Below are 144,179 nucleotides of genomic sequence, written 5' to 3' on the forward strand. Positions count from 1 at the left end.
AGTGGTCCCGGAGACCCATCTTCATTTTCAGATGGTCCACCTTTTCTTTAATAATGGGTAAGTGATGTTGGGTGCCTTTTGAATATAATGCTTGGATAAGAGGGTGGGCTGGGTACCATCAAGCCTGACCCACTTACGACAGATTACGACACAAAATACCTGGTTGCATGATGAATGAAGCCGGGGCCTGGAGATTTGACTTGTTTTCCCTGCCAGCCTGCGTAATGAGAAACACACCATATTATGATACTTCCAGATACTTTTTCAAGGTTGTGAAGTTTCCTGCCTCTACCACCATCCCAAACAGTGCATTCCAGACTCTCACCCCCCTCTGGATAGAAGTATTTTTCCTCAAATCCCCTTTAAACGTCTTGCCCCTCACCTTAAAATTATGCCTCCTCACTATTGACTCTTTAACCCAGGGTAACAGCTGCTTCCTATCCACCTTGTCCATACTCCTCATAATCTTATACCCAATGATGACAAGAGTTGTAATCTCATTCAGAAAACCGGAAACAAGACCAAAGGAGCAATCTGTTATTGCAACTTGTTGAATATGTCATTTATTAGCAGGTGAATAAAACAGTGCCTGTGCTGAAACCCATTACCAGTTGAAACTCAGTCAAGCATTGATAATGGCCACAGTTGTCCAATCAATAGACTGTTCCCTGGGAAATGAAAGCAGAACAGGTGTTTATTTCAATTTCAAAGCAGACTGCAAGACAATCAATGCAAGGGAGCAGGTGGTTATTTTTTTCATGTATGGATTTTTAAAACATACCAAAAGTATTACTTTCCTTTCTTTATTATCAGAAACATTTAAGTCACAGTGGAAAAGTTGACAGCGCCAGCTGACAGGGCATTTTGTAGAACTTTCCACTGCATTCTGGTGCTTATGCCACTGGAAAAGCACTGTAATGCATGTGAATGAATACATTGTAAGGGTCAACTTACTTTTAAAAGACAGACCCCGTGAAGAACCACTGCATTAAAATGCATCTACAGTACAGTACATTAGCACCAACTGGTGACTTATGAAGGTGTGAAAACACTTTACATTTAGCTCTCAGAATGTTCTGATTCCCCAATATGGTTTTAAATTTTGTGTGTGTGTGTGGGGGATACAACTGAGTAGGACAGGGTGGGTGGACCAGAAGACCAAATATTTCCCCTCATTGTTTGCCTGTTTGTAGTTTTAAAAGTGATTGCATTGGAAACATTTACAGATGTCATTTACATTTTGCTGCCCACATGTTTTAGAAATATTTCCCCTTTTTCTGATTCTCCCTTTATGTTCTTCTCGACAGTAAAAGTGCTATCAAGCTGTATTAGGTATTACTTTCTCAGTGGCCCAAGGTGAATTATCCGCACATTTACTTTCTCCCCTACAGTGTACGTTAAGTGGCCACTGAACATCATCAATTCATTGCCAGCATGTGAGGGAGCAGAGTTTGTTCAGGGAATCCTCGGCAGAGGCCTATGTTTCACTCCTCCATGGAGCAGTGCACCAGTTACTCTGAGAGAGCTTTAATTGTCTGGGATCCAAAAGGCAGGAGGGAAAATAATTTATTGAGGACTTCTCCTCAGTTCCCTGAAGGCCTACTTCTTTCTCTCATTGTGCGCACACACCATTTTCTCTCCTTCATCTAGAATATAGATGGCAACATCAACTAAATTTGACAGTTTAAGCTATATTTGTACACTGAAAGGCTGACCTGGGCTTGCCAATTGCTGTCCTTACTTGTTAGTCTGCCAGGTGATTGGCTTTTATATCTAGTTAGATTAAGATAATGAATACATGTAATGTCTGAATATAACTAAACCTTGTTCACACGTTAGAAAGAATTAAACAGTGACAAATTTACCCATTGGTGCATTGAAGAACTCTCAGGATCACAAATTACAATTGACCTCCAGACAGATATTGACACGTGATACACAGTTGACCATCTCGCATGAGGGAACTGAGGTTGTGATGATGGAACTGTGTCTTGGCATTGTTTAAAATTTTTAGGCAAATTAGGACAGTCATATAATACACACACAGTGGAAATTCAGCAATATTTTCTTGCACGGGACACTTGCATGAACCTCTCCAACTGCTGTCCTTACCTAGTCTGGCCTGCAAGTGACTTCAGAACCCTAGCAATGTGATTGACTCTTAAATGCCCACTGAAATGATCTCGTGGGCTGCTCAGTTGTATCAAACTGCTGGAAACTCAGCAGGGAATGAAAGTGGATGGACCACCCAGAAACGGCAACAGAAAATTCAGACTTGTCAGCCCTACAAAGTCCTCGTGACTAATATCTGTGGCCTTGTGCCAAGTTTGGGAGAGCTGTCTCGCAGATTGGTCAGGGACAGCCTCACGGAATCATACTTTGCAGAAAATGTCACGGACACCACCATCACCACCCTTGTTTATGTCCTGCCCACCAGTAGGACAGGCCCAGCTAGGTGCAGCACAGTGGTATAGTCAGGAGGGAGTTGCCCTCAAAGTCATCAACATCAACTCCAGACTCCATGAAGTCTCATGGTATTAGGTCAAACATGGATAATAAAACCTCTTAGTGAATACCACATGCTGCTATTCCTGTCTACTCTCAGCTGATGAGTCTATTCTCCTACTGCACATCACTTAGAGGAAGCACGGGGAGTGCAGAATGTATTCTGGGTGGGAAGCTTCAGTGCCTATCACCAATAGTGGCTCAGTAGCATCGCTACTGACCAAGGAGGCCAAATCCTAAAGGACTGGGTCTTCAGCAGGTGGTGAAAGAATCAACAAGAGGGAATAATGTATGTTACCTACCAACCTGCCTGCATCTGTCCGTGACAGTATCAGTAGGACTGACTATCTTACAGTCCTTGTGGAGTTGAAGACTCATCTTCATATTGAGGATACCTTCCAGTGTGTTGTGTGGCACTACCACTGTACTAAATGGGATAGATTCTGAACAGATTTAGCGACTCAAAACTGAGCATCCAGGAAAATCTGTGGGCTATCAGCAGCAGCAGAATTGTACTCAACCAAATTCTGTAACCTCATGGCTCGGCATATCCGCCATTCTATCATTACCACCAAGCCAGGGGATCAACCCTTGTTCAATGATGAGAGCAGAAGGGTATGCCAGGAGCAACATAGCCAAACCTGATGAACATACAACACAGGACTACTTACACACCAAATAACATAAGCAGTTGGTGATAGAGCAAAGTAACCCCATGACCGAAGGGGTTGGGGTATGTTTGGGGGAGTCGGGGATTTGGATAAGTACTTGTGGCATCAGGTGGTTGGAGATCCAGTTATATAGTTGCCCAGGCATTAGATAAGGTTTTAATCTGTTGAGCATTTCTTGGGTAACAACTCAGGTGAGTTTTTTGTATCTGCTCCAACTCTAATTCAGAGCCAGACACATTCGCAGAAGGTCCTGAAAAGTAGGGCAATGTCTCATTGGGAATTGAGACATCCTGGGAAATTCCCACAGAGGTTGTCTTCCACACTTTGGGGTTTCCACAATGTTTCATCAAGCATCTCAGTCACGCGTCCGATCTCCAATGTTCCGGGGACCAGAAGGTTGGGCCATTATTGTTGACAGCTTGTGTGTTCATAAAGATGAAGCATCTATCCTTTGCATTCTCAACGTAAGAAAGATGCCAGACAAAGCATCACCCTACTTTGTCCCAGAGCCTGAACAATCACAAATTCATTCCTTACTGCGTCAGCATGAATTTAGTGCGCACCAACTTTATGGCTTCTCTGTGTAAAACCAGCAATTCAAAGCTAATTATTATAATTGCATATTTAACAGTACTGTGATGTTGCAAGTCCATGAGGAACTGAGTTGTAACTGTTCCAAACTTATTACACTCATGATATTCATACTTAATTAAAAATAAGGGGATGTTCAATTTACTCAGTTGGAATTTACTGGGAATATAACAGAAGATAACATATTCCTAAGGAATAATAATGAGTAGTTTTGGGCATTAACTAATGGGCCTTAGCTCCACAGAAGGAATCTCACAATGCCTTGACCCCATACTTTTTTAAGACAGTGTTTGTTGTTAAGACTGCACCTGAATAGTTGTGTGACTGGCTAATATCCTTATAGAGTGTACGGTGCAGCAGGGGGGAATACATGGTCATCCTTAGCCCTTGAATTGCAAATACCACAGTGTCAGCAGCAGCAAGTTAACTCTTTTAACAATCCGTCTACCCAGTGGTCACCCCAAATCTTGCAAACGGGGCTGGAAAGAGCAAGTGACAAATGGGCCCCCTCCATCCCACCCATCCTCACCCTCATCCCCCAGTTAAAAAGTTGGTGCCTTTTTCATTGAGATTTATTAAAAGATGAAATATCAAAAGAAATGGTTGGAGAGCGAGGGGGAGAGAAGCCAAGAGACAGGGTCTTATAATGTAACTAATGATAACATTGGAATCTGTTATAATGTAACCAATCTGTGAGGATCAGCTGACCAGCTGGCCTGGTATGATGACTCACCTGATGAAGGAGCAGCACTCCGAAAGCTTGTGGAATGAGGCATGAATTGGCCATGACAGACTGGGAAATATTATTGAAAGGAAAGACAGTGGATGGCAATGGCAGGCAGTAAAAGAATGAATAGGTGAATTCCAGAAATTGTTTATCCCTGTTTGGCACAAGAGTGGTAAGGGAATTGTGGCCAAACCATTGCTTACTTGGGCAATTAGAGATTGTATCAGATTCAAGGAAGAACCCCACAAATTGGCAAGTAAAAACAACAGGCCTCAGGACTGGGAGCAGTTTAAAATTCAGCAAAGGAGGACCAAGGGATTGATTAAGAAAGGAAAAATGTAATATGAAAGTAAGATAGCAGGGAACATAAGGACTGACTGGAAAAGTTTCTACAGATACGTAAAAAGAAAAAGAATTGACAAAAATGAATGTAGACCCCTTACAGTCAGAAACAGGAGAATTCACAACGGGGAATAAAAAAATGGCTGAGGAATTAAATGTGTACTTTGCTTTCATCTTCACAAAGTAAAACATGAATAATGTGCCCAAAGTGCTGAGAGAAACATGTTTTAGTGAGGAGTTGAAGGAAATCAGTATTAGTAGAGAAGTGGCTTTGGGGAAACTGATGGGATTGAAGGTGGATAAATCTTCAGGTCCTGATAATCTTCATCCCAGAGTACTTAAGGAAGTGACTCTGGAAATAATAAATCCATTGGTGGTTATTTTCTAAAATTATTTGGACTCTGGAATAATTCCTACAGATTGGAGGGTATCTAATGTAAGCCCGCTATTCAGAAAGGAGATAGTGAAAAAATAGGGAACTATAGATCAATGAGCCTAATATTGGTACGGGGGGGTTGCTGGAGTCTATTTTCAAGGATTTCATAACTCAGCATTTGGAAGGCTGTGGTATAATCAGACAAAGTCAGCATGGATTTAAAAAAGGAAACACATGATAAATCTATTGAAATTTTTTGAGGATGTAACTGGTAGATTTGACTGAGGAGAACCATGGATGTAATTTATTTATACCTACAGAAGGCTTTTGACAAAGTCTCACGTAATAGATTACTATGAAAATTTAAAGACCATGGGATTGAGGATAATGTCTTGAGATGGATAGAAAACTGGTTAGCAGATAGGAAGCAATGAGTTTGCATAAATTGGTCTTTTTCTGATTGGCAGTCAGTGACTAGTGGTGTTTCACAGGGATCTGTGCTAAGACACCAAATGTTCACATTATGTGGTGGAAGAGGGAACAGATTGTATTACCTTCAAATTTGCAGGTGGTACAAAGTTGGGTGGGAGGGTGAGCTGTGAGGAGGATGCAGAGAAGCTTCAGCATGATTTAGACAGCCTGAATGTGTGGGCATCTGCATGGCAGATGCAATATAATGTGGATAAATGTGAGGCTATCCACTTTGGTAGCAATAATAGGAAGATGGAATATTACTTGAATGGGTGTAAATTGAGAGAGATAGTTACTCAACGAGACCTTGGAGTCCTCATTCATCTGTCACTGAAAATAAGCATGCAGGTACAGCAGGCTATAAAGAAAGCAAATGGTATGTTGGTCTTCATAGCAAAAGGATTCAAGTATAGGGATAGGAATGTTTTGCTGCAATTGTATTGTTGGTGAGGCCACACCTGGAGTATTGTGAGTGGTTTTGATGTCCTTATCTGAGGAAGGATGCCCTTGCTATAGAGGGAGTACAGTGAAGTTTTATCAGGCCGATTCCTGGATTGGCAGGACTACCATATGAGGAGAAACAAGGTTCGTTAGGATTATATTCATTGGAATTTATAAGAGTGAGAGGGGATCTCATAGAAACTTATAAAATTCTAACAGGGTTAGACAGGGTAGATTCAGAAAGAACGTTTCCAATGGCGGGGGAGTCCAGAAATAAGGGTCATCGTTTGATGACAGAGGTTAAATCTTTTCCCACTGGGGTGAAGAGAAGTTTCTTCACCCTGAAGATGGTGAACGTGTGGAATTCACTACCACCGAGTACAGTTGAAGTCAAACCATTGCCTGATTTCAAGAAGAAATTAGGTATAGTTCTTAGGACTAAAGGGACCAAGGGATATGAGGGGAAGGGGGGAATCAGGATACTGAATTCGATGATCAGCTATGATCAAGATGAATGGCAGAGCAGGCTTGAAAGGTCGAATGGCCTACTCTTTTTTTCTAGTTTCTATGTTTCTATTTTTCTATCCCCTCATCAGTGGAGCGTTTGCATAGTTTTCCTGATCACAAATCTAAGAGTAGGACTTGACAATCTTCTGAGTTAGAGGTGAGGGTGGTTCCAAAATGCCATGACTAACTCAGAAAAACAACCCTGCAGAGTGTAGGCATGAGAAAAAGGACAATGCAACTTGAAGACTTGAAAATCCTACAACAGAAGGTGATTTTAGTATAAAATGATGCAATGTTTTGATTTGAACATTGTGAAAACACAAGAATGATGATTAACATGTTGGATGGTATATTTGGAGATCAGAGAGATATATTAATTGAACATATTAATATTGGCAAAGTGAGCAAGCTTGTGACAGAGAGAGGTTGGGAGATAATTTCAGGAAGAGATTGATTATTCCGAAATAAGCTTTTCCTTGTATTACGCCCATGATTGAGAGTGCTAAAAGACACTTCACATATCTGCAAGGAGAGTTGTTTTCAACAATCGGACTTCAGAATTCTCATGGGGAGGGGGGATGTTTGGATTTGAAGAAGGAATTTTTGATAGCAGTTTCAGCATTAGAGAAGATATGGACATTCCATTTGAGAACAGGGGAAACAGCATGCACAAGGTTGGTTGTAATCAATAAAGAGAAACTAAGCAATAGATGTGGAACACACATTCAATCTACATAATTAGTTACACAGTCAGGGTTACCATTAGGTTAATGAGATCTAAGCAATATAAAAATCCACTTTCGGGACTCTTAAGACCACCAGGTTCTGCTGTAACAGTGCATTTTTTTAAGTACAACAGCATTCCCTCTTAAACCTTAATTCACTTTAATAACACAACTTGTTTCACACATCAGTAACTGGAGATTCATTATGTAGTCTAACTTTGAAAATGTAATTATGTTTGGCTGTGCTTTAACTGCTACATTGTGATTGTATTTTCATACATGAATTGATAAACAAATGTAATCTATTAATGTGTGAAACACTGAGGGATAATTTGTCTTCATGTTGTGTGCTCAGGATTCAGTACAAGTACTTCTGCTCTTTATTACAAATTGGTGTAGTAGGTACATGCCGTATTTGGATAAATAACAAATGCTGTTTTTTAACCTCATGTGGGAAGGCGCCTGCAGTTAGTTGGGGATGCAGTTGCTCGTCATGGAACGCCCAGGGTTTACTGTGAATTGGAATTGGGGTGAGAAGAGAAGTAGACTTGTTTCCGCCAGTGCATTCTCATTGAGCCACTGGTTTAGTATGTGTGTCATTGAGCAAGATCTGTATGGTGAACCAGAGCTTCATTCCCAAAGCTTGTTCTTGAAAGATAGGAGCAGCAGAGGGTTTCACATTTTCCCATCGTATTCTGGGAAATAATTGCCCAGGAATCTATGTAAGACTTGTGTGCAGACATCCAAGAATTCTGCAAAGTGTACTTATCACTTCAGGATTGTAGATATAACACACTCAACAGGTTCAAGTACTCAGTGTCTACATAGTTAACCTTGCTGATTTTGTCAAATTTAGAAACTTATAACAAAGTGAGAAACAACAATCTCAATCTGCACAAGAATTTCCATATTTGGGTGCAGATTTATGTTGAAGAGACATAACTGTGGGCTGCTGGTTAGACGTCCCTCACAACGTTCACCATATCACTGAAGAAGCTCAGGCAAGCTGTACAGGTGATGCCTGCCCTTGGGCAATCTTCCCTGCTTCTTCCCTGCTGCCGTCAGACTTTTGAATGGATCTACTTGGAGTAAGTTGATCTTTCTCTACATCCCAGCTGTGACTGTAACTGCCTTCTCTCGTTATCTTCTCTGCATACGGTAATGCTTTGTATGTTTATTACGCAAGAAACAATACTTTTCACGAGATACTAATACATGTGACAATAATATATCAAATCAAATCAAATCATAAGAACATAAGAAACATAAGAAATAGGAGCAGGAGTAGGCCATCTAGCCCTTCGAGCCTGCCCCGCCATTCAATAAGATCATGGCTGATCTGTCGTGGCTCAGTTCCACTTTCCCGCCCTCTCCCCATAACCCTTAATCCCCTCTCTTATCAAGAACCCATCAACCAGCTTCTTAAAAATATTTAGCGAGGCAGCCTCCACCACTTCAACGGGCAGAGAATTCCAGAGATTCACCACCCTTTGAGTGAAGAAGTTCCTCCTCGCCTCCTCATAGAATCCCTATAATGCAGAAGGAAACTATTCAGCCCACCAGGTCTGCATAGATTCTCTGAAAGAGTATCTTACCAGGTCTTCTCCCACAGCCTATCCCCGTAATCCACACATTTACCATGGCTGTTCCACCTAACCTGCATACCTTTGGATTATGGGAGGAGACTGGAGCACACAGAGGAAATCCATGCAGACACTGGAGGGCGTGCAAATTCCACACAGCCACCCAAGGCTGCAATTGAATCCGGGTCCCTGGCGCTGTGAGGCAGCAGTGCAAACCACCGTGCCACCAGATAATCGATGTTTCTTGTGTTGTGGTGCTGCACAAACAAGTATAAGATATATGAAATATTGATCTAATCCAAAATATGCTGAAGTACCATTGGAAATTTCCCTGATAGGTTTTGCCTCTAGATATCCATCTTTTCTCAGTGGCCAGAGACTTGCTTCTTTCATTCATCATAATTGCTATGGGTCATTGTGTCTGCACTATCTCAGTCTTCGAATATTTTTCAACACTCATCCCTTGCCTTGTGTTTCTTCCCACCCCCGCCCTCCAACCCGAACCACCCCCAATTCTCAACAGGCTTATTGGCTGTCATCATCGCTACATTTTCTTTATGCTTTCGTGATTGATTAACTCCAGCTGCCGCCTCTCAATAGTTTTTTTCATTGGTATCATTTCCTTCCATGCTTAATCAGTGATTTTGCTGCACTTTGCTCTGGACTTGTATTGTATTTTTGTCAGGTCTTAGATTCTGTTAGTGGAAAAAGAGCAGGAGGGTGACAGTGAAGGAAGCAACTTTAAAGACTGCTTTCACCAGAACTCCAACAATGGGTCATTAATCCTTGTTATGATTGGCAAGTTTAGAAGATTATGGTCACCTATGCACTTGGATGACAATGATATTGTATTTTACAATGTGTCTCCTACAGACTCATAGAAGGCGTACCCCCTTTCTCCTCCGTTGCCATCTCATTGTTTCAATTAGCAAGTTCCCCTTAGATCTTCCAGCCTACATCATTTTCTCTTGCTGCTCACACACATCCTAAATTCTGCCAGTCTAGGTTTCCCAGATCTCACTGTCCACAGTATTCTCCCACCAGTAACCTTGCCTCTGGCTCAGCAGCTTTTAGTGCTTATCTCGTGGGGTGTGTGGGTCTTGGGAGAGGGCTGCAGGGAGGTCAGCAGCAAGGACATGGGGTGACCTGCTGAAAGCCAACCGCCCCTTCCCAATGTCCAGAGCCTCACGCAGGCACTGAGTGAATTTGATCCACTCTGCAAGTGACAAGCTGGACACATTGTTCTACCTATCATGTGTCTCATGACCACAAGCCTGGCTGCATCTGGGTTAATATCAGTGATGAAAGGATGAGACCTTTAATTGGTCATGAATTGATCATTTAAGGACCTCAAATTGGCGACAGTACAAAGAAAATCAACTAAGGGCTTTTTCATCTGGAATTAAATTTGGGCAGAGTCGGGAAGTCACCCCCCTGTAAATTCCCTTCCTGTCTCCAAACCGACCATCAGTGAGAGAACAAGATTCTGGCCAATGTCACAATCTGCCTTGAGTCCTTACCCCTCTCCCCTGTTAATTGGATGCCTTTTGGAAAAAGGTCATAGTATCTCTTGCGATCCCATGGAAAGAAGCCATGGGAAGCCAGGAGTGATTAAGGAATGGAACAAGGTGTCTTCCATCCAAAGACCTCAAACAGTCTTTCTGAGTGAAACAATGATTCAATTTAATATACTATTTTTGTCACTCACATTACAGTCTCCTCCATGGGAGGTTTGAATGTGGATCAAGTGATCGCTTTGTGAGATATCTCAATTCATTCCTCAAGCTTGAATGCAAACTTTCACTTGCTTGTTGCTTAAATTCTCTGCTGCACTCCAACCCCAATTTCTCTGTACTGGCATTCTACTCTTCTTCTTAATCAGTCCATTGGGATCAAGAATGAATTACTCCCACTCCGGTTCAGTGCGTTCTAAGATAGCTGATTAGTCTAATGCACGATCTGTAGACTCTGCTATTTGCGGGGCAGGTGATGCCTGAACGGTGGGGTTGATAGGTTGCTTGGAAATTTGTGTGCTTCCTTCAATGTCCCTACTTTGCCTTGACACTTTCCCAATGAAGTCTCTTGATTTGTTTGGCACCTTTCTGGATAAGCCTTCCTCATTTTGGTTGCTGAGGGTCTGGCTGACATGATCTTCAGGAAAGCTTTGAGGAACTCTCCAAAGCTTTTGTGTTACCTTTCTTGGGAGTTTTCTGCAGTAATTGAGTCCAAAGTAGAACGGTTGCTTTGGGTATCTAGCGTACAAATTGAGATTGGGTCAGGTGATACATTTGAAACAAAGGGAAACCTTGGGTGCTGCAGGAGCTTTGTCACAGTGCATCGTTGAGTGAGAAATGAAGGCTGCTCAGGAGCACGCTTAAAAGCTGTGGAGACAGTGGAGCTGTTTGAGAGACATCCAAACCATGAAAATATAATACTGATCAAATTACCATGAAAATCCCCTAGTTGCTACACTCCGGTGCCTGTTTGGGTACACTGAGGGAGAATTTACCATCGCCAATGCACCTAACCAGCATGTGTTTCGGACTGTGGGAGGAAACCAGAGCACCCAGGGGAAACCCATGCAGACACAGGGAGAATGCGCAGACTCTGCACAGACAATGACCCAAGCCGGGAATTGAACCCTGATTCCTCGTGCTCTGAGGCAACAGTGCTAACCATTGTGCCACTGTACCATCTAAAGAAGGGTTGTAAAGAGGAGATAGCAGACTCACCAGCTGCTGCCCAAAAAAATAGTTCAAGTTAGAAATTGTTGAAATCAACGAGGCTGATCCAGCCTACTAGAGCTGGTTTTGAGTGATTAGCACCTCAATGCAGGGCAAGTTCGGAGAAGATGCTGCCATTGCACCGCCTTGCTGTCACTGGATTTTGAAGATCTTACAGAGGCACCATTGACAGCATTTCTCCAGTGCTTTGAGATACATGGTGTGAGTGGTCCAGGTTTTGGAGCCTCCTCCACTGTTTCACTGAAGCCCAATGGAAGCTCAAAATATTGTTTCTCATCTTTCACTTGGACGCTTTACACCTTCCCGCCTCATTGATTTCAACAATTTCTAACTTGAACTATTTTTTTGGGCAGCAGCTGGTGAGTCTGCTATCTCCTCTTTACAACTCTTCTTTAGATGGCACAGTGGCACAGTGGTTAGCACTGTTGCCTCACAGCACGAGGAACCCGGGTTCAATTCCCGGCTTGGGTCATTGTTTGTGCAGAGTCTGCGCATTCTCCCTGTGTCTGCATGGGTTTCCCCTGGATGCTCTGGTTTCCTCCCACAGTCCGAAACATATGCTGGTTAGGTGCATTAGCTATGGTAAATTCTCCCTCAGTGTACCCAAACAGGCACCGGAGTGTAGCAACTAGGGGATTTTCATGGTAACTTCACTGCAGTGTTAATGTAAGCCAATTGGTGACACTAATCCAGCTTCTGTTTTTTTTCACTTGTTCGATTACCATCACTCCAACCTTTTCCTTCTGTTCTTCCTTTGCCCTTCCCTGCCTTTAAACTTACTAAAAGAACTATCTGTGGGTCTAATAGCAGGTCACCAATCTGGCATGCTAAATTTGATTCAATATCCGCAAACGCAACCTGACCTGTTGAACATTTCTAGCATTTTCTGTTCTAATTTACAAAGAAGTCTCACAACACCAGGTTAAAATCCACCAGGTTTATTTTGTAGCACAAATTTTCGGAGTGCGACTCCTTCACCAGGTGAGTGGATAGTTGGGTTTGCAAATGGGGCAGATATAGACACAGACTCAATTACAAGATAACGGTTGGAATACGAGTTTTAACAGGTAATCAAGTCTTTACAGGTACCAACAGTGCAAGTGGAGAGAAGATCAAGTACAGGTTTAAGGGGTTTTATTCAGATCTAATTTATGAAGATTTAATTTATGAAATTATTATCTAATTAGAGATCTAATTTGTAAAATGTAAGGACAGGTGACCAAAAGTTTGGTCAAAGATGTGGCTTTCATGCTTTATTGCAAATTATGTGGAAAAGATGGGAAGATGGAGAGGGTTTATTGAGGGAGTTTCAAAGCTTATATCTCCAGTTGCGAAAGGTATGATCAATAAAGGGACACCACTGAGAATCAGGAATGTGCAAGAGGCAAAAATCGGGTGAGAAAAGAGATTGTGGAAGTTTGTAGGGCTGGAGGAATTTAAAGAGATGAGGAAGGATGTGGCCATAGACAATTTGGAAATGAAGATGAAAACTTTCAAACTGTGGCATTGCTGCACTGGAATAGAGTTACCAACACTCCAGAATTAGTCTGGAGTCTCCTGGAATTAAAGACTGATCTCCAGGACACAGCTTGGTGAAACTCTGGAGAAGAATTGCAGGGACGTTAAAAAAGGTTGTTTTGTCATTTTCTTTGAACACTTCTCTTTACCAACAATAAAAAACTATTGAAACTGGGGATATAAAGGTGGTTGGGCTAACAGTCATTCATTCATCCGATTGGGTAATGAGTCCTTTTGCTCTCCAATTGGCATAGAAAGGCAGTGCATCACAAGGATGGATGTGTTGGCCAACTATGGCTGGAACTTTGTCATGCGACAAAGACTCCAGGAATACATTTAGTCCCAGTTCCCAACCCGAGACCAGAAGTCAGTGTTCGTCAAATGATAACTCCATGACTTGCAAGCTCCACCTGGTTAGTTAATTATCAATCCCCAAGGAGTTATATTCAATGAGTCATACAGGGAGGTCAGTTAGTAGTTCCCCATGCAAGTCATGGGGGTTATCACAGCCAGCAAGTACACACCCCTCCTTAACATGATTCCAGACTGAAAACGGGAAGCCATAGATATCGTTGAATCCCAACAGTGCAGAAGGAGGCCATTTGGCCCATCAAGTCTGCACTGACCACAATCCCACCCAGGACCCATCCCCGTGTCCCCACGTATTTACTCTGCTAATGCCCCTGACACTCATGGGCAATCTTAGCACGGCCAATCCATCTAACCCGCACGTCTTTGGACTGTGGGAGAAAATCAGAGCACCCGGAGGAAACCCGCTCAGACACAGGGAGAATGTACAAGTTCCACACAGTGAGTGACCCGAGGCTGGGATCAAACCTGGGTCTTTGGCACTGTGAGGCAGCAGTGCTAATCACTGCGCCACCGTGCCGTCCCAAATATGACCATACTATACACCCTGGCACTGTCACTGGAGGCCTTCTGTTGGAAAGTATAGAAGCACAGTCAAAACTAAGCAATCCTTTCATGATAATTTATGTTAAAAACAAACCTCACTGTCTTTCCCTCGGGGAAACTGCCCACCACCATGTGATGTTTATTGCCAGCCTGCATGATTTCGGGAAAGTATTGCATGTGGGGCATTAGAAAATGAATGAAAACCAATCACATGCTGGCTCCTTGAAATTTAACATCACTTCTCCAGATGGGAACTTTTCCTTCATCGCTACGCTTGGTTATTCTGTCTTGCCCGTGACATTCAACCCCCACAGCACTGCGGTAGGCTCACTATATTTGATGTAGCAGCTATTTTTTTTTCTACAGTGACTTTAGCAGAGAGATGACTTTTGACAGAGACAGAGCTGCAAATGGAAGCAACAGACAGGACAAGGTCCCTCAGCGAAGACTGTGCAGTGAAGCTCACAATTTTCCATCTGTGCCTTCCTTTTCAGAAAGTGCCTCTGAATAATGTATAGATCTGAAGGTATCGTTATGAGTGCCTTTTGCATATGGGGATATTTTTATTTACCCTACTAATCAAGGATCATACACTAGTTACTGAGAAACTCCCTTTGAAAATTCAATGCAATTTTGACGCACATTCTATGCAATGGGGAGGGGAAGATAAGAAATATTGCGCATAACCAAATTACATTTAAAACAGAAGATTAGCATTGAAATTCGGGAACAAATATAGCCTCACGCTGCAAGGATTGGACCACAGCAGGTTTGTAAAATGAATGAAGTAGGTTGTAAGTGTTTCACTCAAATCCCTGGGAATTTTCTCATTCACAAAAGCTGCTATGTCTTCTGAAAATACAAGGTCTGCAAGTAGCTTTATACCATTTAAGGTGAAGCCTTAGCGGATTGCTTAAGAAACATCAGTACTGCAAGTGATATTTCAGTGTGCAAATGTGGCCAGTTATGCCCCACAGTAACAAAAGTGAATATGATCATGAAATGTATCTTTTTTACTGACATGAATGCACTGATGTTTCAAAGTGTTGCCAGTCAATAAGAAGAGTGACAATGCCTACCAGTACGATGATGATATTCATGTGAATTATGGATTTGAATGTGAAATGTCACGTATGTTATGATATTGGCCATACTCACTGCATGAATATTGCATGATATTGATAACTGTAAGATATAGGCTGGAATTCTCCAGCATCGCCCGCGGCTGGGATTATCCCAGTCCCAATGCTGTGAACGGAGATTTGAATGCGTGCCAAATTTTCCATTCTTGCTGGCAGCGGCAGTAGGGCGTGTGAGACCGGAGAATTCTGACCATGATGTGCAGGGCATGGGGGAATTTCACTGCACTAAGCAGATATTTATGACTGAGCGTTTCCTTCCCTTCTTTTCAGTCTTACTGAAAGATAATCGCTTCAGGATGTTTTAGTTTGCCCTGTTGGTTCATGATTGTTCAAAGATGATTCTCCAAATAATACACATTCCTGATGTCAATTCTGCATGATTCCCAAGATGAACAGATGTGGATGTACATCCAGCTGTAGATTATTTCCCAGAAATAAACAATGTTGGAATTGGCTCCAGAATCTAAGAATGAGTCATTCCTTTCTGAATAGATTCATTTGAAATGAATCTTCTTATGGAGCTACAATATGATGTTTCCTTCAACTGTAATAATTGGTCCTTCCACCAACTTACAGGCGTACATCTATCTGAAATGATAGATAACATCTTCAATCACTTTTTTTTAATATAGCTTTGAGCCATGATCTCATTATTTTTCTCCTTTCTTTTTCATATTACTGATGTTTCTTCCAACTAACCATTTCATTTTTGACCCAGCAACCGATATGACTGATAATTTTTCAAACTTAGGCAACAAAATGGATGTGATGTGTATTATAGGGGAGGGTTCACTTATCTGAGGGAGGCGATGGCCTAGCGGTATTGTTGCTAGACTTTTAATCCAGAAACCTCAGTTAATGCTTTGGGGATCTGGCTTCGAATCCCACTGCAGCAGGTGGTGGAATTTGAATTCAATAAAAAAAAATCTGGAATTAAGAATCTACTGAAGACATGAAACTATTGTCGATTGTTGGAAAAACCCATCTGGTTCACTAATGCCCTTTAGGGAAGGAAATTGCTGTCGTTACCTGGTCTGACCTACATGTGACTCCAGATCTAAGGCAATGTCGTTGACTCTCAACTACTCTCGGGCAACTCGGGATAGGCAATACATGCTGGTCAGCCAGTGACACCCATGTTCAACAAATGAATAATAAAAAATACGTTCTGGACAAAAGGATGGTGGCATAAGATGCGTTCGGGTCATATATAGCAGGAGACAGCATCCCCCATAGATTAAGACTTGATGGAAGCAGCCTGCACAAAGGGTGAGTCCATTCTTTCATTCAAAAGCAGCATCCATCTCATACATGGTCACAAAATGACTTTTTAGTTTTCCAAGCCTGAACAGAAACAATGCTATCTGGGCCCTGAAGAGTGACCGGGAGTCAACACTACTACTGCCAACACAAGTGGTAAACATACTGTACAGTGTTGGTCCCTGAAATAGTGAGCCAAAAGTAATGGAGAACCATTTTAAAGTGTGGTATTTCAGTGAAATGATGAAGTATCAAAGTTTTTGAGGATTGCGTGTGACATGATCTACAATGCGGAGCAATTAGGGGGAATCCTCCTGCCTCCCAGCCATGTGTTTCACAGCAGTGGGAGATGGCGCATAGTTCACCGGCAGCAGAATTCTCTGGTTCCATCACTGTCAATGAGATTTCCAGCTGATGTAATCCAGTCCGCCGTGAAACCCGGGGGAGGAGGTGCACTGACAATGTGACCGGAGAATCCTGCCGGCCTGAACGGCCACAGAGATCCCCCCCATTGTTTCAGAATAAATATGTCAGCACTGAACTTTACATTTGTACATTGCCCAAACCGCAAGTGAATATCATACACTAAATAAAAATTCATGGATCCAAATGAAAGAAAACCAAACCACAGGATGAGAGAAATAGGCATCATTTTCTCAGGTAAAAGATTTCCTGCCATTTAGGGTTGAGATGAGGCAGAATGTTCTCAGTCAAGGAGTTGTGAATCTTTAGAATTTTCAACCCTAGAGAATTATCATGGAGATTGATAGATTGTTGGGTATTGAGTGAATCAAAGTATATTAATATTGTGTAGAAAATCACCCATGATCTTGTGGAATGGCAGATGTTAGAATATCAACCACAATCTTGTCGAATGATAGCACAAGCTGAAAGGGCAGGATGGCTGCTTCCTGTTCCTATTTCTTACATTCTTCAAAGAAGAAACTGTGCACAGTTCTGATCACCCTATTATGAAAAGGATATTATTGAATTAGAGTGCTGAAAAGATTTACCAGTATGCTACCAGGACTTGATAGTTTGAATTATAAGGAGAGGCTAGATAGACTGGGACTTTTTTCCTTGGTATGTAGGAGGCTTCGGTCTACAACATAATAAAGGACGTAGATAAGGTAGATAGTCGAAACCTTTTCCCAAAGATAAGGAAGTCTAAAGCTAAAAGCATAGGTTTTAGGTGAGAGGGGAGAGATACAAAAGGGTCCAAAAAGGCAAATCTTTCACTCAGAGGGTGGTGAATGGCTGGAACCAGCTGCCAGAGGTAGTAGTAGAGGCGGGTACAATTTTGTCTTTTAAAAGACAGTTGCATGGGTAAGATTGGTATAGAGGGAAACAGGCCAAATGCGGGCAATTGGAACTAACTTACTGGTAAAAACTGGGTGGCATGAACAAGTTGGGCTGAAGGGCCTGTTGCCATGCTGTAAACCTCTATGACTCTGTGACGCTATAAGTAACAAATGACAAGAAAGAGGGGGATGAAAAGAGACAAGTGAAGATGCAATCTAATATGGGGAAATGAGAGAAAAGTCAGGAAGGGAGGAAATGAGAGAGAGATAGGATTGGAAGGAGAAAGGGAATGAGATTGGAAAAGGGAATGACAGAGGAATTCAGACAAGCAGGAAAGAGATACAACGGAGAAAGTGATTTGGAGTGGTAATGACATCGCACAGGTTTGTGAGAAAATAAATGAGAGGTAGGAAAGAGAGAAATGTCACTTAGAGGAAGAGGGGCATGAGTGCAAACAGAGACTCAAATAAATAATTGGACATGTTATGTTAGAATAGTGACTAGATTTCAACATTTCTCTTACTATGTATTTAAGTTGCAACATGAGTAAACACATTAGTATATGGTACATTTACATTTTTGTTTGAGTTTTACAATGTATTACTTTGGCTCCTGAGCTTTGACAGATCAGGTGCAGCAAGAGAGAGTCCTCTCTGCAGTATAGGAACAGCAGCCTTTCGAGTCAATAAAACCAGAGGAGCTTATATAGGGTAACAATCATTGCCTCCAATGCTTCCTGCACTCATATAAAGCTGTGTTCTTTGTAGTTTCTGTTCCAGGCAATCCCTGCTCTCGCTCCATTTACATTTTAAAAACAAAAAGATAAAATAGTTTTCCATCTAGATTAGCTGTATTGTAACAGGCACATGCTCTAACATAATGGTAGGAATAATGGTAGGAAGGACTATTACTTACGTGGCGAAAAACTGCAGCAGGTGACGGTGCAGAGGGACCTCGGGGTCCTTGTGCATGAGTCGCAAAAACCCAGCCTGCAGGTGCAGCAGGTGGTCAGGAAGGCGAATGGGATGCCGGCCTTCATAGCAAGGGGGATTGAATATAAAAGTAGGGAGGTCTTGCTGCGGCTGTATAGGGCATTGGTGAGGCCGCAGCTGGAGTACTGTGTGCAGTTTTGGTCGCCGTACTTACGCAAGGATATTTTGGCCTTGGAGGGAGTGCAGAGGAGGTTTACTAGGCTGATGCCGGAGTTGAGGGGGTTGAACTATGAGGAGGGGCTGAATAAACTAGGCTTGTACTCGTTAGAGTTTAGAAAAATGAGGGGAGATCTCATTGAGACGTATAAGATGATGAATGGGATGGATAGGATAGAGGTGGAGAGACTCTTCCTGCTCAGAAAGGACAGTAGGACTAGGGGGCACAACCTCAAGATAAAGGGGGGGGGGGGCGGTTTAGAACGGAGTTGAGGCGGAACTTCTTCACTCAAAGGGTGGTGAATCTCTGGAATTCTCTGCCCGTTGAGGTGGTGGAGGCTGCCTCGCTAAATATTTTTAAGACGCGGGTTGATGGGTTTTTGATCAGCGAGGGGATTAAGGGTTATGGGGAGAGGGCGGGAACGTGGAACTGAGACACGACAGATCAGCCATGATCTTATTGAATGGCGGGGCAGGCTCGAAGGGCTAGATGGCCTACTTCTGCTCCTATTTCTTATGTTCTATAATAAATTGTTACAAAGTGTCATTTTTTCTTCAGATACAGATTATTCTGGCTAATTATTGAGTTCTCTTGTTCATAGAATCCCTACTGTGCAAAAGGACACCATTCGGCCCACCAGCACTGACTCTCTGACATATTGTCTGAGCAGGCCCATTCCCCCCTCTATCCCTGCAGCCCCACACATTCACCATGGTCAATCCATCTAACCAGCACATCTCGCGACACGAAGGAGCAATTTAGCATGGCTAATCCACCTAACTTGCACATCAAGGAGAACAATTTAAATCTACTGAAGTCTGAAGTGGATTATAATCCTAGTCCCTTTGTGGAACTATTTCAGATCAGGCATCCTCCTCTGATGGGCACTCTCATTTAAAGTCGAGAAAGACTGGCATCGCAGATATTGAAAAGGGTCTGAAGAACTTAGCCAACTCTCCCTAAAGAAAAGGAACAACTGAAGAACATTGCCATCCTCCAGATAGCCTTTTTAACATGTTTGGATCAGATTATAACAACCCAGAAATTATAAGTGTCCAGACATCTCCTTTACAACAGTGGACCTCGCCACTGAAGAGTGTATGGAGATGGTTTTTGAGTTTAGATGCAGAAGGTTAGGTGAGACAATATATTTTCCAAATTATGTACAAGTTTATTAAAGATCAGAATATGCAGGCCATTTGTAATGGTAATTCAGTTGCAACATTTATAGTTCTGGGAATAATAATCTTGTTTCTATTGGAGAATCCAATTCTTATTAACATTACACGGAAATAATTAAGATACACATCAACATTTTAAGTCATATTTATCTCCATTCCTAATCAGAATGTTACCAAATCTAGTGAGATACTGCATTTTAATCAAGGGGGAAACTGTTGTTTTTACACTACAGCAAATATACTTTTGAGAGATGCTGGAGAAAATCCAATGAATTTGAAAAGCCTAGTGTGTGATTCCAATATTTATAATAACAAAGTTAGTCGCAAAGTCATAGAGGTTTACAGCATGGAAACAGACCCTGCAGCCCAACTTGTCCATGCTGCCCCCTTTTTTTAACCCCTAAACTAGTCCCAATTGCCCACATTTGGCCCATATCTCTCTCAACCCATCCTACCATGTAACTGTATAAACATTTCTTAAAATACAAAATTGTACCTGCCTCTCCTACTACCTCTGGCAGCTTCTTCTAGACAGTCACCACCCCCTGTGTGAAAAAAATTGGCCCCCTGGACCCTTTTGTATCTTTCCCCTCTCACCTTAAGCCTATGCTCTCTAGTTTTAGTCTCCCTGAACCAACAGGGAGCGCGTTGAACATACATGCTGAATAACACCCTTTATTGTGGTCACCATTCTTCAAACAGGTGTGTTAGTGCGAGATGCAGACAGTGGTCGCTATCTTGGTACAGTGTTTCCAGGATTTCAGTTTGATAAGTGATTTAAGGACATCTTTAAATTTATCTATTGCCAGATTGTATAATCTTACAATCTATTAATGCCTTGTTGAAGTGATATAGAACTGAGTTCCTGTGTTGTTTTCAGGAACAACTGTGTGTTGGAGAATATATCATAATTCCAGAGGATATTGGTGTCCTTAAGCGCACAATTATGCCCAGGCATGTTTAGAAACCTTTGAAGCTTTTGTCCAGCAGATGAACTTCTTTTGATTTTAAATCCTGAATTCATAGGAGAATGTCTCCTTTTAATCTTATTATTCTGTATTTATAGCTGGATTTTCTAAAATGTTTATACTGATGGCTACATTCCTACACAAATTTCATTTGTAATCGATGGTGAACAAGGTTGCTTATTGAATGAATCATCTGATATAAGCTCATTTTATCCATGTGCAACTCTTTCTTTTTGCATGATCAATGTAGAGAGTTTCAAACTGAGGCCATGTCTCTTTGGCTGATACAATAAATTAGCACTGAACTTTGGGTTGTTAGGAGTACATGGTAGTGGAGAAAAATGCATGGATTTGGACACTTGTGTCATCTGATTACCAGTGCTTGATTCCAAAGTATCATCAAGCAATGTGCCCACATTCCACCATTTCTCCCATCCCACCACTTCTCCCATGCCACCACTCCCAGATACTGTAGGCTATGTAACTGACATCTGAAGCTGAATTTTCACCTTGGGTAAGGAATAAGAATCCAAACTAATTCCAGGTCACAACCTGCCCGCTGGGGGAAACAGTCACTCTTCAGGATTTTGTCTGGGGCAATCCCTTAATTGGCATGGAGGCAGGTTCCTTGTCCATTTAAGCAATAAGTTGTCTTATGTTATGAAAAACCAAAAGACATAGGAGTAGAACTAGGCCATTCAGCCTATTAAGCGTGGCGAATGGGCTTCTCACGCTGGAGGCCAATCGGAAGTCTTCTCGTTTGAGAGGGACAGCAGGCTACAATGAATGGTAAGTGGAGGAGAGGGCAATTGAACATGGAAGTGCCCTCTCTCCAACAGGAAAACAAAATGAAGAAACAGAGAAAGTGATTAGACTCCACTACTGTGTAAGAATGGGGCAGGGGAGAAAACCCCCCCCACATCTTGCCACTGGGTGTCCACCTCCAAGCAGTAAATTTCTTCCCTTTGTGTTGGGAAATTGGAGGGCAACTGGAAAGTCCGAGTCAGCCTCCCTCAATATAGCTCTTAATGAGCCTATAATAAAAGCAAAATGCTTCAGGTGCTGGAATCTGAAAAACAAAACAGAGAATGCTGGAAAAAACTCAGCAGATCTGGCAGCATTTGGAAGGAACTTTAAAAGACTGGGGGAGTGTCGAGGAGGAGGACTTTTGCACTGAGACAAAAAGTGCATGGGATATCAAAAAAAATTGAATTTAAATGGAGGATAAAGGTCACTATCTGAAGTTGTTGAACTCAACATTCAGTCCATTGTAACATGCCGAATCGGAGCTCCAGCTCGCGTTGTACTTTACTGGAGCAATGCAGCAAACCAAAGATGGGCGTGTGGGCATGGACTTGTCTGAACTCACCTTGGCCAAAATGGCTAATGTCAAGAAACCAGCATGCCAACCAATGCCATAGACACAGGCTGGAAAATGGGCGAAGAAATGGCAGGTGGAATTTAATCCGGACAAATGTGAGGTGATACAATTTGGTAGATCCAATTCAGGTGGGAGCCATAAAATAAATGGCAGAACCATCAGGAACATGGAGGATACAGGTTCACAAATCCATAAAAGTGGCAGCACAGTTAGAAAACGTGGTGAAGAAAGCATATGGTGTGCTTGCCTTCATCGCCTGGGGCATTGTGTATAAAAGTTGGCACATTATGTAACAGGCCACATTTCGAATGCTGTGTCCAATTCTGGTCATCACACTAACAGAGGGAAGTGATGGCTTTGGAGGGAGTACAGAAAAGATTTACCTGGTATGGAGGGTATTAGCTATGAGGAGAGATTAAATAAACTGAGATTATTCTCTCTGGAAAGATGGAGGCTGGGGGGCAACCTGATGGAAGTTTATAAAATTATGAGAGGCATTGATAAGATGAATAGTTGGAAGTTCTTTCCCAGGGCAGAAATAACAATTAGAAGGGGACACAAGTTCAAGGTAAGGGGGGAAAGATTCAGTGGAGATATGTGGGAAAGTTAGGGTGGGGGCCGAGAATGCACTACCAAGTGAGGTAGTTGAGGCAGACATATTAACAATGTTTAAGACTTGTTTGGATAGACACATGAACAAGCAGGGAATAGAAAGACTAGATAGGAAAACGTGATCGGCACAGGCCTGCTAGGCTGAAGGGCCTGTTCCTGTGTGTACTGTCCTTTATTCTTTGTTCTTGTTCATATTTAAAGATGTTGCCTGCCTCTATTTCAGATATTGGCAGGGCACAAAAATCCTCTCTCAAATTTTTGATAATAGTGTATTTAGAGAGATTTTTCGATATACGGTTGAAGATGTTGGATCCTGATGAAAGATGGGGAAAAAAAAAGTCAGGAATATAATCCTCCTTAGTCAGACTTGGGACTTTAATTTGCTGCTTCTCAAGTGTAATGTGTGCTCTTTCAGAGAAATGTAACTCCTCTGGAGCTGAAGATTATCATTATCAGGTCTCTATGGAGTTTGCATGTTCTCTCTGTGTCTATGTGGGTTTCCTCTGGATGCTCCATTTTCCTCCCGCAATCCAAAGATGTGCAAATTAGGTGCATTGGCCATGCTAATTTGCCCATTAATGTCCCAAGTTGTGTAGCTAAGGTGGATTAGGGGTGACGGGAATCGGGGAGGGGTGGAAATTCTAAATCAGTGCAGACTTGATGGGCCAAATGGACTCCTACTATAGTGTAAGGATTCTATGAGTAGGTCGGTCCTATAGCCTACCATGCCCTCATTGAATGGCAGAACAGACCTGATGGGTCATGGGGTCACGTGGCCCACTTCTGCTCCTATGTCTTCTGGTCTTTTATAATAAAAAAAATGTGGAACTTCTGTTCAGCAAGGCAACATGGTTAAATGCTGCAAATTTTCCAGCGCAATGTTGTACAATGCCTTTGCACACTCAGTTTAGTGATGAACAGTCAAGCGGCTAGCACGGAGGGTCACTGTAAGTCTTGAAGCTCTGAATCTGAAGTGCTGTTTGATAATGGAACTATTAAGTGCAGTTTTTCTGCTTTGCAGTGCAGAACAGTTTTAGCTTCAGTAACCATGAAATGAGCCTGCATTTTATTAGTCATTCTACAATTAACGCAGTGAATTTGAAGACTTCAATTTAATCCATCCTTTCTTTAATGAGGCTAAAAATCAGCATTGGTCATATTAGTGGATCAACAAGCAACACGCTTGTATGACTCTTCTCTTTGGTCTATTATTGTAGTACAGGCATTAACCCTTTAAATGAAAGAAAACCATCAGGCAAGAATTCCAAATTGATGCCTCTTGGATAGCATCTTAAGTTATTAAGTTTATTTATTAGGTTTACATTAACACTGCAGTGAAGTTAATGTGGAAAAACCTGTCCATGTACCTCACAGAGGACAAGTAGAAGAGATTGCCAGTCTTTGTTCTTTGGAAAAAACAATTAATGTTCACTTGAAGAGGGGAAAGAGATAAAGCGATGGATGAAGTTCTAAAGATTCAAATCAAAATATAGCCAAAGGATTTGCTGTTAAAGTGAAGCTCAGAGAGATGGCAGTTTTAGAAGAATAAGGAGCAAGAAATTGTGGTAAATCTGGAGAAGATGTGAGATGTGAGAAAACCATTGAGGAATTTTACAGAGGACGCTCTTTAAATGTTATCTTTGAAGGAATATGGAGTGAGGATGTGAGTGATATACAAGCAAGCTTAGCACAGGGCCTGATCATAGAATCCTTACAGTGCAGAAGGAGGCCATTCAGTCCATCGAGTTTGCACCAACCAAAATCCCACCTAGGCCCTATTTAGCAATGAATGTTTGCGGGTGGCATGGTGGCACAGTAATTAGCACTGCTGCCTCACAGTGTCAGGGACCTGGGTTCAACTCCAGCCTCAGGTGACTGTCTGTGTGGAGTTTGCACATTCTCCCTGTGTCTGCGTGGGTTTCCTTTGGGTCCTCTGGTTTCCTCCCACAGTCCAAAGATGTGTGGGTTAGATTGATTAGCCATGATATATTGCCCCTCAGTGTCAGGGGGATGAGGAGGATAAATATGTGGGGTTACAGGGATAGGACCGGGGTGCAATTGTTGTCAGTGCAGGTCGATGGACCAAATGGCCGCCTCCTGCACTATTGATTCTAAGATTTGAACCACATTTTGCATTTTTAGGTGATTGCTTTACATGCTTTAAGAGAATATTGCTGCTTATAGTATTCTGATTTGTGGGCTTGAACACAGGGATTCACATAAAACCTGTGGAGTATGTGTCATGTGCTAATTGTTCAACATGCGAATGTGCAGTGTGTGGTGGACATACGGTCTACAAAAGTGGCAGGTCCGACAAGTGGCAAATAAGTTAATTAAGGGGAAGGTAGGAGTAAGAATGCCATAATTGGCTTAGTTATAATTGGGGTCGATGGAAGAAAAATCGCTCTGAATTGTTTGTCAGTCACAGACTACAGAGTGAGCTTTGGTCCGGTAGCCTGTTCCTATTTATCAACTCAATTGTATGAAGAAATTGAGGACTTAGATCAGGTACCAGAAACCTGAAAACTGCCTTAAGGAGAGAATCAAAGAATCATGTAGCATTTCAGCCGATCGTTCTGCACCGGCCCTTTGAAAGTACATCCGATTAATCCCACTGCCACCCCAGAGCCCTGCAAATTTCTGCCTTTGAAGTATATAAATATCTGATTTCCTTTTGCAAGACACAGCAGAATCTACATCCACTAACTCTTCAGGACGTGCATTACAGATCATTGAAGAATTAGAAAAAAAATGAAAGTAATATTGTGGAGTTACTAATTAATAAATCAGAATGTTCTCCTTTGTGTTCTCCAATGTAACAGATGAAAAGGCTATCCTTTCTGAAGAATGTGTTACTGTTTTCAGGGACTAAGATGAATGGGAGAAATTAATGTTTCAAGTTAACACCCTATTACTAAGTTAAAAAGTTTAAGAACAGAGTGATTGGCTGGAACTTTCCGGACGTTTACGCAAACAGGATCTCCTGGCTCACCCCTACTGTTGGTCTCACAGCAGCATGGGTGCGTTTAGCCGGAAACCCCATTGACAATGGCAAGACCAGAAAACCCTGCCACTGGCCAATAGCAGGCTGCCACACAAGGTTACGCATTAAATCTCACCCATAGAGTTTTACAGCACAAAAAGAGGCCCTTCAGCCCATCGTATCTGTACCAGCCATCAAGCATCAATCTATTCAATTCCCACCTTCCAGCACTTGGACTGTATCCTTTATATGCTTTGGCATTTCAAGGGCTCATTTAAATGTTTCTTAAATGTTGTGAGGGCATCTTTTGCCCTTTCAGGCAGGGAGTTCCAGATTTGCACCACCCTATGGGTGAAAAAGAGTTTCTCAACCCTCCTCTGAATCTCCTACCCCTTACCTTAAATCTGTGACCGCTAGTTTTTGACCCCTCTACTAAAAGTTCCTTTCTACCTCATCTATACCCTTCATAATTTTGTACACCTCCATCAAGTCCCCTCTCGGCCTTCCCTGCTCTGAGGTAAACAACTTCAGCCTAACCAGTCTGTCTTCAGAGTTGCGATTCTCCAGCCCAGGCAACATCCTGGATAATCTCCTCTGCAAATGCTCCAGTGCAATCATATCCTTGCTGCAGTATAGAGGCCAGAACTGCACACAGTACTCTAGCTGTGGTCGAACCAGTGTTTTATATAGCTCCATCATAACCTCCCTGCTCTTATATTGTGTCCCACAGCTAATAAAGATAAAAACCCCATGTGTCTTCTTAACTAAGTTGTCTACCTATGTTGCTACCTTCAGGGATCTGTGGACATGCACCCCAATGTTTTCCTGGCCCTCTGCACTTCATAGCATCCTACTGTTCATTGTCTGTTCCCTGTTTTGTTAGTCCTCCAAAATGCATCACCTCTCACTTTTCAGGATTAAAATTCCATTTGCCATTGTTCTGCCCATTTGACCAGCCCATCTATCTTATCCTGTAATCGAAAGCTTTCCAACTTGCTATTTACAATACTACCAATTTTCATGTCAGCTCTGAGCTTACTGATCATACCTCTTGCTTTCACGTCTATATCGTTAATGTACGCCACAAACAGCATGACACCCAGCACCAATCCCTGTGGCATACCACTGGACATAAGGTTCCAGTTGCAAGTGACCATCACCCCCTAGCTCCTGCCATTAACCTAATTTTAGATTAAATTTGCAAAATTGCCCTGGATTCCGTGGGCTCTTATATTCTCGACCAGTCTCCCAAGCGAGACTTTGTCAAAAGCCTTACCGAACTGTATGTAGACTACATTAACTGCACTGTCCTCATCGACTTAGCTATGCACCTCCTCAAATAGTTCAAATTTGTTATACACTTCACAAAGCAATGCTAACGATCTTTGATTAACACTTGCCTCTCTCAGTACAAGGCTAATACAGCTCGATCGTGTCTAATAAGAGGCATACCAGTATGGCCCCTTTCAAAGAGATCCCTCATTTGAGTGCAATGCATTTGGAGTTGAGGGCATAAGCCTGTGTCCTTTGTTGCTCAGCTGGGATACATTTCCATCAATGCTAGCAGCATTTTGCTATCTTATCTATTGATCATTCTTTATATGTGAGAAAGGGCAGGGATTAGCAACCAGTGACATTCTCACTGAGCTTGATCTTTTTATCACTCCTATATATTAACATTTGCAGCAGGAATTACTGGATATTGATGGCAATCCTGGCTGATAGCCTTAGTTAGCCTTTTTAGTCTTGCTGTGACAGATGGAGGATAAGTCAAAGTGAGATAGATTGCCCCAATGTAGGGGGGAATTTTCTGGCAAGCTCGTAGGGTCTTTCTTGGGGTGGGAGGCAGTGCAACATTCGTCAGCAGCAGGCTCTTCTGGTTCTGCTGAAACCAGCCTCTCATCCATTGACTCTGTCTACACTTCCCGCTGCCTCAGCAAAGCAGCCATCATAATTAAGGAGCCCTTGCACCCCAGACATTCTCTCTTTCACCTTCTTCCTTCGGGAAAAAGGTACAGAAGTCTAAGATCACGTACCAACCGGATCTGCTGTCGTCAGACTTTTGAATGGACCTACCTTGCATTAAGTTGATCTTTCTCTGCACCCTGGCTATGACGTAACACCACATTCTGCATTCTCTCGTTTCTTTCACTACGATGAACGGTATGTTTTGTCTGTATAGCGTGCAAGAAGCAATACTTTTCACTCTTTGTTAATGCATGTGACAATAATAAATCGAACCAAAATCAAATCAAAACCAGGAAACCCACAATGGAGGTGTACAGTCAACAGGATCAGAGCAGGCCCACGTGAACAGGTAGAAAATTCCAGCCATTCCAAATTCCACTCCTATTCACGGCATTATCATTCTGCCAAATGACAACTCGGCCTACAGTGCCAATCATGGACCCGCCCGTTGGAACCTCTAATTGGCCTCTTTCTGGCTACAGCCTATCTGGCATTTGATTAGATGAGCTGAGATGGTGGGTCAGAGCAAGTGGACCAATCTGTTTGTGTTCTGGCTCCCTCACCCCACTGCAAAACATAAAATCCACCCATGGTGCAAAACAGTCACTGTCAGGGCTCATAACAAATAACAGCCAATTGAACAAGTTGCTGAGAGTGACTGGCACAGGTATAATGGCAGGGGATGTGATGGCCTAGTGGTATCATCGCTAGATTATTAATCCAGAAACTCAGCTAACGCTCTGGGGACCTGGGTTCGAATCCCACCACAGCAGATGGGAGAATGTGAATTCAATAAAAGTATCTGGAATTAAGAATCTACTGATGACAATTAAGCCATCATCAATTCTCGGAAAAACCCATCTGGTTCACCAATGCCTTTTAGGGACGGAAATCTGCCATCCTCCCCTGATCTGGCCTACATGTGACTCCAGAGCCACAACAATGTGGTTGATTCTCTACTGCCCTCCAGGGATGGGCATTAAATGCTGACCAGCTAGTGATGCCCATGTCCCATGAATGAATTAAAAAAAAAGAGATTATTAATATCTTCAAGAGAGATGTGGCAGAAGAAGTTTGGTGTAAACAGCAGATCACTCTATAACTCAAAGAATGCAATTCAACAGCCAAAGCTCATCAAAAACACCCTACATCACCAGAAGCTCAGGAACATTTCTGTAAAAATGGGTGGCACAGCGGCATGGTGGCGCAGTGGTTAGCACTGCTGCCTCACAGCATCAAGGACCCAGGTTTGATTCCCAGCTTAGGTCACTGTCTGTGTGGAGTTTGCACATTCTCCCCGTGTCTGCATGGGTTTTCTCCAGGTGCTCCGGTTTCCTCCCATACTCCAAAAATGTGCGAATTAGGTGAATTGGCGATGCTAAATTGCTCCTTAGTGTCAAGGGGACTAGCTAGGGTAAATTCTTGAGGTTATGGGGATAGGGCCTGGCTCAGATTGTGGTCAGTGCAGATTTGGTGGGCCGAATGGCCTTGTTTTACACTGTAGAATTCTATGAGCAACGTGTCTTCTCAAAACACATTTCTCAGCAACATGTAATGAGATGAAACGTAAGAAAGTATATAGCGGCTGGAATTTTATCATTCTGCCCACCACAGGAATCCGAGTGGGTGAGGGGAGGACCATGAGAATGTCTGTTGACCTCGGGCATGTTTTTATGGTTATGGGACGAGCGAGGCTGTAAGATTCCACCCAGCATCTTCGATGGGCTTCCAGTGGACAGGAATAGTCATCTGATAATGTCCAGGAATTGAGCCCTCCATTTACCTGCATGTTCTCATGTCCCAACAGCGATGGAAGCAAGTCCAGTGAGTAGTTCAGTATGTCCTGTTCTGAAACCGAGATGAAATTGAGAGAAAGAGACAGCAAATCAACATTTAATGATAAGCCCTGGAAATATGAGTTTGAGAGCACATTGCTCCTACCAACCATTTACTGTAACTCACACTCCTCTCCGGTACTTGAGTAATGTACACTGTGACATTTTTAAAAACTACACTTCATTCCAGCTTGTAGTTCTTTTTTTAAATTTTACACTTACATCCATTAAATCCTCATTTAATTTATCCCAAATGGAAATCTAGAATGACAAGAACTAATTGCTGTTGCATTACGTGTTCATATCAAATGTGACCTCAAGCAATGCATAATGGAGAAGTGTGAAAGGGTTTATAATCAATTAGTTTTTTTTATCTCTGATACGCAGCAGCGAAGGATAATCCTCATCAATTATTTATCACAGGTTGAGAAACAAGTCATGGTGCCTTGAGAGAAAGTTGTTGCACAGAAAACAAGGCTGATTTGACCCTGTGAATTGGACTTACTTGGCTCTCGTCCTAGCCTGCACTACCACGTGCAGCAATTCGGGCTGCAGTGCCCTGGGCAAACTGTTCTATTGTCAAAAAGCTGAGCAAGCAGAACGGTGAAAGGTGCTGATAATGGTCAACTTTGCCATGGGATTGTGTCCCGTTTAAAAAAAATTAGGATGAGAATTGGATGAGCTGACATCATTTGCTATCAGCGAAATGCCTTTTCGGTCTGGGGATGGCGCAGCCCATCCTAATCATCGTCCATTGAATCCATACAGTGCAGAAAGAGGCAATTCGGCCCATCGAATCAGCACCGACTCTCCAGCAGAGCATCTTAACCAGGCTCTATCCCTGTAACTCAATGTATTTAACCCACTAATCCCACTAACCTACACATCTGGTGACACTAAGGGGCAATTTAGCATGGCCAATCCACCTGTACAGAACCTTAGTTAGACTTCATTTTGTGTACAATTCTGGTCGCCACATACCAGAAGGATGTGGATGCTTTGAAGACGATACATAAGAGGTTTACCAGGATGTTGCCTGGTCTACAGGGTACTAGCTATGAGGAGATGTTGGATAAACTTGTTTTGTTTTCACTGGAACAACGGAGGTTGAGGGGTGACCTGATAGAGGTCGACAGGATTGTGAGTGGCATGGACAGAGTGGATAGTCAGGTGCTCTTTCCTCGGGTAGAAAAGTCAAGTACTAGGCAACACAGGTTTAAGATATATGGCGAAAAGTTTAGAGGAAATGTGTGAGGTAAGTTTTTTAAACAGAGGGTGATGAATGTTTGGAATGCACTGCCTGGGAAGGTGGTGGGAGAAGCTACGCTGGTGGCATTTAAGGGGCAACTAGATGAACATATGAATAGGAAGGGAATGGATATGGACTCCATAAATGCATACAGTTTTAGTTTAGGCAGGCATCATGATCTGCGCAGGCTTGGAGGGCCAGAGGACCTGTTCCTGTGCTGTACTTTTCTTTGTTCTCTGTAACCTGCACAACTTTGGAGTGCGGGAGGAAACCGAAGCACCTGGAAGAAGCCCATGCAGACACAGGGAGAATGTGCCAACTCCACACAGACAATCACCCAACGCTGGAATCGAACTCGGGTCTCCAGCACTGTGAGACAGCATTGCGAATCACTATGCACTTGTGTAAACTTTCCTATACAATTCCAATACATCAGCAACGCTAATTCATATATTTTCAACCCCATTCGTCCACTTTTTTGAGTATCACCTGGACATAAAAATCGTACACTTGCATGACATGGAAAAGTCATCTTAATTTGCCTTCAATAGTTGGCTGAGCTTTACAAGCTGAGAAAATGTCAGGTCAGATGCTCTCGGTTTGCTAAGGTGTTGTAGTTTCCTCAGGTGTGAATGTAAGGGGCACATTTGGCCAGCATTCCCAGCTATGCTGAAAGTGTTTGTAGCCATTCAATAAGGACAGGAGCAAACTCAACCATCAGGTTCCCCCGAGAAGCAGAAAACATATGCCTGTTTAACAGTTAATGAACAGAAAAGAAATAAAGAAATGCAAAGGATCTTCTTTTACTTTGTCTTCTTAACAGTTTTGCCTCTGACAATTTGCACAGATTTCATGAGTGACTACTCAAGGGAATGAGTCAGTTCATCAGGATCTTGAGTTTGTGTGCAACCTGTGTGATGGATTGTCAGTTGTCGACCTCAGCTTCAAAGAATCTTTGCTAAATTAAGTTTGGGCAATGGCAATTGACTGTCTAATTGGCAAAAAAATAAGAAATTCTGGATCAAGAGCAAAGAATTCAGCACTCAAAGTTGAAATTCTCTCCACAGATTGAGTCCTTTACTGGGTTCTACTCACTTATTCTCCTGACTGAGATGGCCAATTGTGAATAAAGCTTATAAGCGTATCAAGCCAGGTGCCGACTTTACCCCTCATATCCAAGGGTCATTGATCAAAACTCCAGTAAGCAGTTGTTCAACTTTATATTCCACAATCAGGCAGCTGAAGGGCATAAAAAACCATTTGGTAGGGTATCTGGCAATATGGGGTGGCACACTGGCACAATGGTTAGCAGTTCTGCCTCACAGCACCAGTTTCCCGGGTTCAATTCCAGCCTTGAATGATTGTGTGGAGTTTGCACCTTCTCCCCGTTTCTGTATGGGTTTCCTCCCAGTGCTTCAGTTTCCTCTCATTGTCCAAAGATTTGTAGGTTAGGTTGATTAGCCACGTTAAATTGCCCTTAGTGTCAAGGGGACTAGCAAGAGTGAATACAAAAGGTTTTAGGTATAGGGCCTTGGTAGGATTGTGGTTGGTGCAGACTCAATGGGCCATATGGCCTCCTTCTGCACTGTAGGGATTCTCTGTTCTCTATGGATTCTTAAATTATGACTGCTGTTATAAAATGTTCCATCATCCCATTCTGGAGCAGAATGAGAAATTGTATTTTCCTGTTTCTTTCTTAATGCCGATCTTCTATATTCACCTTTCATCTCAAAAAAGCCATTAATTCCTACTGGTTTAGAGTTCCACTGTCCCAGCCCTGCCACCATTCTCCCCTAAGCCTCAAAAATGAGTGTCAGAAGTCTATTTAACCACATTCAGTTCATTCTTTTCTTCACCTTATAAAACTGAATTTTCATTGAAAGAAACTGAGAAAGGGAACAAGGCTTGTGCTTTTGAAATAATTTGAGACAGGGCACTGTCATCACTTTAGTCGGTTACATAAATAGAAATCCATTGTGTCCAATATCAATGGATGATATTGGAATAGTGTAGGTTAGATGGGCTTTAGATTGGTTTCACAGGTCAGCGCAACACTGAGGGTCGAAGGGCTGTAACAGTCTATGTTCTATCTTTGTTCTAATTCCACCAGTTCCTCCGGGAAGGTGGCCACAAGCTGAAACTCTGAGTGATTTTTCCCTTCTCTACCTTTGACTCGATTTATTATTGTCACATGTATTAGTATACAGTGAAAAATATTGTTTCTTGCACACTATAAAGATAAAGCATACCGTTCATAGAGAAGGAAATGACAGAGTGCAGAATATAGTGTTAGGGTCAAAGCTAGGGTGTAGAGAAAGATCAACTTAATGCAAAGTAGATCCATTTAAAAGTCTGATGGCAGCAGGGGAGAAGCTGTTCTTGAGTCATTTGATGCATGATCTCAGACTTTTGTATCTTTTTCCCGATGGAAGGTGGTGGAAGAGAGTATGTCCGGGGTGTGTGGGGTCCTTAATTATGTTGGCTACATTTCCGAGGCAGCAAGAAATGTGGACAGAATCAATGGATGGGAGGCTGGCTTGAGTGATAGACTGGGCTTCATTCATGACTCTTTGTAGCTTCTTGAGGTCTTGGGCAGAGCAGCAGCCATACCAAACAGTGATAAACCAGAAAGAATACTTTCTATGGTGCATGTGTAAATGTTGGTGAAAGTTGTAACTGACATGCCAAATTTCCTTAGTCTTCTGAGAAAGCAGAGGCATTGGTGGGCTTTTTCAGGAACACTGAAGCCTTTCTAGCTCAAGCCTGACTGAGATCAGCTCACTGAGCGTAGAGGAAAAGGAGATTGAACATGGGACCTGCTCACTCTTTGCAGTCAAGTTGCTCCAAAGTAAATTAACTGAGTCAACGAGTGAGACAAGAGCACTTTTAAGGGGGGCCCAACGTCATTACTATTTCTTGCAGAACATCTGTTTCGTAAATCCAGTGGATTTTGGCGGAAAAATGGACCTTTGATTTTGTTTGAGGCTGAAATTTCATTTCTATTTATGTAACTGACTAAAGTAATGACAGCACCCTGTCTCAAATTATTTCAAAAGCACAAGCCTTGTTTCCCTTCTCAGTTTCTTGCAATGAAAATTCAGTTTTGTAAGTTCCCCCCACCTCATAATTTAAAGCAATTATCCAGTCATATCTTGTCACACTATCTGAACTCACTCTCAGAGGCATTAGTGTTAGTGAAATGCCTGTATTCATTCATAATAGACCTTATTCAATCTTGACAGTGTAATATAATATGTCCCCTCCAGCCTTGTCAATGCATCAGAGTATTTGTTGAAAACAGTTCTCTCTGTATGTTCATTGGTCAGTAAACACACCCAAACCCTTTATCGCCTTTTCTAATGGACACGTAACAGCTCGCCATATCATTTGGGGTCATGCACAAATTTTAATCGTATTATTATACTTACATTCTCCATAACATGTATGAACAGTATAAACGCCAAGGTACCACAGACTGTAGTAAGGCACTATTGTATCCCATTGGCAGGATGCAAATTATTTTCCCACCAGCCAGGACCTGACTCTTTGAGGAAAAGAGGCAGCTGGATGGAGGTTGAGGTGCCATGTCACCTGATGTAGCAACTGCTCCTCTGGATACTCCATTGGAACACAGGTCTGCTTGCATATCTGGCAGAAACATGTCTTTCTCCTCGACAAGGGCCTCCATGGTGTCTGCCATGCTCTCTGTGGAGATCTCAATGCGTGCACATGTCAGGAGAAATTCATCAGGGGACAGGTAGACCGGTCCCTGCACCTCATGTGCAACTTTGCTGATGGCCTCCGACTGCTTTGCCTGATCTTCTCCTACTTCCTGCTGTATGTTAAGCATCCTGTGTAGGACCAGTCCCAGAGGCTTGTTATCTGACTCGGACTTTGCATGGGTTTCTTCCCGTGATGTCATCTGAGTGTCAGCCAGCTTGGCTCTCAATGTCTCCCCCTGGTGCTGAACTATGTCCACGCGGTGACCACCAGAGTGTGAAAACCTGCCTGAACCCTATGATTAACCTTCTCTCCACGCACGTTGTCTACACCTTTAAGACTTCATTACCTGTAAAAGACTCGCATTCCGACCATTATCTTGTAAATTGAGATTGTGTCTATGTATGCCCTGTTTGTGAACACAACTCCTCACTTACCTGAAGAAGGAACGACACTTCAGATGGAGATGGCTAGCACGAGGGGACATTGCTTTAAATTGAGGGATGATAGATATAGGACAGATGTCAGAAGCAGGTTCTTTACTCAGAGAGTAGTAAGAGTGTGGAATGCCCTGCCTGCAACAGTGTGGACTCACCAACATTAAGGGCATTTAAATAGTAATTGGAGAAACATTTGGACGATATTGGAATAGTGTAGGTTAGATGGGCTTTAGATTGGTTTCACAGGTCGGTGCAACATTGAAGTCCGAAGGGCCTGTACTGTGCTGTTATGTTCTATGTTCTACTCCAAAAGCTTGTCCTCAAATAAATCTGTTGGACTTTAACCTGGGTATTGTGCAATTTCTTACTGACTCCATGATGTCCAGAAAATGCTGGAAGTTCATTTGAGATTGTCTTTATCCTGAAACAAATGTTTGAAGCAAGGTTTTGTAAGGGAGTAAAATTCAATCTTGGCAGAGGCTTGGAACACTTAGTGTGCTGGATGAGTATTAGGATGAGTCGGGCACTGATCTGTGGTTGTCCATTTTGCAACATCAATTTGTTCCCTTATGTCTCTTTATATTTTATTGTTGTGTATTGAAGAATTTATTTTGATTGTTTAACTGAGGTGGAAGTGGAAAATGTTGGTAAGGAAACTGTGAACTGTAAGGGAGATTCATTCAAAATGTACACTTGCAGTCCAAAGATGCATTGGACACAATAAAATTGTCCATTTGTGTCAGGGATATTAGTAGGGTAAATATATGGGGTTACAGGGATACAGCCTGGGTGGGACTGTTGTCGGTGCTGGCTCGATTGTCCAAATGGCCTCCGTCAGCACTGTAGGGATTCTATGATTCTATTCCATCTGATTCTATCATTTTCCCTTTGTTTGTTCTGACAACTATTCGAGTTCATACCTGGCTAAAGTGTTTAAGACTGCAAATTCAACACTTAAAACCAGAGTTCATTATCTGTCCAACCTTACTGTCAGTCACACAGTCTCCAAATCAATTTCCATTATCTCAGATGAGTTAATTTTGCTTTACGTTTGTGCCACACATTTATAATGCTTTGGCCTTAGAACAGTCCTTTCATTCTCCTTTTAACAAACAGCAGGTAACCAGGGAATGCCGTATTCTCATCTGCTCCTGTTGGCTTCATGTGCAGTTTCTCATTGTCAACTTCTGTCCATCCAGAGTACACAGTGATGAGTAGAAAAAAGATCAGCTCCATGTCAGGTTACATGATACAATGTGTAATAACACCTCGGCTAGCCTGTGAGAAAACACTTCTTTTCAGTGTGTTAAGTTAAAGTTTATTCGCAAGTTGGCTTACATTAACACTGCAGTGAAGTTACTGGAAATCCTCTAGTTGCCACACTACCTGTTAGGGTACACTGAGTTACAGTTTAGCATAGCCAATGCACCTAACCAGCACATCTTTTGGACTGTGGGAGGGAATCAGAGCAACCGAAGGAAACCCATGCAGACATGTGGAGAACGTGCAGGCACTGCACAGACAGAACATAAGAACATAAGAAATAGGAGCAGGAGTAGGCCATCTAGCCCTTCGAGCCTGCCCCGCCATTCAATAAGATCATGGCTGATCTGTCGCTGCTCAGTTCCACATTCCCGCCCTCTCCCCATAACCCTTAATCCCCTCTCTTATCAAAAACCCATCAACCCGCGTCTTAAAAATATTTAGCGAGGCAGCCTCCACCACTTCAACGGGCATAGAATTCCAGAGATTCACCACCCTTTGAGTGAAGAAGTTCCTCCTCAACTCCGTTCTAAACCGCCCCCCTTTTATCTTGAGGCTGTGCCCCCTAGTCCTACTGTCTTTTTTGAGCGGGAAGAGTCTTTCCACCTCTATCCTATCCATCCCATTCATCATCTTATATGTCTCAATGAGATCTCCCCTCATTCTTCTAAACTCTAACGAGTACAAGCCCAGTTTATTCAGCCTCTCCTCATAGCTCAACCCCCTCAACTCCGGTATCAGCCTAGTAAACCTCCTCTGCACTCCCTCCAAGGCCAAAATATCTTTGCGCAGGTGCGGCGCCCAAAACTGCACACAGTACTCCAGCTGCGGCCTCACCAATGCCCTATACAGCTGCAGCAAGACCTCCCTACTTTTATATTCAATCCCCCTCGCTATGAAGGCCAGCATCCCATTCGCCTTCCTGACCACCCGCTGCACGTGCAAGCTGGGTTTTTGCGACTCATGCACAAGGACCCCGAGGTCCCTCTGCACCGTCGCCTGCTGCAGTTTTTCGCCCCGTAAGTAATAGTCCTTCCTACCATTCTTCCTACCAAAGTGGACCACCTCACACTTGCCAACATTAAATTCCATTTTGACCCAAGCTAGGTCTTGAGCTTGGATCCCTGACACTGTGAGATAGTAGTGCTAACAGTGCCACCTATAAAGAAGTCTCTGTTAAGCCGTATGAAAATTGCACAGAATCAAAGAATCCCTGCAATGCAGAAGGAGGCCGTTAAACCCATTGAGTCTGCATTGACTCTCTGAGAGCGTCCCACCCTGTCCCATAACCCCACATATTTATTTACCCTGCTAATTTCCCTGACCTATCCATCTCTGGACACTAAGGGACAACTTAGCATGGCCCATCCACCTAACCTACACATCTGTAGACTGTGGGAGGAACCCAGAGCACCCGGAGGAAACGCATGCAGACAAGGGGAGACTGTGCAACTCCACATAGACAGTCACGCCAAGGCTGGAATTGAACCTGAGTCCCTGGCACTGTGAGGCAGCAAAGCTAACCGCTGTGCCACTGTACTGCTCTAGTATTGTATCCAAGAAGAATGAGTCAGTGTGCCTAACCTGGTGAATACTGTTTATCCCCATTTGCTACAAAACAGCTTAACAGGAAAGCCTTAGGATTACAAGATCACAGTGTGACTTAAGAGTGAACTAAAATGTCTGAAGTACTGAAAATGTATAAGAGACCACGATCCAGTCAGTAAGGTGGGATAATGAATGAATATTGGCTTTAAGCGCAGAATGAGACACGGTCCAGTGTACGGTGCAGATATATTACAATAATGACAATTTAGTGCAGATAGGTTTAACTGTACTCAGAACAAATTAATGTCTCTCCTCACAGAGAATCTCACAGCAAAGCTACACTGCTGGGCTTGGTTTGATTAGACCTAAAAGGGTTGCTGACACCTTGGTTGCTTTTCACTATCCCAGGGCGACATCATTGTTAAATTTCAATTAATTTAATTTATTGCAGAAATTGTTAGGAGTTTAAGTGTATTTTTCTTTTAGCCTCGAGCTGTTGGTGCAAGAAATAGCTCTCGCGATCGTGGCATTTATTAATATTATTTTTGAATACTATTGCAGTTTTCAAACAGAATGAATCAGGAGTCCCAAGAGGGATTAATAAATAAATCTATTTGCATTCTAATGAGAACAAATGTTTGGGGTGCATTGTCAAAATGTTAAAATGACTTGTATGTAATTATTTCTCAGCTTATTTTCAGAGAACTCATTCCCTGAACTCTTCTCAAATTTCCAAGGAGCTCGAGTGTTTAGGATTCTGGAGAAAATGTCATTAGTGTAATTTGAACTCTTTACCACTAACTTCAACAGAAATGTTGCCGTAACACCCACTCTGTAGTTTTTTTCTCTTTTTCTTCCTTCTTTATCTCCTCAGCAGTCGCTTTGATGTGTCCCTCAAGACGTTTTGGTGAAATCTTTCAATTTGCGCCTACTCCTTTTTAGTATTGGCTAATCACTTTGTAATTCCAAGTCAGGGTCAATTTAGGCACCTTTAGGGGACTGTTTGCATTTCTGTATGCACATCAAATAGTAGCCCTCTGCTGTTACTCATACTTCTACCCATTTATTCAGTGTGCAAAAGCAAACATTTGTTTCGCTGTGAATGTTATTGCCCAGCATGGGATTTATCTGTGCAAGTGAAGTTTTTCATTAGTAATTCCATGTTGTTAATGGACTAGGCAGTCTTTCCTTTGGTGAAGCAACAGACCGTCTTACTCAGAACAGCAGATTTGCTGGTTGCTTGCAGGACACCAGCCTTCAAGGCAAATATGACGAGATCTGTGGCTTTCTCTAAATTATCAAAAATAGGTCATCATTCATTGTTTTTTTTAATGATATTGATGCTTGATCATGAGGGAAAACCCACCCAAAAGTGAACTGAAGAAGGCAAAGAAGTTGGTTTAAAAAAAAGTCACTTCAGAGATTAAGTAATTTTAAATCTTGGAAATCTGAAAAGGAAATGAAAAATCCTGGGAGTACACAGAATAAAACATCTTTTATATTGTCTTCTTCCACATATTGATCATTACAGTTTGCTTATCAGTGTTATAAGTCGATGAATGATGCTGTTCTGACCTTGGTCATCTGACCAACTGCACACAGATAGTTTAGGCAACCATATTTGTGTGACCTTTGTTGATTTTTCTTCAGCTTTTAACCATTCAACCTTATTGAGGATCTGAAATATCTTGATGTCAGTCTTACTTCCGGATTTTGGATCAGTGGTTTCCTTCTTAAGAGAACTCAATGGGTGTTAATTTCTGGGGTTAACTTGGAGCCCGTGTTAACGGAGACTGGATCTCCTTGGAGTTGTGTATTGTCACATCTACTTTTCATCGTCTAGATGAATGATTGGAGAGCAGAGCTCAATGACATAACTATCCAAAATATGCTGATGGAATGGTACTTGTGGGTCTCTTAAGGAAGCAATAGGGACTCTGGAAAAATCCGTAAAATGGCACAATGGCACCATTAGTACAGATCTTAGGAAAAAGCCAGTTAATGATACTGTTCTGGTGAAAATGTATGATGTGGGCATTGAAGAAATCAGCGCCGCAAGTATTTAAGTATTAAAGTAGATGATGAATTGAATTGGAAGAAATAGTGTACAAATGTCCTCGCCAAAGGTCATACAAAATTTGGAAATAATTATACTACCTCAGAAAATTAAAACCTTTTTGAATAATTCCCACAATAATGAAACTCTTTTATAAAGCTTGATGCAGAGGTGGTGGTGTAGTGGTATTGTCAATGGATTTGTAATCCAGATACGCAAATGCTCTGGGGCACCCAGGTCCAAATCCCACCATTCAATAAAAATCTGAAATTTAAAGGTTGAACGTTGACCATGAAACCATTGTTCCTGAATCAGGTCGGAAGGGTATTTGATGAAATTTGCTCTTGAGGACTTTTGATGAATGTAAGGAGTATCATGAACAATGATAACCACTCTTTGTCTCAGAATTACTATTGGGTGCCTTCGGGGAAATGGATGTAATCCCTCAGGTACAGGGCAACTCGGTTTCTAAACTTGTTTGTGCTCTTCTCAGCAAAAGCTTTTTACAGGAGTTTGATGGATGCATGAGGATATGCACTCAAAATGTGACTGACTATTTTCTTGATTTGACTTATTATTGTCACATGTATTAATATACAGTGAAAAGTATTGTTCCTTGCATGCTATATGGACAAAGCATACCGTACATAGAGGAGGAAACGAGAGAGTGCAGAGAGTAGTGTTACAATCATAGGTAGGGTGTAGAGAAAGATCAATTTAATGCAAGGTAGGTTCATTCAGAAGCCTGATGGCAGCAGGGAAGCAGCTGTTCTTGAGTCAGCCGGTACATAACCTCAGACTTTTGTGTCTTTTTCCCTGATTTTAATGTATTTGAATAGTTTATAATACATTCCAAGTAAACCTAGACCTCTGTGATGGGGTAATTTTCTCTTTTTTTCTGTTATTATTCATTTATATGTAATTATTGAATGAACGAGCAATGCATTTAAATGAATTTTCATATGGGCAATGAAGTGAAATTGAAATCAAAACAACTTATCATTTGTAAAAAGAAAAAGAATGATCCTGATGGAAGGTTTGTACTCAGAACAACAACATTACTGTCTTTTCTCTTTACAAATGACCTGTTATGCATTACTTGTTTTAATCCCACTTGGTAAATAGACAGGGTGAGGTTACGGCATTTTCTTGAACTGTTGGGTTTGGCAACATTAAGTTTGCCTCCATGTGGCTAAAGACAATTTTCAAATCCCATTGCTATTATTGTAATCCCCTACTATCAGTATCCTTGTCCCAGGAAAATGGGGTGCAGATGGTGCCAAACACTATGGCCCACGGCTCGCGAGAACCTAGAACTAGTCGGGGTGGGGGGTGGCACTAATGAGGGCCTGAAGTTTTTATTCTAAACATTGCTGTACCCCAGCCTGAACAGCCAGAGACTGAGCTTCAGATCTAAAAGACTGGCCTTTAAAATGGACTGGAACCTTTAGGCTGAGTTTTTTTTTTATAGAGCTTGTCTGTCAGGTCAATTTCACGAGTTGCTGTGCTGCTGCTTCCGACCTTTGGGTAGATTCATGGTTCTGATTTTTGGTTACAAGCCTACCAGAAATCACAAAGCTGCCTGAGGTCAGCAGCACAGAACTAAGAGGGTTCGTGCTTGATGAATGCTGTCAAATCTCTGTTTTAGAGCCAATTGATGCTAGGATGTTGGGGAGATGGTCGCAGGGACGGTTGAGGTGTGATGGAGTGGTGGGGTAGATTTGAGTGTACTCGAGTGGTGAGGACATGTTGGTGGTGTTGGATGGGTATGAGCAGCTTGGAGAGTGCTTGAGGGTGAGGGCAGTGAAGGGTAGTTTGGGGGTAGTTGGAGGTGTGAGAGAGTTTTGCTGTATTTTGGAGGGTGAGAGATGTTGGGGTGTGCTAGAGGGTTTAGGGAGATTAGGGATGGCAGAGGAGTGGAGGGGTGGGTGAGACTGGGGGGGTATTAGAACAATGGGGGAGAATTTTTTTTTATTCAATCATTGGACATGGACATCGCTGGCTGGCCAGTGTTTATTGACCATCCTTCGATTAGGGGTTGTTGACAGCTGGATGGTAGAGGTGGCTTGGCGAGTGGTTATGAGGTGTGCGGCAGGGATAGAAGGTACAGCACTCTTTTTGATGCTAAGATTTCTTATTTATTGCTTACATTTTACCATTTTATGCTACAAAGTCACAATACAAAACAGAAATCTGGGGGAAGGAGAAACAACACACTTCTTGAGTAAAGGCCATACTACATTTATGTACTTTCTATCATTCTTCTCTGAAGAAATCAATCAGCAATTCAACCTGCTGTTCATTTTTCCAAAGTTGCTGTTAGATGTCTGATTGGCAATTCCTAGTATCATTATCATAAAAGGAACAGATACCATTTATGATGTATTTTGGGTTGGCAACAGATAAATCAGAATGGTCAGGTTGTATTAGCTACAGAGCTAAACTATTTTGTAAATGTAGTGATCTTTTTGTAGCCACTCCCCTAACATGAGTTGATTATTCTGTGATAACTTATCCTTCGAGCCTTAGCATTGGGCTTCCAATTTCACCATTGTGACAATCTATCTGCTTACTGCATGCATGAAAGAAAGACGAAACCTACATCCATATGGCACCTTTTGTGATGCCTCAACTCATTTTATAGCTAATTCTTTGAGTCACAATCCCTGCTATAATGTGGGTAATGGTATCTAATGGGTTGAGCAGGTTATAGGAGTTGAATGTCTTATCCCGAATTAGTATGTAATTCTGGATGGATGAAATGAGCTGGGTTATAAAGCTTTTGCCATCCATAATGAACTTGTGAACATAAGGTGGAATCATGGCTGGAGTTCTATTTATTTTATTGCCAATGGATGTTTACTGTGAGCAGGTTTTGTGGAGTGAAATTGACAGGGCAGGGATGTGTAATAGGCTCATTGTGAATCAGTGAATTGATTTTATCCTGCATATAATTCTCAAGAGTCTTTTCCATTGACTTCAATCTTGTCCTTTTGTTTACTTATCTATTATTCCACTCTAACTTGGTGCATTTATGAGTCTTTTTTTAGGAATTGAGATATGATAGTGCTGTATTGCAGATATTGAGAGTATATTTTAGTGAGGAAAAGCAATCGACAGAATCCTCAAACCTGGTAAGCAGTCTGTGTCCTCTGGCCTCTTAGATTTGTGTTGCACAGAGATACCTGAGGACTCCAGTGCTTCTCACTGACAATTATTCCACATAGTTGCTCAGAAGTCATTTGATCTTTCTACACTGTGAAATTATTGATAAAATGGAAGCCATTTTAGTCTCTTCGATGACATAATTATATTGAATAATGAAATGCACCCAGGCAGGAGAAAGTATTTTCATTCTTCTACAAAATGGAAAATATCTTGTGCAGTTTATTTGGATTACTCCTTCTCATAAATATGAATTTAATGTTACCATGCTCATATGGTGCAATGTGCAAACATATTAATGAGGGCTAAGGAAGTAATCAAAATCTATGTTAATGTATGCACAACACAAATCTGTGTTATTGTCTACACATAAGTAACCAATGGATTATTTTCCTGTCAAATTGATAATATTACATAATGTTAAAGGAAAATTTATACTCTTTGGCTTGTTTCACTTATCGGACACAAACTAACATTGCATTTTAATATCACTGTTCTTAACATTCATAAGCCATGCTCTATAAAACATGGACAATATTGCCAACTCAATGGACGTCATCATTTTGCTTTCTGTGATTGTTGAAATCCTTTAATCATAGAATCCTCCATTAACTGACTCATTGGGTGAGATTTTCTGGCCACACTCGCCTCAAGACGCTAAAATCCCGCCTGAGGTCAATGGACTTTTTCAACAGCTCGTCCCACCCATTACAATTCCCAATACGGGTGGGATAGGGAAATTCCACCCATTGTTACGAGTCGGTTACAATATTCTCTTGCTGACACCGAACAATTACATGCCTCCTATCCCTCACACAATCTGTCTGAATTTGGGAATTAACTGGTTTGGTTATCGCTTCTACAAAACTCAGATCATGTTGCAGTTAAATGCACAGATGGGTTTTGTTTTAGCTGTCCCTAATGGTATGAGATGTGGCCAGTCCCATGATGGTGATCTCTGGTAATCTCAATGCAAATTAAGGATGGTTGTTAAAAGGCATAAATTATATCAATATTGTCACTTGGTCATTAGAGTAACCTTCACATGAAGTGAGCATTTATGTTAATGGTGATCAGAGTCCTGCATTAACTCAGAAACTAGTACCAATCCGAGGATCACTGTGTAGAAATTCCACTGTTGCAATAGAGTATGATTTAGTTCCTGTACTTTATATCTCCTTACTGATTCCATTCCAAATGTTGATGTTTTAACTGTAAAAATCAATGGGAGAGGTCAGTTTAAAATGAAAAGCAAGATTTTATGAAGTACATAGGATCCTTTTCACTATTAAAGAATATTGCTGGAGGGACTGGTTGCTGCTGCAGGTGCTCCATCCGGATTTCTGTCAATTTATTTTTATAGGTCCCAGAGGAACTGGAGTACTCGACGAATTCAGCATGAACCACCTCTGCTCTGATCCCATTTCCCCCGTTCCCCATCTTGACATCAAACTCCTGGTCCAGAAGCTGTCAGGTCACCATGCTTGGCCGTTTCTCTGTCCGCAGCCCACCAAACAAATGCAAATGAAGCTCAACCCACAGACTGGACAGAACCTCCTGTTGGAAACATTGAGAAAGCACCTGCCCTATCCCACCTACCCTGAAGTTCACACCAGGGAATATCTTTATCTATTTAGAATCATAGAATCCTTACGATGCAGAAGGACGTCATCGAATCTGCACTCACTCTCTAACAGAGTGTCTGCCCCAGGCCCTCTCCCCCACCCAAACCCATAACCTCTGCACATTCACCACGACTAATCCATCTAACTTGCACATCTTGGGGCACTAAGGGGCAATTTAGCGAGGCCAATCCACTTAACCTGTGCATGTTTGGACTGTGGGAAGAAACCGGAGCAACGAGAGAAATCCCACACAGACATGGGAAAAGTGTGCAAACACTACACAGTCACTCAAGGCTGGAATTGACCCTGGGTCCCAGGTGCTGTAAGGTAGCAGTGCTAACCACTGTGCCACCATGCCATCAGATCTACCCCAATGAGTCTAGGAAGCAGTGCTGGATGCTGCATTATTTTCTCCACCTCCTCTTGGGCTTTTGGCAGTCACACTATACTGTCGAACTTAATTCAAATGTAAAATCTCCACTGGAGCTGCAGTTTAACATTGTCCTTGTGCCTGTTTCTTTTTCCACCATCTTTCGCACCATTCTTGTCACCATCTCTGGCCGACTGTGACGTCCTTATTTGAAACAGGTACAGCACGGTTCACTGTTCCAATGTTATGTAGCTTTTACTGATACTAAAACCAATGGCTGCATGCAGCCACTCAAGATACAGAATGAAGTGTTGCTAGGATGTTAAGTCCTCAGTAAAAGATCGTGATCAGAGTAGAATTACAGGAGCTGCTGGCATTTAACCCAGGCTGATATGTCTTCACCGCTATTACAGGAGCTGCCAGTTACACCTGAATATTTAATGACAATCCAAAATGTCTGTTTGATGCTGCTGTAGGTGAGATACTCGACTTGACAAATGGGTAAAACATCAGTCACTGCAGCCAGGGCTTTTTTGCTAGCATGCTGGTCTGCCCACCGTCCCCTACCATTCATGGGCTAACGAGCACTCAGCAGGAAACCACAACGTGCTTCTTATGCTTGTCAAACTCTTCTTCATATAGTGTTGTCATCTGGAACACTGTAGTGTGTGTGCGGCGTTATCTGACAGTTACTGAACCAGGTCACTGGAGCATTCATTCAGCCGCACTGACTATCCTTGATGGATTGGCACAGATTTTCCAGGTGTTTCTTATGCTCTCCGCAGGGCTGAGTCGCTGCAATATACACCTTTGTTAGAGATCATTGGGTGCACCCTGTTATGCTACTGTACATTTTTCTATTTCAATAAATACAGAGACATTGGATTATTGTTAAAGAACAGTGATTGCCATTGACGCCTCTTGAAACCCTGGTATGCTTAAAAATATTGATTGTATGTAGAATCATAGAACCTTACAGTGCAGAAAGAGACCCATCGAGTCTGCATCAAATACAATCCCACCCAGGCCTACCCCTATATCCCTACATATCTAATCCCCACTAATCCTTCTCGTTTCCATTACCCTGGACGCTAAGGGGCAATTTCTTAGCATGGCTGATCAACCTAATCCGCACATCTTTGGACTGTGAGAGGAAACCGGAGTACCTGGAGGAAACCCACGCAGACATGAGGAGAATGTGCAAACTCCACACAGACAGTGACCCGAGCCAAGAATCGAACCCAGGACACTGGAGCTGCGAAGCAGCAGTGCTAACCACTGTGCTACCGTGCCGCCCATGATATCTGGCGCATCATCTTTCGTTGATGTTGATGGAACTTGCTCAGAGGGATTTTCTGCTGGCTTTTGCCACAAGTGAAAATGGTGGGGCCGACAAAAAACCCCGTGAGACTGCGGGAACAAGAAGTTCGGCAGCAAAATCTTATTATGAGATTTTCCCTGCCCCTCCCCCTCACATGCACATTATTTGACTTCATTTAAATAAATTTAAATGTATTTAATGAGCTTTCCCGCCATATGATTCCACCTACCTCCCTCCTGCCCCCGCTGTGGGCAGGGAATTCCTCTCTTTTCCCAATGTGATGTAAAGTTGACGAGGTTTATGGCATTGAAAAGCGGGAAGTAATTGAAGAGAAATTGCTGTCAATGCAATGGTTCAGTGGGTGGGGAGAGAGGGACATCTCCAGGTACTGCCCCGACACTGCCCCCAGCACTCATGTGCACCCTCTCTAGGGAGCCCCATTGAGTGGGTTGCCATTATTTTGCCTCAATGCTTGTTGGGAGGGTTTGCCCCAGTACTTCAATGCTTGTGGATCCTCGGGGGAGGGGTGGTGTTGCCTCAATGCTTGTTGAGTGGTTTGCCCCACTGAGTCCCCTGTGTCCATGATAAAGAGGTAGCATTGTTCAATATTGGAGATCAGTTGGAGATGGTTTTGCTGACTCTATCAGGCCCCATTCCTCTGGCAGGAAGATGGCAGAAACCATGCATCTAGATTTTCTGTGCACAGAGTGCCAGAGAATCTGGACAGAAAACTCAGCTGTGCAGCTGGAGAGCTGCACGTCAACCTTCCAGCCCCAATCCGTGCAAAGCACATAAAAATCATCACATTCCACCAGTGACAAAGGCTTGCATCGTTATTGCGAAGAATTACCATTTCACTTTGCATGTCAGATCCTGTCCAAAAGTAATCAGCTGTATTGTAAAAACAAAAAGTATCACTTTTAAAATGTATTCCATGTATAATGGCTCCTTTCACTTAGTAAAATAAGAAAAACTTATCATTTTTAACTTTTTTTTAATCCTTTCATAGGATGTGAGTGTTGTTGACTAGGCCAGCATTTATTGCACATCCCTAATTGCTCTTGAGAATGTGCTATTCAACTGCCTTCTTGAACTACTGCAGTCCCATGTGGTGTCATTCCATCCACAATGCTGTTAGAGAGTCACAGGATTTTGTCCCAGCGACCATAAAGGAACGACAATATAGTTCGAAATCAGGATGGTGTGTGGCTTGCACGGTGAGTTGCAGATGGTTGTGGCTGTTCCCATGAACCTGGTGCCCTTGTCCTTCGAGGTGGAAGAAGTCAAATATTTGGAAGGTGCTGTCAAAGGAGGCTTGACAAGTTGCTGTGGTGCACCTCTACTGTATGTGGCTCAACGACTAAGTGGAACAGCTTCTGTGTGTCCTGAGCTAGTCAACCGAAGAGTTAGTATCAGTGTTGGGGAGGCAAATACATTGAACGATTTCTGCCTTTAATGTTCGTGGGTGGAGAATAACCAACAGTGAAGGTTACATCCCTGAAAATCTATAAACTTCAAAAGCAGTGGAGATGTTTTCAGAAAATGCTTAGCGAGACCTAACACCCTGCAAATGAATAAGAGCTAGGGCTGAGTGTTTTGGAATGCTTTGACATCCAGTGTGTGGGACAGATATAATTGCTGAGATCTTGAGGTCTCGTAATCAATAAAAAGGCTGCAACAAAGCTCAGTATTGCTAAACTAATGTTATTAACTTGGAAGATGACACTTGACTGGTACACTGCTTGTGGTTGATCATAGAACAAAGAAAATTACAGCACAGGAACAGACTCTTTGGCCCTCTAAACCTGCATCGACCATGCTGCCCCACTGAACTAAAACCCCGTACCCTTCCAGGGATCATATCCCTCCACTCCCATCCTATTCATTTATTTGTCAAGACGCCCCGTAAAAGTCACTATCATACCTGTTTCCATGACCTTCCCTGGCAGCGAGTTCCAGACACTTACCATCCTCTGTGTAAAAACCTATCCTCATACATCTCCTTTAAACATTGCTCCTCACACCTTAAACCTGTGCCCCTTACTTATTGACTCTTCCACCCTGGGAAAAAGCTTCTGACTATCCACTCTATCCATGCCCCTCATAATCTTGAAGACTTTTATTACGTCGCCCCTCAACCTCTGTCATTCCAGTGAGAACAAACCAAGTTTCTTCTACCTCTCTTCATAGCTAATGCCCTCCATACAAGGCAACATCCTGGTAAATCTTTCCTGTACTCTCTCCAAAGCCTCCATATCCTTCTGGTAGTGTGGCGACCAGAATTGAACACTATATTCCAAGTGCAGCCTAACTAAGGTTCTATAAAGTTGCAACATGACTTGCCAACTTTTAAACTCAATGTCCTGGCCGATGAAGGCAGGCATGCCTGATGCTTTCTTGAGTACCTTCTCCATCTGCGCTGCACTTTCAGTGACTGCGTACCTGTATACCCAGATCCCTCTGCCTATCAATACTCCTAAGGGTTCTGCCATTTACTGAATATTTCCTATCTCTGTTTGACCTTCCAAAATGCATTACCTCACATTTGTCCAGATTAAACTCCATTTGCCATCTCTCTGCCCAGGTCTCCAACCAATCTATATCCTGTTATATCCTCTGAAGGTCCTCATCACTAGCTGCAAATCCACCACCATCTATTACTACTTCCATTTTCTGAAACATCATCCTCCACAAATACTATTGGACAGAGTTACAGTCCAAAGCAACTTTCTTAAATGGATAAAATTCTGTAGGGAATAACTGTGTGAATAAAGCTTTTCCAAATTAATCAGAAGCTAAGTCCTTTGTACAGTGCAAGTATTAAACAGAGCACTATAATCACCTCAGTGTTCAGATATTTTACTCCCCAATGCCAGCTGCAGCAGTTCTGTCCATCCTTCAACTTGTACCACATACTTACCCTGCTAATCCCCTGACACTAAGGGATCATTTAGCATGGCCAATCCACCTAACCTGCACATCTTTGGATTGTGGCAGAAAACCAGAGCACCCGGAGGAAACCCATGCAAACTCTGCACAGACTGTGATCAGAGGTTGGAATTGAACCTGGATCCTTGGCACTGTAAAGCAGCAACGCTAACCACTGTTCGACCATTCCACCCACTTACGTTGCATGTTCAATCTTGAATGCAGTCCTTGAAAGCAGTAGGTAATTTCCAACAGGGCTCCATGAATGGAGTGACTTTATTGATGACTGTACTGTAGCGTGTTTGGAGCATCCAGCAATTTTCCCCCTCTCTCTGTTAACCTGAATATACTGAAACCCAAATTCAAAAAATCCCCAGCATCCAGTCATGTGAATTGGCTGGTTGTGTACAAACACCTGTGTTCCCTAGATAGAAACCTAAATAGAATATATTATGCTCGTTTCAGGGCCGGTATATCCCTTACCTACTCATGGCCCGTCAACAATTTCCAACAGCAAATATTGGCCCTACAGTCTGCATGCTAGTCCTTTTCACGAAGAGGTGCCTCTAATTATTTCAATTGTAGCAATCGGTTTATTGAATTCAGCATAATCTTCAGCCATGATACCAAATTCCTTCGTGATGGCAGATACACAGAAAAGAAATTCACAGATGAAAACAACTAACAATCTTATCTATCCTTATATCTTTCATTCTCAAATAAAGTGTGATAGTCTCAATGACTTGAATGAACAAAGCTCTGGTTTTGTAGCAGCAATACAGGATAGTTATATCCTTGCACAGTACGAGCTAATCCCTTAAACATAGAAAGACATCAGAATCTCTTGTTCATCAGATTATAAACTAGCCCCTGGCTTCAATAATGCAATCATTTCCCAACCTTGTCATTTTTGTCCGTTATTCCCTGTATGTTCAGAAGTTGGTCCAGTTTCGAATTCCTGTTTTTAACCCTTCAGGTGTCAAATATTGCACAATCCTTAGCAATGTTGATGTACGGTTTCCCAGACCAGCTTCAACATTGTTTCATGCATGCAAACAATTAATCTTCGTACTTAAATGCAAATGCTAAATGTCCTGGAAAACATGTCCACTTTACATGTTTTCATCAAACACAAAAAAATTATACAATGAGCCAACCAGTTCTTACACATGAAAGGAAAAATTTGCTAATTACATCAAGGAAATAAGCCAATTTAATCGTTGAGTAAATTAGGCAAGCAATTTAAACTTTGCTGCTGTCGGATGTAATTATTTCATTGTCAAAAGGATTTAAACATTATGGGTTAATGTGATATTTTCCTCCCTCCCTCAGAAACAAACAAGATGCAGAAGGGGTTTGAGAAAACTAGAACACAGGATCACAAACTCAGGATAAAGGATTCATTATTTAGGACTGAGATGAGGAGGATTTTCTTCACTCAAATAGCTGTGAACCTTTGGCCTTCTCTACCCCAATGCATTGCAGGTGCTCTATTGTTGGGTGTTTGGGACACTGAGATAACTAGATCTCTGATCGCTCAGGAATTAATGGGAGTGGGTGGGAAAGCAGATTGAGATAGTTGATCAGCCAATGATTATTTTGAATGCTGGGGCAGGCTTAAGGTACCATATTGTCTATTATTCTTATTATGTTCTTGTGTAAGCTTCTTAATATTCTCAATGTAGGTAAAAATAGATTGCATTGAAAATGATTAAATAGCTATAGTACAAAGTATCCCATAACATGCAATTATTTAGAATCAAAAATGTAGACTCAAAGGGTACAATCTTCTCGGCTGTTCAGACCCTGCTGCTGCTTCAGTGAGGACAGAGAATTTGGTACCAAATGAAAACTCTGTTCACTGCAGCAGGATGAGAAAATCCTGCTGGCCTGAGCAACTGTAAGATTCCAGTCAAGTTTTTTTTTAACTTTTTTCACTCCAAAATATCTCTCGTCTTGGTATTGATTCCCTAGCTGATCTTTCTCTATGACTGTAACATAATATTCTGCACCCCCTCCTTTCCTTCTCCTCTATGCATTCTATGTATGGCATGTTTCGCCTGTACAGTGTGTAAGAAATAATACTTTTCACTGTATCCTAATACATGTGATAGTAATAAATCAAATCAAATCAAAGCTGGGGCATAGTTCGATGGACAGTGACTATTCTCTTTTTCTCACCTGTGCCTTCGTCCAGACAAAGTTCAGAGGCTGCCCAACTGTTTATGATATCAAAGAGGTGTGAAATCTTCTACAACTGATCTGCTTCTTAACACATTTGTCTCGCCTTCATGCAGAGTCCCCACAAAAGCACTTCTAACAATCAAGCAATCAGGGACAAGATCACTCTGTCTGCTCTATTCTTCCTTCGCCTGACTGAGGGGAACTATTCGTGTGGTTCCTCACTGAAGTATCATCATAAATGGTTCCTGGGTGCGTTTAGCAGAAATTACTGGAAACAAGGCCTCCAGGAATTTTTAACTATTTATTAAGTATGTACAGCCATGCGAGGTGGATAAGCATGAGGCTCCTTTCAAGAACAATCTTTCTCTGAGTTCCAGTGACGCTTGATCTGACATCACTGATACTGTATATTAGATTTTAGCATAATAGCTACTATTTCTTTATATCATATCTGTCCCCACTCCCCCCCCCCCCCCCCCCCCCCCCCCCCATGTCTTTGATGCCGGGTTTACCAGTGTGCTGCTTTGGATTTGGGTAGAGGGAGGAATTTTTCCATGATCGTCTGTTGTTTTTAACACAACGTCTTGGGCTCCATTTGCGTTCTGATTCCCTGCCGCCGTTGTTCTCTGGCTGCCGTCTATTCAATGGCTTTCATTTCTCACCAGCAGCAGTTTCAGCAGCGAAAATTCAACAAACACTGAAAGGAAATCTGTTGAGAACTCGCATGCTTCACCGTCTTTACACTTTGGGCTGTTTGATATATTTACCATTTAGTGGGGTGGCGCGGTGCCTGACAGCGCCAGGGACCTGGGTTTGATTCCCACCTTGAGTCACTGTCTATGTGGAGTTTGCACATTCTTCCCATGTCTGTGTGGGTTTCCTCTGGGTGTTCCAGTTTCTTTCACAAAGAACAAAGAAAATTACAGCAAAGGAACAGGCCCTTTGGCCCTCCAAGCCTGTACCAACCATGCTGCCCAGCTTAACTAAAACCTCCTACCCTTCCAGGGACCAGATCCCGCTATTCCCATCCTATTCATGTATTTGTCACCAATCTGCCATGAGGGACCTTGTCAAAAGCCTTACTGAAGTCCACGTAGACAACATCCACTGCCCTACCCTCATCAATCATCTTCGTCACTTCCTCAAAAATCTCGAACAAGTTTGTGAGACACGACCTCCTGTTCACAAAACCATGGTGCCTTTCACCAATATGTCCACTTATTTCCAAGTGGGAATAAATCCTGTCTCGAAGAACCCTCTCCAATAATTTCCCTACCACTGATGTAAGGTTCACTGGCTTGTAATTACCTGGATTATTCTTGCTACTCTTGTTAAACAAAGGAACAACACTGGCTATTCTCCAATCCTCTGGGACCTTCCCTGTAGCCAGTGAGGATACAAAGATTTCTCTCAAGGCCCCAGCAATTTCCTCCTTTGCCTCTCTTACTATTCTGGGATATATCCCATCAGGCCCTGGAGACTTGTCCACCTTGATGTTTCTTAAGAACTCCAATACCTCCTTTTTGATCTCAATATGATTCAAACTATTTATACATCCTTTCCCAGTCCAAAGATGTGCAGGTTACGTGCATTGGCCATGCTAAATTTTCCTTCAGTGTACCCAAACAATCGCCAGAGTCTGATGACTGAAGGATTTTCACAGAAACTTCATTGCATTGTTAATGTAAGCCTACTTGTGACTAATAAATAAACTTTAAACCACAGCATAAAGCGCCATAGTTTTTGAGGATATTCAGCAAAGACAACTGGAAAACAAGTCCTGCGGGAACTTGAAAAAAATGTATTAATTTTATATAACCATGCACAGGGATGAATAAGCATGGGGCTCCTTGAAGAACTGTCTCTGTTTGAGTTCCAGTGAAACATAATCTGATATCAGTTAGTTACTTGCATATTAGCTATTAACCTTTATAGTGCACGCACAAATGAGTGACCTTCAGCAATGGCCTTTACTTTCTTTGTTATCTGGAACTTAGCCTTCAACTAAATGGTATAAGTACCCAAGGCTTTTCTGTGATTAATCAAATTTTGCATTTAGAATGAGGTTGGCCCTCAATCAGTCCTGCTCCGCAGGTGTACTTCGTGTTGGGACTGGTACCAAAGACCTCCTTGGAATCGGCCCAAAGTGTAAAGACAGTGGAGCGTACGAGTTCTTCATTGAGTTTCCTTCAGCGTTTGTAGAATTTAGATTTTCTGAAGCTGAGCATCCAGTGGTCCTATCAATTAGACTGGCGGGGCTTCTGATTGGTCATTGTGCAATCTACGATAAGTTATGTAAATGAGCATGTGGGACAGAGTCTGCAGGCTGGTACAGTGCACAAATAGATGGTTTTATCATGTAAATGTATCAATTAAATGTGGTATGTCTGCATAGAAAATGATCTGAAAATAATTTGAATCTATACAAGTAAATGAGTTTGGGGAGTACTTTCTATGCAGTGAAAGGAGGGGGCATATAAGTACATAAGAGATAGGAGCAGGAGAAGGCTTGATGGCCCATCGAGCCGGCTCTGACATTCAGTGTGATCATGGCTGACCTTGGGCCCCAGCTCCACTTTCCTATCCCTTCCCCATCACCTTTGATTCCACGAGAAATCAAAAACCTGTTGATAACCGCCTCAAATGCATTTAAATGATGATGTGTCCACAACCCTCATTAGGGAAGGAATTCAAAAAATTCATAACTCTTTGAGTGAAAAGAATCCCTCTCATCGCAGTCCTCAATGGTTGGCCCCTCATCCTGAAACCAATCCCCTTTTTCCTGGTCCCCTCAAAAGAGGAAACAACTGCTCAGTACCTACCTTGTCAAACCCCCTTCGGAATAATTTGATTTGATTTATTATTGTCACATGTATTGGTATGCAGTGAGAAGTATTGTTTCTTGAATCCTGAACAGACAAAGCATACCATTCATAGGGAAGGAAAGGAGAGAGTGCAGAATGCGGTGTTACAGTCGTAGCTAGGATGTAGGGAAACATCAGCTTAGTGCGAGGTGGGTCCATTCAAAGTCTGATGGCAACCGGGAAGAAGCTGAGTCATTTGGTGCCTAACTGCAGAATTTTGTATCTTTTTCCTGATGGAAGAAGGTGGAAAAGAATATGTCCAGGGTGCATTGTTTATTTCAATGATAGAATGCAGAAGGAGGCCATTCGACCCATCGATTCTGCATTGACAACAATCCCACCCAGGCCTTATCCCCATAACCCTGCATATTTATCCCACTAATCCCTCTGATCTTTGAATGCTGAGACTCTCATGGGCAATTTAATATGGCTGATCAACCTAACCTGTACATTTTTGGACTGTGGGAGGAAATCCACGCAGACACGGGGAGAATGTGCAAACTCCCCACAGATAGTGACCCAAGCTGGGAATCGAACCCAGGTTGCTGGAGTTATGAGGCAGCAGTGTTTGACCATTGTGCCACCGTGCTACCCCTGTTGCATTGCAATGTGTATAGCATCAATTATGGCACAGAAGTTCCCCAGCTGCAATACCTTGAGAAGGGGCAATTCCTGGATCTGCAAACACTGTCAGGATGTCAACAGCTCTGCTTCAGTTGAAGATATTCTTGGGATAGGTCAGGTCTGACATTAGTCAGCTTAATGATGGCCAAGTTTTGAAATATCATCACAGCTTTCAGAGAGTAGGGTCAGGAAAGCTAAATGACCAAACTGGTATAGTGTCAGAATTTTGCAACAGTTGACACTTGCAGGAATACAAATGTTTTCAATTCCATTAACCTCAATCACAGGCAGCCAACTATCCATCACTGAGAAAGGACTAGCAGCACAAGTTTATGATGAATATTTCTGCTATCCTCCAGAAAGATTTGGACAGTCACTTTATATATATGTATAAAGAACTAAATGCAGCATTTTGCATTGTGCACTTAATCCCAGCTGTAGAATGATATAGCTCAAAGTTACAGTGAGAGTAAGCCAAAACAAGTAAATTGGTTCAATACTTGCTAGAGTTCAGGAGAATGGGAGGTGACCTGATTGACACAGGTAAGATTCTGAAGGGTTTGTCAGAGAGAAAGGAAAAATTGTGTGGATGCTGGAATCTCAGAAAAAAAAACAAAAAAGGCTGGGGAAACTCAGCAGGTCTGAGAGTATCTGTGGAGAGAGAATAGAGCCAATGTTTCGAGTCTGGATGACCTTTCTTCAAAACTGCTCTGAAGAAGTGTCACCTAGACTCGAAACATTGGGTCTATTCTGTCTCCCAATTTGCTGTCAGCTTGCTGATTTTCCAAAGTATTTTCTGTCGATAATTGAGTGGTTGTTTTCAATCACTGGTGAATCTACAAGAAACTACAATAGGTCATGAATGTCGCCCAATCCATCACACAAATCAGCCTCTGATTCATTGACTCTGTCCACATGTCCCACTGCCTCAGAAAAGCAGCCAGCATAATTAAGGACCCCATGCACCCCGGACATTCTCTCTTCCATCTTCTTCTGTCAGGAAGAGATACAAAAGTCTGAAGCTGCGTACCGACTAACGCAAGAACAGCTTCTTCCCTGCTGCCATCAGACTTTTGAGTGGACCTACCTCACACTAAGTTGACCTTTCTCTACACCCTAGCCATAACTGTAACACTACATTCTGCACTCTCTCCTTTCTTTCTCTATAAACGGTATGCTTTTTCTGTATAGCACGCAAGAAACAATACTTTTTACATATATGAATACACGTGACATAATAAATCAAATCAAATCAACAAAGAGGGCACAATCTCAGAAAAGATGGGTTGAATATTTAAGAGTGAAATGAGGAGAAATTTCTTCATTCAAATGATTGTGAACTTTTGAAATTCTCTACCCCAGAGGGTTCTGGGTGAAGCATGTTCAAAGCTGCGGTAGATTTTTGGTCTGTCAGTGAATCAAAGGAGATGAGAAGTGGGTATGAAAGGAGGGAAGTGAGCCACAATCATATTGAACGGTGGAGCAGACTCAAGGGGCTGAGTTGTCCTGCCCTCCTCCTATTTTAAATGTTCTTAACAGCAATTGATGTTTTGTGCCAAGGATCTGAATGCAGGTGAATGAAATGTGGGCCGGAATTTAATGTAGGCAATGGAGGCCCCATTCATTGGCTGTTAAAACTGGTGTGAACCCTACTGTGTTTTTCTCTGGGAGACCCAAGGTTGTTCCAATCGGGCACTCACTGGGCTAAGTTTGGTCCGTCTATCAAATTAAGCCCCAGGCGGCACAGAAATTATGTTCCGAGAACTGACCATAGAATACCTACAGTGCAGAAGGAAGCCATTCGGCCCATCAAGTCTGCACCAGCTCTCTAACAGAGTGTCTTACCCAGATCCTAACCCTGTAAATCCACACATGCACCATAGCTAACCCGCCGAGCCTATATATCTTTGGTCACTAAGGGGCAATTCAACTTGACCGATCCACCGAATCTACAGACCTTTGGACTGTGGGAGGAAACTGGAGCGCCTGGAGAAAACCCACACAGACATGGCAAGGCGGTGCAAACTCCACACAGAAATTGTAAATGTAATACATTTATTCAAGAAAGACTCTATGGTGGATTTGGGGGACAGCAGTGGGGTGGGGAGGGGTTTGATGAGAATTCCATGGAATCTGCTTTGGTGGTATCTGAGATTCATATTGAGTTGTTGTACATCTGACCACTGTTCGCCACTTACCCAGAATATTAGAGTATATAAGATAATGTAAACTGTGTTAGCATTCTGAATTTGTGTATCTCTCTAAAGGTACGGTTAGGGTGAAGTGATTTGAATTATTTACTGCCGATCGTATTGAGATCTTTCCAACCTTTTTGTTTAATGTAAATATTATTCATTTTTCTTGTTTAGTAAATACTTTATTCTTTGTGTTAAAAGTACATTCCCTGAAGCCTGTGTATGTGCTCAGTAACAACCCTCCACACTTTCAGAAAAAATAATAAAGGTTAGCATCTATTGAGCAATGTTTCACTCTGGGATCTGATTTGTCCAGTTGTAACATCAGCTGGGATTACAACAAGATCATTCATAACAAGGTCTTACTGACTGGCAGAACAAGCCCGAGGGGCTGAATAGCCTACTCTATTTCTATTTTCTTATGTTTTGCAGCAGATGTGGTCAGGATTATCTGACGATGTTACTAAGATGAAAATAGGTGACAAGTGGTCATGGTGATTACGTGTTAGGGCGGCACGGTGGCACAGTGGTTAGCACTGCTGCTTCACAGTGTCAGGGACCCGGGTTCGATTCCTGGCTTGCGTCACTGTCTGTGTGGAGTTTGCACATTCTCCCCGTGTCTGCATGGGTTTCATCTGGGCAGTCCAAAGATGTGCTGGCTAGGTGGATTGACCATGATAAATTGTCCCTTAGTGTCAGAGGGACTCTAGTTAGGGTAAATGCATGGGGTTTTGGGGGTAGGGCTTAGGTGGGATTGTGGTTGGTATTAGACACAATGGGCTGTGTGCTTCCCTTCTGCACTGTAGGATTCTATGCGGATATGTCACAGATTAAACAAATTGATCTGGACTATATATGATTGTAGGTGTTCTGTTAACATACCAATCTGATCTAAATCATACCAGAGGAGTTTCAACAAATTAAATCAGAATATACTTATTTACAGTTGTTATAATTCTGGCTGACCAGCATTTATTAGCCACCTCTAATTAAAAGGGTAGTACTTAACCATCTTGAACCACTAAAGTCAATGTCTTGTCAGGGAGGAGCACCAGATGGGAAGCTGTGTGTTTGTGAGATGCAGTTGAAAAGCATGAGTGATTTCTACCATCTAGCTTGTAGATAGTATAGACTGCAGCAATGGTAAGGAAGTGCTGGAGACTGTGAAGGTTTTCGTTGGCAGATGAGGTGTCAGTTAAAGAGTTACTTTGTTCTGGATGCTGTCGATCTTCGTGAGTGTTGCTGGAGCTGCACTCATCCAGACACGTGAAGAGCATTACGTAATTATCTGTGCCTTATTGGTTGGTGAAGACACTCTGGGGAGTCGGGGGCTGAGTTACTTGCTGCAGAATATTCAGCGTCTGATGTACTCTTGCAACCATGGTTTTATGTGGTCCGTCAGTTAAGTTTCCGGTCAATGATGACCCCAAGGATGGTAGGGGAGCATGAGTTGATCGCTGTTTGATTAATTATTCTTAGAGTCGAGCAATTGTAATGCAATTAAATGTCAAGTGTGGTTAGAATGCTTCTTCTCGGTATGGTCATTACCTCATACTTGAGGTGTGGCACATATGTCTTTTACAAAGTTTTAGCTCAAACTTGAACCTCACCTCTCATCAATCAATCTCATTGCTGATTTCTGCGTAGCGACCTGTGATGCCCCCACCCCCCATTGCTCATGTAGCAATGGCAGATGAAAATAGGATCAAGTTTGTTCTCTATGCCCTCTCCCCAGTTTAATGAACAACCTGCCACTTGTTTTTGAATCTACACATAGAAACAAGTCGGGATTCTTATTTATTTTGTGAATGCAATGTTCCTAAGCCAAGTAGTTTCTGCCTGTCTTCTGTGTTGAATGTGGGCATTCTTCTGTGATGCGGTGCACAGTTTGCTCTCTCCCATAGGGTGCTGGCACTAATATCCCATCTGTGAAGAATGGCTAAGCAGGGGCCATGTCTGTAGCCTGAACCTGTTGAGGGTGGGCTACTCTTTCCTTGGAAGGTTGAAACCAGACATTCTGTTGGGATGGGTGTGAGACCTTGTACTTGTTTGTCATGTCCAATGATTCACATTCATTTCTCCGGGTGGAATTTGTGTTGAAGGCCTGTGTGAAAAGGTTTTCCAAGATTGGCCTTCTTGATGGGAGTCATACCTTGGATGAACTGAATAGGTCAGCCTGAAGGAACATGTGATGGGCATTACAAACATTTTCTGTCATTTTGTGGCTTGTTGCAAGTCATGTGATATGTGGAGGAGTGATGCTTGCCAGGACTGGGAGCCAATGGGTTGGTGTTGAGCATCATGTTCCAGTGATATATGTGGTAGCACTCAGCTGGATCTCCACTCGTGCATGTGTCCTTGTGTTGCGCTGGGTGATTTGGTGATCAAGTTGTTTTCTGGACTTTACCTTGGCTGCCACTGCTGTTAGATGCATCCAGAAGGTCAGTTTCTGACCTAGGGTCACTCTGTGGTATCTTGGTGCTGAATGTTGCTTTAACTTGTAGCCACTACTGGAACGCACAGGCCAATGTGAACGACAAAGGGCAGTGTTGTCTGAGAAGGAATTCATCTAACTCTGTGCAGGATGGGGAGTCCCAGGGAGAGAACTACCCTAGCACAGGTCAGGGGGGTATTCCCTATACCATATGACTGAATGGAATGTTCATCGCTGTTTGGGGTTGTGTATATGTATCAGATCATTTATGGGTGCCTGCTCTGCAAGTGCTTCACCATCACTGGATATCCCCAGTCTGAATGGTCACTGTGGATTTGCCCCAGATAGATGGCAGGTGGAGGAAGGAGCTTGGAGGCTTGTAGACATTGGCTTTGTGGAACCACCAATTGCTAGCATGTCGGAAAAAGTGGTCATTGCCAGATGATTTGCTTGACCAATGTCGGTTCAATCATAGATGGCAAAGCCATGTGTGGCATGACGGTGATAGCACAGAAGGTGCTATCCATCAGACTTAATGGTTAAACAGCCTGCTTCTTCTGCTCTGATGTGGGTTTCTTGCAGGCAGACGATCAGAAGCTAATGACTACCCATGGAACTGTACCTCAGAAGGTAAAATGGGAAAGGAGACAGTTGGTCAGGGGAAAGAGCTCCATGTAGAGCTTGTTTGTATCAACAAGGAGATGTATGTTCACAATAGAAATTGGAAACTTTTGCAATTACCATTGTCCAGCATCCACGTCCAGTCCTAAAGATCTGGCATCCAACTGTAGGCTAAGATTTCTTTCACTGCAGCAGATGCATAACAAAATCTTAGTTCTAGAAAAGTTCTAAATGATGTGAGCTTTCTATATTTTTACATCAATGATTCCTGTGGCTTTTGTGTTAAATTGATCATTTGCAAAACTGTAGGCTGTTTGGTATTGCACCTTGATGCTTTTTCGGATAAAGCAATGTCCAGATACAGTTTCACTAAGACTGTGCCATTAAAAGAAACTCCACTCTGCTCTAACCCAAACATGCTTAGCCTTAGAAGAGTTCCAAATTAGGGCCGCTTTGTGCTTTGGGCCTTATTGATTTTTAAATGGGTGAGAAAACAGGAATCATCAGAGAAGGTGTCCCTTTTAGGATGTGATTGATGCTGGTGTTTATCAGACATATTCAGCTTCTTATTAATTTCTAAATCTACACCAAGATATTAAGCCTCTTAATTAATCAACTGTCTAACATTAAGCAATATATGAGGAAGAGACAGGTTTTTTGCTGAAATGTAGGCCTAAAGTTTGAAATAAGAACATAAGAACTAAGAGCAAGAATAGGCCATCTGGCTCCGCCATTCAATAAGATCATGGCTGATCTTTTTGTGGACTCAGCTCCACTTACCCGCCTGCTCAGCATAACCTTTAATTACTTTGTTGTTCAAAAAATCTATCTATTTTTGCCTTAAAAACATTCAATGAGGTGGCCTCAACTATTTTACTAGGCGGGGAATTCTACAGATTCACAACCCTTTGGGTGAAGAAGTTCCTCCTCCACTCAATCTGCTCCCCCCTATTTTGAGGCTATGCCCCCTGTTCTAATTTCACCCGCCAGTGGAAACAACTTCCCTGCTTCTATCTTAACCATTCCCTTCATAATTTTATATGTTTCTATAAGATCCCCCCTCATTCTTTTAAATTCCAATCAGTATAGTCTCACTCTATTCAGTCTCTCCACATAAGCCAACCCTCTCAACTCTCTGATAGTTTACTAACACAATTCTTAAGTGGCTTAATATTTTTGCAGGGGGATTAGAAATTAAGGAGAGAAACTGAAGTGCTGGAATTTTACTGCCTTGTCCGTAAGATTCCTCCCGAGGCCAACGGAGAATGCCATTCTGCGAGCATCGCCCACCCACCTCTGAGATGAGCAAGGCAGTAAAACTCACCCAATATGCCTCATCAGTACAAGTTAGCAATCAAATTAGTGATTTGTGATGTGCCTTGTGCTCCAGCCTTTCTGGGAATGTGTTACAGATCATTGGATGAGAAGGAACAAGTTTGTTTCGAATTGTTCCAGCATTGAAGGAGGCTGAGAGGAAAGGGGTGGATGCAAACTAGGGATGGTCTCAATCAGGAACAAGATTTTATCAGAATGCTGAACCTGGGTTTGGATAATCTTTCGGATGTAGAACTCATCAAAGGGCTGGAGATCTAAAAGGGAGGAATATACATCGGGAGCAAGTGAGTATAACATTGTTCATCAATATTCTGAGAGGATTCAACTTATGACAGAACAGACTTTCAATTTCTGAAGGAAGCAGAAGGAATTCAATTGGGAAATGTTTCAACTAAATGGTTGTAGACTTCTGTTGAAAATCAAAGGCTATCAACAAGATGAAATATGTCCACCAACCCCATTCTCAAACAGATTAAAAAAGTGGAAAATGTTTTTGTAAGTACAAAATTAACTTACTTCCAATGGGCAATATCATCTTTACAAAATTGCCTGGAAAGTTCTCTTATGGGGTGCTATTATTATTTTTCTTGTTAATTGTGTACTTCAAGGTAGGATTTCTGCTTTGGGCACAACATAGTTCGAATGGGAGATTTCAATTTCCGTAATGTAACGCGAGATTCTCTAGCCTCCCCTTGGCATTTTTCTTGGCAACGGAAGGTGGCGCGCTGTTTGCTGGCGATGGAATCATCCAGTCCCACTGCTGTCAATAGGTGGTCCCAGTGAAGCCACCTTATGTCACCGAGCAACACGCACTAACACACACACACACACACACACACACACACACACACACACACACACACACACACACACACACTTAAAATGCCTCTTGTGTCCCAAGATGTGGAGGTAAGATGGGATTAGCCACGGTTAATGTGTGGGTTTACATAGGGTCGAGGTAAAATGCTCTGTCAAAGAGTTGGTCCAGACTTGATGGGCCAAATGGCCTCTTCTGCACGGTAAGGATTCTATAATCCTCTTCTAAAGAGGCGGGACAAGTGATCAAATGTCAGGGGGAGAAATATTTTTCCCAAACACTTGAACATAATTGCATGTGTAAAAGGAAGCGCGGGTGTACCAATAATTCTGGAGGATCACAATCATCTCTTGTGTAAGTGCAGTGATGATACTATTAACGGAGATGGGAAAGTCGTAGATGGGGAGGAATAAATTAGATGACTAAGGATTAAATCACTTCAGTGATAAGAGAGGATATAATGGGAGGTAAGTAGACATTGTACAATTTATGGGTAGAATTAAGAAATAGAACAGGAATTAAGACTGTAGTGGGAGTTGTGACAAGCTCCCCTGTGCGGGAACAGCCGTGAAGCTGTAGATGTTATAAATACAGAACTTAGGCAAGCACGTAGCCATGACAGAGTGGTTTTAATCGGGGGTTTTGGCTTTCACATAGACTGGGGTAGGCAGACAAGCGCATGTTCCAATTTTTTGTGTGTGTGCGTGTGTGTGTGCATTTGTTTGTGTGCATGTGTATGTGTGCATCTGTGGATGCATGTGTATGCCTGTGTGCGACTGTGTGTGTACGTCTGTTTGTACGCGTGTGTGTGTGTGTGTGTGTGTGTGTTCGGGATAATTTTCTGCAGTAATATGTCCTACACCCAACAAGCCGGCAAGCCATTTTAGATTTAGTAGTGTTCATGAGCCAGTTAAAAGCCTAATGGCCGGTGAAGATGTATTGAATATCAACCGTAATATGATTGAGCTCATTGTGGGTTTTGAAAGGGAGAAACATGAAATTTCTATTATGATTCTATATTCAGTTGAGGCTGAATTGAATGGGATGAGAAAGAAACTGGGCAAATCTGTGAACTATTAAAAGGACAAGATGAGTTGAAAAAGCTATTCACTGGAATATCGAAGCAGTTTAGACTCTGAAGGGACAAGGTCTCGATTTGCCAAAGAAAAGAATCAGCTGTGGACAACTCACCAGATAAGAGACAGCATCAAACTTAAAAAGCTTCCAAAAATTTTTTTAAAAAGCACATTTTTTGTGACTAAAAGCAAAGCGTAACAGTACAGATAGTAAGAGCTGCAGAAAGGGAGAATGAAAAATTTTTGCTCGGCATATCAAAGCTAGCACAAAAGATTTTACAATTATATTATGAAACAGGCTGAACAGGAGCGTTGAAGGGGTCCTTAAAAATTGATAGCAGTAAAAATTGTCAATGAAATTGAGAAAATAGCATTCATGCTGAGTAATTACTTTTGATCAGTATTCACTGTAGTGGAAGATGATAGCATGCTAAATATTTAAAGGAGAATGATATTGAGTTTGGGCATGTGTGGCTTCTATCGTATTACCAAAGTTGTTACTAAATTTAGTGAAAAGTTGAGGCCCCAACATCTCCTCCATGATCATCCTCAACACTGGTGCCTCCAGTTACTTACTGCACTCCTTATACATCTTGTATGGTTCCTGTTTTGTCCAAGACTGCAAGAAACTACAAAAGGTCCTGAACAAAGCTCAATCCATCACACAGCCTCCCAGCCATTGACTCTGTCTACACTTCCTGCTGCCTTGGAAAAGTAGCCAGCATAATCAAGAACCCCATATACCCCAGACGTACTCTCTTCCACCTTCTGTCAGGAAAAAAATACATAAGTCTGAGGACATGTACCAACTGACTCGACAACAGCTTCTTCCCTGCTGCTGTCAGACTTTTGAATGGACCTACCAGATATTAAGTTGATCTTTCTCTACACTCAGCAATGACTGTATCATTACACTCTGCAGTTTCTCCTTTCCTTCTCTAAGTACGATGTGCTTTGTCTGTATAGCACAAAGAACAGTACTTTTCACTGTGTACTAATATATGTGACATTGATAAATCAAATCAAATTAATGTAAACAAAGTTACGACAATGAAGAAAATAGAAGCAACAAGAATGGTAAATCCCCAGGACAAGATGGTTTCTATCCCAGGGTTTGAAGAACAGTCAGTGACAGAATTGTAAATCATACATAGTATCTGGAATTAAGAAGCTACTGATGACCATGAACCCATTGTCGATTGTCAAAAAAACCCATGATCATCCTCAACACTGGTGGCCCCAGTTACTTACTCCTTATACATCTTGGTATGGCTCCTGCTCTGTCCAAGACTGCAAAAAACTACAAAGGGTCTGGTTCACTAATGTTCTTTCAGGAAAGAAATCTGCTGTCCTTACCCGGTCTGACCTACCTGTGACTGCAGAGCCACAGCAATTTGTTTGATTCTCAACTGCCCTCCAAGGGCAACTAGGAATAGGCAATAAACACTGGTCAGTCAATGATGCCCATGTTCCATGAATAAATAGTAATAAAATGTCCGAAATAACTTCCAAAGTTTGCTTGATTCAAAAATGTTCAATTGGATTGGAAAATTGAAAATGCAACTCTATTATTTAAGAAAAATGACAGAGGTACACCAGGGAATGATAAATCAGTTAACCTAAGGTATTTATTATTTGGAAATTACTAAAATCTACAATTAAGGTTAGGGAATACCTTGAAAATTTTCCATTGACCGGAGGGATCCAGCATAGATATGTAAAGTGTAGATTTTCGTAATTTCCGAATAATAAATATCTTAGGTTAACTGATTTATCATTCCCTGGTGTGACTCTGTCATTTTTCTTAAATAATAGAGTTGCATTTTTAATTTTCCAATCCAATTGAACATTTTTGAATCAAGCAATCTTTGGAAGTTATTTCGGACATTTTATTACTATTTATTCATGGAACATGGGCATCACTGACTGACCAGCGTTTATTGCCCATTCCTAATTGCCCTTGGAGGGCAGTTGAGAATATGTAAAGTGTAGGACATGCCTGAAAAGTTGACGAAAGTAGTGACCAGCGGATGTGTATGGATGTTTCATATATGGACTTTAGGAAAGCATTTGATCAAAGCTATCAGCTAAAGGTCATGGAAATGAAGACAAAGTGTTGACCGGGTTAAGAAGTTAGTTGAGTGGAAGGAGATGAAGATGGGTTAATGGACAGAAGCTCTAATTCGAAGGATATTACTCGTGGTATCCTGCAGGGATCTGTTGGGGCCTCAACTGTTCATGGATTTAGTAACAACTTTGATAATAGGGTAGAAGCCACACATCCAGATTGCTGATGATGTACAAATAAGCAAACAGTGTGGACGGAAGCATGATGTTACAATGCACTATTTATAGATTAAAGATGGGTTTTCCAGCTTCACCTGCTGACAGCATCATCCAATCCTGCTGAAGTTCATAGGGATTTAAATGGATCACCAGATCCACTGTGGGAAAATCCGCCACACTGAATCTGGAAAGTCTCAGCGTCAGTGTATGAACTAAATTGTTGCAATAGATTTCACAGTAGGTGAGTATTTGGTCTTCCATTTTATATCTAAGGGGGTAGAGCAGGATCGTTTCTGAATGGTGACAAAGGAGCCACATTTCGAAAAGTGCATCTCAACTGAAAACATTGGAGGAGATAGATATCAGGGATGGGATTCTCCCAACCCTCCCCTGGCAGGCTTCATGGTGGCTGGGAACAGTGAATTTAGCAGCAGGCCAAAAGCCAGAAAACCACCAGGATAAAACCACTTTGCAATTCTCCCAAAGGCAGGTTAATGGTGAGTCAATTATCTCACTACCCAGTGATTATCACTTCATTCACATCCTTTGAATGCTTGCCAGAACCTTCTCGCGGTTTCCAATCTTCCGTCACATCGGCAGGAAATTACGTCGGCCTCAAACCCGTTTGAGAATGAGTGGCGCGCACGCAAGTCAGACCTCAGCTTTCTCATGACTCTGAGGTAAAGCAACATACATAGCCTACCTGCCAAAGCACTGCACCACTCTTGTTGTGACCTTCTTCTTGGGGCTGGACAATAAATCTATCGTTATTATTATTACTTATTATTTGTGTCGCAAGTAGGCTTACGTTAACACTGCTATGAAGTTACTATCAAAACCTGCATGAGCCCTGAAGACAAATAGGCTGGAGAGACGGAGATGTAAGCGTTAGACTGGCGATTAAATAGGGTGTCTAGACCTTTGACCCCAACAGTTGAGAGCAGGTAGTTGAATCAGCCCTTGACCCACCAGATGGTTTGACCTGATAGTCATCTGTGTATAATTAATGAACTTCCAAGCATAGAATTGGGTGTGAATCTCACTATTCCAGCCAGCACAGTGGATGCTGCTGAAACTGCCCACCGCCACACTTATGCTCATAAATGGAAAATTCCACCAGCGGACTCTGAAGAGGAAATTTAAGGAGAAAATTCATCTGTATTCATAGTCCTTTCCCTGATCCGTCCAGCTCAGGGGCAAGAAGTGTGGCAATGTTTGTGCACATCCGGCATCTGCATAAACAATAGTGATGGATATGATCAGGGAGCAGGTTCTGAGAATGACACATGATGCATGAAATACAGCCAGGAACAACTCAAAGCCGCTGAAAAACTTGCAGCACATTCTTTTAATAAGGCAAATAAAACAAAATGCCCTAAAGCAGTTTTTGCCAAGTAATCTCAGGACGCAAGCATTTTATTTTGAGCTGGGTTGAAATGAGAGTAACGCAGTGGTTGAAATTTTCAAAGAATCTTGGGGGACTGGGTTGCGTAGTCAGTTCAGTTTGAACGTGGTCCACAAATGGAATGAAAGCCTTCTTTTTATCAGCTGTCAGGGTCTTATGTAAAATGGGTCTTGTGCATTGTTAACCTAATTCCTACTGGGTGCAATTAAATAGCCTATAATTCTGCAGTAATTGGCACTAAATTGTCAATCTTGCAGAGAGAAGTCACAAGATTGACTAATGCAGGAAATAGTAATGCTGCCCCAGTGCAGCGGGAGAGTTGAGGCATACTATTAGACTAGTGAACGGAGGCTTTACTTTGTGTCAGGGAATGCTTGAACCTAACAATTAAAATGAAAATATGCTCTATTCCCCAGGTTTAAATGCTCTCACTTGAGCTAGGACAAAAAAAAATCACCGGAAGCAATAAACAGAAGGCTTTAAACATCCGAATGCTGACATCCCCCACAAAAAAAACAGTAAACATAATAGGGAGTAAGATTTCCACCAGTTGATATCTTCTCGTCTTTATCACAAGGACAGGGATTTGCTTGATCGACATTTCTAGCTCGTAAACACAAACACTTCATAACTTCCCTTTTGACTTTAATACCGGCAGCAAAATGGAAGAAGTCTACGCACTGGCTTCACCATGTTGCTCACACACATGAGAATTCTTCACCCTCAGGATGAAATTCTGCTTTTAGTGGAAAATGGGAGAACAAACATTTTTATTTCTGCTTTGATTAGATAATTAATAAATAAAAATGCACTGTTTTGTGCAACATAGGAGTGCAATATGGAACAATGATTAAATGCTGACAAAATAGGAAATTTAGAAAAGATGCCCTGTTTTTAGTCCTTTGATTACCGTGGGGGATGTTTGCACAACAGTCTTCTGTGAAATCCTAAACAGCATCTGTGTCCCAGTTTGGGGTTAATTGTAGTGATGGCCATTTACTAGGAGCGCTTTGTTTGATTTCTTCATGGATCAGGTATAAAGGTGTGTAATGACAACGACTGCCTTTATGTTTAAAGGACTCAACTTTAAAATACTCATCCTTCTGCTCAAAATACTTCACGGCCTCATCTCTCCCCATCTGCCTAGCCTCTTCCAGGATTGTAACCTTCTGAAATCTCTACACTCCTCCCATTCTGGCTGGCGTTATGCCGCCAGTTGCTTGAATCTGCATGATAGAGGGAGATTGCAGCATTTCTTTGGGACAAATGTCGTTGGGAAAATACTGCAGCTCTCTGAGAGCAGCTGGCAGCCTGCGGGGAGCTCTTTGGAAAGGCCCTTCTGCACCTTCACTTCTTTCACAGCCGGCCTTCCTGGCAGCGCTTATCCTTTCAGAGCAATTGTTTGATGCTGGCTAGCTGTTAATCTCCAGGGGCCGATTGCAGACGGAAATGCATTTTGTGCCTGCCTCTGGGCCCACCAAGTGTGCATGTCCGATGGGTGAAAGATTCAGGTCCATATTACATTCAGGAGTGCTAACTTAATGCTGCTTTGTTATCACAGCTGGAAGTGGGATTTAACAACCAAGTAGTATTTTTAATCAGAATAGCTCGTACTCAGTTTTTAATTAGCTGAAAATGATATTTACTGTGCAGAACAATATCTAGTTACGCTGGTGTACTGTGCTTAATGATACTCATAAAGCAAAGGATATATCAGTCCGTGATGTGAGAAATTGTGATTGAGTACAGTTTTCTAGACCCCGTGAAGTCTCATGGCATCAACTCCAACACGGGCAAGGAAATCACCTACTCCTTACCACCTGCTGCCATTTTTTAGCTGTTATATCAGTTCACTTTCACGTTGAAAGTTTAAAGTTTATTTATTAGTGTCATAAGCAGGCTTACATTAACACTGCAATGAAGTTCCTGTGAAGATCCCCCTGTTGCCACACTCCGACGCCCGTTCGGGTACACTGAGGGAGAATTTAGCACAGCCAATGCACTCAACCAGTATGTCTTTCAGACTGTGGAAGAAAACCGGAGCACCCAGAGGAAACCCACGCAGACACAGGGAAAATGTGCAGACTCCTTTGAAAGAGGACACTGATGGTAATGAGGTCACAGAATGCACTCTGAGTCAGGGATTTCAATGCATATCATAGCACCATGACTGGCAAAGTCCTGAAGGACATAATTGCAAGATTATAGCTGCAGCAGGTGGTGAGATAACCAACAAGACGGGAAAACCTACTTGACCTCACCCTCACCAATCTAGTCTCAGATCCATTTGTCCATGATAATATTGGGAGATAAAGACAAACCTTCACTTTAAGGATACTGTCCATTTTGTTGTTTTGCACCACCACTGTTTTAAATGGCATAGACTCAGAACAGCTCTGGCAGCTCAAAACATGATGTGGAGATGCTGGTGCTGGACTGGGATAAACACACTAAGAAATCTCACAACACCAGATTAAAGTCCAGCAGGTTTATTGGCAGTAAATGGCATTTGCTACCAAATAAACCTGTTGGACTTTAACCTTGTATCGTGAGACTTCTTACTGAGCTCAAAACTTGCCATCCACGACGTGCTGTGGGCCGGCATATTCCTCACTCTGTACGATTAACACCAAGCCAGCAAATGGATCAAAGAACAAAGAAAATTATAGCACAGGAACAGGCCTTCAGCCCTCCAAGCCTGCACCGACCATGCTGCCTGACTTAACTAAAACCCCCTACCCTTCCAGGGACCATATCCCTCTATTTCTATTCTATTCATGTATTCGTCAAGATGACCCTGAGAAGTCACTACCATATCTGCTTCCACTACCTTCCCCAGCAATAACTTCCAGGCACCCACCACCCTCTGTGTAAAAAATCTGCCTCATACATCGCCTTTAAATCTTGCTCCTCACACCTTAAACCTGTGCCCCCTAGTAATTGACTCTTCCACCCTAGGAAAAAGCTTCTGACTATCCACTCTGTCCATGCCTCTCATAATCTTGTAGACTTCTATCACTCCTCAACCTGTGCTGTTTCAGTGAGTACAAACCAAGTTTCTCCTCATAGCTTGCAACCATACCAGGCAACACCCTGGTAAATATTTTCTGCACCCTCTCCAAAGCCTCCACATCAATTCTGCTTCAATGTAGAATGTAACAGAGCATGTCAGGAGCAGCATTAGGCACATCTAAAAATAAAATAGCTACCTGTATTGTCATCCACAATATTTTCCCTCCCTGTTGGGTAATTAGTGGGGTGGTAGTGTCAGGACCTCCAGGCTTCTTATCAGACCATTGAATCACGCAATGACCAAGGTTTCTATTCTCAACGAGCCATGGTGTAGTATTTGAACCTGGAGCATCTAGTCCAGAGATAATGATCTTACCACTGCATCACTGGTGAAGCGACAATACAGGACTACATGCCTGTTAACTGCAGAACAACATGCTATAAACAGAGTTAAGAAATCAAAGCTGTACAATCCTGCCACATCCTGAGGTTAATGGTAATGGACAACTAATCAAGGGAAGTGGGTCCAAACACATCCCCATTATCAATGATGGGGAGCCTAGCACATCAGTGCAAAAGACAAGGCCAAAGCATTTACAACCACCTTCAACTAAAAGTGCACAATCGATGATCCATTAGGACAGCTACCTCATAGCGCCGGGGACCCAGGTTCAATTCCTGGCTTGGACCACTGTCTGTGCGGAGTTTGCACATTCTCCCTGTGTCTACATGGGTTTCCACTGGCTGCCCTGGTTTCCTCCCACAGTCCAAAAGACATGCTGGTCAGGTGCATTGGCCATACTAAAAACTCCCTTGGTGTACCCAAACAGGTGTCAGAATGTGGCAATGAGGAGGTTTTCACAGTAACGTCATTGCACTGTTAATATAATCTTCCAATCCATCACGCAAGCCAGCCTCCCATCCATTGACTCTGCCTACACTTCCCGCTGCCTCGGCAAAGCAACCAGCATAATTAAGGACCCCACACAGCCCGGACATTCTCTCTTCCACCTTCTTCTTTGGGAAAAAGATACAAAAGTCTGAGGTCACATACCAACCGACTCGAGAAAAATTTGTCTCTGCTGCTGTCAGACTTTTCAATGGACTTAACTTGCATTAAGTTGATCTTTCTCTATACCCTAGCTATGATTGTGGCAATACATTCTGCACTCTCTCGTTTCCTTCTCTATGAATGGTATACTTTGTCTGGACACACGCAAGAAACAATAATTTTCACTATGTTAATACACGTGACAATAATAAATCAAATCAAATAATAAATAAGCTTTAATTTTAACTTTATTTCTGCCTTGTCCTGCGGCCTGTACCGCTACAGAAGCGAGTCTTCATCCAATTTGATTTGTTCTATGTGATATCAAGAAATGGCTGAAGGCACTGGACACAGCGAAGGCTCTGAGGGGAATTTTCCCATCCCGCCTGCCATGGGAATTGTAGCGGGCAGGGGTGGATCATGCAAAAGGTCCTTTGACCACGAGTGGGATTTTTCAGTTTCAGGCGAGCACAGCTGGGAAATCCTGCCCCATGTGTCCTGCCAACAGCTTATGCTTCAGAGCTAGCTGTTTCGTGGAAAGGGTCGGGTCCATTGCAATGTTTTTCAAACTTGAGTAAAATATCAAAAGGAACAAAAAAAGGAGATGTAATTTTTGCAAGAAAAGCCTTAATCTTTTGCACAGGATTGGCTGGTTTTGGGTGAATTACATTGGAAATACTAGAGCGACCTAGAGGAATCGTCAGGCCAATATGTCTATTGTCCAACCAGTGTGTCGCTTACCGTGAAGACACCCCCAAGTGTGCCGTGAAAAATATATTCAAGATGATTCAAAATTCACATAGTTAAACTAAAACTAACCTTTTTCTTCAGTTCTGCGGTTGTCTGATGAATCTTGGGCTTCTCATACATGCCTTGACTGGGAAAAAGTTGCACACGTGTGGCTTAGGTTTTTTTATGTTGGTCAGGCCTATGCACAGAACCGACGATACTTGGGGGTGAGGGCAAAATTCTAATGTGCCTGCACAAAAAGAAAGAACTCAAAAAGGGTGCAGAAACCCTGGGAAGAGTAAGAGAGACAAGTTTCGCAAGAGAGATATAACTTTATAGATAATTTTGGCAGTCCATGCATATTAATAGTGAAATTTGTCTCATATTTCTGTGAAGATTCACTCGATTATGATTACGAGATCAGGCACAGTGACACAATGGTTAAGCACTGCGGCAGGGACTCGGGTTCAATTCTGGGCTTGGGTCACTGTGTGGAGTTTGCACGTTCTCCCCAGTGATTCTCTACGCAGTAGATCAAGGGTTCCCAACATTTTAAAAAGGCGTGAGAGGACAGAGAAAAGTTATAAACTAAGTTCCCAAGATGGGAAGGTGACTGAAAAAAATAGGAGATGGCCTTAAAGTTTTTTAATACAGAGATATATAAAATGTTGGGAGCCCTTGATCTACTGTATAGAGAATCATAGGGGAGAACGTGCAAACTCCACACAGTGACCCAAGCCCAGAATTGAATCCGAGTCCCTGCCACAGTGCTTAACCATTGTGCCACTGTGCCTGTCCTCGTAATTGTAATCGAGTGAATCTTCACAGAAATGTGAGACAAATTTCACTATTGATATGCATGGGCTGCCAATATTATCTATAAAGTTATACCTCTCTGGCTAAACTTGTTTCCATTACCTGTGAAGCTACTCTCAAAATCTCACGACAGGGGGATGTTAAAAATGTAGCAGAGATGGATGAGGTGACAAGAGGTGATAAACAATCAGGGTATTATTTTACTGCTTGAAGTGGAACTGTGGAGATTTTGCCTTTTTAATATCAGACGTTAGTGTTGATGGATCCTTTCTACTAGTAAAGGTCAGTATTTGTGTTTCAAGCAAGTGGGAGCACTTTGAGAGCAGAGAGTTATTGCAGTAAGTAGCTTCAAATTACCTTTTGTTTCTCAGGGTGGTTGGATTGAGGTGTAAGTGTGGCTTATGGAAGCAAAATAAAAGAAGCCGAGATTGAAGCAAGAAGAAGGTGGAAAATATGGTCTTGGGTCGGAGAACAGGATGATAATGGCATCAGTGGGGAGGAAGAAAGGTCAGTTTTAATTAGTGTGACAGGTAAGGATAAGAATGAGCAAAAATGATCTGGAAGAATTGTCTAGAGAATCGTAATTGAGGAAGGAGATGAAGAACTAATGCACTCTTTTTTGAGATATTGGAAGTATACTAAAATAGAGAACATAAGAACACAAGAAATAGAAGCAGGAGTAGGCCACCTGCCCCTTCAGGCCTGCCTGCTATTCAATGCAATCATGGCTAATCTATGCCTTCCTTAACTCCTTTTCTGTGCCATTTCCCCATAGCCGTCTACTCCTCGATCTATCAAATATTTATCCACCGCCACTTTAAATACTTCTCATGATCCTACCTTCACCAGTCTTCAGGGCAGAGAATTCCAAAGATTCATCACCCTCTATGAACCTCACTCTTAAATGACCAGCCCTTTACCTTGTAGCTATGCCCCCCTGCTCAAGTCTCTCCCACCAGTGAAAACATCTCACCATCTACCCTGTCAAACCCCTTGGGATCTTATATGTTTGAATAAGGTCACCCTTCATTCTTGTAAATTCCATGGAATACAGCCTTAGACTATTCGTCTTTCTGGATAGGTCAACTTTCTCAACCCAGGAATTAGCCCAGTGAATCTCCTTCTCAACTATTTGTTGGACCTATCTGCTAGCTTTGTGTGATTCATGCGTCAGGACACCTCGATCTCTCTGTGCTTCATTCACTTGTAATCTCTCTCCATTTAGATAATAATCTGCCTTTTCGTTGCTGCTACCAAAGTGCATTCCCTCACACTTCCCCACATGAAACTCCATTTGCCAGGTTTTCACCCAGTCACACAATCTATATATAACCCGTTGCAGAATCACAATATCCTCATCACAACATGCCATGCCCTTCCACCTATCTTCACATCAACAGCAAATTTGGAAGCCTTACATTCTGTTCCTTCCTCCAGGTCATGAATATAAATAGTGAACAATTGTGGGCCAAAAACTAAGCCCTGTGGTACTCAACTAGTTACATCTTTCCTCTCTGAAAAGGACTCATTTATTCCACCTCTTTATTTTTTAATGTGAGAATCAGTTTTCAATCCACGCTGACACACTTCCTTCGCACTATCAGCATTTTTGCAATTTCTTCCTTTGCACGATCGGGACATCAGGAACTTCATTCTATCATACCTTTTTATTTTTTTTTACAGGTCTGGGTGTAGCTGACCAGGCCAGCATTTATTGCCCATCCCTCTTTGCCTTTGAAGAGGTGGTGGTGAGCTGCCTTCTTGAACCGCTGTACTCCCTGAGGCAAAGGCACACCCATAATGCTATTAGGGAGTTCCAGAATTTTGACCTAGCGACAGTGAAGGAACGGTGATATATTTCCATGTCAGGATAGTGAGTGACTTGGAGGAGAACCTCCAGATGGTGGTGTTCCCAGGTATCTAAGTTTCTACTGTCTTATCCTTCTAGATGGTAGTTGTCATGGGTTTGTAAGGTGCAGCTTAAGGAGCCTTGCTGATTTCCTGCAGTGCATCTTGTAAATGGTACACATCCCTACCTTTGTTGTCGGTGGTGGAGGAATTGGATGTTGGCGGAAAGTGTAACAATGAAATAGGCTGCTTTGTCCTGGATGGTGCCAAGCCTCTTGAGTGTTGTTGGAGCTGCACTCATCCAGGCAATTGGCAAGTATTCCGTTACACTCCTGCATTCCTGATGGTGGACATATTTTGAGAAGCGAGGAGGTCAGTTACTCACTGCAGTATTCCTAGCCTTTGACCTGCTCTGGTAGCCATGCATTTATATAGCTAGTCCAGTTCCGTTTCTGTTCTGTAAGTCTATTCCATTTACCAGCCTCCATCCCTTGATATGCTTACCTAACTATAAAATCCATGGATCTCAGTGTTTTGTCCCAAATATGTTAGTGGTGGGTTTAAAAAAATAAAAAAAGTTGTGGCTTGCACATGTTGATTCTGACAACAACAGATTCATTGTAGGAACTATTGTATGTACAGAGTCGAAAATGAAACTAAAACAGGAGCCTGTGCCAAACCCCACCATCACCATCTAATCACAACGTCTGCTCTTAAAGCAATCATGCAATCATTTAAATATATAACACCCAGTTTTAGGAATCCCAATTGTTCTGACATCCAGAATATTTAGGGGAGAGAATTCAAAATTTATACAACTCTTTGTATGAAAAATTGCTTCTTGATTATGCCCCTTAATGATTTGATTTTAATTTTGAGATTTATAATTCCCCCATCAAAGGAAATGGTTTTCTTCAAGAATCCCTATCCAATCCTTTTAGAATTTTAAACACTACAAAAGTTACGCATCGACAATATTCTGTTGGCTGTGAAATACTTGAGGTTTCTGAAAGAGTACGAAAAAATTACAAACTATTCAATTTTTAAGAGACTATGCGCTCCATGAAGAAAATAACAATGGTTTCTGCTGTTGAAAAGAAATTTATTCTAATATTAAACTCTGAGGCTCACGCTGCACTGGGCATCTCAACTTCATTTAAAGTCTGTTGCTTAGCTTTGAGGCCAGGGAATTTCTGATTCCATTTGGCTATTAGACTGTGGCTGTCACTTTCTCTTTAGTCCCAGGCCATTAACCTCATCGATCATCCTTATTTTCTTTCAATTTATTTATTACTGTCACAAGTAGGCTTACATTAACACTGCAGAGAAGTTACTGTGAAAATCTCCGAGTCGCCCACTCTACCACTTGTTTGGGTACACTGGGAGAGAATTTATTTTGGCCAATGCACCTAACCAACACACCTTTGGGACTGTGGGAGGAAAACGGAGCACCCAAAGAAAACACATGGAGAATGTGCACTCTACACAGACAGTCACCCTAGCTGGGAATTGAACCTGGGTCCCTGGTACTTTGAGGCAACAATGCTAACAACTGCACAGTCCCCAGCATTCCCTGATGGTCATTGGGGTCAGATTCTGTATGTGCCGCGTTATCTAGAGTGGAGGAAGAATGGAAAGAACTTGGGGATGCAGGGTTCAATATCCTTGGCCATTGGCCAGCATTGCACAATTATAGCACAAGGTGTGGTGTTACAGCAGATCTGGCTCGTGATCAGGAATAGAGTGAATTCCCACCGAGGAGTGGAACAGACTAATGCAACAGTTCAGCTTATAAAAGCCATGATGTTCAGAGGCGCCAGATGAGTGACACTATCAGGAACATCAACCAGCAGCATGGTGGCGCAATGGGCATTTCTGCCTCACTGTGCCAGGGACCTGGGTTCGATTCCCAGCTTGGGTCACTCTCTGCATGTTCTCCCTATGTCTGCGTGGATTTCCTCCGGGTGCTCCAGTTTCCTCCCACAGTCCAAACGATGTACTGGTTAGGTGCATTGGCCATGCTAGATTCTCCCTCAGTGTGCCTGAACAGGCGCCAGAGTGTGGCGACTGGAGAATTTTCGCAGTAACTTCGTTGCAGTGTTAATGTAATGTGACAAAAATAAACTTTAGACTCAAAAAATAGGAGAAAATTAACCAATTGGATATGAGGGATGAAAAAATAATGAATTCCATTTATGTAGTGCTATTCATGAATGAATGTAAGATGGCCACTAAGAAATTCAGATCTGAGTAGGAAGTTGAGCAGAAAACCCCTTACTCAGTGAGTGGTTAGAATGTAGAACCCACTGTTGCAAGACGTTGCTAAAGAAAATAATATGGTTAAATTCAAGGGGAAATTAGATAAGGACTGGTAGGAGCAAGAAATTTAAGGTTATGCTAGTAGTGTTACATGAAAAGGGATGGAAGGAGTATAATGTGGATCATAAAAATCAGGATAAAGCACTTGGACAAAGTGGCCTGTAATATTTAGTAATACAGATATTTCGTGTTTAACATAAGAACATAAGAAATAGGAGCAGGAGTAGGCCATCTCGCCCTTCGAGCCTGCCCCGCCATTCAATAAGATCATGGCTGATCTGTCGTGGCTCAGTTCCACATTCCCGCCCTCTCCCCATAACCCTTAATCCCCTCTCTTATCAAAAACCCATCAACCCGCGTCTTAAGAATATGTAGCGAGGCAGCCTCCACCACCTCAATGGGCAGAGAATCCCAGAGATTCACCACCCTTTGAGTGAAGAAGTTCCTCCTCAACTCTGTTCTAAACCGCCCCCCCTTTATCTTGAGGCTGTGCCCCCTAGTCCTACTGTCCTTTCTGAGCGGGAAGAGTCTCTCCACCTCTATCCTATCCATCCCATTCATCATCTTATACGTCTCAATGAGATCTCCCCTCATTCTTCTAAACTCTAACGAGTACAAGCCTAGTTTATTCAGCCTCTCCTCATAGCTCAAGCTCTTCATAGCTCAAGCCCCTCAACTCCGGTATCAGCCTAGTAAACCTCCTCTGCATTCCCTCCAAGGCCAAAATATCCTTGCGTAAGTACGGCGACCAAAACTGCACACAGTACTCCAGCTGCGGCCTCACCAATGCCCTATATAGCCGCAGCAAGACCTCCCTACTTTTATATTCAATCCCCCTCGCTATAACGGTTCAGCTGAGTTCGTTAAAAGCGTAATTTTAAGCAAAACAATGTTAAGCCAATCATATTTTCCCATTGAATCAATGTATAAATTGCAGTTAAGGTTCTTCTGGAAGCTGGAATACAGTATGACACATGTACAGTACTACATATTCTTAAATTAAATAGCTTTGTAAAAAAGATGAAATCCTAAATACAAGATAGACATAAATTTAAATAAGAGAACACTCATGGCTGTGGAGCTTGGTTTTAAAGGTGGTGCAATAATGGGATGGATGGGCAAGATTAGCTATTAAAGACCTTGAAAAATGTACCGAAAGACCATTTGGAGAGCTTATCTTTCTTCTGTGACTCAGTCTCCTCAAAAGTGTGAACACCATCATTGATTGTCCTGTTCTTTTAAACAGAACTGTATTCTCTATTCGAATTTTTTGTCAATGAAGATTTCATAGTATCATAGAATTCCTACAGTAAAAAAAAGGCCATTCGGCCCATCAAGTCTGTACCAACCACAATCCCAGCCAGACTCTATTCCCGTAACCCTACACATGTACCCTGCTAATCCTCGTGCCACTAAGATCAGTTTGGAATGGCCAATCAACCTAACCTGCACATCTTTGGAGTGTGGGAGGAGACTGGAGCACCCGGCGGAAACTCACATTGACAGGGGGAGAATGTGCAAACTCCACACAGACAGTGACCTAAGGCTGGAATTGAACCCAGGTCCCTGGCACTGTGAAACAGCAGTGCCAACCACTGTGCCACCCTATTTCCATTATTTTTCATGAAGTTGCTCTTTTGACAGTCATTTTATTGTCAATATTTAAGTGGGTGTTTTTTTTAATGGTGTGCTTTTTCTATTCTATTCATTCTTGGGCATAGGCACCGCTGGCTGGCCAGTATTTATTGCCCACCCCTAGTTGCCTGACGGTATTTGAGAGCCAAACACATTGCTGAGGGTCCAGAGTCACATGTAAGCCAGACCAGGTAAGGATAGTCGATTTCCTTGCCAAAAGGACGTTAGTGAATCAGATGCTTTTTTCCAACAATCAACAATGGTTTTGTGATCATCAGTAGATTCTTAATTCCAGATTTTTTTTATTAAATTCAAATTATACCACCTGCCATGGTGGGATTTGAATTCAAGTCCCTAGAACATTAGCTGAGTTTCTGGATTAATAGTCTAGCAATAATACCTCTCAGTCATTGCCTCCCTTTCTTGCTAAATTCATTGTTTTACTAGTTACATTAAATCCTCATTTGACAATTCTTTTCTGTGGGACTCAAGCAATTCCACCACAAAAGCCTCTTCCATCTCTTCAAAGCCAACTTCCTTTGCCAAGTTGAACTTGGTGAAAAATGTCATCAAATCCTCAGAGGTTGTTGCCGCATTCAGGCCATGCACCATTCATGCACAGTAATATAACTACATCCCACCAATCAGCAATACTATCTGTCCCCCTGAGTATATTACAAGTATGCCACAAATCCCCTGATTATTGGCTCATTTTCATTATCAGTTTCCCTGATGCTCTGGGAGAGGGTGTAATGTAATTGACAAACCATGGACATTGCTGTTGACTCCTGATCCATGGGTTTACAATGAATTCGGGTTTGGTAGCAAGAAAATCACCTTAAGATAGTCTGATATGTCATTGTGACTTAGGACATTATCGAAGATAAAGAAAATTTAAAAGTTGACATTTCCATTGGCACAATATTCTGACTGAACAGCGATAAAATGCAGGGAAAAATTATTGAAAAAGTGTCCCTCCTTATCCAGGAAATCTTATTTGAATGCCAAATAACACATAGATGTTCTTTGGTATAGCTCCACAATGACCTAAGCATCTCTGACTTAATCACCACTAAGTGCTTAAACCCGAAATCTCCTGCAGTGTTAAGCAATCTTTTGTGGACTTAAATCCTGGCAGTCATTTCCTTTTTTGGCAATATGTGGCATATTCTTTCAGTAAGACACTTTCTCAGCAAAGTTAAAGACTCATTTTTGGTGAGTAGCCACCTTCCTCAATAATCTTCTTAAAATGGGCAGGAAATTTTGCAACCCTTCACCCTTAGTTTGATGTCATGTGATTAGCAATGCCTCATAAAATGTTCAAACTGACCATGACTAGCACTCAAACTTTCCAACTGTGCACCCTTGCCCTGTCCATTCTTTCAGCCATCAAAAAAAAGCTTTTAGCTTTTGCTTGAATAGCTATTATAGTAAAAGGTACATTGCATTGGGTTTGGTCTTCGACCCTGACATCTTTCTGCATTTTCCATGACACTGCTTCTAACACAACTTGCCTTGGTAGCACTTAAAGGGGTAATGTTTTGCATACTTTCTTTGATCTTGTCGGCATTACCACAGATTGATCTGACCATTGTAGGAGGTGGCTGTAATGGTCTCCAAATAGCAACCACTTGTTCTCTGGTATTAAAACACCTTCAAACCTTTGGTTTCATTTCTGAGTTGATAGTTTTTCTTTGTTTCTTTCAAGTACCAAAATCAATACCATCCTGAATCGAATGTTTTTGACTTCAGTTTCTAAGGAATTCTAAAGGACTGAATCACTAAATTAGAATCACAGAATCTTAAGTCAAAAGGAGGCCATTCAACCCATTGAGTCTGCACTGAATCTCTGACAGAGCATCTGACTCAGGCCCACACTCCGCCCAATCCCTGTAATCCCACACATTTACCTTACTAATCCCTCTAGCCTACCCTAAGGTGCAATTTAGCATGGCCAATCTACCTAAACTAGTGGCATGATAGCACAGTGGTTGGCACTGCTGCCTCACAATGCTAGGGACCCAGGTTCAATTCTGACCTCGGGCCACTATCTGCACGTTCTCTCTATATCTGTGTGGGATTCCTCCAGGTGCTTAGGTTTCCTCCCACAGTCTACAGATGTGCACGTTAGATTGATTGGTCATGCTAAATTGACCCTTAGTGTCGAGGGGACTAGCAGAGTCAATACGTGGGGTTAGAGAGATGGGGCCTGGGTGGAATTTGCTGTTGGTGTAGGCTTGATGGGCCGAATGGCCTCCTTCTGCCCTGTAAGGATTCTATTCTATTCTGACCTGCATTATCATTGCCTGAACTCTGGTATCACAAGCTTCAAAGGATAGCAAGTAACTTGAAATCGCATCCCTGTGTCCACAAGATGCAAAGTGAACTATGTGATATTAAAAGGGTTTAAGCTCTCTGCTGTGTGTGCAACTTTACAATGAATCAACATTGTGAGGAATTACTGTACTACACTCAGGGCATCCCAAAGCTTAGCCGAGCCAGTCAAGTACTTTGGAAGTGTGGTCATTATTTCAGTGCATGAAAGGACAATTTGTACATAGCAAAGCTCACAAACAACAATGAGACATGTGACCAGGTAATCTGCTTCAATGATATTGTTGCTTCCTGATAATGGGGAGGACACTGAAGGATCCAGAGTGGAAATGTGTTATGCGCAACTCAGAAGTGCACTGCACACGGCATTGGCTGGATCACCTTCTGGTTATCCAGGCAGGGGGTCTTGCAGACGTTTTAGACTTCTTTCTACAATTGCTTTCAAGCTGACCACAGCGTGGCCACACAGACTGCATTCAGCTTTCTCAGGTGAACAGAAGCCAACCCAATAATGTCTAAAGGGACCTCTGGAAGCTGTCACCAAAAATGTAAGCAAAAGATGTAAGCAAAAAACGTAGGTGTGTAGTCAGGAGGACTCTATAATTCACCTGTGGATCATTGCTGATCTTGGCCCAAATTCACACCATTTCCAAGATTTATCCAATGTCCTTACCTGGGATCCCAGTAGACTCATCTTCCTACGTTTGCCTCCATCTTCTCATCATCTCTAGACACATGAGGAAGGCCCTTGGCTATATGAGCGGAGTTAGCACACCCACTTTCCTATTGATGCTTGTAGGCATGTGCGCTGTACCTGAATAAAATCCCAAGTTGGGACATAAACCTGCAGAAAATTATTCACAATGTTCCGATTGCCTTCCAAGGAAATGTTTCATTCAGTTACCCCCTGGTACTTTAATTTGAATTGTTTAAAATCAGATTGAGTGGACCAACACTCCGAGTCCTGCACCTTGAAACATCAATAATATCTCTCTGCTGAGGCTGGGAGCTAAGCTCATAATGTTGCTAGCCGATCACAAAATAGCCCAGTCATATCAATCAGTGAGGATGCAGACAAAAGCAGCAAGACAATTCAAGTGAAAAGTTATGAGACAAAAATAGAGATAGCCGAGTTCTGCAAGTTTGTAAGGGTGGTGGTTAAGAGAAAACCTCATCAAAGCACATAAAATATTAAACTGCATAGACAAGGGAAACCCTTAGCATTGCTTTAAAGTAAAGCCAGAAAGTCCAGAGGACATCAATTTTTTAAATAATGTTAAGAGATAGTGGAGATAGCTATCATTCTGAGTGTGATATTTCTGAGTTGCTTTTCCAGACAGTGGAACAGTGACAAGATTTTATTTTATTCATTCACGGGATGTGGGCAATGCTGGCTGGGCCCACATTTATTTCCCAATGCTGATTGCCCTTGAGAAGGTGGTTAGTGACCTGCTGGTTGAGCTGCTGCAGTTCCTGAGGTGTAAATACACCTTGTGACCCAGCTGCAGTGAAGGAATGGACATATATTTCCAAGTCAGGGTGGTGCATGGCTTGGAGAGAAACTTCCAGATGGTGGCGTCGCAATGTACCTGCTGACCTAGTCCTTGTCAGTGGCATTGATTGTGGGTTTCAAAGGTGCTGTCTAAGCAGCCTTAATGAGTTCCCGCAGTGCATCTTTTTGATGGTTTCTACGGCTGCCACTGTGCATTGGTGACAGAGGGAGTGAATATTTCTGGATGAGATGCCAATCAAGTGGGCTGCTATATCCTGGATGGTGTTGAGCTTTTTTTCAGTTGGAGCTGCACTCATCCAGGCAAGTGGAGAGTATTCCATCACCCTTTTGACTTCTGTTTGGCTAGATTTTCAGAAGGCGTTTGACAAAGTACCTCACAAGAGGTTATTGCAGAAGGTCGAGGGACATGGAGTTGGGGGTAGGGTGTTAGCGTGGATAGAGGATTGGTTGTCAAATAGGAGGCAGAGAGTGGGGGTCAACGGGTGCTATTCGGATTGGCGGATGGTGACTAGTGGAGTGCCCCAGGGGTCGGTGCTGGGGCCTCAGCTTTTTACCATTTATATAGATGATCTGGAGGAGGGAACCGAGTGTAGGGTGTCGAAATTTGCTGATGACACCAAGATTGGGGGAACGGCAAATTGTGCGGAGGGTGTGGAGAGTCTGCAGAAGGATCTAGATAGGCTGGGCGAATGGGCCAGGAAATGGCAAATGGAATTTAATGTTGGCAAGTGTGAGGTGGTCCACTTTGGTAGGAAGAATGGTAGGAAGGACTATTACTTACGGGGCGAAAAACTGCAGCAGGCGACGGTGCAGAGGGACCTCGGGGTCCTTGTGCATGAGTCGCAAAAACCCAGCTTGCAGGTGCAGCAGGTGGTCAGGAAGGCAAATGGGATGCTGGCCTTCATAGCGAGGGGGATTGAATGTAAAAGTAGGGAGGTCTTGCTGCAGCTGTATAGGGCATTGGTGAGGCCGCAGCTGGAGTACTGTGTGCAGTTTTGGGCGCCGCACCTGCGCAAAGATATTTTGGCCTTGGAGGGAGTGCAGAGGAGGTTTACTAGGCTGATACCGGAGTTGAGGGGGTTGAGCTATGAGGAGAGGCTGAATAAACTGGGCTTGTACTCGTTAGAGTTTAGAAGAATGAGGGGAGATCTCATTGAGACGTATAAGATGATGAATGGGATGGATAGGATAGAGGTGGAGAGACTCTTCCCGCTCAGAAAAGACAGTAGGACTAGGGGGCACAGCCTCAAGATAAAAGGGGGGCGGTTTAGAACGGAGTTGAGGAGGAACTTCTTCACTCAAAGGGTGGTGAATCTCTGGAATTCTCTGCCCGTTGAAGTGGTGGAGGCTGCCTCGCTAAATATTTTTAAGACGCGGGTTGATGGGTTTTTGATAAGAGAGGGGATTAAGGGTTATGGGGGGAAAGTGGAACTGAGCCACGACAGATCAGCCATGACCTTATTGAATGGCGGGGCAGGCTCGAAGGGCTAGATGGCCTACTCCTCCTATTTCTTATGTTCTTATGTTTGTGGACACAGGGAGTGAGTTGCTGGCCGCAGGGTACCTAGCCTCTGACCTGCGCTGTATTTATATAGCTGGTCCAGTTCAGTTTCTGATCAATGGTAATTTCCAAGTGGTTGATTTTGGAGGATCCAGCAATGTTAATGCCATTGAATGTCAAAGGGCAATGGTTAGAATCTCGCTTGTTGAAGGTGGTCAGTGCCTGGCAATTGTATGGCGCAGATATTACTTGCCTTTTGTTCGTCCAGACTTGGATAATTTTCAGGCCTTGCTACATTTGGACACAAACTTCTCCAGTATCTGCAAAGCCACAAGTGGTGCTGAACTTTATAAGAACATAAGAAATAGGAGCAGGAGTAGGCCATCTAGCCCTTCGAGCCTGCCCCGCATCATTATTATTATTTTATTATTATTATGCAATTATGCAAGCATCAGCAAACATTCTGCTTCTCGTCTTATGATGGAGGGAGGTAGCTGAATTGGTTGGGCCTAGGACACTATCCTGAAGAAATCCTGCTGTAATATCCTGGATTTAGATGATTGACCTTCAACAACCACAACCATCTTCCATTGTGTCAGGTATGATTCCAATCAGCGAGCTTTTCCGCCTAATTCCCAGTTTTGCTTGGGTTCCTTGATACCACATTCAGTCAAATGCTGCCTTGATATCAAGAATAAGCACTCTCCCCTCACCTCTGGAGTTCAGCTCTTTTGTCCATATTTGAACCAAGGCTGTAATGAGGTGATGGATTGAGTGACCTTGACAGAATCCAAACTGAACATCAATGAGCAGCTTATGTTCTTATGTTCTAAGCAAGGGATAACGCTGTTCATGACCCCTTTGTTCACTTTACTGATGATCGAGAATAGAATGGTGGGGCAGTAGTTGGTTAGGTTGAATTTGCCTTATTTCTTGTGCACAGGACATACCTGAGCAATTTTACACACTGCTGGCTAGATGCCAGCATTATAACTGTACTGGAACAGCTTGACTAGGGATGCGGCAACTTCTGGAGGACAAGTCTTCAGTCTTCTCGCTGGAATATTGTCAGGGCTCATAGCCTTTGCAATATCCAGTGCCTTCAGCAGTTTGTTGATATCATAAGGAGTGAGCTTGCATCTTGTGCGAACATCAGTGGGATGAATGGACATGAACCTGATTCATTTGTATGCTGTTATGAGCTCAAGTGGGTAAAGCATCGAAATTTGATTCAATAAAACATGCTAATTTCTTTGAGTAATGCAAACACATTGTAGAACTGCTAATATGGACTGAGAAGCCGAACTGTTGCCAGGTAAAATCAAAGACATCGCAGCAGATACAATGAACATCTGTACTTTCATAACTGTGCTGGAGCGATCAATGCTGATTTTCTTAATCCGTTTGCCCAGGTGTTAAACATGCACTGCATCTCTCCAGCTCCGGGATGACCCCCTCTTTCCCCAAGTCAAGAAATGGACAGTCTGAGCTGGAGTCCCAGCTCAGACTGGCCTTTGGGAGCTGCTTTGAAAATCAAAAAAGGAATTTTAGGCCGATTAGACTTGCAGCTTCATCTAAGACTTGGGTGAGGCGATAAGAGTCCTTCTGCTTGAGGGCAACGATCAACAGCCTGGTTATCCTGTTTTGCTGGCCGGTTAACTCAAATATAACTTTTTAAAATTATTTCAGGGGACGTAGATGTTGCTGGCTGGCCAACATTTATTGAAGTAGAGATGCCAGCATTAAACTGGGGTAAACGCAGTAAGAAGTCTCACAACACCAGGTTCGTGTCCAACCAGTTTATTTGATAGTAAACCCCCAAGCTTTCGGAAATGGTGTTCCTTTGTCAGGTGTGTGGAAGGTAATTCTAATCAGTATTCTGTAAACTGTGCGTGACTTTATGTGCCCTTCTCTGATCAGAACCTTTCACACACCTGACAAGGGAACACCATTTCCGAAAGCTTGTAAGATTACTATCAAATAAACTGGTTGGACTCTAACCTGGTGTTGTGAGACTTCTTACAACACTTATTGTCCATACCTCATTGCCCAAAGGCACTTGAGAGTCAACCACGTTGCTGTGACTCTGGAGTCACATGTAGGCCAGACTAGGTAAGAACAGCAGATTTCTTTCTCGAAAGGACATTAGTGAAGCAGATGGGTTTTTTTCCAACAGTTGACAATGGTTTCGTGGCCATCAGTAGATTATTATTTCCAGATTTTTAAAATTGAGATCAAATTCCACCATCTGTCATGGCAGGATCCGAACCCGCATCCCCAGAACATTAGCTGAGTTTCCGGATTAATAAACGAGCAATAATATCACAAGGCCAGTGCCTCCTATATGAAGCTGTCCTGAAATAATTGGAGATCATTGCAAGCAATCCATTTCAGGAAATTTTCTCTTTTCGTTTCAGATTCTAGCATCCAAAGTAATTTGCAGTTCAGAAAAATATGTTCAGATGAGGCATATTAAATGAGAGTTGACATGGATTTACAGTAGCTGAATTATGCCTGAAAAAGTTATTTTTATTTTTCTGGGTGTCATGTTAAATGTGACTCACTGGGGTGAAGGGGTTGGATTTTGCGAGATGTTTCCTGATGTCACTCACAAGGGTGCTCAGTGGCACTGGAAAAGTTTGGAAACAAATTGAGAACAGTTGAGCTGCTGATTTTGGGTCAGCAATTGGGGTTTGTGGTATGAAGAGAAATTGCACAGTTTAGGCCTATATTCTCTGGAATTAAGAAGGATGAGGGGAGATCAAATTGAGGTACACAAGATGGTAAAAGATGTGGATAACGTAGACGTGAAGTGGATGCTTCCTCTCGTAGGGCAGTCTAGAACGAGAAGTCATAGTCTTTGGACAAGGGGGTAGCAAATTTAAAACAGCGTTGAAGAGAAATTGTTTCTCCCAAAGGGTTGTGAAATTTAAATTCACAAATTTTGTAAATTTAAGGAGGAATTAGATAGATTTTTAATTGGTAATGGGTTGAAAGGTTATAGGGAGAAGGCAGGAAAATGGGGATGAGGAGCATATCAGCTATAATCGAATGGCGGAGCAGACTCGATAGGCTGAATGGCTCAATGCAATTTCTATATCTTATGAACTTATAAGTTCAACTTTAATCCTGTATCCTGGCATAATCTGTGATGTTCCAAATTGTACTTGGTAAGGGAGGGAGGCCAAGCTGATCGAGCTGGTAATTAAAGTTTGAAAACCATACAAGATTAGGAGTCGGCTCCATGCAGAATAAAAATCATTAATTTGGAGAAGGATAAGAGTTTGAGTGAAAGATGGGCAAGGGGCTTTTTAGATGTTGCAAAATGTAAGAGTTGTGCATATTGGCTTGCGCAAAAGTGGCTAGGAACACAAAATGGAGAAACACTTAAAGATAGTGGCTTTCAGAGCCACAATTAATAAGTTATTGAGCAATATGCAAAGCACAAAGCAATTAAGGAAATCTACATAAAATAAGCATCAGTGAACCAATATTGAAAATCACAACACCCCGTTGCCTTCACAGCTCTGAATGTTTATTTTGCAAAGGTTTTTGCAGGATTTTACTAGAAGAATTTCCACCTGTGAAGGGTCTCATGCAGTAATCATTATAGACTCACAAGGCAGGATTTTACGTTCCTTTATGGTCCCTGGCTTACCCCATTTCTTGCTAACTGTCTGAGAGGACTGTCTCACGAAACTGATGGTTACCCCAAAGCAGTTTCACTCGGTGAGTAGGTAAATTGTTTTAAAGCAAGAATTCCTTAGCTATTGGAAGTCCCGCGTTACAGAACTGTTGGCCACTCAGGAATGACGGCCATTCATGAGATTACATGCAGCCGACCAGGACTAGGAGTCCGGATAAGTCTGGGGCTGGGGATCTCAGTGAAGGGTTGACATGGTGGGGGAACAATTTGAAGAGGCTTGTGATTAGTGAAGGGTTAAAAAGGGTTGTGGGGGGTGCAGGTTGGGGAGAGATGATCTTGAAAAGGGCGCCTCCAATCAGCCAAGGGGACCTTCAAAGGACATTTCCCCCTCCCCCCACCATTCCCAAACACCCCTGCTGGACCTCCTGCAAGGTTTGGACCTCCTCCATGTGAGGTCAGATGCTGGTGAGAACTCGATGAGGCCTTTAAGCGGCCATTATTTGATCACTTAAGCACCTCAATGGGCCCAATGGGGAAACTTGACATTCCCCGCGCACCCCCTGCTCCCGTTAAATTTCAGACAGTTCAGAGATAGCAGCAAGGAGACAGGAGGACCATCTGCTGATTTTAGATAACCCTGTCTTCACACTTGCCGGCTTGGAGGCATTAAAATCCATCCCCAATTTGCTTACCAGACAAGATAACTGTCATAACATGTTGTATCAGAAATGAATTATCCACAATCTGAGCTTTGGAAATTGTTAGAATTTCCAATCGCTGGGAGCAGAGCTTGTATGGGGAAATGCGTTAAGTTTCCTGCATTCATTATTGAGGAACTAATATAATTTGAAAGAAAATAATATATTTCAGCAAAACTCAGCAGAGCAAGGTGAGTAAGGCACCTCCATTTAATTGGACTTAAAATACCGAATACAGCTCGAGGCTCTTTGTTTGCAAAAAGATGTAGATGCTCTGGAGGGAACAGGGATAAAAACTGCTAGGATGATTCCTGGGCTCTGGTCCAAGAGCAGTGAGGATAAATTAAGTAAGCATTGGTTATTCTCCTTGCACAGAAAAGGTTGGATGGAATGAAGGACATGATAGAAGTATTTAATCTGGTGAGAAGAATTGATAAAAATGGAAATGACTAAATTACTGATGAAACAAGGGCCTGATAGCGAGATTCAGAGAAGCGGCCTAACAAGGAATTTGGATGTAATTTGTTCTCTCAAAGGACACTAGAATTAACTCCATCCAAATGTGGTTAATTCAACAATGGCAAAGCTCTGCAAAGGGGAATTGAATGAAGTTTAGTTACTGGTCGAAACATAGTGGGTGAGGCAAGGAAAGGAATTGGCATTTTCTTTGGTTAGTGTGGTTTTTAATATGGATTTTGTGTTATTCTAATTAATGTGACTTAAGTTAGTTGCAATTTTACTTTATCTGAAAAGGGACTATGTGGCACGATTAGGATGCTTAGCGCTCCCAGTACAGATTTCCTCTGGGATAATTGCGGGTGCACAGCCCATGAATTTCTGACTGTTATGCATTCCTCTGTGCACTGGTTCCCATTGTTGGGAATGCTAAATTATGAAAACGTTAATATAATTTCTTTTTGAAAATGACTCGTATCGCTCAGAGGAAAACTGTTTGTTTATGCCTGCTGAGAAAATGTTAGCTGGCTGCTTTTAAACAGGGAATGTGATACAATAAGATGTCATTGAATTAAAATTCCTGCTAATAGCTAGGGTGCCTGCAATAAACCCTTGGTGCAATTCAAGGAACACATGAACTGCTTAACTGGTACAAATCGCCAGAAATTTAATGGACCCAACTGTGTAGTGGTTAATGGTTTTGTGAAATTGTCTGCATGACCAAGTAGTTAGCCCAGTTTTAGAGAATGATAAAATGATGAACGATCTGTCACAGGAGGAGGCCATTCAGCCCCTGGTGCTGCGTTCAAGTTTCCCTTTCCAAATAAGGGTGGCACAGTAGTTGCACTGCTGCCTCACAGCACCAGGGACCCAGGTTCAACTCCAGCCTCAGGTGACTGTTTAGGTGGAGATTGCATGTTCTCCCATGTCTGCATGGGTTTCCTCGCACACTCCAAAGATGTGTGGGCTAGGTTGAGTGGCTATGGTCAGTTGTGTCAGGGGGATTAGTAGCATAAATACATGGGGTTACGGGGATAGGGCCTTGGTGGGATTGTTATCATTATAGGCTTGATGGGCCAAATGGCCTCTTTTTGCACTGTAGAGATGCTCTGATTCTAATTATCTAATTCCTTTTGAAAGTTGTGAGTTAATTTGCTTCCAACACCTCTTCAGACAGTTCACTTCAGATTAGCATAGACCACTGCACAATTTTTTTCTTTCACCACCTTTATTTTTGCCATTTACCTTCAATCTGTATCCCTTATTTCTCAACACTTCTGTCACAAGAACCAGTTTCTCCTCAGTACCGTAACAAGATGCTTATATGTTTTGAATGCATCTCTCAAACCTCCTCTTAATGTTCTCTGCTTTAAGTAGTCATTTAGGGAACTCTAGTCTTAAATGCCCTGTTTTTCTCCTTTGTGGGAATGTGACTCACCCAAAACAGCCCCTCTTTTCGTAGATTCGCATTGCTCACTGAAGGTTTTACCAGTCATTAAAATTAAGACTGCAGTTCAATATTTTCACGTTTCAGCTTTTTCTTTCACAATTAGATTAAACTGAGTGATATTATGATCATTATTTTCTAAATGTCCTCGCACTTCTTATCCACAACAGCATAAGGCACTGATTTCTTCCTCATTGAGCTGAAGATGTGAAAACTAAAGAATAAATCTCTTTTAAATGTATTTCTGGAATTCCTCCCCCCCTGTTCCCTTTAGACCACTATTTTCTCAATCTAAGTTAGAAGTCTCCAATCTTCACCACACCAAACCTCTTGCATCTTTCTGCAATTTGCATGCAAATTTGCTCCACTACCTTCTTCCTGTTGTTTGATGACCTGTAAGAAGTCTCACAACACGAGGTTAAAGTCCAGCAGGTTTATTTGGAATCATGAGCTTTCAGAGCGCTCGCTGCTCCCTCATCAGGTGAGTGAAGGTTTTGGAGGCCAGATAGAGAGGCACAAAGGGGGATTATGATCTTTAAGGTTGAGTCTCTTCACTGTGCACAGGAACACAGAGGTTTATTCCCTCTTCTTGCTGCCTTTTTATCAACCTGGGTGAAAAATGGCCTTCCCACTCTCATCATGGATTAATTGGCCAATAATTGGCCACTTTTCAGAATCAATATGTCACAGGGTGGGTTGGCTACTTTGGCGAGCAGGTCAGGGGTGAGTAGAATGGCAGTGGGTTAGCCACTTGACAGATTGTACATGGTCAACTTTCCCATGATGGCAGGGAGCCATAAATCCAACCCAAAATCTCAAGTGCTATTGGTGCCTACAGCCCACTAGCCTTACTAATCACTTGTTAATTTGTTGTTTATTCCCCCATCTGATCCCTCCAATTTCTGGCTTACTCTTCATTCAATGCTGTTTCTCTCACCCAGGCTTCTGTAAATCATGAATCTTCCCTCTGCACCAGTCAAACTGGTTGAATTTTACTGACTGCCTGATGGATTATGTAACATAGAAATATTGATCTACTTGAAAGTGGACACCTTTAAAAAGCCCATGAAGACAAGACACATGTGAACACATGTAGCAGAGTGCTACTTGGTGTCTTACTCTCAAGAGAGCTACAAGGTAGTCTAAAAGAAATACCATGGCTTGAGAAAGAGCCCAAAGATAGGACTAGAATATTACTGTAAACTTGCACATGGCACACATATGAATGGAGGGAAAGTTGGACAGAAAATGGTGGACTGAAATAGAAATGTTGAGGATATAGCAAGTGTAATATATACAGTAATGTGTACACTATAACCTATCTTGCATTCAGAATTTCTCTTGTTTTCAGTGCAAAAGAATGGTGGCACAGTGGTTAGCACTGTTGCCTCACAGTGCCAGGGGCCTGGGTTCAATTCCAGCTTTGGGTGACTGTGTGGAATTTGCATGTTCTCCCTGTATCTGCGTGGATTTCTTCCAGGTCCTCTGGTTTCCTCCCACAGTCTGAAAATGTACAGGTTCGGTGGATTGGCCACACTAAGTTGGCCCTTCATGTTCCAAGATGTGTAAATTAGATGGATTAGCCACAGACAATGTGTGGGATTATGGGGATATGGTGAGGTAGAGAATAGATATGTTCTGTCAGAGAGTTGGTGCAGATTTGATGGACTGAATGGCCTCTTCTGCACTGTAGGGCTCCTATGATAAGGCAACTTTCCAGACAAGATTGTCTATATCCAATGATGGATAGACCCTAATATATGCATTTTTATGCAGGAGGTATTTGTAACATTTGCCACTGTATATTACAGCACAATTCCAACATTCCCCACATCACAGCAGAAAACAGATCATAGAATTCCTGCAGTGAAGGAGATAATTTAGCCCATCAAGCCCGCACCACCAGCAATCCCACCCAGGCCTACACTGTAAGCTCACATATTTACCCTATAAATCCTCCTGACACTAAGGGACAATTTAGCATGACCAATCAACCTAACCTGCCAATCTTTGGACTGTGGGAGGAAACCGGAGCACTAGGAGGAAACACACACAGACATGGGGAGAATGTGCAAACTCCACACAGACAGTGACCCGAGGCCAGAATTGAACCTCGGTCCCCAGTGCTGTGAGGCAGCAGTGCCACTGTGCCACCCTAATAACAGTAGGGACAGACACATTTTGGAAGAGACTAAGTTATTAGAGGCTTAAAGCAAATCAAAGTTTTGGAGAAGAAAGCAAAATAGACGTGAAGTTGAATAGTCACTGTAGAATTACAAGGGGTTAATCAGGCAGATCACTCAGACAAATCCCTTTCGGGTTCCTTTTGAAATGTATTGCACAGGAAGAACATTAAAAAAAACCTTTCTCCTCAACAAAAGCAAAAGACAGTCTTTGTAAGAATTACAACTAAGCTCACAAAGCCTAATTTGCCTTGGTGCACAGTGTGAAGATCAGCGAAACAACTGATGCACCAAGCTTGTTTCTTGATCCACTCCTGATCCCTTTATGAAATATTTGCAGCTTTGGAAGTTGCCTGGACAATGCCACATTATTTCCAAGCTGTAAGCAGGAGGATCGTGTATTTGCACAGGCCCTGTCTGTTGACCAACATGCGTACACGTTGGGTAGCTTTTGTACTTTTGACGTAATTCAAAATAAAGATTGTCACACGTTTCATTTGCACCTGGTTTCAAATAAGCAAGCGGAATTTTATTTTCTGATCAAATGCAAACAGCCTTCTTCCAGAAAAAAAATCCTAATAAATTTAATCTATCAGCAATTTTATTTCTTTTTCATTTTTGTTTCTTGAAATAGATATCTGTGATGGCATGACCTTCATTTTGAGTCTGGTGCTGTTTACAACCAGATAAAAACATTGCATTGCTTCAGGATGGGTGTATAAAGTATTCCTTCACTTGCTGTTATCATTAGGAAATGCGCATGATTTCTTTATGGATTTGACTGTAAATTGCACATGAATGGAATGATAACCCTTCTTCTTTTTCACTTAACTACTTACTTTGATTCCGGGTCTCAGAGCCTATTCTGACAGGCACTGGATGTTAGGCAGAGTATACCCAGGATGGGAAGCCAGCCGATCGCAGGACAAACACTCACATACATACACACTGAGGGGCAATTTACCCAAACAGCTTTGGACTGTGGGAGGAAACTTGAGAACCCACACAGGCACAGGGAGAACGTACAAACTCCCCATGGGCGGACACCCAAGGCTGGAATCGAACCTGGGTCCCTGGAGTTGTGTTGCAGCAGCGCTAACCACTGTGCCACTGTACTGCACACACTTCCTATTTGAAAAAAGAGATGGAATTCTTGCACAAAAGTCTGCATGCGATGAAGTGCTGCCTTTTGTGACTCCCTCGTTCATATATTTGCTTACTCATGCTTGGTATTTCGAACGCTGCATCGGCCATCACCTGAACAATGTGGGCTTATTTGCATTTTCTTTTCCCGAGGAAATGGCAGCCATGATTGAGCAGACAGCTTGACACATTTTAACAGGGAGATGGTGTTGACTTCTCTGGAAATGAATTTGTTCCATTAGTCCTGGCTGTAACATTTAATACCCTTTCCTTAAGCACCTTTCCAATACGTGTGAGGAGCAGTGACTGGATTGGTTGCATCTGACGTACAGCCCAAGTGGAGAGATTAAGCTGAAAATGGTTGAATCTTTCAGTCCAGAGCTGCAGTAATGACTCTGTTCAATTTTGAAATGTTCACCAATTTTGTCTGCCAGTTTTGAGGTGATTCTTTTTTCACTTCTGAGTCTTGTATCACTCAGAGGCTCCCCCTGTCTGTTGTATACTGTGCCATAATTTGCCGTGGAGTAAACTGCATGGACTAGTCCTGCCCTCATTTACGAAAAATGATCTAATTGACTCACAGTGAAAAGCATGTTGATGGTTCATGATCTTGCTGTTTGCAAGGTTTTGTGGGAACGTAACCCGAGGGAATGGCAGAACTTTATTATATGTACACTGATGTCCCTCAGCAATGAAGGTGACCCCAATCTTGGTTACTGCTATCAATGAATGTAATGGGGTCTGTGGTGAAACAGAGGGAGCGGGTGGTGGCGCAGTGGTATTGTCACTGGAATGATAATTCAGAGACCCAGCGTAATCCTCTGGGGACCCAGGTTCAAATCCCACCACAGCAGAAATGGAATTTTAAAAACTAAATAAAAATCAGAAATTGAAAGTCTAACGATGATCATGGAGCCATTGTTAGCTGTCATAAAAACATAAGTTGTCCATTATTGTCCTTTAGGTCTGGCTTACATATGACTCCAGACCTACAGAAATGTGGTTGCTCTTAGATGCCCTCTGAAATAAACCACTCAGTTCTATTCAATCACTACCGCCTGGCATCAATCTGGGCATCACAAACAACAGCAGTAAACCCAGCCCTATTAACCCTGCCATGTCTGCGTTTCTAACATCTGGAACTTGTGCCAAAATTGGGAGAGCCCACAGAATCATACCTTACAGGTAATGTCCCAGACACCATCATCACTATTCCTGGAAATGTCCTGTCCCCCAGCAGGACAGACCCAGGAGAACTGGCAGCACAGTGATAAACAACCAGGAGGAAGGTGCTCTTGGAATCATCGACATCAACTCTGGACCTCATCACGTCTCATAGCACCAGGTCAAACATGGGCAACAAAATCTCCTGTTGATTACCATGTGCTGTCCTCCCTCAGTTGATGAATCGGTACTCCTCCATTTTGAACACCACTTGGAGGAAGCAGTACAGTGGCAAGGGTGTAGAATGTACTCTGGGTTGGGGGGCTTCAATGTTCATCACCAAAAGTGGCTCAAAAATACCACCACAGACTGAGTTGGCTGGGTCCTAAAGGGCATAGCAGCTCAACTGGGAATGCAGCAGGTGGTGAGGAGACTAACAAGAGGGAAAAACATGCTTGACCTCACCCTCACCAACCCAGCCTGCCACAGCTGCATCTGTCCATGATGGTGGTGGCACAGTGGTTAGCACTGTTACCTCACAGCACCAGGATCCTGGCCTGGGTCACTGTCTGTGTAGGGCCTGCACGTTCTCCCCGTGTCTGCATGGGTTTCCTCCAGGTGCTCCAGTTTCCTCCCACGGTCCAAAAGACATGCTCGTGAGATGCATTGACCATGCTAAATTATCCTTCAATGCATTTGAACAGAGTGTGGCAACTAGGGGATTTTTGCAGTAAATTAATTGCAGTGTTAATGTAAGCCTACTTGTGACATGAATAAATAAATTGCCTGAAACTTGAGTTTGTTCTGTGAGTACTGCACCTTGAATGCTGGAGCCATTCTCTTCTGCTTCACGAGGGGATAATTAGTTGTTACAATTTTTGACTATGCACTCAAACTTACTTTAGATTCACTATCAGTCATCTCTACCATAAATCAATCCTACCTTCCTTAACAATTGGGATTTATTTTTACTACCCAATAACTGCCCATACAATAGTGCAACTTCAGTGTGCTAGCAGTGAATCCCCTCAATGTGTGTCCTGGATACTTTAATTTTATGCATGAACCCCCCCCGCCCCCCCCATCCCAGCCCCATGCATAACTGCTAGAAGGCAGACAAATGTGCATTCTGGTGAGGTGAAACCCAGGGATTGGCCACTTGAGCTGTCAATCAAACTTGCTAATGACCTCCTCTGTGTATTCCTGGCAGCTGGCCCTTGTGGAGCTAAGTGGAATGAATCCAGTCCAACATATTAGATATGAATGTTACCAGAATGTTTTAATGAATCCCTATGTTTCAAATTGACATGGTATTAGCTACCCAACTGCAAATCTATATTTCAGCTACATTTAATCAGTGTTCCGAAGAGCCGGGTGCATTGTATGGACTTAATCATTTATGATCTGAATATAATTTAACAGCATATCCCTCAAATGAATTAATCCAGAAACTCTCTTTAGAAAAACAACTTGCTGGATTTTCATCCTTGAGGCTGGGATTGCGGGACTTCCCGACTTAGCTCAACTGCCTCGGGAAAATGCTAGGAAAGGTGGGATTTTCATTATGTGAGGGCAGTGGGTACAGTCCGGCTTGCCAATCTTGGGAAAAGATCAGAGGCAGCGACAGGAGTTGCCAGGGGCTGGCAGGATGCTGTGGGACTTTGTTCCAGGTATAATGAAAAAGGTAAGGCCTTGTAACCGTCAGAATCTCTCAGCTCCCACATGAATGACCATTTCATTCCACCTCATGTCCCTATCCACTCATTATAAACCCTCAAGCCTTCCATGCCAGGTATGCCTCAACCCACTCCCTATAGCCCATAATGTCCCCATGCCAAGCCAAGCCTTTTCCATGCCCATTCTTCACTCACCATGCAATGTATATTAACCAAACCTCTTTAAGCGCTCTTGACTGAGAGTCCATTAGAGACATCTGAGCCATGCTGCTTGATTAATAGCCCTGGTACTTTGCTATCTTCTATCAAATGCACAGTGCTTATGTGCGCAAGATAAAGAGGATTCGAGTGTTTGCTATTTCAGCTACTGATACTTAAAAAGGGTCTGGGTGGTTGACACTTTTCAGTAAGCAAAATATTTTTCTAAGAAAGCAACAAGCTTATTTTTACACATTTTATTGTTGTTTTCACTGGTTATATACAGTGTATAGTGGATAAATAGGCATGCAAATGGCATAGCCTAGTATGGCGGGTGTGGGCATGAGGAGGATCTTTTGAAGTTACTTTTCAAAGGGTTCCCTCATGCAGGCTATGGTTCACAACACTTCTCTGATGCCGTGAACCGCAATTCATTGAAAAGCTGTCCAGGCTGCATGAACTGAATTCTTCGGGTGGTGGGGGCTTGATGACATCACCACATTCCTCGAATGCCAGCAGCCATTTTAGGCTCAAATGTGCGTTGACTGGCAGCAGATGGGACTTTGCCCTCACTTGCAAGGTAGTCTCGTTTTGGAGAGCTACAGGCCGACAGCTCTCCAGCCCATCCAGAAACAGTGCTGCAGTGGCCGGAAGAGGCACTACAGAGACCTGCCTGGTGTTGGGACATGGAGGCCAGGTAAACGGTAGGGATCATGGGGTTGGAGGACATAGGACTGCTGGGGAGATTGTGATAAGGGCAATTGGGTTATCGGGTGAGAGGCACAGGGATGGGTGTGTGGGGAGGGGAGCAAGGTGAGTTGTCCTGCCCTTGAATGAGGATGCCCCCAGTCAGAAGGGGACTACCAATGGAGGCATCCCACCCCTAACCTCTCACCCGAGGTCGAAGATAGAAAATATTTCTGTTTTGCACTCTGAGTAGTCTGTTCACCTAAAAATTGAGGCATAGCATGAAAAGTCCCTTCGATATTCATTAAGTGGTCAATTAACTGGGGCAAGGGTGGAATTTCCATTTGAGGTTTCTGCCCGGCCGGTAAAATCACATCTGGGTCAGGGCAAGCGGGTTCATCCATACTCAACATCTGTCAGGGGGTGAGTGTAAAATTCAGGCTTATGAAAGTCTTTTTTTTGTTTATATCCAATCAAAGTCCAACTCAAAATCTCAACATTCCAGATCCAAGCTGACAAAACAGGCTGGCCACTTCCTGTCTTGGGCTTGATCTCCATGATCAAAGTTGATTGGAACACGATTGCATTTCCTCCAAGGCTTGATCTTATTTGCATCTTAGCCAAAAGGCCGAAATGCTGCTCTAAAAAAATTGCTTCAAATAAAGCCTCGGTGTAACCTCATGACTTCGACCAAGTGCAGGACAACAAAACTACACTTGATCTTAGCCAACACAGGCCTAAGAAAATTACAAAGGACAAGAGCATGCCTATCCAGACCAGAGAGGGAGTGCAGTGTGCAGGGGCCTGCACCCTTCAAAGGCACTGTTATAAATTGGAAACCCTGAGAATTGGGTCAAGAATTCCGTCATCAGGTCCCAGCCGACATTTTCACCCCTCCAAAGTGTCTCCCAACTTCTTGAGAATCCAGCCAAATACCTGAAAACATGAAGTTGGTGGCTGTTTGTCAGGTGTTCCCCGTTCCATCTCGTTTACTCTTATTATTAATATGAAGACGTCCTGACGTCTGCGCCTTTATTCAGTTGGCTAATTCAAACTGTAATGATTAGCAGATGAGAATCCTTTGCAGAACTTTTTGCCTACCTAAGCCACTGCCCTTCAATTCAAATGTGAAGCTCCTGCAATGTTTTCTTATGAACAGATGCTATTTTAATGCTATCAGGAAGGGCATCTTAGTCCATAATCAATCTCTGCAGCCCTGTGGCAGTATGTGTTGTGGCGAGAGCTGCAAACATGACTGACTGTCAACACTTGGAATATTGTGTGACTACCAGTTCAAATCTTTTGGCAGGTTAGGAGGCTTCGATAGATGAACTCATGTTCAGAAGTAATAATTCAGCATTATTATTATCTGTTTCTGAAGTAATGTTGCAGGTTCAACACTCTCCAATTAAATCATTCTTGTTTTTGTTTGAAAGAAGTGCACTCAACCATAGTCATGGAAGCCAGTTCAAACATTGATCCAAATGTTTATCGTACAGTTTCTTTCAATTCTCCATATTATCATAAGCCTAATGTTTCTTTCCACAAATAACCTTTCTGCTTCTTGCACACAATTTCCCTCTTGCTCCAGATCAAAATCCAATTTGTTCTCAGTCCTTCTCAAGTCTGCTTCTAGTTTCAGAGAATCTACAGAAGCCCTACAGTGTGGAGTGACGCCCTTTGGCTCATCATGTCTGCACCAACAGTCCGCCACCATTCCAACCAGGCCCTATCTCTGTAACGCCATGTTTTTATCCTGCTAATTCCCCTAACCTACACTTAACCTGTATATCTCTGAACAGTGGGAGGTAACTGGAACACCTGGAGGAAACTCACGCAGGCACGGGGAGAACATGCAAACTCCACATAGACAGTGACCCAAGGCTGGAGTTGAACCCAGATCCCTGGCGCTGTGTGGCAGCGATGCTAACCACTGTGCCACTGTTTCCTTTCTATCCCTTCAGTGTTAAATCTGCCAGCAACAAATTTATCCCTCTTTAGCCTTTCTCACTTGCCTCTCTACCTCATTCATTCAGATTCTCACCTTTTACCCACCAGAGGATAAACCTAAAATGCTGCAGTTTTTTCACTTCAATCATCGTCTTCTGTCGTTATCCTTTGAGTTTTCCTATGGCTTAAACCACATAGTGGTGCATATGGAGAGTCACTGGGGAGATAGCTTCCCACTACGATCCTGGACAGTTTCAATAGAAAGTCTTCATAATGATTCTTCATTTGTCACCTCTTTCATTATAATCAAATATGGTACCGACTGTGTACTTCAAACCCACTTCAGGCCTTTGTCTTCCCTTTACGGTGATATAGTGCAATTCCTGAGCTGTGTCCTGTGAATATCCATTTCCGTTGATATCAAGTGGTCTTTTATGATCAAAGATGATGGTGCAAACTCAAGCAGTACTCTTTGAATTTTATGATTATGATTTTTTAATGTTTGTCAGGCACTGTGATTTTATTATTTTAATTGTGATGACAATCAAGCCACCCCTCCCTGTACTCGAATTAACCCTATCTTGCATTGGCTTTTGGCTACCTCGGCAAAGCAGCTAATACATTAAAGACCCCATGCACCCTGGACATTCTCTCTTCCGCCACCTTCTGTTGGGAAAAAGATACAAAAGTCTGCTTCTTCTTGCTGCCGTCAGACTTTTGAATGGACCTACCTTGCATTAAGTTGATCTTGCTCTGGACCGGAGCTATGACTATCACGCTGCATTCTGCACTCTCTTGTTTCTTTCTCTGTGTATGGTATGCTTTGCAGGAAAAGCGTGCAAGAACAATACTTTTCACTGCATGCTGATACATGTGACAAGAATAAATCAAATCAAGATCAATGTCAGCTGTTCTCAAAGAGCAGAAGTGCCAGGGCACTGGTAAATTGGCATCGGCTCGGAAGGAGCTGCTGTGAAAAATAACTTGACTGTGCCATTGTGGCCACCTTTCGCCCAGTTGAGAGCAACGACTGAAGAATTTGTTTCTGTTTTGGCACAGATAGTGCTGTGACGGCATGATTTACTGCTACACTGGCCAACCTGACCACTCGCAGTGGAATCACAATCGTCCTGTGGTACTAATTGAATGGGGCCTCTGTTTGATAATACAGATCTATGTCTGCCCCATCAAACCTTTGTTTTCCACTCAGGGACATTGAGTCTGTGCAATCTATAACAGTATCAATGAAAAGCATCTGAGGACAGTCAACAAGTCACATGGCCTCCCTTGAAACAAAATCTATCTTATTTCTATTCTCTCCTTGTTTATCGTCAGTAAAATCATTACAAACTACATGTAGAATCAACACACACCATCATTTCTGGTATTTACATTTTGATTTCATGCTAAGAAATCCATTACAAAATAAATCAGTAAATATGATTTGAATCTCCATTGACCTGTATACTATCCCTTCCAGCTTTTGGTAATGGATATTCAACATGTTCTTAAATTACCAGCTTTTGTCTCTCCATGTGGCACCCCTATTTTATCATTCAAAGGAGACATCTGACCAACTCCCATGACATGAGGTTTCCAGGTAACTTATAGAAAGGATTTCTCCTTTTAAAGATTTTAGTAAGATGCCCTTGCTGTACACTAAGCGTTCCAAAGGACTAATATGTCTCTTGAGGGTGACCATGTTATTGGCTCAAATGATTTATGTCAAGAAGTTGTGGAATTAGAGTTAAGTGCTGTAGAAATGCAATGTCATTTCTTCTTTCAAAGTCAGCAGAATCTTTAAATTGTAGGTAAACATAACATCCAAATGCAGATCCAATCATTTCAAGTCAATTAACTTCTGCATCCTTATCTCCTGATTACTGGTATGTCTGAGCTTCCCCTCGATGCTTGTTGAACTTTCCAATCAGAATCTGTTGTGGCTGAAGTTTGATGAGTTTCTGAGCCATTCTGAAATACTGTTCACATTTCCCAGTGCTGCAGCAACTAGTTTGCAGGGAAAACCAATTTCTAAGAATAGAAATAGAACAGCAATGCCAGTGTAATGCTTCAGAGTGCTTTGGAAGATTGCATGAACCACAAGAGTGAAGTGTCTCTCTGATGGCTCATAGACCAGTCAGTGCAATAGTGATCCAGATAGTGGATGCAGATAGCCCTCCCCTATAAGTCAACATGCCCAGGATCACGGCACTAATCACTCAACAGCAGCACCACTGGGTGGGATATGCAGTTTACAGGTGGGATTCTCCCAAAAAAAAATCTAAGTGTCGAATTTGCATAAAAACTGGAGTACATCCCGTTGGTTGTTTCAGCGAGACTTTCAAAATGAATCTCCCATAGTCTGTGCACTGCAGAGCACACTCACCTGGACCTCACTAAAAAGCTATGGACGGGGCCAATATTTTCACTGGAGAGGCTGGCAGCATAATGCTGAGCCGGCCACTGTGCATGCACCGATCTGTCAGTGCTGAGATCAGCGCATCGCAGTAACCCGGCAGTGCTGGACCCCTGATAAGTGGCAACACACTTATTGGCCAATCCTACAACCCCGCATCAGTGGATGTGCGACCCTCCCCCCATGCCACAATCGTTGGTCCCCAGGACATGTCCAGGCCAGCCCTGAGCATCCCCCCGCCTCCCCAGACCCCTCAGCCCATCCCGATCATCTCTTCCCTCCCACCCCACCAGCAGCCCCACCAACTCCACCCCGCTCCCCCCCCCCCCCCCCCCCCCCACCTCCGCAGTGCTGAACCCCACCCTGCAGTCCCGATTCCCTGACAGGCCAACCCCCACCACCCTGATGGCCAGCCCGATCTCTGTTCCCCACCCCCCCTCGGTCACCACCAAGTGCAGAGTGGCAGTGGGACACTTCCACCCCCACTGATCTCCCCCCTGTAGGTCCTGTGCCTGCTCTGACCCTGCCCTGATGGGCACTGCCTGATGCTTGGTGGGCAGTGCCAAGGTGCTGCTTGGGCATTGCCCCTTTGCTTCTTGGGCAGCGCTGGATGTCCAGAGGAACCACCCACCCCCGCCACCCCTTAATCCGGGGGGGGGCCTTCACTCCAGTGGTGTTGGGCGCCAGCTCCCCACCAGTGGAGAGCTATTCACATCCCGCTGGAGTGAAACACTCCTGTTGGGGGTGTGGGAGACGCTGTTGGACCCAGAGACTTCAGTCCCCGACCTGCTAATACTATGCTAATACCCATTAACATAATTTATTCAGCTCCACACCGATTTCTTGTGCTGAGTAGACAGTGCCAGAAATCCAGCGACCGGAGATGCACGGAAGTTGTGGATCCCAGCGGGAAGCCTGCTACCGGGCCTCTGCTCGAGTCTCCTGGTCTGTTGTGGTACGAGAGCAATGCAGACTAGGAGAATAGCCCCTTCCACGTTTGATACAATAGCAGCTGTTCTAAAGTTTATTTATTAGTCACAAGTTGACTTACATTAACACTGCAATGAAGTTACTGTGAAAATCCTCTAGTCGCCACATTCTGGTGTCTGTTTGGAATCACTGGGGGAGGATTTAGCATGGCCAATGCACCTAACCAGCACGTTTTTCGGACTGTGGGAGGAAACCCACACAGACACGAGGAGAACGTGCAGACTCCGTTCAGACAGTGACCCAAGCCAGGAATCAAACCTGGGTCCCTGGTGCTGTGAGGCAGCAGCGCTAACCAGTGTGCCACCCAACTGGAACTCAGTTGTGGCAAGAGTCTCCCAGGCTTGAGGGGTGTCCTCAAAGCGTCACTGAAGAACTCAAATATTCCTGCCAACTCACAGGCTTGTGACCAACTGAAATGGAGAAGGTTTATTCAGGAAGGTACCAAACACTGAACCATCTCAGAATTCATAAACCAGAGTGGAATTGGCAACCTTCAGTCCTGAGGGACTGCTTATGAAGAAGGGATGAACAGCCACATAAACCGTTTGCATTGTCAGACAGATCAACAACCAGAAGTCACTGATTCAGGGATTCTTAAAGGAAGCACCAATATCTTGAAGAAAATCTTTCTCTATGCAGCGAGTGATCAGGATCAGTAATCAGCAGAAAGAAAGAACAAAGAAAATTACACCACAGGAATAGTCTCTTCAGCTCTCCAAGCCTGCACCAACCATGCTGCCCGATCGGGACTGTATCCCACCAAAATGGTGCAAGATGGAGAGTTCAAATTAATGTTAGCTGATGGAAAGTAGACGTTTTAATATCATTCGTGCATATAGTCTCCATATAGAATGATCCATATTGTGTTGGTGAGTAGCCCTTTTGAGGACTCTGCACATCTACTCAATGGAGTTAAGAAGGATGGGGGGGGGTGGGGGATCTCAATGAAACTCACAGAAGACTGAAAAGCCTGGACAGAGTGGACATGGAGAAGATACTTCCATTCATAAGAGAGATAAGGATCCGAGAGCTTCAGAATAAAGAGATAACCCTTTAGAACTGAGATGAGGAGGAATTTCTTCAACCAAAGGGTGGTGAATCTACCACAGAAGGCTGAGGAGGCCAAGTCATTGAGTGTATTTAAGATAGAGATAAATAAGTTCTTGGTTATTAAGGACATCAATGATTACAGGGACAAGGCAGGAGAATGGGTTTGAGAAACTTATCAGCCATGATTGAATGGCAGAGCAGAGTTGATGGGCTGAATGGCCTAATTCTTCTCCTATATCTTATGACGTTATGGTCTAACTCTGAACATTTTAATATATAGTGGCAGAACCAATGGTTTGATCTGGATCCATTGAATTTCTAACTGAAAAGGTTTTTCAAACATTGCGTTAACCACATCTCAACAATTGATTTGATTACATGAATTCTACCAGTAATCTATAACACATCTGCCAGGAGCAGTCGCAAAATGAGTCGGATATTACACACTGTCTGTATTCAAACTGTCATTGTCTACATCAGTCCTTTATATTTTAAACCCACTTCTCCGATGCAGCACTCCCGCTGACAGAACAGCATGTGGACAAAATCCCGGCCAAGATCTAGAGGACATGTATTTTTAAAAGTTAAGAAATGTGCTCCCATTCTTTCATCGGTTACTTTTCCTGAAAACAATTGAAAGAATTGGCCTATTCCTGCATCAGCTCCCTTCACCATCCACTGCAATCTTGCATTCAGCTACGATTGGCAAGCACAATTTCAAGTGCTGCTGGGCTGTTACAATTTGTTGAAGCTGGCGATTTAAAAAATGGCAACCTTTGCTGTGTCAGAGAAGAGATATAATTTGCATAGAGATTAAAAGACTGCCGCTTCCCAGTTCCAGTGACCAACAGCTCATTGCAAAGTCGTCGCCCTGTAAACGATGCACAAGTAATTGTACTGAATGGAGCAGCTGGGACTTGGTTTCTAATTAAGTAAAAATCAACAGCTAATTTAGGTTAAAGATCAATGGAAATTTTGCTGATTAAGTCAGTTTGGAATGCTTCCAAATTTAAAATGTCTTTACATAATAGGAGTGGACTTAGGGGGCTAATGTGCCACTATCCATTGTTTTAATGCCAACACTCGATGTTGATTTAGGTTTTTTTCATTGACCTGAAACTTAGATTGAATATAACCCATCACTGACCATAAAATCCAAATATGTGACAGTAGAACCTGCCTTTTGTTATGCTGTAGAACCTCACCCCTCTGCTAAAGCTCTCCCATCCCAAATCCTCAGAAACAGAACATCAAATGGCACCAATTATCTACTAAGTCATTTCTTTAAAGTTCAGACATTCAGGACATTGTTGCTATCGTGAACACACTTAATTCTGCATCATTGTGCCTGCGCTAGAATTTTGGTAATTGAAATCCTTATCAGGAAGTTTAAGTATTGGTCTGTTTTTTCCTGGGAACTAATTTGTTTTCTCACCAGTGGCAAGCCCTGGGTATTGTAAGTTGTTCAATTTCCATTTATGGCCTTGGAACCTGGGAAGCTAGTTGCTTGCTCAGCTGGAGAATGGTGTATTACATGAAAACAAAAGTGCTGTAGTAAAATTTAACACTGTAGCCTGGTAAAGGGACAATTCCTCTGACAGTCTTATACTTCAAACCTTCTTTAAAATCTACTTCAGAGGCTGCTATGGAGTTTTCAGGGTAACTAATCCTGTGGTTTTGATAAACACTAATCATTTTTCCTCAGTATCATTATATTAGTTTATATGAGCTGGAATTTAATGGCCACTCTTAGGTGGGAAAGCAGGTGGGTGGACCTGTAAAATAGGGTGCTGTTCCACTGGTAACATGCCTGACACAGGACTGCCCATCTCCGCCACTTTGCACATTGCAGTCATATGAGTGATTGGGGAAGGTATCTGTTGGGAGTAGAGTAAAGAGGTAGAGAGGCTGTTACGACAATAATCTCTCCCTCAATGTCAGTAGATTGAAGAAGATAGTTATCAACTTCGTGAAACGCTGTGGAGGACATGCCTCTGTCTACATCAATGGTGATGAAATGGAAATAATGGAGATCTTCAAGTTTCTAGGAGTCTAGATCACTGTTCTGGTCCCTCTGCACTGATGTTATAGTTAAGCCAGCCCACAAATGCCTCTATGTCCTCAGGAGGCTAAGGATTCAACATGTCCACTCCAACTTTCATCAATTTTTGCAGATGCACCATAAAAAGCACTCTTTCTGGTTGTGTCACAGCTTGTTATGGCTCCTGTTCTGCCCAAGACTACAAGAAACTACAAACAGCGTAGCCCAGTCCATCATGCAAATCAGCCTCCCATCCATCTTCACTTTCCACTGCCATGGAAAAACAGTTAGCATAATTAAGGATCCCACACACCCCGGACATTCTCACTTTCACCTTCTTCAGTCAGGAAAAGGATACAAAAGTCTGAGACCATGTACCAACTGACTCAAGAACAGTTTCTTCCCTGTTGCCATCATACTTTTGAATGGACTGACCAGATATTAAACTGAACTTTCTCGACTGTAACACAAGATTCTGCACTCTCCTCTTCCCCTATGTACGTTATGAACTGTGTGTTTTGTCTGCATAGCATGCAAGAAACAGTACTTTTTACAGTATCCCAATACATGTGACAATAGTAAATCAAATCAAAAATCTAATTTTTTACAAATCAAATCAATGCCAACAATACGTAAGGTTGCTACTTCCTTAAGTGGACAATCAATGTGTGTTCAAGGACCTTATCCTGTCTTTGCTCACAGCCGGACGAGTCAGTCAAGCTGAGACAGGCTTACACCAGCTCGCCATGCTGGGTGGCTGGGATGCCTGCATTTAGCGCATCATCCAGCCCCATTGCATAGTTGATAGTCTTTCTGGACACATATGAGAGAGAGAGAATAAGTTACAGGAACAGAAGATGTTGCTGAAGTCTGTATAAAATCTACCTGCAGCACACACGAGGAATACAGTGCTCTTGTCATCTGACATCCTGTTTACTGGCCACCCCTGCATCTATAGCCAGGGTAGGCCCCATGCTAACTACAAATGGGGTTGCTGTTTTCTGCAATGACAAAATATAAAGCTAGTTTGACCCAAAAAGCAAAGTCTTTATTATTTTTCAAATTTCCCCTGCAGATAAAGATTTTACTCTTCACCTAAAGTAACATCAGTCAAATTATAAATAGCTCAGCTAGAATCAGAGAAGGATTGTTCATTGGATAAACAAAGTTAGTTTTATGCTGAGAGAACTGGTTATAGTTCATATGTTGTGACACGCACTGCAGTATTTCAGATGGCTGCTTTCTTTATCAGATCGAAAATAACAGCAGGAACCACCCTCCAGGTTAAAAAAGTCAATATGTTTGTGAGCATTTGGTCAACGAGCAACCAGAATCAATATTTGAGAAGATGCGAAGGGGATGGGAGAGGGAGGGAGAAGAAAGAATGGGGGCGGGGGAGAGGGAACAGAGAATGGGGGCGGGGGAGAGGGAACAGAGAATGGGGGCGGGGGAGAGGGAACAGAGAATGGGGGCGGGGGAGAGGGAACAGAGAATGGGGGCGGGGGAGAGGGAACAGAGAATGGGGGCGGGGGAGAGGGAACAGAGAATGGGGGCGGGGGAGAAGGAACAGAGAATGGGGGCGGGGGAGGGGGAAGGGACGATGGGGGGAGAAGAAGGAACAGAGAGTGGGAGCAGGAGGGGGAAGAGAGGATGGGAGGAGAAGAAGGAACAGAGGATGGGGAGAGAGGGAACAGAGGATGGGAGGGGGAGAGAGGGAAGACAGGATGGGAGGGGGAAGACAGAATGAAGAGCACATAGAAGAGAGTGGGGAAGGGAGGGAGGGGTAAGGATGAAGATTGGGTTGTGGGAGCAGGGAGAGGGAACAGGAGGAGAGGGGTGGGGAAGTAACAGACACCAGGTTATGAGCTGTATGTTGCAATGCAGTCCAGGGGGCAGGATTAGATAACCTTTCCATGCAAGGTAACATGTGCAGATGTTGTCATTACCCTTGGATTCCTGATCAAAATAAGGCAAGGTTATTGTTCTCACTTATCATTCCTCTTGGAATTTGTCGATTGGTCCAGTAGGATTTTCAATTTTTGTACCTTCCAAATCCTTCCATGGTCTCACTCCCTCCTCATATTTGTAACGTTCTTCTATCACAGGATAAAGCAGCCTGCTTGATTGCTACCCCTTCCATAAGCATCCAACCCCTCCATCATCGACAAACAGTGGCAGCTAGGTGTGCCATTTACAAGATGCACTACAGGAACTCACCAAGGCTCCTTAGGCAGCACCTTCTAAACCCATGACAATTACCATCTAGAAGGACAAGAATAGCACATATTTGGGAACACCACCACATGGAGATACCCCTCCAAGTCACTCACCATCCTTTTTTTTATTCATTTGTGGAAGATGGACAGCCAGCATTTATTGCCCAACCTAACTTGGAAGTATATTACTGTTCCTTCACTGTCGCTCGATCAAAATCCTGGAATTCCCTCCCTACAGCGCTGTGGGTGTATCTGCATCTTCGAGACTGTAATGGTTCAAGAAGGCAGCTCACCACCACCTTCTCAATGGCAACTAAGAATGGGCAATAAATGGTCTAGCCAACAACATCACATCCCATAAAATGACCAGTGTAAAGAAAAGGCCTGCAACTATCTGAGAGCTCTGTGATCCTCAAATCCTGACCTCCTGCGCATTCCAATTTGAATTGTTTGACTGCTGGACATTGTATTCTCAGATACCTGGGCCTGAAGCTTTGCAATTCCCTCTCTCTGCTCACTCTTTGCTCTTCTTAAATTCTTTTTTTCTTGACCTCTCCTAATACCTCCTTAAGTGGCCCAATGCTTGATATCGTTCTGTAAACAGCCTTGGGACATTTTCACTTCAATGAAGGCAGACTGTAAAGTTTTGCATGCATAGCCGTTCATTTTCATTATCTCTTGGATTATAGCAAGCTGAAATAAGCATTTTATAATTGCTATCTGGTGATTCTTCCTTGAAAATGCATTGCATCGCTGTTTGGTTGAGTCAGAGCTGTCAGCATGAGAGAATTGTTGGCAAAATTTAAAATGCGTTTTAAAGAAATGAAACAGATTGAATAAATAGCTATAATATTGGAGCTTTTTTTTTCTGAGTTAGCTGCATCAAAGCAAATTCCATTTTCAAATGAGATTGACGCCTTAGGGGGTATCCACACAATGGATGTGGAAAGCAACACGATTTGCCACGAACTTCAGTGGGACTGGAAGATCCCGCCAGTAGACGGGACCGAAAAATCCTACCCGAAGTCAAATTTGAGTTTAGGTTGAGGACAGTGTTGAAAGTTGGCAGTGACATCCTTGATGTTGGATTTGAATGAAAAACGATTAGCTCACCAAACTTCAGAGGACTGTTGGCACCAAGGAAACCATCTTGTGGATGGAGAAAGAATGGCTGCAGCAATAATTTAACAAGAATAATGGGAATAGTGGCCTTAAAATGGCTATTCTGGCTGAGAGTGAAGCATGCTGGGATTTTTTGGTCAACTTATAGATTGAAATCAGATTTAGGAAATAAAAAGGCTCTTGTCTGGGAGCTGTGATTTGGCCCAGACAAGGGAGGTTGTTTACATTGACCAAGACATTGTGGCTTCAATTTTTATGGCTGTAATGTATGAGGCATGTCAAATGAACTAAATGTAGTGGCTTTGTTCAAAAGTAATGTCACTGGATATTGGAGCCATGTGATCGGTTTCTGGTTACACAGTTGGCTGGATGACAGAGAATCTTCCGGTAATGAATGGAGAATTGTGGATAAAAAGACATGTGTGCTCTTTGTTTGGCAACAATAACTCAAAGAGATTAACCATCACAAGAAGAAGACTTTTACCCTGAAGGATGCTTCAGAGAAGAAGATAGATTCTATACTGAGGATATTTCTTTGCCAAGATTTTCTGAAACTCGGTAGCATCTATTTTCAATGTGTTAAAGTTGATGTTTAGTAAAAGTTGATGTTCGGTTAGAGTTAAGGTTCAGTAAAGAGTTAATGAGTTACAAAATGGTTATGTTTGAGTTGATGTTAAGAGTGTGAAGTAAAGAAATAATTGAATTACTGTCCCTGTTTGTCTTATTAAACTGGAATGCTCGGAAGGTATTTAAATTAAAGCTGCATAACAGTCTCATAATGAGTCTCTGGACCAGAATTTCAACGTGACTTCAATCCGAACTGTGTCTCCCTTGCTGCTTTTTTTCAGTTCAAATGACCTAATTGGCCAGGAGGTGAACTCAGTGTCCAGTTAGTGATGATGAGTGCCATCTGGGGAAAGAAGCTACCTGCCTGGTGTGTGCAGCAAAGGCAGGCGGCAGCCATAATTGGGACTGCTGTTGCCTTGCCAAAAAGAGCAGACAGCACTTCCAGAGGGCCAGCCACATCAACAAGGCTGTGAAGGAATAATGAAAATCTTGCACTGACATCACACAGCTAGGTCCCAGACAAAACAGGTGAAAAAAGACAAATGGATAAATTTTAATTGACCCTGCAGTGATCCTGAGAGCTGTGCCCAAACATAGATCAGACTCTTTTCTTTCATTCTGACAGTTCAGATTTATTTTAGCTGATGTTAAACTCCAGCCCAGTTAACAAGATCAATGGTCCGGATGCATTAAATACAATGGCCGGAATTCTCCCCAGAAAAATTCTAAGTGCTGAATTCATGTGAAAACTGGAGTAAATCTCGTTTGGTTTTTCAGTGGGAGTTTCAAAGTGAATCCGCCACACTCTGTGCATTGGAATGATTGACTCTAGAATTCAGGGGTTGGGGCCTATCCCCGCTTGGAAGCCGGGAGCATAGCACTGAGTGGGCCATTGCGCACGCACCGATCTGTCGCGCTGAGATTGGCGCACGTGTAATGGCCTCGCACTGTCGGGCTCCTGATTGCTGGCCAGCGCTGCCACCCTGGAAAAGCTGGTCCTCCACCCACCAAGGTCTGATCGCTGGCCCCATGACCATTTTTGACCTAGCCTTCACCCCCTGCCTTCCTTGATACCCACTGCTCCCCCCAGCAGCCCTGACCCTGCAGTCCCAATTCCACTCTCCTCCCCCCCCCCCTAGTCTAATGGTCAGCACTGATCACTGGCTTCCCTCCCTCCCCTACCAATCCTTACTGGCAGTGGGACCCCCCCACCCCCACCAATTGCCCCACCAGGCCCTATCCATAGGCTCTGCCCCCCCCAGGACCCTCCCCCATGCACCATCTCCCATCTGTCCCGCCCTCTTGGCACTGCCTGCTGAGAGTGGCAAAGACCCCCCGGGCATTGGCACTTTGGGAAGTGTCTGAAGCACAGGCTGGCACTGCCAAAGGTGCCAATGCCCAGGGGGCACCACCCCTCCTGCCCAATCCTTTGGGGAGCCCCGATTGCCCTCCCTTCACTCCACCTGGATGGGGCCCTTAGCTCCCCGGAAGTGGGGAGCTATAGTAAGCCCTGCTGGAGTGAACCACTCTGGCGGGAGTGCAGAGATGCAACTGGGCCTTCAGACGTCAGTCCCATGTCCGCTAATCACATTTAGAATTATATGGTAATGAGTATCACCACAATTTATGCACCTCCCCACCAATTTCTGGCATGAATGGGATGCCACCGGAAATCCCGCACTGGGAGAGGCTAGTGGACCGGGACGCCCAAAATAAATCCCACAAATCGGGTGCTGTTGCAATCACCTGGCCTGCTGCACAGAGGGATGGGAGAATCATGTTCGTGATTTCTCTGAGAGGAGACTGATTGTCCTGTTACCGACTGTTCAAATGTTGGGTGTTCTCTGTTGATGGAAGATTTGTCTTTATCGAGTGGATTTCACAACTCCAGGATGCCCCAAAATGTTTTATAGGAGTTCTTTTGAAGTGTAGTCACTGTTGTAATATCGGAAATGTAGAAGGTGGATTGTGTACAACAGGCTCCAACAAACTCATCTAAGATGCTGGAAATACTCAGCAGGTCAGGCAGCATCATCCGCCAGCTTCATTTACCCTCCCGCCCATGGTGTGTGTCAGCTCCTTCACCCAGCTTCCAGTACAGTCAAATTAAAATTCAATTCTGAACTGGAGAGCCTCTTAACAAACTCCTTAAGGAGCTTAATGGCCCATTAACTAATCATGAGCAGCGCCTACCACCTCATCCCTCCTTCCCATCAACCCTTCGAAAGTTGTAAGTTATCCCTGGAGCGCAGGGGTCCCTCCAGGAATGTGATTTTCAAATCCCATCCACAGTGGTTCCTGATTTCGTGGCCCCCATGAAAATCTGGCCCTTTTGCCTCTCGGGAAGTATTGGGAAAAGGTGAGATTGGACACATCCAGAGAGGAGCATTGTTTATCTTGCTGCCCAAGTAACCATTTCCTGCAACCTGCTGAAGAACTCAACATAATATGAACAATGTTTGGAAGATTAATGTCCCTCTGCTTAAATTGAATAGCGAAATTGCAGAATAACTCACCTGATATAGGAACAGTGCCCCAAAAGCTCGTGATTCCAAATAATCCTGCTGGACTTTAACCCAGTGTTGGGAGATTTCTTACTGTACACAATAAGTGAGCAGAGGTCAAGATGTCAAATTCTTTTTACAATTCCTTCCCTCCTCTTTCCCATTTTCCACTCACCTATTGCAAAAGAGAATACTTGTTCAATAGTAATCGAGGACTTGAATCTCGACAACAGCAACAAGCTATATTTACACGGCATACTTAATATGGTAAAGCATTTCAAGGTGCTTAACAAGTACAAGGTCAATAATGTACATTTTGAGATTTTTTTTCAACACCAAGCCTCGGAAGGAGAATTCAGGAAAGAATAAAAGTTTGAACGACAAGATGGGGTTTTTTTTGAAACATTTTATAAGAGGTAGAGAGGCTTAAGAAGGAAATTACAGAGCTTAAGACTGATTTGCCAGCTGAAAGCATGGGGTGCAGGGATTCAAATCAAGGATGCATGTGACGACAGAATTGGAGGAGCAGCTCTCGAATGATTGTAGGGCTACAGGAGCCTACACAGATAGGGAGACATGGGAGCATGGAGGGCTTTCAGAACTTGGATGAGGATTTTAAAGTTAAGGTGTTGTTGAATGGCAGGGGCTAATGAAGTTCAGAGAGAACGGGGTAATGGGTGATTGGAACTTGGCGCGACTTAAGGGACTGTCAAAAGAAAACACTGTGAATGCAACTTAACTTACTGAAATGGACCCATCACTAGCATGGTGCAACAATAATAGTCTCTCCATGGTACAAATCTGACAATGTAGCCAGAATGCAATTTCTGTAGTGTGAAATAGGATTTAACTTATCAGTGAGTTTATATGGAGCAGTCCTTGCTAGCTCGCCGTGCGCTGGTGACTTTTATGTATTGAAATGCTTATGAACTAAAGCAAAACATGTTTATGAATCCCGTGCACACTATATGAAATTGAATAAATCAGCAACTACTTCCCTAAAAGCACATGAAGACGATGCCAAAATGTATGTGGTGGAATTGTGCAACTTTGACTGTGTGTCGCTAAAAACAACCACTTTAAATGTCATAAAACATCCCAAGATGTTTCACAAGAGCATTATCAAACACAACTTAACACTAAGCCTCTTAAGGTAATATTAGGACATGTGCTCAAACATTTGGTTAAAGGGAGACAAGAGTTTTAAGGAGCGTTTTAAAGGAGAAGAGAATAGAGAGATGTAGAAGTTTAGTAAAAACCTTATTTTGGCATCTCATTCCCTCTAAACATGGAAGTCTTACATCAAGTGGAATGGATAAAGAAAACAGGGTGTCTATAAAGCCATGTGACTCTGTGTGTGTAATGGTACATCTTAGTAATGCTTTGAAAACGATTTTTCATGAACCCAATTGTGAACTTGTATATTTTCTATACATGGTTATCAGAACCTCTTGTATCAGAGATGGTCACACTCTGAACCTTTTAATGTACTATGCTGTCTAAATTTTCTTCCACTTTTTGCAGGTTCTGCAGTAACAAAAATAAAACCCTCTCTCTATTAAACATGACAAGTTGGTACCTTTTAGAATTGAGCATGCATGGAGTTTTCCAATCTGCAAATGGAATATTAACAAAGCTTTGTTACCTTTTTTAACTTCAAAGTCAGGAATGAGGGATAATTTTACACAGTGGAACACATACATTACAAAATCCAGCTGTTCACTGGCCACTTGGATAATATCTAATTTGATTAGCAAATTCATTAATGGAACCTCCTCTTCTGTTTCACCCTGAAAATTGGTAACTGTTCTCAACAGTTAAAATTGCAGTCAGCTGTCATCCATGAAAATTCAGAGACGTCTCTCGCTATTAGCAAAAAAATTATTGGCTATATAGCTTGATGTGTGCCACTCCAGATCACGTGGGAGACAAGGCAAAGAGGCAGTCCTCTGTTAACTGTTGTAGCTGGTATGGAACTGAATCTGAGTTGCTCATATCATTTTGCACCACACGTTATCCACCTAACCAACTGAGCTAGCTGACCCCCATTTGTTTAGCAAATTGTGCCACATGTGTCTTTATATAAATGCTGCAATTAGCCCACAAATGCCCACGAAAATGAAGCAGCAGAAAACAGATGCAACTCCAAAACCAGCTGACACCTGCAAAATAGCTCTAAATATATTGATTTTTAAAATTTGATTTAATTCATTATTTTCACATGACTTGGTGTAGAGTGAAAATTATTTACTCTTGCACACAAGACAGACAAAGCATACTGTTCATAGAGTACATAGGGGAAAAGGAAAGGAGAGGGTGCAGAATGTAATGTTAGAGTCACATCTCAGGTGCAGAGAAAGATCAACATAATATGAGGTAAGTCCATTCAAAAGTCTGACGGCAGCAGGGAAGAAGCTGTTCTGAAGACAGTTGGTGCATGACCTCAAATGTTTGTATCTTTTTCTCAATGGAAGAAGGTGGAAGAAGAATGTCCGGGGTGCATGAGGTTCTTGATTATGCTGGCTGCTTTTCTGAGGCAGTAGGAATTGTAGAAGGAGTCAGTGGATAGGAGACTGATGCAAGTCTTTGACATGTCAATACAAATAATCACAATGAAAATACATTGGAAAATGAACTGAAGAAGTATCACAGGTTAAAGTATTAACGTAGTACGTGTTCGTGAATGTGTCGGCATTTTCAGGTTAAACATTTTGGTAGTGTGAACACATGTCTCAGTGTTCTGATTGTGATGGATCTTTTGTGGCATAGTGGTAACATCACCACCTCTGGACCAGAAGCTCCAGCATCAAGTACATAAGAACATAAGAAATAGGAGCAGGAGTAGGCCATCTAGCCCTTCGAGCCTGCCCCGCCATTCAATAAGATCATGGCTGATCTGTTGTGGCTCAGTTCCACTTTCCCGCCCTCTCCCCATAACCCTTAATCCCCTCTCTTATCAAAAACCCATCAACCCGCTTCTTAAAAATATTTAGCGAGGCAGCCTCCACCACTTCAACGGGCAGAGAATTCCAGAGATTCACCACCCTTTGAGTGAAGAAGTTCCTCCTCAACTCCGTTCTAAACCGCCTCCCCTTTATCTTGAGGCTGTGCCCCCTAGTCGTACTGTCTTTTTTGAGCGGGAAGAGTCTCTCCACCTCTATCCTATCCATCCCATTCATCATCTTATACGTTTCAATGAGATCTCCCCTCATTCTTCTAAACTCTAACGAGTACAAGCCTAGTTTATTCAGCCTCTCCTCATAGCTCAATCCCCTCAACTCCGGTATCAGCCTAGTAAACCTCCTCTGCACTCCCTCCAGGGCCAAAATATCCTTGCGCAGGTGCGGCGCCCAAAACTGCACACAGTACTCCAGCTGCAGCCTCACCAATGCCCTATACAGCTGCAGCAAGACCTCCCTACTTTTATATTCAATCCCCCTCGCTATGAAGGCCAGCATCCCATTCGCCTTCCTGACCACCTGCTGCACCTGCAAGCTGGGTTTTTGCGACTCATGCACAAGGACCCCGAGGTCCCTCTGCACCGTCGCCTGCTGCAGTTTTTCGCCACGTAAGTAATAGTCCTTCCTACCATTCTTCCTACCAAAGTGGACCACCTCACACTTGCCAACATTAAATTCCATTTGCCAGTTCCTGGCCCATTCGCCCAGCCTATCTAGATCCTTCTGCAGACTCTCCACACCCTCCGCACAATTTGCCTTTCCCCCAATCTTGGTGTCATCAGCAAATTTCGACACCCTGCACTCGGTTCCCTCCTCCAGATCATCTATATAAATGGTAAATAGCTGAGGCCCCAGCACCGACCCCTGGGGCACCCCACTAGTCACCAACCGCCAATCCGAATAGCACCCATTGACCCCCACTCTCTGCCTCCTATTTGACAACCAATCCTCTATCCACGCTAACACCTTACCCCCAACTCCATGTCCCCTGACCTTCTGCAATAACCTCTTGTGAGGTACCTTGTCAAACGCCTTCTGAAAATCCAGAAAGACCACATCCACCGGCTCTCCTCTATCCACTGCCCTAGACACATCCTCATAGAACTCCAGTAAATTTGTCAGACACGACTTCCCTTTAATGAAACCGTGTTGCGTCCGCCCTATCAAGCAATTCCCTTCAAGATGCCTCGCAATTTCCTCCTTAATGACGGATTCTAACATTTTACCTACCACAGACGTTAAACTAACCGGCCTATAATTCCCCGCCTTTTGCCTGGCACCCTTCTTAAACAACGGCGTAACATTAGCCGTTTTCCAATCTTCCGGCACTTCCCCGGAATCCAGCGACGTCTGGAAAATAACCACCAAGGCATCCACTATCACCTCCGCCATTTCTTTCAGAACCCTCGGATGCATTCCATCCGGTCCTGGGGACTTGTCCACAATCAGCCCCTCCAGTCTGTCGAGCACCACCTCTCTAGTAACAGTAATGTCATTAAGACCCTCCATTCCTACCACCTTTCCATCGCTAACACCCGGCAAATTATTCACGTCCTCCTCCGTGAAGACAGAAACAAAAAAGTTATTCAAGACCTTAGCCATATCCCCATCCCCTACCACTAGCTCCCCTTTCTCATCCTCTAAAGGACCAACGTTCACCCTAGCCAGCCTCTTCCTTTTTATATATTTATAAAAACTCTTGCTATCCTTTTTTATATTAAGTGCTAGCCCAGCCTCATAGCTTCTCCTACCCTCCTTTATCAACTTCTTTGTCAATCTTTGTTGACATTTAAACCTTTCCCAATCCTCTTCTCGCCCACTGCTCTTAGCTACTCTAAATTCCTCCGCTTTTAATTTAACACTTTCCTTCACCTCCTTCGTTATCCACGGCTTATTACCTCTCTTCCTACTGTCCTTTTTAACCATCGGAATAAATTTCTGCTGAGCACCAAGAAAGATCTCCTTAAAGATCCTCCACTGCTCCTCAGCAGACCTACCTGTCCAACGTCAGGACTTATTGGCCATGGAAGGAGTATCCATAATGTAGTTCAACAGGCTGATAATCAGCTGGGAAGCCTTCCCCCACTAATCCCCAAAGGGGAATAAAAAGTATATGTGAAGATATGCTAAAAACAATCTGTTGTGATTTGTATATTGAAGCCACCGCCTTTTTGTATTGATTACCATTGTACGTACTTCTGAGGTTTACCCCAATGGCTCAATTTTAAAAGTTGAAGATCTTCAATTGAGTCTCTCCAGGTTCTCTCCACAACTTCACTGCATTGAGCTCGCTGTAACCTCAATTTTCTTTCAGCCTTGCGGAGAAGTGCTTGGTCTCTGGAGCACCTGCTCCGAATCCCTGGCTGAAATCAGGAATTCAGCCTGTGGGGAAATAGTTTATAATTAGACTGAAGCCTGTAAAGTACACCTGAACCTTGAAATCTGATGTCAAACGGAAAGGATTTTTCAATGAAGAAATATGGTAATAAATGATAGCACTTCATCCCTTACATCATGGCAATTCTCCCCTTAGGAAAGTTGCCACATTTAGATGGATTATGTTATGCAGCAGTATAGCGCAAGAAACTGGCTATGGAAAATGCAGACATTTCAGAGTCGAGCAATGGGGTGTGCACTTCAATGATTGGGAGAGTTGGCTAGACTCAGAAAAAATAAACTTTTACACTGTGTCGAACCGTTTTTTTGAAAAAAATCTGCCTCGGGATGTTAAATGCTGATATTAACAAAGCTAATAGCAAGGTGTTCTATTTCTGAGGATTGATCTGTCTAACACCGAGTAAAAAGAAAGAACATAGAATTTTATGATGAAACTTGTTTTTCGAATCATAGAATTCCTACAGTACAGAAGGAGGCCACTTGGCCCATTGAGTCTGTACTGACTGTCCAACAGAGCATCCCACCCTGATCCTATGTATTACCCTAACCTACATATTCTGTGACAAAAAAGGACAACTTAGCATGGCCAATCCACCTAACTTGCACATCTTGGACAACTGACCCTCCAACAAAGCATCTTACCCAGGCCCTATCCCCATCGCCTCACGTATTTACCCAACTAATCCACCTAACCTACGCATCTTTGGACACTAATACTGGAATTCTACTGCCTTGCCTGCCACGGTATTGGAGCAGGTGAGGGGCGGACAGCTGAAATGTCCGTTGACCTCGGGTGGGAATTTCTGGTCTCGCTCGAGCGAGGATGTAAAATCCTGCCCAATTTAGAATGGCCAATCCACCCAACCTGCACATCTTTGGAATGTGGGAGGAAACTGGAGCAGCCAGAGTAAACAGACATAGACACAGGGAGAACGTACAAACTCCACACACAGATAGTGACCCAAGGCCGGAATTGAATCCAGGTCCCTGGCGCTCTGAGGCAGCTGTACTAACCACTGTGTACTGATCAAACTTCAAGAAATTTGCTTTAAGAGGAACTTAAAAACGTGTAAAAACGGAACAGAAATAATCATGGAGGATTTTAACCTGCATATTGATTGGTCGACTAAAGTCGGACGTGGTGGACTTGAGGAAGAGTTCTTAGAATGCTGTCAGGACAGTTTCCTTGAACAGTATGTTACAGAACTTATGAGCTGTCTTGGATCTGGTCCTGTGTAATGAGACAGGTAAAATTAATGATCTTCTTGTGAGGGATCCTCTTGGAATGAGTGATCACAATGTGGTTGAATTTCTAATACAGATGGAGGGTGAGAAAGGACGGTCCCAAACCAGTGTCCTCTACTTGAACAAAGGGGAGTACGAAAGAACAAGGGTGGAGTTGGCTAATGTAGATTGGGAGCTCAGACTAGTTGGTGAGACAGCTGAGGAACAGTGGAGGATTTTTAAGGAGATTTTTCTCAGTACTCAGCAAAAATATATTCCAGTGAAAAAGAAGGAATGTAAGAAAAGGAATAACCAGCTGTGGATAACTAAGGAAATAAAGGAGAGTATCAAATAAAAACCAATGCATACAGAGTGGCCAAAATTAGTGGGGAACTAATTCGTGGGGAAAAATTAGTGGGCAAATTAAAAAACAACAAAGAACTACTAAGAAAGCGATAAAGGAAAGATGAATTATTAAACTAAACTAGCACAAAATATAAAAACTGATAGGAAAAGTTTTTACAAGTATATAAAACGGAAAAGAGTGGCTAAAGTAAATGTTGGACCCTGACAAGACAAGAAGGGGGATTTAATAATGGGAAATGAGGAAATGGCCGAGGTCTTAAACAAGATTTTTGTGTCAGTCTTCATGGTAGAGGGCGCAAATAGCATACCAATAATTGACGGTCGTGAGACTGTAGGGGGTAAGGATCTTGAAACGACTACTATTACTAAAAAGATAGTGCTTCGTAGGCTAATGGGACTGAAGGTAGACAAGTTCCAGGGTCCGGATGGAATACATCCCAGTGTACTAAAAGAAACAGCACAAATAATAGCAGATGCATTAGTTGTAATTTATCAAAATTCGCTGGACTCTGGAGAGATGCCAGCTGATTGGCATTACATTTGCTGTTTTCCAATGTTTAAAAAGGAGGTAGATAAAAGGCGGGTAGCTACAAGCTGGTAGCTTAACGTCCGTCATTGGGAAAATGCTGGAATCTATCATTAAAGGAAAAAATAGCAGGACACCTGGATAAGAATGGTTCAATCAAGCAGACGCAGCATGGATTCATGAAGGGAAAGTCATGTTTGACGAATTTACTGGATTTTTATGAAGATGTAACGAGTGCAGTTGACAGAGGGGAACCGGTGGATGTGGTGTTCTTAGATTTCCAGAAGGCATTTGATAAGGTGCCTCATAAAAGGTTGCTGCATAAGATTAAGGCACACGGAGTTGGGGGTAAAGTGTTAACATGGATTGAGGATTGCTAATCTAACAGAAAGCAGAGAGTTGGAATAAATGGGTGCTTTTCCAGTTGGCAGTTGATGACTAGTGGAGTGCCGCAGGGATCAGTGCTGGGGCCTCAACTGTTTACCATATACACAGACGATCTGAAGGAGGGGATCGAGTGTAGGGTAACAATGTTTGAGGATGACACAAAGATGATTGGGAAAGCAAATTGCATGGAGGACACAGGAAGTCTGCAGAGAGATTTGGATAGGCTAAGTGAGTGGGCAAGGATGTGGCAGATGGAGTATAACGTTGGCAAGTGTGAGGTTATCCACTTTGGAAGGAATAATAGTAAAATGGACTATTATTTAAATGGTGAAAAATTATAACATACTACTGTGCAGAGGGACCTGGGAGTCCTTGTGCTCGAATCACAAAAACTCAGTTTGCAGGTGCAGCAGGTGATAAAGAAGGCAAAAGGAATGTTGGCCTTTATCGCGTGAGGGATGGAATATAAAAGCAGGGAGATCTTGCTGCAATTGTACAAGGTACTGGTGAGGCCGCAACTAGAGTACTGTGTGCAATTTTGGTCCACTTATTTGCAAGAGGATATATTGACTTTGGAGGGAGTGCAGAGAAGGTTCACAGGTTGATACCGGAGATGAGGGGCTTGGCTTATGAGGAGAGATTAAGTAGACTGGGCCAGTACTCGTTGGAATTTAGAAGGCTGAGGGGAGATTTTATAGAGATGTATAAGATAATGAAGGGGCTGGACAGGGTAGAAGCAGAGAGATTATTTCCCCTTAGAATGGAAACAAGAACTAGTGACACTGGTAAGTAAACTTTTACCTGTCTGTATGTTGAAATCTCTGTGTAGATATTATGTGTGTGAAAATAAAAATTGACTTTAATTGGAGACACACAACTTACTAAAAATGAATTTTGTGATTACCTTTTCACCTGAGAGGGAACTGGTCACCTGCCAGCAACCCATTTCCGGTGACACTGAGTCGCTGGAATTCTACTGTCCCATCTGCCATGGAATCGGATTGGCCAAGGAGCGGAAATGTCCTTTGACCTCAGGCAGGAATTTCCATTCTCGCTCGAGCGAGGCCATTAAATCCAGCCCCGCATGTGAGAATTTAAAAATGATTAATTTTCCACTTACCCCCACCCACACTGAATGTTAAAACCTTCCCCCCAAGTGTATTTTAGTTGTAGTTGCACTTCCATGATTTCACATACTAGATTCCAGTATCACGCTTTATGATTGTCTCCATAGGAAGAGATGTTGCCTTTAGTAACTGTAATTACAACAATCTCCTAAGGGAGGTAATGTTGCTCTTAGTGTCGATGTTCAAGTGAGTTCTTATGTCCATGCAAGATGATAGATCATACAAGACAATTTTTTTCCGTTCCCCCCCACCTTTTTCTCCCCCTTATACTTGTATTTAAGTTAATGAGTTCTTTTAGAGCTCTCTGTAATCAAACTAAGTGTGATACTAACTTGTACTGCGTGCAGAAGAAATGAGTAATGAGGTCCTCTCCTCGGTGTCATTCTAATTAACAGCAATAATTTATATGGGGTAATTTTTAAAATTAATAATCTTGTAGTATCCTTGTGTGACCTACATAGGCAAGCAGGAATTAATTTTTTTCATCATTTTATTTAACCCTATTAACGTCAGGCCATTAAGATGTCCAATAGGAAGCGACACTAATGAGGTTAAAAGCACTCCAGTATTATCAAATATTCCATTTGCTATCTGTCTTCTGCTTATGCACTTGCTAAAACATCCATTCCCAACAGCTTACACAACATGTGTGGCCTGGGAGCTCTGCAGTACTTCTCACAACTCCATGTTTATGATGTCAGAATTATTCAGCTGTTGAGACTGGGATAATTTTCCCTCATTCCCAAAGAGTAAAATGCCAGTTTTCATCTCTCCTCTTCCCAGCAATGTTGGCTTCTTGGTGTGAGTGCATTCATTTCCACGGACAGGGAAAATAGAATTTTGTATGTTTCTCTTTTTGTTATCCGCTACACCGAAAGTGTCATGTTTCGTGTTTGTGTACGAGGTAGGATCAGAATCCTCAGGCTCTGACTGTGCTTTCAGTGATTGAAGTCCTCTTGGAATACATCAGTGTAAGAAGGATGGGACCAGGCTTTGCAGTTCTTCCAGCTTGCAGTACAAGAATATTTTACAAAACCCCTCAGATCTTTCTTATTTCTTTCATGCTTATGTCCACTTCCTTTTTGTGCCACACATTTAGCCCCAACAACAGTCTGTTCCATTCATTGTTAATCTTTGAAGGCAGAGGTGGGGTCGCCACTAAAATGGCATTGAGACTTATGGGCTTCAACATAATCATGTACCTTCCCTCAGCTGGAGATCCATGGGTGCAAACCACATTGTGTGGCTTTAAGGATTGTGAACATTGGATGTGAGTAGTTACATAGGTAACTATGAAAACTCAATTTTTGTGAAGTTTCCCCTCCGTCTTCGCCATATTTTTGTTTTTGATTTCCTTCATAGAATCCCTACAGTACAGAAAGAGGTCTTGCAGCCTATCGGGTCTGTACCAACTCTCCGGGTATCTTACCCAAGCCCCATCCCCATAATCCCACGTATTTGCGAAAGGATATATTGGCTTTGGAGGGAGTATGGAGAAGGTTCACCAGGCTGAAACCGGAAATGAGGGGGTTACCTCATGAAGAGAGATTGAATAGACTGGGTCTGTACTCGTTAGAGTTTAGAAGGCTGAGGGGGGATCTTATAGAGACTTACAAGATAATGAAGGGTCTAGAGAGGGTAGAGGTAGAGAGATTCTTCCCGCTTAGAAAGGATAGCAGAACTAGAAGGCACAGCCTCAAAATAAGTGTGTGTGTGTGTGTGTGTGGGGGGAGGTGGGGGGGGGCGCAGTTTAGAACAGAGTCGAGGAGGAACTTCTTCACTCAAAGAGTGGTGAATCTGTGGAATTCTCTGCCCATTGAAGTGGTGGAGGCTACCTCGTTGAATATATTCAAGACACGGGTAGATAGATTTCTGATAGACAAGGGAATTAAGGGTTATGGGGAGAAAGCAGGAAAGTGGAACTGATTCACTTCAGATCAGCCACAATCTTATTGAATGGCAGGGCAGGCTTGAAGGGCTAGATGGCCTACTCCTGCTCCTATTTCAAAAAAAAATTGCCCTGCTAATTTCCCTAACCTATTCATTTTTGTGTTACCAAGGGGCAATTTAGCATGGCCAACTCAACCTAATCTGCACACCTTTGGACTGTGGGAAGAAACCGGAATACCAGGAGAAAATCCACGCAGACACGGGGAGAACGTGCAAACTTCACACAGTCACCCAAAGCTGGGATTGAACCCATATCCCTGGTGCTATGAGGCAGCAGTGCTAACCACTGCACAACTGTGCCACCCACTTTGGGTTGGCACCAATACAACTTCACTCCTTCCCCACAGGGCCACCTCTCCCTTGTTTCTGTTTTGTTTTCACTGAGCGCTGACCGTTGTTTTCTTGTCAAAACATTCTCCTGGCATACCTTTATGCCACTATTAATAAAATTCTTCAGTCCTTCGTGGCATCATTAACAGCCACTTTTTCTATTGTCTATAACATGTTTGTGAACCACTTCCTATCCGAACTATCTTCCAATCTGCCCACCACCATCCCCTCTCTCCAACTACACATCCCGTTACACTTTTGTCCCTCTTCCATTCTGTAGAAGGGTCATATGGACTCGAAACGTTACCTCTGTCAACAGTTGCTGCCAGATCAGCTGAGTTTATCCAGTGTTTTCTGTTTTTCTTTCAGATTTCCAGCATCTGCAGTATTTGACTTTTATAATTTTGCTCAATCTTTCACCTCTGTCCCTTCAGCCCAGTGAATCTCCACTCAAACTTGTGGATTCTCTTGTGCACACATCCCCCAATTGCACTTGTTTCGGGTGGGTGGGAAACACGTGTCAACTCCGAGTTTAGATCTTCTGACACTGCGGGATGCTATCATTTTTTTTCTGGTTTTATAATTGCCATTTCGAGAGCAGTTTTTAAAATTAATCCCCGTTGAGAGATGCTGTGTATTTTCTGTTTCTGTTAATGCATTTTCATGGCAAAGTATAAATCACTTTAAAAATTGAAAAGCTACCTTGATTGCAGTATTTTAAGCCTGCTGTGCCTGATGTGTATGAATGATGGTTAAATGAGTTAAAACTTAAATTCAGTGTCTCGTGGAGGAAATATACCGGTGTGCGTTTGCTGCCTTCTTGAGCCCCAGTTGTTTTGACTGATTTATGTTAACTCACACCCATTTTGAATTCTGGACATTCCAGAAAGCAGGAGGGTGTTCGGGTGTTTCTTGACATTGGCAAAATGGGATCAAAGCTCAAAGCACAATGTGGGGAGCAAGTTCTGTGCTGCACACCCACCTCCCCCTCCCCACCCACCTCAATAAACTCTATATCATGGTGTTCTTGATTTCCTTTTAGGCATGGTGGTGCAGTGGTTAGTACTCAGGGGCCTGGGTTCTATTCCCGGCTTGGGCATTGTCTGTGCAGAATCTGCACGTTCTCTGCGTGTCTGCGTAGGTTTCCTTCGGGTATTCAATTTTCTTCCCACAGTCTGAAAAGCTTGTTGGTTAGGTGCGTTGGCCATACTAAATTCTCTCTCAGTGTAGCCGAACAAGTGCTGGAGTGTGGCAATTAGGGGATTTTCACAGTAACTTCATTGCAATGTTAATGTAAGCCTTGTGACTAATAAAATAGACTTTAACTTTAACTTTAAACTATGAATAATACCATAAATAGGTGTCATGATAACCTTGCCCATTCAGCATCTCATTGACCATTTCGCAATATCTTCTCCAGTTTTGCTAACAGTGGGCCCTGGGAGGAATGATACTGAAAGGACACATGAAAGTGGTTCTGCACCTCATCTTCACAAATCTCACCATCACCACCTCCCCTCCCCCCACCACCCACTTCAATGCCCCTCATGCTCCCTAGTCTGTCCTGATGGTCAAGGGTGGAGATGAAGCAGACTCCGCTTGGGCCCTCATGAGCTCCATGACCCAGAGGACAATGATCAAGGGCAAGTGAACTGGGAACTAAATAGCTCATCTCTGTCTCTAAGGATGTCACATGGGTTGCAATGTGTAGATTTAACAAAAACAGAAAAAGCTGGACAGCAGGTCTGGCAACAGCTGTGCAAAGAGAAACAGTTAGAGTTTCAGGTCAACCGTTAAGATTTATAGTTGTACAAAGATATTGACATGATGTTTCTCTGTAATAGGTTAGCAAGTTTTTGTTTTATTTTTGAACATCATTTCTTTCCACCACTTTTCTGTCTTGCCCCTTTTGTCGTTGATGCTTGGCAAGTTGCCCTTTCACTTATGATGAAGAGCAACTCCCAGGAATTAAAATGTGTTGCAAATGGGTCCATCATGGGTGGCACGGTAGCACAGTGGTTAGCACTGCTGCCTCACAGGTCAGGAACCCAGGTTCGATTCCTGGCTTGGGTCACTGTCTGTGTGGAGTTTGTACATCCTCCCTGTGTCTGGTGGATTTCCTTCGGGTGCTCCAGTTTCCTCCCGTTGGCTGAAAGATGTGCTGGTTCGGTGCATTGACCCGAACAGGTGCCAGAGTGCAGCAACTAGGGGAAATTCACAGTAATTTCATTGCGGTGTTACGTATAACTAATAAATAAATTTCACTTTATTTTAATTATTCAATGGAAAATTGAACTGGTCCCAGTCGACCAGTTCAAATGCCAGTCCCAGTTGAGTTTGGACTGGTCCCAGCGGCAAATTGAATTGTTTCCAGTTGAGCCGTTGAGTTGGTTCCAGTTGTGCTCATTTAACTGGTTAAATTTGCTGACCCAACTGATTCCATTTGAGGCTGGCCCATTCAGGGTGACCGTGACTCTTGTGAAAGCATGAAAAAATAATATTTTGACTGTTGGACCAGGGGGTGTTGTGGATTTGTTGGTATGTTGCTAACTATAAGTACAGGGGTTGGGTCATTGAAAAGAGTGGGAAGGAGGAGTCTTGAGGAAGCAAAATTTATTACTTATAACATTGAGCCAGACTCACGCACTTGCCGTCCTCCCTGAATCACTCAAACTCACCTTGGAGACTCCCAGGATCAGTCAGTCCCCTATAGGCTGTCCTACAAAATGCAGGACAAAAGGCATTCTCTTTGGGACAAATTTTCATAGGACAATTGCTTAAAATATATGGGTCACCCTGCAGCTTCAAAACTCAAAGCTAACATGAGCAAGGATATGTTGTGATTTGGACACTTTTTTGTGTCAGGGTGTCAAGGAAAATGGCTTTCCCATCTCAATGTTCCGATTGGTGAACAGTGAAACCTTGGTGGAAGTTGCAATAATATCTTGAGCAGTAATATTCATCACCACTATCACATTGGCCGCATCATGCCTCAGGAATCACTGGAGGTGTCTCTGTGCCGTGTTTCTCCAGGAGAGTCATGCACAGTGCAACAAATGGCCATGCTGAAAATCCTTCCTGGAGTGTACTGAAAGGCAACTCCAAATCTGTCCAAACGTGAGAACCACATCTTCGTCATGTCCATAGCTTGCTCAATGGCATATCTGATTGTCATATCTTTCATTTAATGGTGCCAGGGCTTCATTTGTTAAAGTTTTCATGGGTGCAATCAGCCATGCTTTAAAGTGGATGTCCCTTGTTTTCGAGCATCCAGCCAGTCAGTCTGCCTTGAGCTATGAAGGGATCAGGGAGGGTGGACTGCCACAGGCCAAGAATAACACGGCAGCTGTCTAAAATCTTGCACGCATATCCACAAAGATCCTTTGTGGATCTTTGGTCTGTGAGAGGGATTGTAGTCAGTGCAGACTTGATGGGCCAACTAGCCTCCTTCTGTACTGCAGGGATTCTATCTTGTAAATGTATTCATCAGAGCCCTGGCTACCAGGTTTTATTCCAACAAGCTGCCAAAGTCTGCTGCCGCCTAATGCCAGGCACTGAGATTCCTGAGGCACTGGTGTTCTGACATGTCGAGGAAGCTTATCCACTACCTGTAGACTGCGTGTACTGGGTATGGCTTCTCATGACCCATGCCTGTCTGCTCATTCCTTCTCCCACATAGAGTACTTGAGCTGGCAGTGGTGAAGCAGTAATAGCACTGGACCAAATGCCCAGGATTGATTGTTTGATGGATTGATCTTTAATTGTCACATGTGTTAGTAAATAGGGAAAAGTGTTGTTTCTTGCATGCTGTACAAATAAAGCATATCATATATAGAGAAGGAAAGGAGAGGTTGCAGAGTGTAGTGTCACAGTCACAGCTAGGGTATGAAGAAAAACCATTAAAAAGTCTGATGGAGCAGAGAAGAAGCTGTTCTTGAGTCGGTTGGTACGTGACCTAAGACTTTTGCATCTTTTTCCCAACAGAAGAAGGTGGAAAAGAGTGTGCTTGGGGTCCTTGCTGCTGCTTTTCTGAGGCAGTGGGCAGTGTAGACAGTCAATAGATAGGAAATTATTTAATGTGATAGACTGGGCTTCATTCATGACTGTTTGTAGTTTCTTGCAGTCTCGGGCAGAGCAGGAGCTATACCAATCTGTGATACAGCCAGAAAGAATGCTTTCTATGGTGCATCTGCATAAGTTGGTGAGAATCATAGCGGACATGGCAAATTTCCTTGGTCTTCTGAGGATAACTCTGGGGGCATGAGTTCAAATTCCATCACACCTTTAGGAAGGAAATCTACCCAGCATATCCGTTCTGGCCTACATGTGACTTCAGACCCACAGCAATGTGGGTGACTCTTAACTGCTCTCTGAAACATGCAATACGTTAATTTCTCAGGCAATTAGGGATGGATAACAAATGACGGCCCTGCTGGTAATGCTGAGATCTGGTGTGGTTTCCTCCCACAAAGATGTACGGGTTAGCATGCTAAATTGATCCTTAGTGTGCTGTGATGCGTAGGCTAGAGGAATTAGTGGGGTAGGTACGTGAGTTTAGGGCCTAGGTGGAATTGTTGTTGGTGCAGACTTGATGGGTCGAATGGCCTCCTTCTGCACTGTAGGGAGCCTATGATTCTATGATTCTACTAAATATAGGTAAATTAAAAGAAAAACAGGCTGTTGCTGATACGTGTCATCTTAGTCTTCAGCTAAGATTCTGAGGAACTCTCAAAACAGCATGTGTCCTGCTCTGATAGATCAGAGCTCTATGCAGAGAGAGTACAGATCAGCTATACAAACCTCCAAAACTGCTAAGGTAGAATTCACCTCACACGGCACAGTGGTGGGAGAAATAAACCTTTCACACAATCGGCCATGAAGGCAACCGTGCGGTTTCCATAGTTATTGCGTTGTCCCTCGTCACGTTGTCAACTCTCTCAATCTCTGTGTCCTCATTGCTCTTTCACTGGCAAGTTCCAGGAAGCCCAGAAAACCCGTGGACCCACAGTTAAATTGCAAAAGCCAGGCTCGACATCATTGTAATAGAGCGATTAACATATTGAAGTTGACAACCTGCCTCTCCTTAGGGGATTGCCCTCACACGGCCCAGTACGTTACAGTTAGTCAAAGTCGGCATGTTGGAGCGAGCTGCTTGAAACACTGCCAGTTCCATCCATTTTAACCCACCCCCATTTGTACCCTCTCCCAAACGCATGCACCTCTGAACATTAAAATTAAGCCCTGAGTTTCTGATAGCAGCAACGGCATCTCTGTGCACACCATCATGTGACTATATATCGGGCACAACTTAGTATTTCTTGTGTTACTGCTCTAATAATGTACAATATGTGCTCTTACTTTTAGATTAATAACAAACCATGACAGTAACTGTACAGTGTTTGAAGATAGAGTCAGACTCCTGTCACTTTACCAGCTTTGTTAACCTCTTGCTGTTGTTTCTTGCGTGGCTTTGTGCCCCTGGAAGTTCAAGTCTGCATATTCAAGTTGCCATAAATGTCTCCTGTCACTCTTCACTGTCCTGAGTTGTACTAACCTCAAAACTTCTCACTGGGAATTAGGCATGCCGGTATCATCTTCAGTGCCAGTCTTGGTAGCTAAGACAGATTCACATGTTTGTCCCTGTCTGCCTCCTCAATGCAGTGCTTGAATTACACCCCATGAGTGATCTTCTGACTTTCCTGGAAAGGAAGGAGAGAGAAAAATGCTATAGGTCATCGAGCAATAGGTTCATGGAAGGTAGACTGCACAGATCACCAGTAGTGAATTTCACCTCTCCCCCCACCTCCCCCACCACCCCACCATCATCACCACCAGATATTTGAAGTAAACAAAGTTGTCAATGTTGGAAATCAAATAGTTCCCATCCTTGATTCCAGTTTTGGGATATCAGACCTTTATTATGTGATAAAAGGTGAAGGAAGTTGGATTTGTGATTACTTTTGAAGGGAATTTTGCAGTCAACTGGCTGAAGCTTCGAAGATTTACAAAGGAAAATAGTCAGATTGATCTGCGCAGATGATTCATCGTGGTAAAGTGATCAAATATGGGAGGGAGACACATGGTTGGTCGGGTAAGAAAGGATGAATAAGTTACCGAGGAATAAAAGGGTTCAAGAATTGAGGGATTCAGGGAGACAGTGGGTAACTAGGATCCATGTGGGATCCATGTTTCAAAGTAGGAGAGGTTTATTGAGTCATTAGCATCTTCCATATTCAAAGAACAATAATACGGACAGTGCAACACAGGAACAAGCCCTTCGGCCCTCCAAGCCTGCACCGATCACATTGTCCTATCTGGACCAATCGCTTATTCTCCATTTGTTCATGTGTCTATCAAGATAAGTCTTCAATGTTGCTAATGTGTCTGCCTCAACCACCTCATTTGGCATTGCATTCCGGGCTCCCACCACCCTCTGTATAAAAAAAGTCCCCCGTACATCTCCACTGAATCTTTGCCCTCTTATTTTGAATTATGCTCCCTTGTAATTGTCATTTCTGCCCTGGGAAAAAGCTTCCAATGGTTCACCCTATCGAAACTCCTCCTAATTTGATAAACTTCTGTCACATTGCCCCTCCAGTCTTTGTCTTTCCAATGAGAACAATTCCAGTTTATTCGATCTTGCCTTGTAGCTAATACTGTCTGTATCAGGCAACAGCCTGGTAAAGCTTTTCTGTATTCTCTCTAAAGCCTCCACATCCTTCTGGTAATGTGGTAACCAGAACTGTTCACAGTATTCCAAACGTGGCCTATCCAACATTTTATGTAACTGTAACATAATTTGCCAACTTTTATACTCAATCTTTTATTCCAAAAAATATTGTGTTGTTTCAAAGATTTCATATGATGATTTAATTGCCTGATAGGAAGTTCACTCTTCGGAATGATTTTAATATTATAAAGCATAGAACTTTAAAAAGGCCCCCAGTAGCCAAGACCACCTCCTCCCCCCCTCCCGATTAGAAACTGTATTTCTTGCATCCCAACAAAGTCACAAGGCCAAGTCTGCCGACATGAGCCGCAGGCAACACCATATGGTTGACTGAAAATCTAATTAGTCAGAAATGGTTTAATTACATTCATTAATAAGAGTATAATTAGCAGTGTAACAGGTTCTGTAATGATCAGTTGCTCGGTGACTTTTCAGAGGAGATTTATCCTGACAAGAGTCACAGATTGTAGAGTGAAGTGACATTCTCTCAAAGTCTCTGAGATGAGATGGAATGGTTGTATTGATGGAAGGAAGGCGTCTGGCTTCTGGTAATCTCCCTACGTTCGCAGATGCTGGTGCTGATAATAAAGAATGAGAGCACATTCATCATCTATCTTCTTCATATGGCCTCCAGGGAAGCTGGCCAGGTGCTGCAATCACATTTCAGGGAACAATTGCATTACTCTTTCGGATAGATTACACTCTTTTAATACATTAAGTGGCTTGTATAATATGAAAAGTAGTGAGTTAGGGTATCAAATTATAATTTTTTAAGCTCAAAAAATATGTCCCATATGGCTGAATTTTAATTATTGTAATGCTATTTTAATGTACTTTGTTGTATCTCTGACTCTGCCATTGTCTTCCTTTCACCCGTTCTTGCTTTTTATTCTCTCTCTTTCATTCTTATTATTAATGTCCTCCAGCAGACAGGTGACCCGCCTCGTACCTCTGTTTCTCCTTAATCAGCCACTGGGACTGATAATGTACAGGTGTGTAACCCAGGATTGCCTTTCCTTTAGTTCTTTTTCTCCTCTTGCTTCTTTTCCCCTGATCCTGTGGTTACAAAGTGAATTGTGATCTATCATCACAAGCTGCGCTTGCATGAATTCAAGTTGACACCTAAATTGACTGCAGTGCTTTTTCTTTCACCTGCCTTCTCAAAAGGACTTCCAACCATCGAGTGCCCTTGACAGAGAAATGTAGAAGGAGCTGGAAGCGCACAGCAGGTCAGTCACTGCTTACAGTGAGAACTGTTCACATCGTGGGAGCATGCCCTGCTTTTAGAAATGAAAGCTATACTTACTAACATTTTTACAAATTAGGATTTTTTTACACATGCATACATTTTGTTTCTTTTGGATCGGGGAACAAATTAGGTCAGTTGGTTTGATGGCTCGAATGTGGTTCAAAATAATGTTCATAAGAAATAGATATAATTTTAATCAATTTATATTTGTATTTATGTTTGTTCTGAATAAGGTACAGTTTTGTTTAATTTGTCTTTCTGCAGTTGTGTATTAAGAAATCTTCAGTTTTAGTTTCACTTTAAAAGATGCCTGCATTTTTAATGAGGTTTTTATAAATCTAAAGTAGAAACCGATGCAGGAAAACTGAGCTATTGCCGATCAACTAGGGACCCAAAGAGAATGCATGAGCAGTTTGAGTCCAGTTGAAAGAAGATAACCGAGGTGTAGAATCTATTGGAGCATAGACATACAGAGAGACTGCAGAGAGCAAATCCCAAGTTAATGAACAGAAAGGTCCTGAAATCAGGGAGAGAGACAAGATCCAAGAAAAGCTTCCAGTCAAAAGAACATGGAACATGAATCTTGAAAAAAACTTCTGTTCAGTGAAGTTAAGAGTGAGTAGCAGAAAGAGAGATTCCAAAAAGGCAAACCTGCAGAAAGCAAATGGAAGGCGACATGGCCTTACAAGAAGCCAGACACTCAGAAGGCCAGAAAGCTGGTGACTCCTTACAATGGACTTGTGAGTGTTCTGCTGACATGTTAGGGCATCTGCAAATTTGCATGGAAGTCACAGCTTGAGTGCATGTGGTGTAACTGGGCAGAGGAATGCTAGAAGGAGAGGTTGATCCTAAAGGTGGATCGTTGGTGAAGATATCAAGGAGAGAATGTTTGGGGGAATATTCCAAGGCCTGTTCTTTGACAGCAGAGATCAGAAACTCTCAGATGGAAGACTAGTTCCAGTAAGACCATTTGGCCCACAGTGAGGCAAGCATCTCGTCGGAATTGATGTGAAATCCACAGTTGTTTGGGTGGCATTTGTCACCTGGTTTCAAAGCATGGTGTGTCTGACCACAGTTTGCAAATGATGACGTGAACTGTACACTTATTGTGAACATTAGAATATAGGATAGATAATATGAGCATTGCTGGCTAGTCAGCATTTATTGCCCATCCCTGGTATTATAGTTCATTTTTTTTGTTTAATAAGTGTCTTACTCTTTCATTAAAAGTTCAGCAGCTGACTCTTGTGACTTTTTTCAACAGCTGTCTTCCACATAGCTAAACAAAAAAATACAAGTCAGCATTTATCAAACCAGGTTTCACCCTCAGATGTGACTTGCCCAGTGGTAATATCAGCTGGGATTGTAACAATGTTAAAGTGTAGATTCGATTTCCATTCTGATTGAGATGCACACAGGATCTGTCTCCTTGCCTTACACCTAAGACTGGAAGGTAATGGCAAATCACCACTGAACAAAAATGTCAAGGAAATGCTCAGGATGAAGCACGAGCTAAGGTCGAGCACACACGAGTGAATGAATTTATTGTGATATTTTTCATCTTTGAGATCTAGCCTGAATTAAATTTAGAAAGTGAATTGAGTTATCACCATCAATCAGTCAATCAGAATTCAATCCAGCAGGAACCAAGGTGGGATGTTGAGTTTTAATAAGAGGAAGACGGGATGCAGCATTACGAGTTAAACAGCAAAAGCATATAAGCATGACATGTACTGGTCCAGATTGGACAGGACAGTTGATGTGCACAGATAACTCTTTGTCTCTTTATTTCTTCCCTTCTCAGTACTCAAATCTTCTTGACTTCCAGAACCCCTCAGGTGTGTTTTGCCAGAATCTTCCTTCAAAGTGTTTGTCCATTGCCTATTGCAATGGACAATCCCAAAGTCTCTTATTTCAAAGCTTCTTTCAGAGGTGGTTACTTGTATAGATAATTGAAAAAGGTCTTTTGGTTCGATAAAAAATTATTTCATTTCAGAAAACCCTGTGGGTTGAATGTCAAACCTAACCTTTGGGTTAAATGTCAATCCATTATTCTTTTGAACCTATGTATGTGTAATGGCCATATTCTTACCTCAGATTTTCCTTTTCGCATCTCAGGCAGTCTTTCCCAAATGAGTTCCATCATCCCATTCATTCTGCTATCCATCATTTACTGTTCTTACCCCTTATTAGGCTGGTAAAGTAAGTCATTGTTCATTGCAGTCACATTTAAACTTCCCAAATGCTACTTAATCCATGCATTTCAGCAAGCAGCTTAGTTCATCAAAGTTAAATGAAAGGTCTCGCATTCCCAACTATGGCCCTTTCTTTAAACTAGTTCAGCTTATCTAAAAATAATGATTTCTCCAACCTATGATGGTGAAACTCGAAGCAATTTTTGTTAAAACACACTAACATATTTGTGAGATAAATATATTTCTGATTTTCAAAAAAAGGGTTAAAGTGGATTTGGGGAACAGGTGGGGAGGTGGATTTGAAACCAGGGAGAGATCAATTGTGATCTGATTGAATGGCAGAACAGATTGAAAGCCTGAATTTGTCTCCTTCTGCTCCTAATTCCAATGTTCTAACCCAATTTCTAACCTCTATGCATGTAAAATTAGTATTGTAACAATGGCGGGCGCTGTTACGAGTATTTTTAATGCTGAAGTCCTGTGTTAATAAGCTGTAATACTCTGCATGTATAATTTAGCCACTTGTTTCTTATAAATAGCTCGATACTATTGTCATACAAATTTTAGTCATGTTATTTCTTCAGCCTCTGAAATGTCAGCTCTCTAAAACGAAGGTTTAAAAAAGGTTTTTTTTTCAAATTACATTTTTCACAATAACATAATTAACATATCCATTAAGCTATTTTTTAAATCCTTTATGAACGCTTTGAAGTGAAAGATTTGATGTCTCCCTATCCCATTCCCATTTAATTTTCCAGGACATAGTAAAAGTCTTCATCAACACTACTGATGGGCTATTTTTCTTCACCTCTGACACTTTCTGCCCAGTACTTTTCCTCAAAATTATTTTCCAAACTTAAGAGGAGACTTTTACTGAGGTAAATTTATGTATTTTTAAAGCAAGTTGCGAAAAACAAAATTCTTCACCTGTTGCAGCTTTTGTCCTCCATAATCCTGGAAAAATGTGTTCAACTTGCGAAGAGTCCAGGATCAAAAAGCAAGAGTACATGCCATCCCGTTTTGAAGTTGCTTCAGTTTCTCCATAAAACAACATGCCAATTGACTATGAAAACCCTTGCCCTTGGCAGTTAGAATAAGTCAATCGTGTTCAATTGTGAAAATGAGTTTCTAATTCTAATCCTGAGACAAATGAAAAGGTGTGAGTAGCAAACAAGTCTTTCTAAGCATGATGGAAATGCTGGCTACTTGGCAGCTACCAATGGGAAGGGGGTTGGGAAAAATAGGAGTGGAGGCAAGCAAATTGAGAATTCTGGATGAGTTGACTGACAGTGGATGAATGAGAGGAGGAAGATGCAGTGTTTTTGTGTTAGTCATTCAATGAGAAAGAAGTGGGTATTGGTACAGTTGTAGAAAGGAGCTTAGATAGTGGGAAGGTGGCGATAGGTATTGCGATGCAAGTACTAGGGTGTGTGTGTGTGTGTGTGTGTGTGTGTGTGTGTGTGTGTGTGTGTGTGTGTGTGTGTGTGTGTGTGTGTGTGTGAGTGAAGGTTAAGCATCATGACTGGCAGAGGTGATGAAAAAGGAGCTTGTGGATGGTGCATTTTCCTTGTATTTCCCATTCCGAAAGGTGACCGAGGCATTACTTGCTCCGATTCCCATTCCATCACCGCTGCCCCCCAAGCACAGTGATTGAAGTGAGAGTGAGTGCAGCACAGCAAAAGGAGAGAGGGAAGCTAAAGAAGAACAAAAAACAAAAAGGAGAAAAAGGGAAGGAAAAAGAAAAACAGAAGAAGATAGATAGTCAGCAAACAAACATTCAGAACTGTAAAACCACAGAAAAGTTATGGCGCAGGAAGAGGCGTTCAGCCCACTGTGTCTGGGCCAGCCAAAAATGAAGCAAAAAAAATTAGTCGCTCATTTCAATCCTATTTTCTAGCACCCTGTCTGTAGCTTTGCACTTCAGATGCAGATTCAGGAGTCGAGTGTTTCAACCTCAACCATCAACTTAGGCGGTGAATTCCAGATGCCCACCATCCTCTGTGTGAAAACATTTTCCTCATGTCCTCTCTAATTCTTCTACCAATCATCTTAAATCAGCGTCCAGTGGTCATTGACCCGTCAGCGGGGGAAACAAGTATTCCCTCTCTCCAGAGCAATTCTGTCCTTCCTGTACTGTGATGACCAGAACTTAATACAAAACTCCAGCTGTAGCCTAAGCAGCATTTTATAAAGTTCCATCATTACATCCCTGCTTTTATATTCAATACCTCACTCAATGAAGGAAATTCATCTAAGTGCTTTCTTGACCATTTTGTCCATATTTGCATCCTGCCATCTTCAAGGACGTGTAGACATGTATTCCAAGGTCTCACACTCCCACAATCCCTTTCAATCTCTTCCACTTCATTGAGTATTCCCTTTCTTTGTTTGCCCTCCCAAAAGGAATTAACTCCTACTTCCCTGGACTGAATTCCATTTTCCGCTTTTCTGTTCCCTCAACCAAAGTATTGATTTCATTCTGGAGTGGACAGCTATCCTCTTCACTATCATCTGCACAACCAATTCTTGTAGTATTTGCATTTTCCCAATCATGTCTCCCATATTTACGTCTAAGGCATTAATATACACATCAAACAGCAAAGGTCTCAACACTGAGCGCTGTGGAACACCAATGAAATTTCTTTCCATTCACAGAAACACCTATTGATCATTGCCGTTTGTTTTCTGTCACTGAACCAATTCTGGATCCAACCAGCCATCTTTCCCTGTATTCCATGAGATCTCACTTTACTGACCAGTCGACCATGCGGAACTTTGTCAAATGGCTGACTGAAATCCATGTGGACAACATTCACTGCACTACCCTCTTCAATCATCCATGTTACTTCCTTAAAGAGTTAAATTAAGTCAGTAAGACACAGTGTTCTCCTGACAAAACTGTGCTGTCCCTCCCTGATCCGCCTGCGCCTTTTTAACAGACTCTGGCTCTCAGAATTGGTTCCAATAATTTGCCCACAACTGAGGTCAAACTGCCTGGCCAACAATTTTCTGGCCTGTCCCTTGCACCCTTTTTGAATAATGGTACAACATTCACAGACCTTCAATCCTTTGGTAGCTCACCTGTATCTCGTGAGGGATCGAAAATGGTCTTAACAGCATCCGTTATTTCCTTCTTGGTTTCCTTCAACAGCCTGGGATACAATACACCTGGCCCTGGAAATTCTTCGATATTTGCACCCAAAGACATGTATATTCCGGGCACAAAATGATTAGATATGCAACTACAGTATGTACAAGCAATCTTGCCTTTTTTTGACCATGTATCCAACACTTCACTGGAACAAAAACTCTTCCATAACACTGAACGTGTGCTACATCCCCTCCGTCCCTCCCCCAGCCCGATAGGTCCCCTGCAAGTATCCACAAATTGCATTTGTCATGAAAGTCCCTGCTCATTGTGAACAGGTTTTCAGGCACAGCAGGAAGGAAAGCAATTACGCTAGTGATTTACAGCAACTTTTTGATTATTTTGTTTATCCTCTGTCAGACATCTTTTGCATTTTCTATCTTTTTTTGTATAGATTTTTAAGTCTTAAAATAAGCCATGCTAAAATTGAAAAACTTCCCCAGTTGCCGGTTCCGAAATATATTGTGCCCAATGTGCATGAGGGATGAATAAATGAGTTGAAATTCAAAGTTTCATTCAGAAAGAAGAAGTTTAAAGTTTGTTTATTAATGTTACAAGTAAGCTCAAATTAACACTGCAATGAATAAAAGCAAATTACCGCGGATGCTGGAATCTGAAACCAAAAGAGAAAATGCTGGAAAATCTCAGCAGGTCTGGCAGCATCTGTAAGAAGCAAAAAGAGCTGGCATTTCAAGTCCAGACGACCCTTTGTCAAAACTGCAGTGAAGTTCCTGTGAAAATCCCCTCGTCGTCACACTCTGGCAGTTCAGGTACACTGAGGGAGAATTTAGCACAGCCCACACATCAAACCAGGACTGTAGGAGGAAACTGGAGTGCCTGAAGGAAACCCATGCAGATACGGAGAGAATGTGAAGACTTCTGACAGGCAGTGACCCAAGTCAGGAATGGAACCCGGGTCCCTGGTGCTGTGAGGCAGCAGTGCTAACCACTGTGCTACCTGTTGCGTGCGGAATGACTTGCCAAAACAGTCATCTCAGGTTTGTTTATTTGGGAAAAATAATCTGCTGTCTAGCTGTTAGAGACTGATGTTGTGTCAAATTTCCACAGTGTCCGAAACAATAGCCGGGAGGTACCACATTGCTGTGGAGGGTGCTCCCAACTTGTATTATTAGAGATATTAGGATTGTGTGATTAATGGGATGTTAATTAACTGCAGTTATTTGATCATCATCTTAATGGTCAATTACCAGATGTGACAGAACAGAACAGTTCCTGACTGCTTTCCCTGAAAGTATAATTTATACCAGATTCATCTTATTTAGGAATCAGCTGTTGGAATTAATTAGGGTGTTGCCAGTTGACAGGAAGTATGTTTTACTTGTCTCTGGCTTCCTACATACTTTTTTTTAAACAAAGAAGCATCTGTCCCCTTTTATCGTTATTTTCAGAATTTCTTTTCATTTGTTCACAATTCTTTGTAGCATATTATGAAGCTATCTAGTGCCACAGATATCTCTGTTGGCAAAACTAGGGTGTGACCGAGTGTGCACAAAGGTCATAAAGGTGGAAGAGGAGCAAATAGTTCTCGGTCCATGCTTCAAGAATTAATGGATGAGAGCAGAATGTTGCATTGCATCCCTTTAGAATGAATGTGCTTAAAAAGAAAATACGATTCCAGCACCTTATTAGTGAATCTGACAATCAGTGGATTCATTGGCACTGACTGTTTTTTAATTAAATGTCTACATTATGGTCGAAGGATGTGCATGTTAGGTTGATTGGCCATGCGAAATTGACCCTAGTATCAGTGGCATTAGCAGGGTAAACGTGTGGGGTTACGGGAATAGGGCCTGGATGGGATTGTGGTTGGTGCAGACTCAACAGGCTAAATGGCCTTCTGCATTGCCAGGATTCTATGAAAACTGAAGGGAATAGTCTCAAACAATATCACAGAATCCCTACAGTACAGAAGGAGGCCTGTACTGTCTGAATTCTGTGATATTGTTTGAGACTATTCCCTTCAGTTTTCATAGAATCCTGGCAATGCAAAAGGTCATTTAGCCCATCAAATCTGCCCCAACTCCCTAACAAAGCATTTCATCCAGACACCATCCCCCCTGCCCACCAAGTACAGCTAACACCACACAATTATATTGTTAATTCCCCTAACCTGCGTATCTTTGTGATACTAAGGGGCAATGTAAGGATGGCCAATCCCCCTAACCTGCACATCTTTGTACTGTGGGAGGAAGCCATAGCACCTGGAGACTTGAGGAGTTCATGCAGACTCCACACTGGCAATCACCCAAGGCTGGAATTGAACCTGGGTTCCTGGCACAGTGAGGCTGCACTGCTACCCAACAGTGCCACCCTTGTTCCTGGAGGTTATTAACGAGTTTGTCCAGGATTGTTTTGTCCTGAGTGTTGTGTCCATTACTCATCAGCTTATTGAGTGATGCAACTTGAACTAAAAGGTGAAATATTTTTCACCTCACCTTCCCCTCCAGGTGACATCAACAATGTCAACAAAGCGAGAAATTGGCAAACAGCCAACACTTCTCACTAGTGGCTAAGTATCTTGCTTTGAGTCCTACATTCCTGCCGTCCATTAACGAACATTTGTTTTCATCCCAAATTGAGCCGGTAATTTTGAGAAAAGTAGGGGGCCAAGAAGGAAAGTGGATCAGCAAAAATATCTTCCACAGTGAAGCAAAAAAACTGCGCTGAACCCTGATAAAATTAAGGATTGTAAGAGTTTAGGTGCTTTGTGCATGTTTGAGCTTTCCTGAAATGGAACTTTTTTTTCCCCACTATTTCCCTTTCGTAAAGTAAAATAGGGCTAAACTGCATTTATTTCACACAACTGCAAGGAAGTGTGGACAACACATTCCGAAACTGAAATCTACCATTCAGGTGAACAGGTGCAAAACCCCCGCAGGGTGTTCCATCAAACTTGGTGATATGTTTTGCGACCGGTGGTTAATGATTAGTCAAATGAGGCTATTTAAAGCGGCACAAGATAATTTTACAGCCTACAGGCAAGGGAATCGGTCCATTTAAATTTAAATAGTTCTCTTAGCTCTGTTAAGCTAGGGTACTGAATTTTTTCCATCCCAGGTTCCTGAAGGCATAGTTTTCTGAGTCAAGATGGTGACTCCTGCTAATTGCTGTCAATGACAGGGATAGGCCCGAAGGGTGAAAAGAGTGAAGCTGATGGCGTAACTACTCGGATGTTATGATTGTAGCTCATTTCACCTCTTTCCAATACCCACACAAGTAATAAGTCGACGCATACATTATCCTGAAGATAGGATTCTCAACTCCTGCCCTGTTGAAAAGGAGATGATTATGTGCGGGAGTTTAATGAAAATGTAATTTCTGACTCAATATGAGGTACTGCTTTTGGTTTTGGTTCCCTCAGATAATGAGTGCTGAGTTAACTAAAATAACGATGGCTCTTTGAAGCCAGTATGATGAGCCCTGAGGGAACCCGTTTGACATTTCGAGTTTGTAGATCATCAGTAATCACTTGCGCCAGAACATTGTTTTGGGATACCGGTTCAGTGACATTGTTGCTATGCTATCACTCCCGGTAGCTGTATATCATACAACACCTCCAAAATCGATAACCACATTTTCACTCTGCTCCGATAAACAGGACCACAAGTGATAGTTTTTTAAAATTTATTTTTATGGGAAGTGGGCGTCGCTGGCTGGCCCAGCATTTGTTGCCCATCCCTAACTGCCCTTCATTCCAGAGGGCAGTTAAGAGCCAACCACATTGCCGTGGATCTGGAGTCACACATAGGCCAGACCAGGTAAGGACGGCAGGCTTCCTTCCCTTTTCAGTGGTTGGCACTGCTGCCTCACAGCGCCAGGGACCCGGGTTCCATTCCTGGCTTGGGTTACTGTCTGTGGGGAGTCTGCATGTTCTCTCAGTGTCTGGGTGGGTTTCCTCCGGGTGCTCTGGTTTCTTCCCACAGTCTGAAAGATGTGCTGGTTAGGGAGCATTGGCCACGCTAAGTTCTCTCTGTGTACCTGAACAGGCACTGGAGTGTGGCGATTTGGGGATTTTCTCAGAAACTTCATTGCAATGTTAATGTAGGCCTTACTTGTGAAACCAATAAATAATAATAGGGAACCAGATGGGCTTTTATGACAATCAACAATGATTGTATTGTCATTATCAGATTTTTAATCCAGATTTACACGGGATTCAAATTTCGTCATTAGCTGTTGTGGGATTCGAATCCAGGTCCCGGTAGGGTGTTAGCATGGATAGAGGATTGGTTGTCAAATAGGAGTCATGATGTGGGTATGCCGGCGTTGGACTGGCGTAAACACAGTAAAAAGTCTGACAACACCAGGTTTTAGTCCAACCGACTTATTTGATAATAGACTCACAAGCTTTCGGGGTTAGTCCCTTCGTCAGGTGAATGGAGGGTTCTGGCCTCAGACAGAGCATATAAAGCACAGACAGTTTAGAGATTACTGATTAGAATCCTGTAAGGATTTGCATTCTAATCAGTAATCTCTAAACTGTCTGTGCTTTATATGCTCTGTCTGAGGCCAGAACTCTCCATTCACCTGACGAAGGGACTAACCCCGAAAACTTGTGAGTCTATTATCAAATAAGTCGGTTGGACTAAAACCTGGTGTTGTCAGACTTTTTACTGTGTCAAATAGGAGGCAGAGAGTGGGGGTCAATGGGTGCTATTCGGACTGGTGGTTGGTGACTAGTGGAGTGCCCCAGGGGTCGGTGCTGGGGCCTCAGCTATTTACCATTTATATAGATGATCTGGAGGAGGGAACCGAGTGTATGGTGTCGAAATTTGCTGATGACACCAAGATTGGTGGAACGGCAAATTGCGCGGAGGGTGTGGAGAGTCTACAGAAGGATCTAGATAGGCTGGGTGAATGGGCCAGGAACTGGCAAATGGAATTTAATGTTGGCAAGTGCGAGGTGGTCCACTTTGGCAGGAATAATGGTAGGAAGGATTATTACTTACGTGGCGAAAAACTGCAGCAGGCGACGGTGCAGAGGGACCTCGGGGTCCTTGTGCATGAGTCGCAAAAACCCAGCTTGCAGGTGCAGCAGGAAGGCTAATGGGATGCTGGCCTTCATAGCGAGGGGGATTGAATATAAAAGTAGGGAGGTCTTGCTGCAGCTGTATAGGGCATTGGTGAGGCCGCAGCTGGAGTACTGTGTGCAGTTTTGGTTGCTGTACTTACACAAGGATATTTTGGCCTTGGAGGGAGTGCAGAGGAGGTTTACTAGGCTGATGCCGGAGTTGAGGGGGTTGAGCTATGAGGAGAGGCTGAATAAACTAGGCTTGTACTTGTTAGAGTTTAGAAGAATGAAGGGAGATCTCATTGAGACGTATAAGATGATGAATGGGATGGATAGGATAGAGGTGGAGAGACTCTTCCCGCTCAGAAAGGACAGTAGGACTAGGGGGCACAGCCTCAAGATAAAGGGGGGTGCAGTTTAGAACGGAGTTGAGGAGGAACTTCTTCACTCAAAGGGTGGTGAATCTCTGGAATTCTCTGCCCGTTGAAGTGGTGGAGGCTACCTCGCTAAATATTTTTAAGACGCGGGTTGATGGGTTTTTGATAAGCGAGGGGATTAAGGGTTATGGGGAGAGGGCGGGAATGTGGAACTGAGCCACGACAGATCAGCCATGATGTTGTTGAATGGCGGGGCAGGCTCGAAGGGCTAGATGGCCTACTCCTGCTCCTATTTCTTATGTTCTTATGTCCCCAGAGCACTACGCTGGGTCTCTAAAATGCTGGCTCAGTGATAATTCCACTATGCCACTACCTCCCCATTACGTTGATGTCCAATGCATTGAATACAATTTAACGATCAAATAATATGCAATTAGCAAAGTGACCGACTGTAACAATCCAGGGACATTCATGTTTCTGGCTTGAGTTTCCATCCGGGTGTTGCACTATTCCCGTGTGATGGGACAAATAGGAGACCTACTTAATGTTCACACAATAACGGAATGATTTATCTTGTTAAGGATTCAAAATGTCCGTCACTGGCATAGAGAATACAAAGAACCTTATCAGAGAGGAAGTTGAGGGGAAGCTGGGAGAAGGGAAATGGAATGATACGCTGCTTGGAATAAAAGCAGGAAATGCCGGAAAACAATCAGCAGGCCTGGCAGCATCTGTACAGAGAGAGAAGCAGAGTTAATGTTTTGAATTCAGTCTCTTCATCATAACTGTTATACTTTTAGGGTTAGGTGAGGAAAGATTGGAGGAGGATTGTATGAGCCAAATGGCCTCCTTCTGCACTGCAGGATTCTGTGATATGCAGTATAAATGACAGCACTGACCATTTTAACTGGTTTTTATGCAATAGAACCAGCATAATTGTGTGAATAATACCCAAGTACTTCCAGTTATGGGGAGATGGCGGCATAGTGGTATTGTCACTGGACTAGTAATCCAAAGACTCAACATAATGCTCTCAGGGACCCAGGTGGATGGTAGAACTTCAATTTAGTCAAAATCTAAAATTAAAGATTTAATGATGACCATGAAACCATTGTCGATTTTTAAGTTAAATATCCAACTGATGCATGAACACCGTTTAGGATTAAGAAATCTGCAGTCCTTATCTGGCCTGGTCTACATATGACGCTAGACCAGGATATGTGGTTGATCCTTAAGTGTGCTCTGAAATCATAAAAATCATAGAAATCATGGAAACCCTACAATGCAGAAGAAGGCCAGTTGCCCATCAAGTTTGCACCAACAACAATCCCACCCAGGCCTAGTAAGCCACACAGTTCAAGAATAATTAGGGATGGGCAACAAATGCTAGCACGAAAGAATAAAAAAATTATCATTGATAGATTGGGCTGGATTTTACAGGGTGTAGTCATCCCCATTCCCTCTCCCCGCTAAAATATCAGCGGGGGAGAGAATTGTCCTGCAGCAATTTAACTCTGGAAGCGGGAATAACTTTTTATGGTGAGTCTTTGGGCCTTATCTCTGGAGAAAGTCTCACCTCAGTTGCTGCTTCTCTTCAGGTAGAAGCAGCAGCCATTACTATAGGCAGTCCCAATAAGCCAAGAAGCTCAGGCAAATCCAGGGTCGGATGTCTGGCTGCCACGCTAGGAGAGCGAGAGGGGCTGGGGACTGGATTCATCAGACCTGGAGGGAGGGTCTAAGGGAGGACCTCTCGGGGGAAGGTGTCTCCAATGAACCTGACACCTTCCCCGCTGTCAGTAAAATCTCAGGCAGGCTTGTAGGCAACTGTGAGGGCACTCGCAGGAAT

This window comes from Carcharhinus amblyrhynchos, chromosome 13 (genome assembly GCF_965287045.1).
Source record: "Carcharhinus amblyrhynchos chromosome 13, sCarAmb.v2.hapA, whole genome shotgun sequence".
Taxonomy (NCBI): domain Eukaryota; kingdom Metazoa; phylum Chordata; class Chondrichthyes; order Carcharhiniformes; family Carcharhinidae; genus Carcharhinus; species Carcharhinus amblyrhynchos.